The 105,334-nt window shown below is 37.4% G+C and overlaps 1 long non-coding RNA gene across 2 annotated transcripts; it reads right to left on the bottom strand.

Moving 5' to 3' along the window:
• Positions 1-1,224: 1,224 nt before the first annotated feature.
• On the bottom strand, positions 1,225-64,576 carry LOC108316970. Of its 2 annotated transcripts, none has more exons than XR_005203203.1 (6): positions 64,499-64,576; positions 50,236-50,354; positions 49,287-49,332; positions 20,975-21,037; positions 19,760-19,842; positions 1,225-1,937 (listed from the first exon to the last, which is right to left on the bottom strand). It is a non-coding gene; the product is annotated as an uncharacterized LOC108316970 (long non-coding RNA). The 2 variants fall into 2 exon arrangements; XR_001830536.2 differs by lacking the exon at positions 1,225-1,937 and adding an exon at positions 3,770-4,394.
• Positions 64,577-105,334: the final 40,758 nt, after the last annotated feature.

The raw sequence follows: 105,334 nt of genomic DNA, 5'->3' as shown, positions 1-105,334 counted from the left end.
AAAAAAAAAAAAAAAAAAAAAAAAAAAAAAAAAAAGAGGATAAGAACAGTGATAATGCTTGAAACTATCTTTTGTTTAAAGACATAGAACAATAAAGAGAAGTAATTAACAGAAACATAAAGAAACTGTCAAAGAACTAGAAAGACTCTGTATAGATTCAGTGTGATTCTCTTCAATAGCTGGCTTTGTAGTGCTCATTAAGTCTAAGGCACTCAACTAGGTTCAATGGTTGATTCTGTATTTAAGATTCCTCAATACTTTCCTCTATCCAGGAAAGCATTCTTCCTTCTGTACATATGGTAATAAAGGACTAGAAAGAGAGAAAGTATGTACAGTCAATTTCAAAGATGTTCTACCTCTGCCGCCCTTTGAGACTGGATATACACAGGAGACCACTTTGATCAAATGAATTAAAAGAGTTTAAACAAACTACTAGGCAAATCAGCAAACTTTTCCCACTGAATTTTTCTAGTTGTTTTCCTTTTTCTTTTTTTTTCCTTTCCTGACTTGACTAAATCTACTGTTCTGACAGCAACAACTCCAGTCCTATTCTATTCGCTATTCCCAATCCCAGGTTAGAGTTGCTTTGTCATATTAAAACCAAATAGTGGAGCAATTGTTTTGGGGAGCTGAAGGATTATAGAGCTGCATTAGAGTTAGAAGGGACTTTATGGGTCATTATGCCCAGAACTGTTTATTTATTTTTATTTTTTTATTTATTATTATTTTGAGACAGAGTCTCACTCCGTCACCAGGCGCCAGGCTGGAGTACAGTGGTGCAACCTCGGCTCACTGCAACCTCAGCCTCCCGGGTTCAAGCAATTCTCCTGCCTCAGCCTCCCCAGTAGCTGGGACTACAGGCACACGCGACCACGCTCAGCTATTTTTTTTGTATTTTTAGTAGAGACGGGGTTTCACCATGTTGGCCAGGATGGTCTCGATCTCTTGACCACGCGATCCACCTGCCTCGGCCTCCCAAAGTGCTGGGATTACGGGCATGAGCCACTGCGCCCGGCCCAAAACTGTTTATTTTTACAGATGAGGAAAATGAGTCAGAGAAAAACTGAGGTGACTGGATTCATATTGTCAGTGGCTGGAGGGGGCCAGACTTGGAATACAAATCTGCTTTCAAATTCAACCCTTTCTCTATCATGTCACGTTTCCCTTCCTACAATTTGTCTATAGCTGCACAGCTAGTTGCCCAGCCTCCTACAACTAATATTTCTAAATACTTCAGTTCTACAAATTCTGGTTATCAAGATATAGAATATCCAGTCAATCCTTTAGTCAAATGATGTACCTTAATTTGAACCCAGATCGTGAAACAAAAATTAGACACAACCCCCTGCAAAGAAGCCAGGATCCTACAAATGCCATAATATATTTATTTTGAGTATAAGAAAACTTTCTGGATTCATAGATGGAAGATTTACCAGTAGAAGGAGGAATAGAAGAGAGGGTAACATAAAAGATCAATACTATTTTCTTTTCACAAACTCCGAATCAGTGAAATTCTAACTTTTTTCATATTTACCCTCAGTAATTACTTTAGCAAGGGACATGATTTGTATTGACATGGTAACAACTCATGAACATATATTATTAGAGCATGAAAGATACATTGAATCAAGTAGTGTTGAATTAAAGGGAATGGTTAAAGAAATTCACTCCTGGGCTGAGAAATTATACATCAAGCTGTAGCCTAAAGTGAATTTTTATAGCCGAGTTATAAACCCTTGGAAATATTGAGACACTTAACTGCAGTTGGCATCTTTACGATTAGATCACCTTTAGAAAGTAGCAGATTTGCTCCAGTGGCAGATGCAGTCCCAGGAAATGAGGAGACTGGCTGGAAGAGAAACTGCATGCATTTTGGACCATCTAGTGAATAAAGGAAAAGGATGGGCTTAGGACCAGGACAGGGAAAAGAGATGGGGCTGGGAGGCTGGGAATAGGAAACCAAGGGGACAAGGGAAGCAGGAAAATGAAAAATGTGAAAAGGGAGAGAAATTGAGACCATATGAATGTCAAAATTATGATTACAGATTAGAACCTATTAAACACTATTGAATAGAATATGAATCCATGAATCAATCCTGCTACAATTTAATTAATATATAAATGGAGAAGAAGCAGATGCTCTTTTTAATAATAGAATATCAACTAATCAATTAAGAATGAATGATGGAATTAGAAAAATCATCAATTGACCAACATGGTAGTAATAACTGATTCAAGGAAGAATGAATATACTGGCTACAATGTGGGTAAAAGTTTGGCGAGAAACAGGATACTTAAATACCCTCAATGCTCCCATAAGACACTTGTAAATTACAAAGGGAAAATGGTAGCTTTACAGTGGAGAATCTGGCAGACATAACATTAAGGAAGATGTCAGAGCTGACTTACCAGAAACAGCAAATAGACATTACGAAACTACTGATATAATGCATTGAAGACACACATCACTTTCGGGTTGTTCCTGCCTAAAATGTGTTACTGGAGTCTGATCATGAGGAAGCCCATACTGAAGGATAAACCCTAAATGAGGAATATCCTACAAAGTAATTGGCTGGTACTCTTCAGAAATGTCAAGCTCATTAAAGACAAGGAAAAATGGAGGAAATATTCCAGATTATGGGAGTCTAAAGAGACAGGAAAACTAAATACAAGGTGTGATCTGGGATTAGATCCTGGTTGAGAAAAATTAAATTTGCTGTACATTTTCTCTGCAAATTAGATAATAGTGTTTCAATGCTAATTTTTGAATTGTAAGAATGTTACTGTGGTTGTGAAAGAAAATATCTTTATTTTTATGATTAACGATTTAGAGGTTAAGGGGTATCTTGTCTACAACTTATTTCCAAACAGCTCAGAAAATAAATTTATATTTATGGAGAAGGAGACAGCATTTGAGAGAGATGGAGAGAGAAAGTTTGATAGCAAGAGATAGAGAGCATAAAGCAAATGTGGGAAAATGTTAGTGGAGCATCTAGGGAAGCTCAGCGGAGGGTATATAATTCTTTGTACTTTGTCTTTCAATCCTTTCATGTAGCTGAAATTATTTCCAAAAAGAAAGTCTTAAAGAGAAAGAATAGATGATGTTTGTAGTGGGATGAAAGTGAAAGAGAGATAAGTATTCCATATAAATAAAGAGAAATAAGAAAATAAAACATCACAAAAGGAAGAATGAATGAAGAAAATAAATGTGTCAACTCTAATAAAGAACTTTGGTTTTGTGTACTTACAAAGTCTATTTCAAAGCCCATAAATCTGGGAGCTCATAGATCCTTATTAGTTTAAGAACTCCCTGAGCTGGGCTGCAAGATATAACAGCCAGTCATGTGAGTTTTTTTCTTGGGAGATTTGCTGACTTTCTTTAGATCTGAAAAGATGGCCAACCCCCTCACCCACCTACCCACCTGATATAGTTTGGATGTGTTTCCACCCAAATCTCATGTAGAAATGTAATCCCCAGTGTTGGAGGTGGGGCCTGGTGGGAGGTGACTGGATCATGGGGGAGGATTTCTCATGAATAGTTTAGCACCATCCTCTTGGTGCTGTCCTCACAATAGTGAGTGCGTTTTCATGAGATCTGGTCTTTTAAAAGTGTGTGGCACCTCCCCACCTCTCTCTTCCTCTTGCTTTTGCCATGTGATGTGCAAGTTCCCTCTCCGCCTTCCACCATCATTGGAAGCTTCCAGAGGCCTCCCCAGAAGCAGATGTCATTATGCTTCCTGTGCAGCCTGCAGAACCGTGAGCCAATCAAACCTCTTTTCTTTATAAATTACCCAGTCTCAGATATTTCTCCATAGCAGGAAAGCATGGCCTAACACACCCTCCCTACCTCAGGTTAACAAAAGATGCCTATTTAAACACAATATGTATTAGCTGCTGAATCCACTAGACTTCTCAGTAACCCCTTTCTTCTTCAGACTTTCCCAGGAAGAGGAGAAAGGCTCCATCCTCTCCATAACAGCTTTTCTAACCTTTGTGAAGCCAGAACATTAAGAGATGTTTGGAAGTGTCTCTCCCTCTAGAATTTGTTAATTAGCCTAGTACGTGTCAAAGGTAGGAAAATCAAAAGGGATGTCTTGCTCAAAACGAAAAAACTTTCTTTTGTATGGTAGAAAGCTATCCTTTTGAGGACCAGGCCTGTTTCTGTGAACATAGGAGCCTCAGAAAGGGTTTGGGGAAGATATGTACAGGGAACATGGGGCCTCTATCTCTCAGCAGTGGCTGTGGCTTCTGGGCCACAGTGATCAGGCAGTGAATGTGTCCTAAATCCTCAGGCCAAAGGAGAACATCAGTCTACATTCAAATGCCTTCTCCCTTCCTGCTCTTCTTCACTTTCTGCAAGATCCTTCTTAAGCAAAAGTGAAATGTGTTGCCTCCTATAAATAGAAAATTCCGTAAGTGGGCAGCATCAGACATCATGTACAAACAAGTCACCAGCACTCTTTCTCTGGCTCTCTCTCATTGCTTTCTCCTGGTGTCATTTGCAGGCATGTACTCTCTACATGATAGTTCTGAGTAGTTCTGGATTTGCACAGTCCTTAATTAGGGTGACCACATATCACAGTTTGTCCAAGATAGGTCCAGTTTACATCTGTCATTTCAACATGTGTATGGATAGCAACCTCTTTCACTCTCAAAAGTGTCCTAGTTTGCATAATCATTAATTCACTATATTTTTAATTTTTATGATTTCAGAAGGAGTGGTTAAGGTGAACTCTTGTTTAAAAGTGCTGCAAAAAGTCTCTAGCCCCGCTAGTGTCACTTGATCACCTCTGAACCAATTACCATCTCCCAGGGGATAAGGTTTTCTGATTGGTCAGCCAGTCATGTACTTATCTCTGATGTTAACAAGTCATGTCTTTGTAATTGATGGCCCTGTCAGAAAGGGAAGACTTGGTCTGGAAAAGCAAAGAGGCTAATAATTGAACATAAAATTAACATGTGAACATTATACAATACATGCCTGAAGTTCTGCTCATATTTTGTATAACTAGTTGGCTGGCTTTTTATTTCACATTTTCCCTTTTCTGCCTCTCCTCTTCTCCTTGATTTTGTATTGCCACCTCCCAGCCCTATCTCTTTTCCTTAACATGGTCCTGATTGTTATTCTGTACCTCTAGTGAGCTGCAAACTCTCAGAAATCAAAGCTTAGACTTAGATACAGATCTAAATGGTATCAAAATTGGTATAACTATAGATATAAATATAGATCCCCATCCCAGGTAGAAGGCATTTATGCCCAGAGGAAATGGTCTCCAAATGTCTTTAAAATGAATGAAGTTTAGAAAAAAAAACTAAAACTAGTGTTCAGGTTGCAAAATAATTTTCATATATATCATCTAGTTTATTTCTCACAGTGATTTCATGAGATGAATATTCTTTTCATCCCTTTGTTGCACTTCTGGAAACTGAAGCGTAAGATTACATACCCTTTTTAACCAAAATAATGTAACTCAAATTCCAGTTTTATGATTTTAATTTTCATGATTTTCCCCACATCTATGAAACTGAGTGTTGACTCATTTTTCCCATTTCTTTACCCTTCTCCCCCTGCTATAAAACATAATGATTATGAAAACAAAACAAAAAACAAGGAAGGAAGAGGGAAGAGGACAAGAAAAACCATAAAATTAAAAGATGTATATTTCCATTACTCAGGTTCAGGGTAATCAATATTAAGACACTGTTGCCTTTCTTTTTTCTTTCACTCTTTCTTTCTTTCTTTACTCCTTTTCTCCCTCTCTCTCTCTTTCTTTCCTCCTTTTCTCCACCTCTCTTTCTTTCTTTCTTTCATTTTCCTTTCTTTCTTTCTAAGTTGGAGTGTGGTGGCACAATCTCGGCTCACTGCAACCTCTGCCTCCAGGCTCAGCTCACTGCAACCTCTGCCTCCTCCTACCTCAGCTCACTGCAACCTCTGCCTCCTCCTATCTCAGCTTCTCCAGTAGTTGGGACTACAGGCACACGCCACCACACCCAACTAATTTTTCGTAGAGATGCAGTTTTACCACGTTGCCCCCGCTAGTCTCTAACTCTTGAGCTCAAGCAATCTGTCCACCTCAACCTCCCAAGGTGCTAGGATTAGAGATGTGAGCCGCCATGACTGGCCTCCTACCTTTCCTTGATGAATATGAAACATGCTGTGGACTGAATTGTGTGCCCCCAAATTGAAGTCCCAATGCCAATGTGACTATATTTGGAGGTAGAGCCTTTAAGGATGATAAAGGAAAAAACTTCAGCCAAATTAAATTTAAAGAAGTTTAATTGAGCAATGAATGATTCACAAATCAGGCAGCCTTCTGAGCCACAGCAGACTCACAGACTCCAGCGCAGCCACCTGGTGGGAGAAGATTTATGGACAGACAAAGGAAAGTGACGTGCAGAAAATGGAAACAGCTGGATAGGTTACAGTTTAGTTTTTCCTTTATTTCAACATGATTACATCAGTTGGCTACATTTGATTGGCCAAAACTCAGTGATTGGCACAAGTGTAGGCTATGGTTTGTTTACACCTCCACTTATTATATATAGTTCACGACATACAAGAAAACCTTTATGCCGAACTTAAAATATGTAAGGAGCCAGCTTCAGGCTAAACTTGATTTAACAAGGAGGTAGTTGAAGCTAAATGAGGTCATAAGGACGGGACCCTAATCCAATAGGACTGATGTCCTTATAAGAAGAGGAAGAAACATGGAGTGTGTGCCCTACACAGAGAAAAGGTCATGTGAGGACATAGCAAGAAGGCAGCCATCTGCAAACCAGGAAGTGAGGCCTCACCAAAGACCAATGTGGCTGGCACCTTGAGCTTGGACTTCTAATCTCCAGAACTTAAAATAAATGTCTATTGTTTAATCCACCAGTCTCTAATATCCTCTTATGGAAGCCCAAGTGAACTAACACAGAATGTATATTTTAAACAAAATTAAGATTATTCTACAGATTACATTTTGTATTTTTCCTTTTTCACACATTAAAATTTTTCCAAAAGCTAAATATTCTTTACAAGCTGATGTTTGAAATAAATGCAAGATATTTCATCACATGGATATGTCCTTGTGATACTGTAAAACATATATGTGGTCTTTGTTCCTGTTTCCTGATGTGCAGCTCCTAAAATGGTTGGAATCTCTGGGGTGATGAGTGTCTTTTATATGCTAATAAGATGACTGGTGGTTGGAGTCCACTAGATAGCTTCAGGATGGGGGCTTGTTACTGAGAAGACCAAGAGATGATTAGAGAGTCGGAATTTTCAGCCTTAACCTCAACCTCCAACCTCTGAAGAGGAGAAAGGGGCTGAAGGTTGCGATGATCACCTATGGCCAATAACATAATCAATTATGCCTAGTAATGAAGCCTCCACAAAACCCCAAAGGACTAAGATCAGGAGTTTTCAGATAGCTGCATATATGTAGGTGACTGGAGGGTGGTTTTTCTGGAGATGGTTGGAAGCTTCATGCTCCTTCGCACATGCTTTTTCCTGTCCCTCTCATCCATCTGGCTGTTCTATCCTTTATAACAAATAGGTCAACATAAGGAAAGTGTTTCCCTTGGTTCTGTGAGGTCCTGTAGCAAATTAATCAAACCCAAGAAGGGGTTTGTGAGAACCTTGAATTCATAGCCAGTCTGTTAGAAGCAGAGGTGACAACTACCAGCTGCAATGGACATCTAAAGTGGGGGACAGACTGGTAGAATCAAGCCCTCAGCTTGTGGTATCTGATGCTAACTCCAGGTAGATAGTGACAGAATTGACTTGAATTAGAGGACACCCAGATGGTGTCTGCTGGAAAACTGGTTGATGTGTGGAGAGATTCCCCCCACATATACACACCTGGTATCAGCAATGCTTGGTTGGTGTGAAAGAGGAGAAAACACATTTTGGCTTTTCCCTATCTCTAAATAGCTCTGGACTGTTTAACCAATCCTCTTATTGAACATTTGAGGATCATCCAATTTTCTATTATAAAAATATTACAATAAAAGTATATAAATATACATTATTAGAAACCAATATTGGACTGCAATTCTAACATTTTACTTTCAATATGTTCATACAGGTAAGGAAACATTTACCATTTTGATAAAATATACCAAATTGCTTTCCAGAATTATTGTATGAAATTTCACTTCCTCATGCATTATTTCAGAATCCTTCTTTCACGGCACACTTTCCACTTTTAAGTATTATTTTTTAAATATTTATCAAATTGGTAGATGACAATTTTTGTCTTATTTCTGTTTTAATGTACATTTGTTTCATCCTTAGTAAAAGTAAGATTTTTTTAATGTGTCTCATGCATTTATTGGGCATTTTATTTCTTCTTTCATAAATTGTCAATATCCTTTTACCATCTTTGTAGTTGGTTGGTTTTTAATTTTTATTGATTTTTAAGCACTCTTTACATATTGTAGACAATAACTTAGTTTCTGTCTCCTTTCTTATAAAATTTTCCTTATTTTAATGTTATTTTGTAAGTATGTAATCTCATTTTTACCCAATTAAAACCACAAGTATGTTTCCTTATAACCAGAAGGATCTGTATTTCTCTCTCCTCCTTTGAGCAGTTCTAACGTCCACAAAAGGTCTTCCATGTACTGTAAAACCTTGTTATAACTTGGTTCATTATCACACAGATTTTAGGTTAAGGTAGGTCAAGGAATGTTCCCTGAACCAAGCTTTGTTTTGTGAAAGACTGATGTTACACAGTTAACCTCTAACCTAGTCCTAATTCTGTTCTCAAACTCTAACATCATATAGAAATACTACAAGGGTTTGAAGTGTTGAGTAAGATAGGTCCAGAATTTCCAATTACTGAAAGAGGGACTCAGCCTAGCACTTTCAAAGCTTGACATGAAATAACCACCTTATTTGAAAAGTGCTGTTTTAATCTGTGTCATGGCAACAGTCAGAGTCTTTGGCCAAGATAAATAATTAACTTTCTAACGATTGCGGGGACTTTGTCTTTTGTTTTACTAAGGAACTGTGAATCTGTGCCAAACATATTTTGTGTTTCTAAATCATCCAACTGTAATATGAGAATAATATATTATAACTTTATTGGATAAAATGGAGAAAACTATGCAAACTGGGTCAATCTTCAAGAGGCTTTTGGTAATTTTGCATAATGACATGCCAGGCTTTGTATCACAATTTGAAATTCTGAAGATTCTGCTGGTTTTGCACGCTTTTCACATATTTAAAAAATTACAGCTAGGCTTTGTTTTTTTCTGCCCTATTTATGATTGAACAGACATAATCACATTTAAAAGGAATGTTGTTTATGCAGACCACATGACAGAGAGGAGTTAAAAAAAATAAAGAGGGGTGCATTACTTGGGTGTATTGCAAAGTACCTAGGTTTAGAAATTAGATTTGTGTTCAAATTTGGCAGGTGCCATGAAGCCTTTGGGGAGCTCCTCTAAACCTCCCTCCTTACTTTTTATTCACGAAAGCATGTTCGTAGTGATTATTTTTTTCCCATCTTAGAAGTTCATTGAGTGATAAAATTGATGTGAAAGCACTAACAGCACTAACAGCACTCACAACCTATAGAATCTATGACAGCAAAATGCCCTCCAATAAGGTTTTCTTTAGACTGCAGGGTGCTTGAAAACAGATGGAGTCCAAGTACCATTAGGCAGGACATGTACTTCCCAACTCACCATCCTGGCCTCTTTTCATTGTCTTATCCTCTCCTGGCTTTATCCACATGACCTCTCTGGTCTCTGCAAACACTTGTGTGTGGAACCACACTGTTGTTTAAAATGCATTGTACAGACAAACGGTATGTAGGTACTGGTGTGAAAAAGCAGCCTCCTGGGTCTTTACCCAGACCTACTGAATCAGAATCTCTGGAATATGGGGCCTAGGAAGTGGTGATTTTTATTTTTATTTTATTTTTAGTTTTTGAGAGATAGAGTCTCTCTCTCCCAGGCTGGAGTGCAGTAGTGCAGTGGTGCGATCTCAAGTCGGGACAACCTCCACTTCCCAGATTTAAGCAATTCTCCTCCTGCCTCAGCTTCCCAAGTAGCTGGGACTGCAGTCACGTGCCACTACGCCTAGCTGATTTTTGTATTTTTTTTTTTTTTTTTTAGGAAAGATGGGGTTTCACTATATGTTAGCTGGTTTCAAACTCCTGGCCTAAGGTGATCCGCCTGCCTTGGTCTCCCAAAGTGCTGGGATTACAGGTGTGAGCCACCACACCGGGCCACTGGTGCTTTTTAAATAAGAACCCTTGGACAAATGTGAGATGCTGTTATTTTTCATCTTTAAAAGAGCAACCATGACTCACGCACAGGGTCTTCAGGGAAATTAAAAAACACTCACTTTCATAACCATAGACAGAATACTCTAGATGAAGGGTCCAGCTTGGACCTTTATCTGATTGTACATTTTTCATGAATAATATTAAATATGAGTGCTCGCTTCGGCAGCACATATACTAAAACATTAAATATGAATAGGAAGAGGCTTGGGAAAGTTGTTCAGTCATCCTCCGTTTTCTCCCCTGTAAAAGAGGGGGTTGTATTTTTAAGTTTTTCCTGCCCCAGTACCTATGACTCGATAAGCGTTCTCCATTGAGGATTGTAAGAGATTGTGTGCCCAGTCCCATGATCAATATGAGACAAATCCTGTTTGAATCTCTAGATGCATTGTTTTAAAAACATTGATTATTATTCGCTGTAATGGGCCTCTGCTACTTTTGCCTTCCTTGCATCTATTCTTCCTTCTTGTGGCAATAAAATTCGAGGTAGACTTTGGGGAACCATCAATCAAAGTGGGACTGTTCATTAAGGTCTTGGGGCCCATGCTTGGCCAATCAGATGTTCTCTCCTTGGATGTGGCACCTGGGATGGTGGGACTCTAGAGCAGAAAGCAGGCAAAGTTCCCACAGAGAAGGCAGCCCCATGAAGAGACCTTGCACAGCTCCTATCACAGAGGCTCAGATTCTCTATGATTCTGTCCTCCCCAAGACCAATTCTTTAGCCTGTCATTCTATTCTCTGGGCCACCACAGATCTTTTCAGTTAACTGTTTTGTTTTCACTTGAGTTAGCCAGTGACTGCTTCTGCTACTTGCAACCAAAACATTTTAATTCGTCTTCTCGCAAAAGTCTCTCAGAGCATTTCCACAGTAGCATTAGTGAAGTCTCTGGTTAGGAAAGGGACTAAGGAAAATGCACCTACAGGAGAATTTTGCCCTTCCAGCTGATGCTTTGATTTAGCCTGGCTTTATAATTCTTGTTCAACTCCCCTGATGCAGTCTGACAGTTTGAGGAGTACTGTTTCTCCATGATAAGAAAGCATTTGCCTTAGGGAGGAGGGAGAAGATTGAATGGAAGTGTTTTATATTCACTTGAACCACAATTATTTTGCTGACACAGGGCAAGGTATTAACAGGGTTTTGCTGTTGGGGAATTAAAAGCCATTTGGCCTATTCCTTGTTCAGACGTTTCTCATTTTTAATATTGTGGTTTAAATGCAGTAACATGTGGTTAAGAAAAAAATGAAAATGTGTGCCCTGACCTGTATGGATATTCAAATCCCATGGTGCTTGGGGAATATCCCAATTTGAAAGGCCTCTACCTTCAGGCTTCTAGCTGCCCTTCCTGCTGAATCTCCCTTGACCCTCTCAACCCCTCTTTCTCAGGTCGTCTATTCTGTTCTGTAGCATCTGGCCTCATCCCTTTCTGTGCATTCCAGAGAGAGTGTAAAACACTTGGAGAGTTTTAAAAAATATTGATCCCTCAGCCAACCATAGAGATGCTGGTTAATTGGTGTGGGATACGGTCTGGGTATCAAGATTTATGAAACTCCCCAAGTGATTCTAATGCACATGCAAGTTTGAAAATCTGTTCTAGCAAAAGGGTTGGCAAATATGACCCATGGACCGAATCCAGTCCTCTAGTGTTTTATAAATAAAGTTTGAATGAAGTAGAGCCATGCTCATTCTTTTACAGATTGCCTATTGGTACTTTCTTGCTACATTGGCAGAGTTGAGAAGTTATGACAGAGACCTCATTGCCCACAAAGCTCACTTAAAATATTTAGTATCTGGTCCTTTTCCATGAAGGCTTTTGCAACCCTGCTCTGGAGTGGTGGTTGTCAACTTTGTACATGTGTCAGAATCACTTTGTAAGACTTGTTAAAAAGCATTACTGGGCCTTCCCTCCAGAGATATTCATTCAGTAGGTCTGAGATAGGGCTCAAGAATTTGCATTTCTTTTTCTTTTTAATGAAACACAGGCTCAAGCTCTGCTATCCATGCTGGAGTGCAGTGCCATGATCACACCTCACTGCAGCCTCCGACTCCTGGGCTCAAGAGATCCTCCTGCCTCAGCCTCCAGAGTAGGTGGGACTACATGTACATGCCACCATGCCTGGCTATTTTTTAAATTTGTTGTGTAGACATGGGGTCTTGCTATGTTGCCCAGGCCGTTCTCAAACTCCTGGGTTCAAGAAGTCTTCAGGTTCACGGGGGAAGGTGACACTGTTGATATGGGAATCACACTTTGAAAACCACTACTGTAAAGCTTAGCTGCACAAACATAATTGCTTATAAATCACTGCAGTTCTGTTACAATGAAGATTCTGATTCAGTCAGTCTGGAGCAAGTCTTGAGAGTCTGCATTTCTATCAAGCTGCTGGGTCATGCTGGTGCTGCTGGTCCATGGCCACACTATGAATAGTAAGGCTTTAAACACACTTCCCATTTCTCATTTTTGTGCCTTTGTTCATCCCTCTGTTCTCTTCTTGAAATGTCTAATATTTACCCATTCTCAAGCTTTATATTTTTCTTCTGTGAGCTGATGCCCTGGGTTCTTTTAATTTCATTAGACTCCATCCATGCCTTTTATATGGCATCTTCCACCTTTTTACCTTCTATCTGTTCCACTAGACAGAAATCACCTTGGCAAGTGTTTTGGACATCACAAGAGGACATATTAGAAACACATAAAGAAGAGGATCACAGGCAATTTGACCGGTGGCATTCTTACATATTTTTTCCTCCTCATTTTCAAGAAGGTAGCAAAACCTTAGGATTCCTTTGTCCCAAGAAAATTTGTTACACATTGGAAAGCTAAAGCTGCTTAAAGTCAAGAATGAGTCCTATCTCATATAAAAGCCAAAAATCATCCCAGAGAGAAATGGAGAGAAAAGGGCTCCTGGAGAACATGCAAAGGTAGAGACAGGACTTTTCTCTCCCAGACCGGGAAGGGAGGCAGAAGTCACTGACCCATGTCCTGGTTTTGGCAGCAATCAGGGTGGTGGCAGCAACTCAGAGAGGATCAGTTGTGTGCTGTGGCCCTGGAGAGATTGGATGATGGGCACTGAGTTTCTCAGGCTTGGAAAGTCTTCCTGTGCCACAAGTGGTATGGAAGCCAAGAAATGCATGCCTTTGAGAGACAACAGGGGTTTGAACACTGCTGTTGTCTGTACTGACTATAGATGCTTAGAAAGATTGCATCTCTCCTCTACATTCCTGGTATCATATAAGCTTCTCAGATTCTTTAAAAATCTTAAGGAAAAACCTGATATCCCACCAGTAAGAGATAAGGGAAGTTGGGATCAAATTAGAATTGATCTAAGGAAATGACACAGGTGTGATATATTTTGCAAACCTGAGTTTATGGACTATGATCCACAGTCACACACTTTTATAAATGTTATACAGGAAATAATAATCAGAACGGTGGCAAAGATTTATCTGTAAATATGCTTATCATGTAGTATCTAAAATACTTAAGAAGTAATTATTACACAACTTTAAAGTGAACTACTGCTAAAAATCATGTGCAAAAGAAATTTTAATGACAAGAAAGTTGTTCTCAATCTTTTGTTTAGGGCAAATAGGTTATAAAACAACATATACAGTCTGATCTCAACTTTGTTTAAATGTAATACATTTCTACAGGCTCAAAACTGCTAGAGGGATAAAATGAAATATTAATAGTGGTTATCTCTGGGTAGTGAGATTAAGGGTGATTTTTATCCCTTATATCAGAGATAAAATATATCCCTTTTATGCTAGGAAAAAATTTAAGTTTTTTTTTTTTTAAAGAGCTTTGAGTCTTAAAATTAAAAATAATTCTCATTTGGATGCCATGAGTACTGAAATCTTTATGGCATAATTAAGATGAAATCTAAATTCATGTGACATTTTGCTTTTTTACCCCTAAGGGCTTAGCTAACAAGCTTTAAAGCTACACCTGTGTGACTCACTCACCCTCTGAACATTTTCATCAAATACTGTACTACAGGCTCCTGCCTGCTCTTGTTACCATTAGTAACTCCTATCTCTAGACTGTTATCTACATGGCTGTTATAGTTAGCTTCTTAAAGCATAGGGGACTCAGTGCTGAGAAGTTCAAGTCTGGTTCAAATCTTAGCTTTGCTATTGACTAGCTGTATGTCTTCATCAAAACTCAAACTTCCTCGTCTATAAAATGGGGGTGATAATAGAGTACCTAACTCAAGATTGCCATGAGAATTACCACTCTATCAAGCATTGAGTGCAGCTATGTTACTTTCACTCTCAGCTTGTAAATGACTCTTTTGTGTTTGTTTTTTTCTTACATAAAAAATGATGCTTGACTTCTAAATGAGAAATGCAACTTAAAACCAAAGTGAGATAACGTTACATATTCAACAGATTGGTAAAGGACATGAAACAATGAGAACACTAATAAACTGCTAATAAACTCTAATAAATCACTGGTTGTTATAAATTGATACAACATCTTTAGAAATAGCTTGGCATTTTCTAATAACATAAAAATATGCAGCCTTATTGTCAACACATCAATTCTACTTCTATTTGTATGGTCTAGAGAAACTTGTATACTTGTGAATCAGTGCATGTATTGTATATGTTTACAGAAGCAATATTTTGAAATGGCATTGAATTAGAAACAACCCAAATGTTCATTGATGGGAGAATACACCAAGCTATGTGGCAAAGCCATTCAATGGAATACTCTATAGCAAATAAAAAGGAATGAGCTATAGACCAAAGAGTAAATATTATAAGCAAACATAAAAGAATACATACTGTATGATACCATATATGTGAAGTTCAAAAAGGAGCCAAACATAAAAGAATACGTACTACATAATGCCATATATATAAAGTTTGAAAGTAAAAACTAAACTACATTTATTTGAGCATACATGCATAAGTGTAAGACCTTTTCAGAGAAGCAAGAAAACTAATTACTATAAAAGACAGAATAGTGATTTACCTTTAGAAGGGCAAAGAAGGTATTGTGTTAAATGAGGAAGACACAGGTGTTTTCTGGCTAGCTGCCAATATTCTATGTCTTGGCTTTGGTAGTAGTTACACAAGATTCATTTTATAATCATTTATTATACCGATATTTATGATTTATGCACATTTCTGTACGAGTGTTATATTTCACATTTTAAAACATTTAAAAAGTATTCAGGGAAATGCTGGGAATATGGCACCCTGAATGTGTCTCTGCTGTTCTCTAATCTCAGTTCCTAACAGCAATCTTCCTCTCCTGAGTCTGTCTGGTAGGCAGACAGGGCCTTGTACGGTACAAATATAACTCTGGGCTCTGTAGATCCAGACATAGAAAGTTGAGGTCAGACTTACTCTTCTGGCTTTGGACACAGCCTGGAGTTGTGGAGAATTTTGGAGCAAAAATCAGTTTACCATGATCTTTGAGAGAATATAGGTTTGGAAATCTGTGGCATTCTAGGAAGAAGAGTGGTTCCAAGAAAACTATTTCAAGGGGATTTCCTTTTCTCCCTTTCTTGAGAGCCTCAATCAGGTACTTTCTACTACCTGTCAGCTGGTACTGAACTCACCACACAGACAGAGATAAATCTGGGATACACCACTCTTGAGTGAGTATCCCAAGAACTCAGCCAGACCCTGTAGAGTAGGCAATGGGAAACTATAATACGTGTAAGGGATCCTAGCAGCTAGAGAAAGAACACTCAGAACATCTGCAAAAGGTGGTTCTTAATTAAATATAGCTGTTAAAAGAGACAGGTAACTACTAAAACAATACAACAAAAGTAATGCAAATGCCTAGGAGATTCTATTTTTGAAACAAAAGTTTAGTTTGTAAATTGAATGAGAGAATTAATTAGTATCCAAGAATATCAAATGGAATATGTATTTCAAAACATTGCAAAAAATACAAAAAGACGGGAATAATGAAGGACAAGGTAGAAGACTTGGAAGATAATTAAACGTGAGTAGTATAAGATCTAGAAGGAGAAAATATTGGTGGCAACATTTAAATTCTCTATGCTAAAAAATACTCTTGAGTCTGGAGAGTAAAAGGCCTTATTTAATTTTAAGTATTATTCGAAAGGAAATGACAATGGTTTACAAAAGAAAACAACTATTCTGGCTATAGAATAACATCTACAGATGATTGATAGGGAAGGACTGAAAATAACTCAACCACCAGGAGGTTGGAAATATGTTTGTATATAAGAAAGAGTTCAAAGATTTAAGTTCCCATATCCCTTTTTGAGGAAAGAGCTTTTATATATATAAAAAAAATAAATGAGTCAGAACAGAGATCTTAAGATAGGAGAAGTAGAAGAGGAGAAGAAACAATAAAACATGAAAAATATGTAGCTAGAAAAATTGCCTGAGAGCACGTAATATGTGAACTATATACATATTCTTAAAACAAAGATCCATATTTCAAACGAAGATCTAATGATGTATTGAAACCAAAAGTTTTAAACCATCTCAGCTAAACCTGAGTTGCCAAAGTGGTAGAGATGGGGGGAAGAATAAGTAATAACAGACAAACCAGTGAGACAATAAATCTTGAGGGAGATTGGGAAGAGAAGAGTTGTATTTTGTTTTTATATAATATAAAAATATGAGTTTGATCAGGAATTTTAGGAAAGGGAAATTAACCACTAATGAAATGGTAAATACAGTTAATTGTCCTTCTAAATTAATTGATGTGGTGAGAATACAGGGATTGGAATAGTTTGTTTGATAAATCAGCAGCAATAAAGAACAAAAGAGAGACATATGGATATAGCCAGTCATTAATTAATCAATCTTGTTTTTAGTTTTGCAACGACTTTTGAAATACAAAGGACAATAAAATTCAAAAAAAGACAATATTAATTAATAAAAAATTAATACAAAATGTGTGCCATAAAATTTAGATTTTAGAGTTGAGCAAATATTTTGGCTTGGAACTTTCTTTTTTCTTTTTTTTTTTAAGGAGGATTCTTGCTCTGCCACCCAGGTTGGAGTGCAGTGGCACAATCTTGGCTCAATGCAACGTCTACCTCCTGACTTCAAGCGGCTCTCCTGCCTAAGCCTCCTGAGTAGCTGGGACTAAAGGTGTCGCCCACCACACCCAGCTACTTTTTCTATTTTTGGTAAAGACAAGGTTTCCCTATGTTGGTCAGGCTAGTCTTCAACTCCTGATCTCAGGCGATCTGCTCATCTTGGCCTCCCAAAGTGCTGGGATTACAGCTGTGAGCCACTGTGCCTGGCTGAATTTTTTTTTATATTTCCACTAACACTAATTTTCAGCTAGTGCTAAAATTATCTTTTTTTATTTTTTGAGAGTTTATAGAGTTTGTAAATTGTCTCAAATATGTTTTATAACAAGGTAGAGCATATATTTTCAAAAAAATCTTTCATAACAAGAAGTAGCATACATTTTCTTTAAAAGAGCCTACATACAAATATATTTTGAAGAAAAATTTCCCAAAAAATGAAATGAAATTTATGAGTGAATGAATGAGCAAAGAGATAACAGACAGTCAAACAATAAGAAAAAAAGAGTGATAATATGAAAATCAGATAATGAATTTGGGTTTAAAAATTTTAACAAGAATAAGATATAATTGTTTTATACCTTTGTGTATCAAAATACATAGCAGCTGAACAGAAAGCAAAAATACATAGAAATATAAGTAGAGTTTAATTAAAATACAATATAGTGGTACCCTTTAATATGACTATTTCAGAATTGGACAGTTGAATTAGACCAAAAAGTAAGAATATACATAAAATAATTGAAAAATGTAATTCTATAAATTTCAAATAGAAAAAAATACATTGTATACATGTCTGTGGAATATTTATAAGAATTAATTACATACTTGACCAAAGAAAACATGTAAGATATACTCTCTAATCAAAACATAATGAAATTAGAAACAAGTCATTTTAAAAATAGTCCCTAATAATAATTTATAAAAGACCTTAGATCAAAAAAGAAATCAAATCTGAAATTATAAATGATTCATAGAAAGAAGGGAAAATAAAAATAATCAAAAATCTAAACATCACAATAAAAGCCTCATTCATATGTTCTTAATGCCTTTATCATTAAAGAAGAAAGACCAAAACAGGGAAAATGGAATTAAGTACTTATTAAGAAGGTTTTAACCTATTAAGGCATTAGAAAAAAACAAACAATGAAATCTGCCAAGAAATAGCAAATGAGAATTTTAAAATAAAAGCTAAATTTGAGTCATAGAAGATGAAAACAAAGAATGTGTATATTCAAAACTTGTTCTTTGAAAATACCTGAAAAACAACAGAAACAACAACAACCATAAAAATCAGAAAGTCAAATTATGTTAGAAAAAAAGCAACAAAAATATACAAGAATTAGAAACGAAATGGAAGACACAATCCTAGATTCAAAAGATGAAGAAAACGCTGAGAGAGGCACTTGCAACTCTGGCAACAAAGAGAGGGAAAAGGTGATTTCCTTGTAAAACATAGATCTTATGCACAGTGTTTGACACATGAGTTTAATAAATATCATCTATCATTATTATTGCTATTAGCATATCGCATTCAAATTCCTTTGCCAGTTCATCCTAAGACAAAGCTCAAACTTTGTCTTAGAAACAAATAAACTTTCTTGCTGAGGAAAATTGCCAGAAACTATCAAAGGATAAGTTATTATCCTCATTGTAAACAACATTTATGAAGCACACATTGTGTCAGAGACATGTTCAGATTCGGTGAAATATAAGATATGGCCTCTGCTTGACAAGAACTTAAAATCTTTAGGGGCTGATATGTACATGTGAGTAATTATTTCGGACTCTGGGGAACAAGAGCCAATTGACAGTTGAGATCATACCAACTACCAGAAGGCAGGGGAAGGAAAGATCTTTCGTGGTCAGTTGATGACAGAAGAACTTTATGGCAATCGGATTCTAGTGGAATTCTTAAGGATGGGCTGGGTTGAAATAAGTTTCTAAGAGGAAAAAGGAGTGCAAGCTGGAAAGCAAATAAGAAACTCAAAGTTTGTAAACTGGCCAATGTGGCTGAAACAAAGAAGTACATGCCATAGGGAGCTAAAAGGCAAAGGAAGGTAAGAGTATGTTGGGTCAGATAATGAAGGGCTCTGGAGTTAAATCTGTGGAGTTTAGAATTTGTGCTGTACGCAGTGCACAATCATTACAGAGTTCCGAGCAGGTCGGTGACACCATAAGCTGCAGTCTTGGGCAGGCTGCATTAGCGGCAATGTGCTTGGTGGACTTAAGAAGGGGAGTAGACTTGGCTGGGAGCAGCAGAGCAGCCGCAAGGCAGAGGGGCTATTGCTGTCATTTTAGGCCTTGGTGAAATCTAGAAATGTAATTATCCCTTTCTGCAGACGGAAAAAAACACAAAATGACTTCTGAGCCACACAGAACAAGGAGATGTGTAGGCAGTAAAACTAAGATGCCTTCAGCAATCCTGGTACAGAATTAGCCACACTTACCCAACTCCCGACTGTCCTCCTTTTAATATTAGAGTAACTCTTATTTTTTGGCAATATTTCTCAGCTCCTCCAGAGGTGGCAGCCTGGGAGAGAAAACCTCTTTGTCACTGATACACATTCATTTATCCACCATGAATGGGACAAATTTTATAAAGGAGTTTCCTTGAATTTAGCCTGGGGTTTGACTCTCCATAAAGCCGGGTTTCCTCTGACTCTCCCCCACACACCCCTCCTCCGTGGTCTGTATCCTCTCCAGGAACACAGAGAGTTAACCTTTGCAATCAGATTTGCTCTGTGCAACATGAAGTGTCACCCACAAACGCAGTGTACAAGGCGTCTGTGAAACGTATGAAAAGAAGTCCAGGAATTCAGTTAATTAACCACATCAGCTTCTTAACGTGATCAATTTTAATTAAACTGAATTTTAATAGAGATCGGTGTAGTCTGTAGAGACCAATTGCTAATTCTACAAAGCATGTGCTGCTTTTCAGTTCAGATTTGCTCCCATCTAATTAATATGGATAGAGCATTAAGCCTTTTTGGACTCTGGTGGTTTTCATTTCATGACTATTAATGATTTTAATGAACTGGACTAATTCAGTAGTTTTCATCCCAGTGTTTCAGGGCTTTGTTCATCACAAATTTCAGGTTTATAATTGGTTTCCAGGTCTTAACAGTGGTCATTGATCAGCTTCAGCAGTTCCTTTTACAACTCGGTAGGCGCTGGAGACTGTGTTAACCCTTTGCTGCCTGGAGCTGAGAACAGTGCAGTGCTTCAGGGCAGAGTCCCGGCTTAACTGTCAACCTAACATAGCCACAGGGGTAGGGGAGAACTTAAAATTCATATGGTGAGGTTAGCACAGGACAGAACAGAAAAGGTCCCCCCAGCAATATGGAAGCTTTAAATTAAAAAAAAAAAAAAAAGACTGGGGATTAGCTTTATTTTTCAGTTTTAATTTTCAGTACTCCAAGTGAGATATGCATAATGAAATTATCATTTTTATTTTGGCAAACAGCGTTTTCTAACCACTCATTGGCCCCTGACAATCCCTACCAGGCATCTTTATCGACAAGCAAGGAGTTAAGACTAAGGCGTAAGAAAAAAGAATTATAAAGAGCTAATAAAAAACAGAAGCAGTGAGACTGGGCTGAGGAGGGACATAGCTCGAGAAAACTAACACAGATAAAGAAATGTACACATTGATGAATACTTACTTATTTTTACATGACTGGGATCAATCTTCACCATTGGAGAATTGCTCATGGTCCTTCACTGCCCTGAAAATAAACAATGACATTTGAGCCTCCCATTTAAAATAAAAGACAAAACTTTTAAATACTCTGTATCCAAAGTGACTATTACATCTTTATGTTGCTGCTGCTGCCTTACTCAATTCCAAAAAGTGACAGGCAGGATGAATATACAGAAGAATCTAGGTCACACCACCCAAATAAAGCAAGGTAGAAGAGAGAAGATTCTCTGAAACAGGCACCTACCTTTTTAATTATCCAAGAAACAGCAGTGTAAACACTCAAATCCCAGTCTAGAAACGTAGCTCAGAATCATCAGAAGCTCTCAAAAAGCTTGTTTTTGTAAGCCTACCCAGAAAATTTCCTCTTGCCCCCCTCACCCACCAATGGAAGAACATAAAAATCTTTGCAGAGGTACAGAACTGTAATTCTCAAATGTTCCAGGGTTTTTTTTTTTTTTTTCCTGAAAATATTCTGCCAGAGATTTAGTTGATTTGGATTCCAAACCCAGTTGAAATCTCTTCAACAGTTTAATTTGTAAAAAGATATTTCTTATTCAGTAAGATTCTTACGAAGATGGTGACTTTTTAAAAATGTATCATCTCTGTATTTTCATGCTGAGTATCTGAAGAATAAATTAAATGAAAATCATTATCAAGTTAGCATTTAAAATGATCCAGGAGAAAAAATATGTATAAAGTTGAGAAGGTGCATTTATTTTATATTTTTCTCACTCCACTCCCCTTGACTCAATCATACCTGGTTTCTTTGATAACATTGGTTGACAGATTATGTCTCTGACCAGTTGAATTTCTTTCTTCTCCTATAGGTTAATATGTTAAACAAGTTGCCTGTTATAATAGAGGTGACTGTACATCTTTAATTCCCATTCATCTCTCAATCCTTTTCAGTCTTACTTCTGTCCCATAGAGCTGCAGAAATACTCCCCACTTATAAAATGGTGATAATAATGGCTTCCTTGTAGGGCCATTGTGTAGATTAGCACACTTAGCAAGGTGGCTCAATAAATTATGGCTATTACTACTGCTCAAATCACCAACGACCTTTTGATTGACCAACAGCTTACATCCTTATCTGCCAAGCTGTCTGAAGCATTTGACACTGTAAACCACACTTTTTAAAACCCTCCAAGAAACCACTCATTTATACCTTTGTTCTTTCAACATACATATATGGAATATCAGGCAGTGGTCTAGGCACTGGGGATACCGTGTATTTCAGCAAGGCAGAAAGTTCTTATCTTCTTGGAGTTTTTATTTTTTTCTAATGAGGAAAATAGACAAATATGAGTCAAGAAGTAATAGCTAACACTTATTGATAACTTAAATTGTACAAGACAAAATTCTTAGCTTTTCACATATTTTAACTTCTTTAACAGATGAGTGTATTTTCATGATCCCCATTTTACAGATGAGGACACCAAGGCACTGGTAGCTAACTGTCTTGGTCAGGATCACAAAGTTTGTAAATGATGGAGTTTGGATTTAAACCAAAGCAGTCTGCTCCAAAAATCCAAGTGTTTAAACCCAATGCGCTACTAAAAATCAGAAAACAAGAGCGACATCACAGAAAGAAAGATACTGTAAATAGTGTGGTCAGGGAAACTCTCTTTGAGGAGGTGATATGTGAGCAGAAACCCCAGTACTGAGAAAGAATAAAGCAAGCATGGTGTCCTATGAACCGAGTTGAGTCTCCCACAACAAATTCATATGTTGAAGCCTTCATCCCCAATGTGACTGCATTTAGAGATAGCGCTTTTAGGAGGTAATTAGGGTTAAGTGAGATCACAATGGTGAGGGTCCTACTTCAATAGCACTTTAGAAGGTGGCTTTAGAAGAGAAGGAAAAGAGAGAGCTCTCTCGCTCCACATACATGCACTGAGGAAAGCCCAAGAGAGGACACAGTAAAAACGCAGTCATCTCTACACCAGGAAGAAAGTCCTTACCAGAAAAAGAACCGGCCAGCACTTTCATCTTGGCGTTCTCAGCCTTCACAACTGTGAGAAAATACATTTCTGCTGTGTAAGACATCCAGTTGTTGGTGTTTGTTTTGGCAGCCCAAGCTGACCAAGACACCAAATGGAGTCTAGAAGCCTAGAAGGATAATGCTTCTGAGATGTTTAGTGAAGAAAGCCAGAGTACTTGAAAGTTTGGAAAGATAAACTTTGACAGGTGGTATTGCAATAATGGGTTCAAAAGAGTGATCATGAGGCTAGGTGTGGTGGCTCACATCTATAATTCCATCAACTCAGGAGGCTGAGGTGGGAGTTTTGCTTGAGGCCAGCAGTTCAAGACCAGCCTGGGCAACATCATGAGACCACCTCCATCTCTAAACATAAAAATAAAAACTCTTAGCCAGGTGTGATGGTAAATGCCTGTAGTTCCAACTACTTCAGGGGCTGAGGTGTGAGGATTGCTTGGGAGTTCGAGGCTGCAGTGAGCTATGATTATGCCACTGCGCTCCAGCCTAGTTGACAGAGTGAGGCTCTGATTCAGACAGAAAAAGGGGACAGAGGTCAGAAAAAGAAAAACAAATGTAAACAGCTCTTTCAAGGAGTTTTCTTACAAAAGAAATCAAGAAACTAGCCATGACAGCACTGAAGGACCTTTACGATGGAAGATAATATGTAATGTTTATAGGCTGATGGCATAACTTAGTAGACAGAGGAAAAGTCATGGGAAATGATAGAAGAGGAACAATTGCAGGAACAAAGTCATTGAACAGAGGAGAGGGAAAGAGATCCAACACTCATGTAGGGGGGTTGAAATGAGGTTCAGAAACAGTTCATCCACTGTTCCAGAAGGGGAAGCAGGGGCTATGGACATCCAGTCAGCTCTCCCTGTCTATGGTTTCCACATCCATGGATTCAGCCAACCACAGATCAAAAATATCGGCGGGGAAGAGCAATAAAAAATAACAATGCAACAATAAAAATATAAATAATGCAAATTAAAAACAATATGGTACAATAATTGTTTACATAGCATTTACATTGTATTATATATTATAAATAATTAAGCAATGATTTAAAGTATATCAGGGAAAGTGCATAGGCTATATGCAAATACTATACCATTTTATGCCAGGAACTTGAGCATCCTCAGATTTTGGTATTCATGGGGGTCCTGAAACAACTGTATGCACTAGAAAGGAAGGCAGCGTTCACAGATACATGCAAATACCTGGGTAGGACAGGTGATTTGATAGTGTAAAGGAGAGAGTTTTTGGTTTCCCTCTTTAAGAGAATATTTCATTAACAGAAACTACATGTCATTCATTACTGGACACTACTGTTATTTTCTACCCCTTGTACAGATGAGTAAACTGAGTCCCAGAAAAAAATAAGTAACTGGCTCACAGAATTCACTCAGGTAGTGAGTAGCAAAACTGGAATTTGAACTAAACCTGCCTCTTTTGATTGTTTTTTGTTTTAGAGCCACCATTGGTTGAAAGTTAAAGGGAAGAAGATATTTTGGAGTTTGGAAAGTAGAGGACATGTTGAGATAATTATTTTAGATAACAGACAAGCAAGTTGAGTAATGAAATATAGCAGAATTTCCAGGCTGTGCTGAAGATTTTCTTGAGATTATGAACATAAATTTAAAATGAAACCAGTCTATATGGATTTGTGTTGTGTGGCTTTGTTTTGTTGATAGTTCTATTTAACTGATGAAATATAGCAATAAATTTTAAACAGGTTTTGGGGTATGCCAGTAGAACATGATGGAAGCAGAGACAGACAAGGCAATTGAGGATACTGTATATAACGTTTTATGGTCATCAACCCTGGATCTAAACTGGATGAGGAGGAACAAGAGACCAGAAGGGCTGATAGGTAGTAAAAGTGGAAAGACTGAAGTGGGTTTGGTACAGTAGGTAATTTGAAACATGAAAGAGAGTATTTATTCAGTAAGATTTTGATGTTTAGAGTGTGAGGTATTTGGCATTAAGATTTTTGGAAAGTTCTAGGGTCAGACCATGGAAGGTTGGGGAGGGAGGTGTAGATTAAAAGTGTGTAGAAAGCAATGAGGTCAGGATAGTGACAGGCAGGATGTGAACATTGAAATTCCCAGGAATAACCGCAGGATAACATGGAGGTAAGGACAGTGAGCCAGTGTTAAAACTTCAGGGGTTGAGAGAAGTGACCGGGGAACAGGCGATTGTAAAAGAGCAGAGAACAGATGGTCATTTAATGTTATCTCCTTCAAAGGGGACAGGGGCTTTGAGGGTGAAGGAAAGAACTAGGGTTACAAGAACATTAATCCCCAATTCCAGGCCCCAGTGCAATCCCTTTCCATACTTCCCGATGAGTATTTTACTCTACATTTATAAGTAATATGCTTATGTTGCCATTTCTTAATTTCAGATTTTTAGGCACTATTTATTGAGTTTGAACTTTGGAAAATGAGGACTCTCTTTGACATACGTGTGTGTGTATACACACATGAAAATGCACATTCTCTCTCTAAACCCACTCTGGTTATATTTATGGGTTCTGTTGTTTTCTTTCTGAACATTCGTAAAAAAATTATTTTGGTTTCTAGTGTTTGAAATTTATTATTCTGGGCACAGGGTGGACTCCTTCAATCTGGAAACTCATGCTGTTTGTATTGGGGGAAATTTCTTGATTTATTTTTTTGAGGCTAGATTTTCCTCCGTTCTCTCTCAGTTTGAGGTTTCCTTGACTCAAATTTAGATTTTAAAAAGTATTTTCAAGTAAAGATAGTGATTTCACTTCTTAAGATTACTGTGCTCCACCTCCATTCCCACCCCATCTACATTCTGGGACAGTCAGCAGGCTTCCTTGTGGCTTCCCAGAATAAGAGGTCAGAGTTTTTTAAGTCCCCTTTTTATAGGTTGGGCAGATCTTTGAGATCCATGGGCCCATAGGTGTGGTTCTGTCCCCTACATGGCTTTAAAATACCCACTTCCAGACCACAGGCCCAGTATCTGGTCTGATATACACAAGGTGCTAGCAGCGCTTCTCATCATTCTTGCTCTGATTTCCTGCTTAGGTTCTGGCACCTGGGCATTTGTTTTAAATTCAGCTATGTGACAGACAAAAAGTAGTTTTTTACAACATTTTATTGAAGATTTCATGAGTTTGTGGCGGAAGAAAACAGGCAAAATTTTGCTATATCTATTACCCTGGTTATCACCTTTCCTTCGTTGTTTTTTTTTTTTTTTTTTTTTTTTTTTTTTTTTTTTTTTTTTTTTTTTTTTTTTTTTTTTTTTTTTTTTTTTTTTTTTTGAAACACTCGAAAGGATTGTCTTTTAAATGCAGGGTACTTGCTCTCCATGTGGTGAATAACTTCTTTTTCTTTTTTGAGACAGAGTCTCACTCTATTGCCTAGGCTAAAGTGCAGTGGCGCTATCTTGACTCATTGCAACCTCCATCTCCATCTCGCAGGTTCAAGTGATTCCCATGCCTCAGCCTCCCAGTAGCCGGGATTACAGGTGCCCACCACCATGCCCGGATAATTTTTGAATTTTTAATAGACAGGATTTCACCATGTTGGCCAGGCTGGTCTCGAACTCCTGAGCTCAAGAGATCCGTCTGCCTCGGCCTTCCAAAGTGACAGAATTATAGGTGTGAGCCACTGTGCTCAGCCTCACTTTTCATTTTTTATGTCCTGGGTACTTTACTGGGCTTCTTCCTGTTCTCCTTGCTGCAAGTTACTACTTCCTTGTTTCTATTTTCAGTTATTGACACAAAAAACTAACAAACAACCTGATTTTGTCACTCCAGTCCTTAAAAGCCTCCTTTGGCTTACTATAACTTTCAAGATCAAGGTCATTAGCCAGATCACAAAGTTACTCAAAACTTGATCCCAATTATTAGGGATTGAATTTTGTCCCCGTCAAATATGTATGTTGGAAGTTCTAACTCCTGGAATCTCAGAACGTGATGATTGAGATAGTATTGAATGAAGTCATAGGGGTGGGCCCTCATCTGATAATACTGGTGTCCTTATAAGAAGTCAAAGAGATGCCAGGGAGGTGCAAATACCACGAAAGGGCCATGTGAGGACATGGAGAGAAGACGGAAAACTGCAAGTTCAGGAGTGAGGCTTGTGGAGTAACTAACCTGCTAACAGTTTGATCTTGGACTTCTAGACTCCAGAACTGTGAGAAATAAACCTCGGCTGTTTAATCCACCCAGTCTGTGACACGTTGTTCTTGCTAACTGTATATCCCATTACTTCCCTTCCCTGTACCCCAAATATGACCAATGATTCACCATCCCTCAATTGTGCAAGTTGTTTTTCACAACTGGAATATCCTTGCCGATATGTTAGGCTAAATAGGCACCCCAAAATATCCAGGTCCTAATTATTGGAACCTGTGAGTGTTAACTTAGATGACAAAAGGGACTTTGCAGTGTCAGTCAGTTAAGGACCTTTTTATTTTTTCTTTTGAGATGGAGTTTTGCTCTTGTTGCCCAAGCTGAAGTACAATGGAGTGATCTCCGCCCACTGCAAAGTCTGCCTTCCGGGTTCAAGCAATTCTCCTGCCTCAGCCTCCTGAGTAGCTGGGATTACAGGCATGCGCCACTACGCCTTGCTAATTGTGTATTTTTAGTGGAGATGGGGTTTCCCCATGTTGGTCGGGCTGTTCTTGAACTCCTGACCTTAGGTGATCCTCCTGCCTTGGCCTCCCAAAGTGCTGGGATTACAGGTGTGAGCCACCTCCCCAGCCAAGTTAAGGATTTTAAGAAGGAGAAATCATCCGGGATAATCCAGATGGGCCTTAAATGTAATCACATTAGTCTTTATACGAAGAAGGCAGAGGAGATTTGACTGTAAAAGAAAATGTAGGAAACGTGTTAATGTAAACAAGAGGCTGGAGTGACTGGAAGAGGGGGTCACAAGCTGAGGAATGTGGAAAACCTCCAGAAGCTGGAAAAGGCAAGTAAACGGTTTCTCCCCTAGAGCATCCAGAAGGAACCAGCCCTGCTGATGCCTTGACCCAAACCCAGTAAACTAGTGTTTGAACCTCTGGCCTCCAGAAGTGTGACTGAATAAATCTGAATTATTTTAAGCCACCAGGATTGCAGAAACTTGTTACAGAAGCCAAAGGCAACTAAAACACCATGGACATTTTGAATTGTCTCTTCAGAGCTAGATTTTATGCCGTTTTCTCTGAGAAGCCTTCCCTTATACCATGTCTCCTCATTCAGTTATCTAGAAAAACCTGTCCTACATTAGTACTTCTTCTAATATATTATATTTTTTAAAACTTTATTATTTTTAAACAATTATAGTTACACCAAAAGTTACAAAAATAGTATTGTGTACCCTTCTCCCAGCTTCCTCCAATGTGGACCTCTTACATGACTATAATACAAAATCAAAACTAGGAAACTGTCTTTGGTACAATACTGCTAATTAGACTACACACCTTATTCAGTTGTCATTAACTATGTTGGGTTTTAGTTATTTTTTACATTAGATTGGGAGTTCTTTAATGTCTGGGATCACTTATCTCATTTGTCTTGATATTCATAATGCCTAATGAACACTAGCATCTCAATCAATATTTTTAGAATAAATGAGATGAGATGCATGGAGAAAAGACTGGAAAGAAGATGAGATGAGATAAACCCAAGATTGTTTGTTCATATTATTTTAAAAATTACTGTTGCACCTTTGGGCTGGAAGCAGAATGAAAATGGAACAATAGTCTTGCATGACATTAAAATTTTAGTGATATTTCAATATCGGATACTAGGATTTCTTGATAATATTTTTACATTTGGAAAACAACACATGAATTTTTATTACACATACTGAACATCACTCCAATTAAAAAGTTCATTTAAACCATCAATTGATAGTTCAGATGTTAAAAACTTTCATTTTACCTAGCTAGTATTTTAGTTAGGATTTTCCAAAAAGAATAGCTAAAAAAATGATCTAGTATTTATTTTTCTTGCTGAGTTCCACCCCAGAAAAGTCCTATATTAATGAAAAGTTGTCTTACATGAGACACTGAGAATACAGGGGAACATTTGAAAGGCTTATTGATGAAACTTGAGCAGTTACACATTCTTTTGTGGCTACAGTTGGAAAATGAAACATTTCTTTTCTATTTGGCAATTTAAAGTCAAATATATGTTTTATTTCCCAGCTAAGCTACATTTGTGCATTTAAATGATGTATAAATCATTCTATCAAGCAGAAAAGTTCAGCCACAGGTCACCAAAGGTTAGGTTATCTGATCCTGGAAGGAACACCAGAGATGAGAGCTCATGTGTCAAATCTGCCCTTCAGCTATTGCTGACCTTGTTCTATAGCTTAACTTAGGGGACTTTTGGAAAGACAGAGGAAAGAGATGACAGTCACTATTCGCCTCCTATGAACAGAGATAATGTACATGATCTCCCTTTAAATCCCTCCCCAAACCTCACGTTGTAGGTCATTCTTAGCTCTAATTTTAAAGATAAGAAAGCAGAAGCTCAGAGATTAAGCAATTTGTCCAAATCACAAAACTATTACATGACAGAGCTGGGGTCTATCCCACTTTGACTTCTAACCTTATGCTCTTTCTTCTACGGTTGATGAGTTTCTAGAAAAGTAGTGGCTACTTTGACTGCACATTAGAACCACCTGGGTAGCTTCACAAACTTTCAAAATGTAGGCAGCACCACTCTGGGAGTGGGTCCCAGGTATTTGTATATTTAAAACCTCTCCGGGTGATTCCTGTGTGCAGGAAATTTATGAAAGAGAGGCCTCAAAATAGAATAAACAATCTTTCCAAATAGTCTGATTTGAGATGCATAGAAGAACCGCATGTCTTATAATAATCTCCCAAAGTGGACTTCTGTGATGCCTAATATTCTTATCATCTTCATCATTTATTTGGGTAAAGGTATCTATTCTTCAGAAGGCCACAGTTAAAATGCAAATAAGTCACTTAGTAGGAGAAATGTATTAATATATGATTGTCCAAGCCCAGATTACATGACTCTGTCTTGGTCAATATTTTTAATCACCACCTAGCAGAAAGTCACGCAAGTTTTGCTCATTAAATTTGCAGCAGACACAGACCTGGAAGAGCTAGCTCATTTGTCAGAATCTGAGACCAGACCTTCCCATCCAGTCTCTTCCCCCACCAACAAGGTCTCTAGGGGCTAAAACACTGGATTCAAATGAAGAATTAAAGTAAAGTCTTGAAAATGCAGATTCAAAATATAAACAGCACAAAAATCTCATTTCAGAATAACTCGTGAAAGAAATTCTGAAAATTTTAATACACATTAAGCTGTATATGGACCCAATAATATGACCTTGCTGATAAAAATGCTGATGAAATCTTAGGTTTCATAAAGAGGTATCACCTTTAGGTTAAGGGTTGTGACCGTCCCTTGACCTGTAGACTATTTAAATAATATTAGGAGAATTATGTTTCCAAAGATACTGAAAACTAGATAGTGTCCAGATGAAGGGTGGCAATGAGAATGCGGAAGAACCTGGAAACTACATCAATTGAGGAAAAAGCACAGCTGAGAGATGTTGTCATTTTGTCTGTGGGACTTTCCCAGAATATTCTCATATACTTAACTAGGATAATTTCCTCCTTTCTTTTCAATGCATTGTTCTTTGTGCATTTTAATCTCATATAACACTATAGGAGAGTTAGTGATATGTTTATTTCCTGATAAACTGTTATCAGGCCTGAGGCCAATCATTTTGTTTTATTATCCTTTATTTCCCAACACCTTTTTCATGGTAGATATTACTGAATCACTCCTGTGACATCCTTTGCTAATTGGCTTGCATTTTCTTGAAATTTCCAAATTCAAATTTGCTAAGAGAAATATATGGCTTGGCATGAGCTAGGTAACAACCTCTCAGGGATAGGAATATCTGCTTAGGATTAGCAGTTAGACTAGATCATTTTTTATATCAACTGAAGATTACATGATTCATAGATTCCTCTAATTCATAGTTGATTTAACAGCTGGAAAGCAGAGAGTACAGTTCTGAAGCAATGGAAGCAAAGGTGGTATGTTTTCACCAGACCATGTAATGGAATGAAGGGAGAGGAAGTTAAAGACCTGTGTAATTCACAAAGAGTATAAGTCTTGATGAAGTGCTAATCCAAGGTGGAGGCAGTGGGAAAATTAGTATATCAAAGAGCACGACATGCAAAAAGAAAAAAAGAAATCCCATTTTTTCTAAATTCCTAGGTTAAACCAGACATGTCTATGAAATATTTTCTGCATCTATTTGCAATCCTATTCTTGTTCCATTATTTTCTCTTATAATAAAAAAAATCAAGTAAATTATAGGTGACTTCTTTATCTGGCTCTGTTAGAATAGCTAGGGCTATTTCACTTATCTGTTGTAGCACAGATCACCCCAAGACTTAGTGGCATAAAAAAGCAACCATTTTATAATGCCCATGAACTCTGTGGATCAGGAATTCAGAAAAGACACAGTGGAAATGGCTCTTCTCTACTCCTTGATGTCTCCTTGAGCCTCAACTAGGATTGCTCCAACAGCTGGAGAGCAAGAAGAGCTGAGGCTGAAGGATTGACTTCCAAGATGCTTTTTCTCTTTTATATATGGAACTTGGAAGGGATCTCTAAAGAACAGACTCAGATGGAACTTTTCACGAGATCACTTCTGTGGTCAATTCAGTATCGCAGTCTCCAAGTAGACTTTCAAGACGATGTTTTATGGCTTTAAGAACAAGTGTTCCAGAAGCATAAGGTGGACATTGAATGGCCATTTATGAATTTTGCTGTAATCCATTAGTTGAAGTAGTTCTAAGTCTGCCCAAACGTAAGGATAGGGGTCAAAGATCTCATCTCTCAAAAGAATGGGGATCAAAGAGAATTTATAGCCATGTGTTACCACCATGGTAACAGACTATATTTTCTGAGAATGACCATAAAAACCAGAGTATTTTTTTTAAAGAAGAGGAAACCATCAAAAAACTGCTGATGTAAATAATACTTGAAATGCTAAGATTCCAGTGACAATAAAATCACAGATAGATGAACTTACATTTTATAACCACTTTTTTTTCTCAAGGCATTGTTGATTTTTGAATGTGAAGCCAAGGATTCACTTAGAGAGCCAGGGCATATAACTTCTGTTAAAAGGTACAGAATCCAGTGGAAAATTTGGCAATCTCACAGGGCTACAGAGCCAAAAATTAGAGTTTGGAACTGCTATGATAGCCAGAATTTGGTGATGGGGTTGGTGAGGTGGAGGCTCACCAACCTGGTTATAAAAAAGACCGAGAGAAGTAAGCCCAGCTCTCTGCCTGTTTTCCCTTAAGACATTTGCTGATTCTACAGAAAAGTAGAATAAGAATCATGTGATAAAGAAAAATTTTCTACTTTCTCTTGGTGCTGGGAAGACAAAGAAAAAGTAATACTCAAGTACTTGTGACCCACTTCAGGGAGGGCCCTTACTAGATACATCAGAATATTGGTTGGAAAACCCTGAGGATGACACTTTAGGAGCATGGACAAACTAGATACAGAATTTTGGAAAACTATAATCCATCTATGAATTAGCTCAGTGTCCATGTGGCTTAAAGGAGCCTGCTACCATTCTATTTGCTTACCAAGGATAATATCAACTCTGTGTAGGATGATATACTTATTATTAGCAATATCTGGCTGTTAATAAAAAATACATCCAGGTATGTCAAGAAACATAACCAAGAGAAAAAAGGATAACAGAAACAGACCTAAAGATGACTCATTTCTTAGTGTTAGTAGGGATAGACTTTAATGTAGCTGGACTTAATATGTTCAAGAAAATAGCTGTTAATATGGAAAATTTCACTAGATACCTAGCATTTATTTTGAAAACAAAATAGAAGTTATAGCTATAAGTCACAATAGCTGGAACTTGAAATTAAGACTCAATAGATGGGTTTACCAGCAGATCAGACATAGCAGAAAAGTTGATTACTAAATTGGAAGGTAAATTGGTAGAAAATATCCAGGCCAAAGCACAGAGATGAAAAATGATAGAAAATAGGAAAGATCATAGAGACATATGGGACATAGTGAAAAGCTCAGAGAAAAATAAAATACAAAAAAATTAGAAAGGATAATAGTAAAAATTTCCCAAGACTGACAAATATATCAGCCACAAGAATCTCTATGAACTTCAAAAGAGCATATAAACAGAAAACCCAACCAACCAAGCAAGGAAACACAAAATATAAACCAAAAGCAAACAACAAAAAAAAAAACTCCTCACATAAGCTCAGAATAATAATGTTTCTGAAAGAAAACAAATAAGAAAAAAGCAGCTGGATAATTTTTTAATGTATTGACTTTAAAACACAAACATTAAAATTTACAGTTGACTTCTTGACAGAAATGATGGAAGTCAGAAGACAGTGGAAAAACATCTTTAAAGTACTAAAAGAAAAATGTGAACACAATTTTATATTCAGTAAAACTATTTTTAGAAACTGAAGGTCAAATACTGATGTTTTTGGACAGGCAAAGACTGGGTGAATTCATCATTAAGAGACTGAAAGAAATGCCAATCGACAGATGGAAAATGATCCCAGAAGGAAACATGAAAATATAAGAAGGAATGAAGAACTAACTAAAGTTTAAACAGTTAGAGAAATATAAATCAGTATTGAACATACAAAGCAATAAGTATTCCTTCGAGGGGCTTAAAATACACAGAATTAAAATGTATAATAACAATAACAGAAAAGCCCAAAGTGCTTTTAAGTGGAGTTAAAGTATTCTGAAGTCCTTGTGTTATCTGTGAATAGCTAAAAATACTCATTTTTATATAAATCAAGGCTGTATGTTACTAAAAGAACATGTAATTACCAAAGTTCTAACTAACTAAAGTATAACTAGCCTGCTTCAATACATAGACTGCAAACACTGGATTTGCCCAAAAGAAGCTAAGAAAGAAGAGGAGAAAGAAAATAACAAGTGAGACAAACAGACAATAAATAAATATAAACCCCCAAATTAGGTGTGCTTTAAATACTACAACTTAAAAACCAAAATGGTCAGACTAAGCAGAATTAAATCCAACCATACATTGCTTAGACCTTAACTAAAAGGACACATCTACTTTGAATGGGAAAGATTTTAAAAAATCAGGTAAAATAATATTCAAATCAGGCGAAGTAATAGCCTGAAAGGATTCAGAGACAACTTGCTGTCCACGCTGATTCTTTCATTTTACGTACCATGATGCTGAGGCCGAGAGTGGCAACAAGTCATTTAGACTAAGGATTCTCCAGAATTCTGACTCTCAGCTCTGCCATTTTCATCTAACACCATAAATGGAAATTGTTATACTTTCCATTGTGTTTCACTGATTCCCAAATCAGAATGCCATGTTAATCTTAGCAGAGCCCATTCATGCTGAACCAACTGTGTTTATGGAAAACAGAACCTTAAGAGTATCTTCTGAAATGGTTTCCTTTGTGGAATTGTGGAATCTGTGAGAGACTTTTATTTGTGTAGTATGATTGATTTGTAATCTCCGCTGCCCAGCTCAGAGGATGGATGTATGGGCAGTGAGACATCCCTTTGCATTATTCGTTTTTTTTTTTTTTTTCCTCATTCCCTTTTCACTTTCTTTCCCATTCAAGATTTNGGAGCCACCACAGTACATGATACATTCTTTTTATAGACTTACAGGTCTGTGAGCCGCCCCCCTCCACCATTTTTTTTTTTTTTTTTTTTTTTTTTTGTTTTTTTTTTTTTTTTTTTTTTTTTTTTTTTTTTTTTTTTTCCTCATTCCCTTTTCACTTTCTTTCCCATTCAAGATTTATGACTGGGGAAAAGATAAAAGAAAAAAAACAAATGCAAACTCTAAGCCAAGAGAGTGTTCCTGACTATATTTCAGCTCTCTTAACAAATTGCCTGATCAAGTTCACGTAGCTCAGTCAACAAATCAGATGAGAAATTTTAACCCATTGCCCACCAGTATCACATTGGTAGGGAAGATGACATTTATTTGTCTAACATGGTCATGTGTTAAAATTAGATATGAATTACAGTACATAATTAAAATGTTAGAACTAATTGTGGCAGGTGAGGTATTAGTATGGTTACCCATTTGAAATAATCATATCAAAGCTACCTTTATCTCCAAAGACCAAAAATGATAAGTGGCACAACACAGAGCCCTGACTTGGGGTCTGCTTTTGACTTGTCTGTCTCCTTCTGTGGCAGCCTCAGGTTTTTTCCAATGTCTGGGTTAATTACAAGTAGAGCAGGAAGTATATACAGCCTGAGGCTTTAGAATTAGATTATATGGTCAATCAAGCCCATTAGCTATCATAGCAGGGATAACCCAAAATGTCTTTAAAGCCTCTGAGTTATAACATTTCCTCCTTCAAGACTAGACGTAAGCACTTACAATTATCCTCCTTTCCATAGTCTCCACTAATCGGATAGCTAACATTTCCTAAACACTTACTACGGACTCAATATATCAAATACGTCTTTCATTTAATCCTCATAACACCCTATGAGGTAAGTATTGTTGTTATTACCCATTTTGCAGAAGAGGACACTTGTGTTTAAAGGGGTTAAGTAGTACTGAAGCCAGTTACCTCATCAGTGGCCAATATGGAGTTTGAATCCAGTGGCCTACAGTCCTTACCACCCCATCTGTCTCTAAGACAAAAATTCTGGCGTGGATCTCATCTGACTGTCTGGGTCCCTGATAGCCTGCTAGCTTACTCCTTCGTAGACCCGCAGCCTGAGAGTGGAATCCTTCTACATTCTCTATAATCTCAAGTACTAGGGAAGAATTCTCTCTTCACTGGCAGTTACAACTTCCTTCCTGAGTTTCAACTCTGGCCTCCCTCAAACAGTTCCCTAGCTGCTTCTAAGCTTACAATAGCCTTTGGACATCGTGTTTCAAACTGTTCAACTGCTTTTATGAGTACCAGCTGCCAAATCTCAACCAGCCTCTCCTGGTCAGTCCTGGTGCTTTTGCTGTTGCCAACAGAAACTTTGGCTCTCCCATTCCCAGCATGCCTGGCTCCTGAGTGTGCACCTGCCATCACAGTCTGCGGACACATGCAGACTGTTTAACTGGAGCATATAATCATTTCATAGTAAACTCCTAATAAGGCATTCCCAAGAGTATCAGTCTCTGTGACAGCTTGTCAGACCCATATTTCAGGCTGCCTTAGGCTGCCAGGTAGAATTATGAACTGTTGCTGTTTTCTCTGTTTTTCAGTTAGTTATCTTTTGCCATTCTAAATCATTTAAATTATTTGCAGATTTCATTTCAGTTTTTTTTCTTGATGACATATTCCTCCCCTCCTTTCATTATTATTTTTAAAGAAAATTCGTCAGACTTATCAGGAAAGGCCACTTGAAAGTAAAATCTCACAAAACAAAATAAATGAGAAGCGTAGATTTCCCTCTGTGACCCTTTTGTCATTCTCTATGCATTAAGCAAATGTGCATTAAGCATAATAACTTTGGACTAATGTTCAAAAGGGACAATGGAAGCCTTAAGAGTGACACTATGAATATTGAAGTCCAAAGGGTAAAGAGAATGTGATATCCTTCTTACAGCTGATGAGGGAGTGGCCTCATAAAAGGGAACTGAGGGTGTTAGTCTAGATGATCACCAGGGTCCCTTAAAGTTGTAATATTCTAAGTGGTCAAGGGGGACAGCCCCAGTAGTATGGGTTAAAGTGTGAAGGTAATCACTAACACCATACTTGGCCCTAATAATTTGTCTACTTCTTATTGATCTGAATGGATATATTGCTGTTAATAGCCCAGAAATAATTAGCAGAGGGTCCCTTGAAACTATGTTATAGATTTCAGTGCCATGTAAAGGTTCTTGGTTATTTTCTGGCCTGTTACTGATTCTAAAAAAAATTCACATCTCTTGAGACTCTTGGATGGAAACCTTAGAAACCAATACTGGCTACTTAGCAAAAGAGGATTTATTGGAAGGAAGGGTAAGTCATGGAATCAATGGCAGGCTGGAGGACTTAGCATAGAAAATACAGCAATTTGAAGTGACTCAGGGGCTGGAGAGGAAACTCTATGTATTATGGAAGGAAATGACTGGTCCCCAAGCCACACCTACTGCTGTGATGCACACAACCTCTGAACTGTTACCTCTGACTGAATCACTGAAGCACCAAAGTTCTGAGAATAAGAATCACAATGGCACCTTGGTCACTGTTTCCCAGTTGTACTGGGGGGCTGAAAAGGAAAAAGACCTCCTAGACTTCTACAGTGGGAGTTAATAAGAACTGCCTTCCCATTAAACAGAAACGCAAAGAGGACTTCCACCCAAAAGGAAACTGGGGAGGAGTATGATTGAATGTACAACAGCCAAACAAAGATCAAATGTCTGAGACAATAGTATATTACAATATGGTGTACACTTACATATGTTACTATGTGATATACCTAGTATATTCAAAATATCATGAGCTTTAGGGTCAGATAGACTTTATTAAAAACCTAGCCCTGCCACTTTCTAGCTGTGTGATCTGGCAGATGTGTTTTTAGCTCTGGGATTCTCCCTCCTTTTGTCCTTTTAGGTTTAAGGACATGATTCATACAAAAGCTAGCACACAATAGGTTTTTATTATTTTACTTTTGTCGAAGGAAGACATGTTTCTCATTTTGTATATCAAATAGTTGCTAGATCAGCAAAGGTTTCCTAAAAGACTTTGACAAAGAGTCTTTGAAATGAGGAAATAGAATAAAATGTAGTAATTAGTAGCATACAGACAGCTCGAGCCCTGTTCCACAAACAGGAAACCTGTAGCAAGATCTGGGAGGGACACATTTTCTCAGTGTTTATACCAAATGGGGACGTATCCTTCGCCTTGATAATTGGATGTCTCTCCCTTCGATTGAGAAATTAGATCTCTTCCCCCTCCCGCTACCACCCATATATTTTATTTTATGATTTAGAATGCTGGAGTGTCTCTGAATTTTGCCAGTGCATTTGCTTAAAAATAATACTATTATCATAAAGGGCCAAGTTTTTAAATTTCTTTTCATGCTTAGTTAGCAGGAAAGATCAAAGTCCTTTCATCTTATGACTGAACTGCTCAAGCATCTAAAAATGCCTTCAGGACTTCAGATAGGAGCCACCACAGTACATGATACATTCTTTTTATAGACTTACAGGTCTGTGAGCCGCCCCCCTCCACCATTTTTTTTTTTTTTTTTTTTTTTTTTGGCATCCTAATACAGCTAGCTACTGCATTGTGTGGCGAATGAAACAGAGAGGTCTGCTTTCGTTAGCCACACTTCTTTAATTAAAAATGCTCAGTCTACCATGCATAGTTTTTTTTTGTTTTGTTTTTTTGTTTTTTTTTTTTTTTTTCTAGCAGAAAGATGATTCTGACCTGAGCTTTTTAAAACAAAATTGTAGGGTCTTTAAGAAAATTATCCAGTATGAACTTCAGTTAACTAAGAATGAAATCGATATTTTTAACCAGATTTTAGAGTATATACTAAAGCTTCTAATGTATATTAGTGAGCTGGGCCAATTTCATCAAATTCTCTCAGGCCTGCCATCCTCCAAATCTAACTTTGTAAGACATCCAAATATTAAAGAAAATCCCTGTCTTTTGGTAAGGAGTGTCTGGAATGTTCAAATAGAAAAAGTAAATATAATCATGGTTATTTTCTCTACAAGTATACATACAAATGTTTGGCTGTAAGCATGCTGATAACTATAAAAACTGAAAGCGACCTAAATGTCCAGCAGTAGAGGGCTGAGTAGATAAAATGTGATCTATCTCTATAAAAGAAAACCTTATTATTGGTAACAACATAAGGAAAAATGACATGGAAATTTCATTTCACTAAAGGTAAAATAAAATTTCAAACAATACATTCAGTATGATCTCAACTTTGTAAATATACAGAGACACAAACAAAAAAGACTAGGATGACATTCCAACTGCACAGTTTTTTTTTTTTTTTCCCTAAGTGGTACAATTATTTTTATTTTCTTCCTTTTGTGTATCTGTATTTTCTAGAATTACAGCCAAAATAACTAAAAACAGTAAGTTATTTAATATAGCAACAAGATATGATTGATATTATTTTGTTTTCAGACTTTCAACTCTCAAACTTATATCAGATATTAGCAGTGTTACTCATTTTTAGATAGAATATCAGAGTCGTGGAGCAAAGGAATGAATACGAGACTTACAAACCTTGGATGTGTTCTCTCCTTCTACTTAAAATTCCTTAGCTCCATCTCTAATATTAAGATTTGGTTAGATGGTGCTGACACACTTGCAGATATTTTTCTTTCTGAGTTAAGCTTCAATGACATCCTTCATCATCCTGCCTAATCAGTGTTCATATATTTGAGTTCATATATTTGAGTCACTACAGTTAGTAGTTAGTAACCCCAAACATCAATTTACTAAATTGCTGATGTATAATAATAAATTGTGATTTTATTCCAAACTCTAAAGGGTGAGTTTGTGTTTATTCTAGTACTGAGAAAAAGTTTGAGTCTGTTTCTTCCATGCCTCCTACACTGGTGATTTGTTCCTGGCACAAGCACAGCCTTAAATCTTCACCCCCAAATTAGAATTCCTCTTCTGAAGTCTCACATGATGGTGAAGTGAATAGCTTTGGAGTCAGAATGCTTGGGTTTAAATTTTAGTTTCATCACCAACTAACAAGCTGTATGGCTTTGAGCAAGTTAGTTAACCTCTTTATGTTTCAGTTTCCTCTTCTATAATAGGGGGGGAATATTGGTGCTTACCCCATGAGGTTGTAGTGAAGATTGCCTGAATTAATATATGTAGAATTTAAAACACTGGCACATAATAAATGCTCTATAAATAAAAGGCATGCTGGTCATTTTCTGTCTGCCCTCCTTATCCCTTCATAAATCCATTCTCATACTTCTCTGCCTTGCTGGGGCTCACAGAAGCTGACCTCTATTGACTGCAGTCCCCAACTCCCTCACCTCTAGCTCCCAGTTCGGTTTGCCAGTAGATTGTAGGGCAGGAAGAGACAGATGTCCCAGGATTTATTCCTCCTTGTCTCTGCTGCTCCTTTTAGGGATCGGGTAGTGGCTGCCTTCTTCTACGGCTGCAGTTGGAATAGCAACAGCTCCTCATAGGTAGCCTCTCTCTAGAGCACACATTTTCATCCGATTTCTCTAACACCATTCCCTCCTTTTGCTTTTCTGGGCCTTGTGATAGTAACAGCTCCCAATTGTTGTTAATTCCTTGGTGCTTCACCATGCCTTGTTGGTTCCCTGAAGTCTGCCCACGTCGCTCTAAATTTTATCTTCATTAAGCGTTCTCTAGTTAATCTCTTTTGAGAGAGCCAAGTGCTTCCTACTGGGAGCCTGACTGATGCAACTGAACATTATTAATATATGTGTCCTTTTGCTCATAGCAGTATTGCAGTCAGAAGAAATTGTCAAGCATAAAAGTGATCCTTTTATTGAGCATGCAAGGTACCAGACAACTTTCAGATTCTTCTGAATTATGAATGCCCCAGGTTTGCTAAACCATCTGAGAATCACACTAGTGAAATCTGAAGGATGGAATTTTCAGCTGCTGTTTTATTTGTGCATCAGGAGATATGCTGCTTAGAAATCATACTAAGCTTTGGATTCTTTTAAGATTCTTGTCTGCTTATACACTGTCTTTGTTCAAAGTGTTCAAGAAAAATGCCTGGTTGTGATTTCTACTAAATTTATACCAGGCGATAGTTCTGAGTCATTAGCTATTCATTCATTTATTCATCAGATATAAATTGAGGGCCTGCTCTGTGCCAGGGGAACACACTGCTGGGGAAAATACTGAAAGCAGCAGCAAACAGAGGCAAGGCACAATTTTCATGGAACTTAACTTTCTAATTAGGGGGAAGAAAATTTAATTCTCTAATTGAGCACACATACACACACACACACACACACACACACACACACACACACACACACAGTAAAATTATAGCTGTCACAGTGCCATGAAGGGAGACACATGATACCAAGAGAGTCTTTAATAGAGAGCGATGATCTATTAGGAGATAAGGGAAGGCATTCCCGATGCAGTGACATGAGATAAGACCTAAAGAATAAGAGAGTTGATAAGGGAGAGAAAGGGGAAAGAGCATGTGCCAAGGCCCTGTGGTGAGTGGTGGCTGTGGTGAGAACTGAAGGGATCAGTGTTGCCAGAGGGCAGGACAGGGTATACATGACCAGGCTGAGGGGAAGCTGAAGGCTAACAGGATGCGGCCTTAAAGGCCATGTTGAGCAGTTTGTCTTATTTCTAAGAGCAATGGGACACCATTGGAGGATTTTTAAGCAGGGAATGGTGTGACTTGGTTTTGAGTTTTTTAAAAATCATTTTGTCTCTACAGGCGTTGTTGTTTTAAACTCTAGGATTCCAGACCAAAAAAAAAAAAAAAAAGTTGAAATAAGAATAGAGAATATTTACTAGTTTCTTTGCAGGTGATTAGATAGGAACTGAATTAATTTATCCTAATCAAAAGGATTCTTCTCCAGGCTTCCGTAGTGACAGGTAATTTCAAGATGTGATCGTTACACGTGTCTGTTTCCAATCAATCCCTGGTTCCACATTTCAGCAAGTCAACACTGCTACATATTTTTGTAACTTTCTGGTAATTTTCATGTCACAGCTGTCACTGGGCTCCCTGCTGGACCCAAGTACACATAACTAATTAATCAGTCAATCAAGAAGGAGAGAAAGTCATGTCTGACGCTACAATGAAGATCTTTGCTTGCTAAACTCAATGCCTAATTTAGGGTAGTATTAAAAAACAAGGAGGCCTTCTTAGGAGGCAGAGTTTGCAGATTTAAAGATCATTCCTAAGACTAATGGTCTTGTAATTTAGAGAATGTGCACTCTAGTTACCTTGCTGGTTATTCCATACTATCGAGGGAAGCAAATCTATGGCTGGAACCCCCACTGATCCCCAGTCATCAGAGTGGAGGGAGGCAGGAGGCAGGGAAATGGAACAGCAGGAAGAAGGAAGAATTCCTGGGTCAGGAGTCAGGAGAGCTGCCTTCTGGTTCTAGCTCACCCACTAATATACAACCTATATAAACTTGGGCAAGCCATTTTATCTTATAGGGCCTCATTTCTTCATCTATGAAAATTAGTCCTGTTGAAATAAAGACAGGGATCCATCAAGGGACACAATCAGAACTTCAAGTATGGATGGACACAGGATGCCTCCGGACCTGAGTCTGGTCCTTGGTACTCTGGATCCAGGAAGCTAACTCTGTTTACCCACAGCTGACCATGTTAATTAAAGCTTGCTGCTTTACCTTTTTAATAACCAGGAGGAATAGCAAAGAAGGCTTATCTTACGAGTTTTACTCATCAGATTATGTCTGATTCTTCTGCTTCAATAGACAAAGCCTAAACCTCAGTGGTGCTTCCCAATAGAGGTGTATCACATAAAATATTTGCATACATGAGGCAGTGTACCTGCAGAACCAGCCTAATCTGGTTCAACTTTGTGTAATAAAATGGTGAGTTGTTTTTCTGTTGCCATGGAACCCAGGTTGCAAGTTATGTAACCTGAGCATATACAGATGAGTGAAGTGCACAACCACGGGCGGAACCTAGGTACCTGGACCAAGGAACAGAGATTGAGTTAAGAAGTGAACACCACATGCTGATATGATCCATGATTCAATCAGATGGAGCCCTGGCAACCCTCTGGCAAGATCCAGTCAAATCACACCTTCCAGCATCACTTCACTGCAGGATTCAATCAGACCATGCCTCATTACCCTCTACCTACAAAACCTGCGCCACTACCCAGCTCAGGGAGACAGATTTGGGTGCTGCCGCCTGTCTCCTTGCCAGTCAACCCACAACAAGCCTTTCTACAGAAACCTGGTGCTTTGGTGTTGGACTTTCCATTGCATGTGGGCAAAGACACTAATTTTGGTTCAGGAAGAGCAGCCATCTTCCATTTTAACCCAAGCATCCTGGAACACATGACCTCTAAGACTGTCACAATAAAGGAAGAGTAGATGGGGGAAGCACATCAGCTTTCAATTGCTTTTGCCCAAAAATGACACATATCACTTCCACTCATTATACATTGGTAGAACTAGACATATGGCCTAGTCTTTGGTCCATGGGAAGCTGGGAATAGAACAAATGAAATTTAGGTGAGCATGGTCACATGCCAACTCCAATCAATTTGTAGGAAAATACCTGGATACCTGGTGGAAAGGGTACTGAGTCTGATCCAAATTCAGCAAAAAAAAAAAAATATCCCATGCACAGGCATAGGGCGTGGTATGCTGTCTGGAAACACATTTCTCTGTCAGCCAGAATATACTTTTTATCTTTTTGATGTTTCTGAGAAATGAAATTAGTCAAGAAGAGGTTGCGTGATTGGTATAAATTAATGAGAAAGGACATTAGAAAGTCTTCAGGATATTTTAACCTGTCTATGAAAAACTAGTAAACAAGTAACTACAGCCATATAGATTGTCTGCAGATCTGTGTATGCTTGTAAAAATGAAGTTTTTGGCTATTGTTGTCACATATGGAGCTAAGAGTTTACATAACCCAAAGGAAATAACAGAAATGAGAGCAAACATCTTACTCCCTGGAATCAACATCCTCATCTTGGCTTCCTTCACTAAGGAAGGAAGACTTAAATTTCAGCACCCAGATGCTGCCCACTTCCCAATGCTGCCCACCTTCCCCAGCCCTGCCTACCTAACTCCCTGGACTTGATTCATTGCTCATCCAGATCTGTGGCACCAATTACATTCCACATGAACAGCTGGCCTGCCAATCCCGGACCCTCCAAAACAGTCTGTCCTATTGTTGCCTCCATCTGACAATACCCAGGAGAGAAAAGAAGAAACCTTCTAGCTCTGACCTTGAGGATATGTCCAGGGGTGTCAGTTTTCTCCACTGTAAAATTCACACATTGCACAGTGTGCTTTGTTTCCCAGATTTTTAGAATCCATCCCACTGGTGGTATTTTAATTTAAATAACAGGGCATGCAACCTATGATTTCACAAAAACACAAATAAAACAAAAGACAGAGGAAGAAAACAGATCAGAGGAAAAGTGCCTGAGTAAAGACTAATTTCTACCATTTATGTTTGTTAAAAATATATGCAGATGTCCTGTATTAAGCACTTTACAGATCTGAGTGCACCTTTGCTATGAAGAAGGAACAGTTACAAATGGAGAGATGGAGGAGGCAGAAGTTCAGTCATGAAGCCAGGATTTGAATCCAGACGGGTCTGACATCAGAGTCCATAATGCCTCTAAACCATGCAGCTACACTTCCCCGCAAAGTACTGAGAGAAGATAACAGAAAAAAATCACAGAGAAAGTGAGTCCACGTTGAAATGGTGGCAGGGACAGGGACACAGTGGGGTGGGACAGTGGTGGGGATGGGGACTGGAAAAGAGAAAAAGAAAAACCTTTCTTGTGGCCCCAGTGCATCGAATAGATTGAAAAAGCCTCTCAGCAAGGAGGTGTTTCAACAACACATTTCTCCATAAATCTGAAGGGGAACAGGATGATGGATTTGTGAGTCTCTGAGAATCTGCACTATGAGATGGAAAATGATCAGATGAGTTTAGTGCTTTGGAAAACAGAGCAGAAGCCCCTACAGCTGGAGCCAATAGCACAGGGAGGCCAGATGGGCACTGCAACCAGTAGTAATAAAAAAAGATTTTGTGGAGAGCAAAATACTGAAGACAGACCAGGGTGGAGAAGGGAAGGCCCTACTGCTAAGCATTCTAGTCTCTTCTCTTGTAATAAATGTCCACGAGTGCATTTTTTACCTAAAAATTTCATTCCCTGTCTTTGCATGTTCCCAGTAGGGGTTGAAGGTCCAGACTCTGGTGCCCAATGCTCTATCAGAAGAGTCTCTTGACTGCAGAGGTTTCAACCTCCTTTCAGAAGAATTAGCCATGCTTTTAATTGCTTCAGACAATTTCAGGCAGTGATAGAAAAATATAGGCAGCTTGTCAGAATGGAAAGCTCCTTCTTAAAATCACAACTTTTTTTTTTTTTTTTTTTTTTTTTTTTTTTTTTTTTTTTTTTTTTGTCATGGCAAGTTCCTTATCTCAAGAGAAAAGGAAAAACTGAATGAAGTGATTTTAAAAGAAAAAGGGCCAGGCATGGTGGCTCATGCCTGTAATCCTAGCACTTTGGGAGGCCAAGGCGGGCAGATCACGAGGTTAAGAGATCGAGACCATCCTGGCCAACATAGTGAAACCTCAAATCTACTAAAATACAGATGGCACACGTCTATACTCCAGCTACTCAGGAGGCTGAGGCAGGAGAATTACTTGAACCTGGGAGGCAGAAGTTGCAGTGAGCCAAGTTCATGCCACTACACTCCAGCCTGGTGACAGAGCAGGACTCTGTCTCAAAAAAAAAAAAAAAAAAAAAAAAAAAAAGAACGAAAAGGAAAAGCAGTTCTTCTGAAACATAGAGATTGAGATAATTGGGTGTTTCCAGCCAATGAAAAACGGGATATATGCCAGCTCGTGCGATACTAAGTCTAAGTGACTGCAAATTAATTGAAAAATATCCTGGATAACTTGAGTTGCAGTAAGCACATTAGATTGCTTTGAAACAAAGGCAGAGAGAGTGCTTTTGTTTGGTCGTGGGTGCAGGTGACCTTGCAAGAAGCACACTATAAATTGCTGTAATTGTGGGATGATAAGCCAGGTTGAAAGATTCCTGTCACTCTTCCTCAGTAAAAAATGGGCTCACCTTCCTGAATTCTACAGAGGCATATACATCAAGAAGCACATCGTTGCTTCTAAGTTTCTGAGGCAAGACAGGTTTCTTTGTCCATTTACAAACATCCAGAAAGGGTATCCACATTTTGCCCATCCACAGGAATTCACCTTTATTGCAGCATCATTTTTGTATCTTTTTCTTGAAGTTTTATTCTATTTCTCTTTTCTTTCTAGATGTGTATGTGCCTTTGGATAATGACATCCTGGTGTGATTAGGAAACAGGGCAAGTAGGAGAAACCCCCCAACAAAATGCTTATTTCCCCCTCTTTGTTTTTAGGCCAAGTAAGCACAACCAAAAGGCACAGAAAAAGAGAAGGAGGATGCTTATTGATCACTTTGTAGGAGCAAACCAGGAAGACTGAAGGAGTCCTGCTGTTAAGCCTCTGCTGCTGCAACATAAACTAGAGTGTTGTGGCTCAGCCAACCCTAGATTCTGCTGTCAATAGAAAGACCACGTTAGAATTTATAGCACATATTCTGTACTTTCTTTAGGAAACACTTCTGTTCTTTTTTTCTTTTCCATTCAGAAAATAGCATGCTGCAGCATAGCAACCCTTCTGCTATTTCCTTGAGCTAGTGAGAAAAAAAAATCAACAACATGGAAGCTCTTTTGTCTGAAAACCAAGGGTTATGATTTATGGGTATACACTGACACAGAATTCTTAGAAAACGAGCAAGAGGCATAGTGTAGGAGTTAAGAGGATGGATTTGGAATCAGATAAATCTGGGGGTGAACCCCAGCTTGGCTGTGTAACCTGGGGCTTGTTATATGATTTATCTAAGCCTCAGTATCGCTGGGTGTCAAATGGAAGTACTGTTACCTTGCTGACAGGGTTAAAATGAGGATTAGAGAGGATATAGGAAAAGTGGCACAGTGCCTAGTGCATAGTAGCTCTAAAAAATGGTGGTTTTCACTCTACAAAGGAGCACTTTAGTATATAGATGTGCTTCTAGCAGTATCTATCATGTCACATGGGAAAATAGTATAAAAAATAGAGAAAGCACTGACTCAAATAAACATAATATATATAGACTTTGGAGCCAGACATCTCCACAGAGGATTCACACTAGCTATGTGACCACTGGAAAGTAGCTTAATCTCCTTGGGTCCCCTTTTTCTTATCTATAGGTTAGAGATAATACCTTTTTCAGAGAGATATTGTGGAGAGGCAATGGTGTCTCTAAAAATAAACAAATGAGTAAATAAATAAGCATAATGTCTGGCACATAGTAAGTACTCACTATGCATTTGCTCTTATCCTACTTTCCCACTGAAGTATAATAACAAGAGGAAGACTATGAAGAATGTATTATTCCTGCCTTCCAACATTAACACTATGCATTACATCCACAATTTCTACAGTTTTAAACAACAATTTACTTTGCACATGGTATTAGTCAGGGTTCCCCAGAGAAACAGAACCAATAAAATGTGTGTGTCTAGAGAGAGACATTTATTTTAAGGAATTGGCTCATGAGATTACAGAGACTGGCAAGTCCAAAATCTGCAGTGGTCTGGCAGATGGAGTTCCAGGAAGAGTCAATGCTACAGTTCAAGTTCAAACACTGTCATGTGGGAGACCCAGGAGAGAGCTGATGTTGCAGTTGAAGTCTAAAGGCAGTCTGCCACAGAATTCACTCTTGTTCAGGGAGGTCAGTCTTTTGTTCTATTCAGCCCTTCAACTGATTGGATGAAGTCCATCCACACTATGGAGGGTAATCTACTTCATTCAGAATTTACCAGTTTAAAGATAAACCTCATCCAAAAAAGAAACAAAAACAAAACAAAGAAAAACCTCAGAGAACCATCTAGAATAATGTTTAACCAAATATCTGGGGACTAAGACCCAGCCAAGTAGACACCTAAAATTAACCATCTTTAATTATTAAACGATCTTTAATCATTTTAAAGAGACTCTCCTTTGAAAACAAAGAGGGGCAACTGGCTGATCAAACTGGATTTGAGAAATTAGAAATGGAATTGTTGGTGGAGAAATTCCTTTATCCTATTAGCCTTGGATCCTTGGGGTTAGGGATGGGACGCAAGATGCATGTTAGGGATGGGGTATCCTGATTTTTGTAATGCAAGATTTTAGCATTTTGTTCCACCCCATGAAAGTTTCTATACTCTTGAGACTAAAAGATGAATGTCTCTATCACTAAAGCAGAGTGTCCATCATTGACTTTGCTAACATAGTTCATGTTTTTTACTGCCTTTCCAACATGATTGCTATAACAAATAGTAAGAGAGATCTAATATTATCTGGTTCTAGCTTAAAGATAAAGGGGAAGTCTAATTTTCATGTGACATGGCATATTCTTCTAAATATGGGAAGCAATATGCATGATATTTTCTGGTGTATTTTCTGTAACTGTATACGGCATTTCACATGCACCAATTGCTTGGGGACTGGCTATAAAATAGCTATGTAAGTTGTTTCTAAAGGCTATATTCTGAAACACCTTTCTAAATGCTCCGCTTAATTTTCTCCCACACTGTAATTCATTGGTGGCCTTTTCTACAATGAATTGTTGGAATTAACCAATAAATCAGCAGGAAAAGACATGCCAATTTCCTTCCCAGTTGATAAATTACAGTGTGGGCTTGGCATAGTATGTTTTATTTTGTGAGTGAGTGTGTGTGTGTGTGTGTGTGTGTGTGTGTGTGTGTATTCTCCCCTTCCCCCAATTTTCTTTTTAAGAAATTCTGAAATCTTGGAGCTTCTATTTTGCTTTCCAATTTTAGTAGACAAGATATATTTATAACACATTCTATAAAAATCTGTTAATCAATAGGTGGCAGTTATTGACAATTGGAAAATAATATTATTCTAGGTTTGCTCATATGCATTTACTATAAAAATGATTTGCTTTTCATTCTTATACCCAATTTGTTTATGTTCATCAGAATTTCTCTACCTCTCAGGCCTCAGTTTTCTTAGTAACTAACATGTTATTACTGTATTTCAAGGGCAGCGTTTCCTATTAATCCACAGATCAGTAACTGTAAATAACAGTGTAATCCTCTTTCTTTAACAAAATATTAGTGTAGTAAAAATAATAACATTTTCTTTAGGGTGGGAATGTTAGTCTTCTATTCTCACAAAATATAGGAAATCAACCCTGTGCCCAAATTTCTTACCATTAAGGCCCTCAGACAAATCTACTTACAAAATGACAGTTCTGGTCAGTAATAGTGATAAAGGTAGCTTAGTGTCCCTCTTGGGAAGCCACTATGCCATCCACATGTACAACGTGTTTCCTTCAGATTCATCTCTTATTACTGTGTAGCGATATAAACAGAAAGGTCATTACAGATCATCCAGGCCACCTGCCCTAAAAGCCCACCATCTACATGGTCTGGCTCACCTCTATGAGGTAACCTCTCTCTTTTTAGATTCTTTAGTGCAGAAGGTGAAGTTCTTAATTGATCAAGTAAGAACACAAATATTTCAGATCGTTTTTGGGAGGACTGATCGGAAAGTGACTTACCCAGTGGAGTGCAAAGTAGCCCTTTGGTAGGTGTGCATTATTGGTTCTGCAAAGAAGTGATAAAAGCCTTAGAGAGAATGTTGGGAAATACTTAAACTAAAGAAGGAGAAAAAGGAAAAGTAGTTAACAAAACCCAAGACAATCAAGAAAATACAGGGCCCAGGACAGACAAGGCCATGGAAGTCAAAGGAAGTTAATGTTCATGAAAATTTTATGACACAGTCTCTGAGAACAGAGTCTAGGACAAGAGAAACTAAAATGTTCTTTTCTAACAGTGTTTTTAAAACAGTGTGCCCTTGTGCTCTGTCACCATTCAGGACCAGCATGTTAATACCAGGGCCAGCCCTTTTAAATAATTCAGTCTCCTGACAAGGAGTAAAATATAGAAGATGAGAGAGACCTGGCTTAATAGAAAAATCACATGAAAAAAAAAAGGTCTAGGAGTAGAATTGAATGTAAGCTGCAGGTGAGGCACCAGTGTAAGATAGCTGAAAAAAAAAAAGAAAAAGATACAAATAAAAATACAGCATGATTTAATAGAGAAAGGACATTATTAGCAAGGGAGATTAAAGTGATGTACTAATAGATTAAATCTGAATTGCTCTGGCCCACACTACAGGTGAAACTCTTCAGGAAGGACTTGAACAACTAGACTGTTACCAAACGGAAGCAACCAAAATAATGAGAATGTCTGAAAAGCATATTAATTGAGGAGAAGTTCCAGAAACAGAATGGTTCTTTAACTTGTGTATCAACTAAAGTCTTAGCAGGAAACGGAATCCAGCTTAGATGTTTCAAGGGACTTTAAAGTAGTGGCGGTTTACAAAGGTGTAGACAAGTTAAGGGATTCATGGAGGAAGGACTCCTGGACAGGAACCATGGTCACAAAAGGCCATAAACACAACCAAAAATGTAGATACAAGGAAAGAGCAAGAAGGAAATTCCCTACCTCTTTTTCCTTTTGATCTCCAAGTTCCTCTTGGTCCTTCCCCTCGACCAAACTCAAATGGGAATCAGGTGGCAAGATATAGCCCATGTTTCTCTCTATAGGGTTCAGCTTCGTGGGACCTCTACTAGGGCATACAAGACAGAGAATGGACCATGGACAGTGTGCAGGAAGGAGAACCAATAGAGAAAACTCAGTACAATCTGGAAAATAGCAGACATCAAATATTTTAGGGCTGAACTACGGAACAATAGCTATTCTTCGACAGTAATCATAGGGGAGCAGTATATTGGCTCAGCATAATGAAGAACATTCTAATGATACAACCTGCCTGGCAAGGAAAGGTCTGCCACCTAAATTAGTGAGCACCCTATTTTTGTGAAGTTGATGAGTAGTTGGATGGTTATCTGACAGGGAGATTGCAGATGGAATTTTTGCTTAGGGTTCTTTAAGTCCAGACACTATTATTCATGGGCCTTTACTATTTCCATCTTTCTCCCAAGATCAATCTAGTGTTTCTTTAAATATTGTAATTCCTGGTACCTGTTTTTTTCTAAGAGTGTAGCCATCTAAGCCTTTTAGATGTCGAACATTGGCTTAAACATTATAGATTGGAACACATTCTATTATCCAAAGGTGAATTATTCTCTTTCTGGATTATCTATGACGTGTGGCTGCCTTCCTCCATTGCTTTGCATATTTAATAGGCTGTTTTTTAAAAATCACTGTCACCCTCCCAAGAAAGCTACACTAATTGCTCCCCTTGTTTTATGTCTGTCAGATAAGCAAGCTTGCCCCTGGTTTCAGTCTCTGAAATGCTTTCAGCTAGTGCAATGTTAGAATGAAACAGTCAATGTGTCCATGTGGTTATACAGCAGCGGTACAGGAATTAGGAACAGGCATGGTCTACCATCCTGGATCTGCCACTAATTAGCTTTCTTAAATGATTCAAATAACTTAAATTCTCCAGAACTCTAATTTATCATCTGTATAGTCAGGTGATTGAATTTGCTCATCCTGGAGGAAAAAGGTTAAAGTCTAGGGTTCTAGTTCTATTTTAGAATCCCATACTTTATGAGAAGTTGGGTTTCCAATCCCCCAATTTTCTCACATTTGATCCCTCTTGATTCAGTGTTTGCTAAAACAAGACAATAAAACATTACTTAGTTTACTGTCCTTGTATTAGCCTTGCTAATCTAAACCTTCAACTCACAGGGTAGATAATGGAAATTCTTTTTGTATCTCCATAAGCTTAATCTATTATTGAAAACTATTATTGATAATTTATTTTTTAATTTGCAGTCATTTGTCTTCTTAAGACAAAGGAATCTGTCAAAGCAACACATTGCTACAGGACCAAAAATGTTTTTCTTACCCTACCCTCCACCCAAAAAGGGCCCAAGTAACCTATAAAATAAAACCTAGTTTTTGGCTCAGTGCTATGACTATCTCTTCTACCCTAAAAACATCACCAAACACGTGTTCAGATTTCCACAAAGCATAGTAACTTCTTTTGTTGAACTAAAGGTCACCTGTTTCACAAGCCATTGTTTGTTTTTGACACCCAAGAGAAGAATGAGGATGAAGCAATAAAGAGAGGCTTCAATAAGCTGTGGAGGGAGTATTTTTCAATGGAGATTAGGAAGCATGAAAGGGTGGTCATTATGTATTGAGACCAGAGTTAGTTCCAGAAGTTTGAGCTAAGGAGCACATGTTTTCTCTTGACCTTCCCTCCAATACTGGAGGTTCCACCCCAGCTTGACAATCTTTCTGGGACATTAATTTAGTCCTCTTTTTAATCCAGCTCTATTAAATACCCCTTGATGGCTATCAGTGAGTTAATCTAATAAATCACACCTGTGAGCTTAATTAATGTTTATAAAATTCCTCAGGATCTTGGAACGAAAGGAGATAAATGCTCAATTGGAAAGTATAACTATTATTATTGTGTGTGTGTGTTTTTTTTCATCAAACCTAGTCCTCAGTTATATGGTATTGACGGTCCTGAAACTCTGAGAGTCATTAATTTCAGCTGACTCTTAGGAGGACTTTGTGAGACTTCACAAATGATCCTGGGAACACCTCATTTCAATTTCTGTAGAGTACATTATCTTTACTCATTAAAAAATTATCACAGTGATGGATTCTGCTTAATTTAAATTGACTTCTTTGTGGGGGGAAAAGGCAATTAAAGTTGAGAAAATTTAAAAGGATTCCTAGGTGGGGGAAAGTATTTCAGTGGGAAAATAAAAGGGCAACTTGACACTCACACAACGTGATTCTTGTTTTCTCTGATTAGAGAAAACACATTCTCTCTGAAGCTACTCTCTAAAGGCTTTTAGGCCAAATTGGTGAACTTGTGCTGTATGGAAACGGTTTTGTACTAATTGTTTAAAAATAACCAAAACAGATACCTCTCAAAGTAGGAGATTAATGATAATGTCTCAAACTGATAAGCAAAAATAAGATCCATTGTTTAGAGAGATGGAATATCTTTAACATAAGAAATGAGGTGACCAATGAATAATACACACTTGTCTGAGACTGTCTTGGTTTTTATCGCTAACAGTCCCGCGTCTCAGGAAACCCCTCAGTTCTGGGGAAACAAGAACTGCTGGTCCCCTTTGAAATATATATGAAGTTTAAAAGTAGTTTTTCAAATATTTTTGGAAGATAGAAATCTTAGCATGGCTTATTTGATTTAGGCTAGGTTTGACAGATGAAATGCAGGATACTTAGTTAAACGTGAATTTTGGATAAAGAATCATTCTTTAGTATAAGAACATTGCAAGTGTTGTCCCAACTATTGCATGGGACATGTTCATATTTAAAAGTGTTTATTGTTTACCTGCAATTCAAATTTAACTGACCATCTTGTATCTTTATTTGCTAAATCTGACTACCCTAATTTAGGTTCCTCAAAAGAACCTAAAGGTAAGGAAAAGGACTAGAGCTTTTCTTTCTAAGCTTTTCAGTACTCTGAGTTTTAAATCATCTAAATGTATGGCTTTGATTTAAAATTTAAAACTTAAATGTAATGCAATTTTAGCAGAGAAGGGGAAGGCGGCTGTATGTGGCAGGGAAAATAACATTGGAGCAGGAAGAATAAAGACAGTAGGTTGAACTTTATTTTGTCAAGCTGATTCAGATAACAGAGAGATCATCAGCTTCTAGAGGGTCTGTTTTTTCTGCCTTCCTCCTTTACTTCTTCTTTCTTCCTTATTCTTCTTAAGCTTCATTGACTTCATTTCTAGTCATTGATTATTTTCGCCTTTAATTAATGAGATTTTGAGTTCTTCCTGTTTACTCAGTTTTTTTTTTTTTTTTTTTTTTTTTTTTTTTTTTTTTTTTTTTTTTTTTTTTTGCACTTAAGCCAGATTCTAACGACACTTTCAAATGATTTTCGGAAAATAGAAATTTGGCATTGCTTATTTGATTGGACTAGGTGCCAGGTAAAAACACCAATACCCATTAAATTTGAATTTCAGATAAAGATAATTATTTAGTATAAATATGTTGCAAACATTGTCCCAACTATCGCAGGGGACATGTTTATATTTTTAAAGTATTTATTACTTACCTGAAATTCATATTTAACTGGGCATCCTGTATTTTTATTTGCTAAATCTTGCAACCCTGGTTTAAGTGTCCCTCTCCCTCTCGTTACCCCAAAATATATATAGAGAGTGGGGGAAATGATCAAGGACTGGAAACTAGAAGTGTTGGATTTGTTATTTAACTTCCCTGAGGCTCAATTTTCACATTTGCAAAATGAGGGTGTAGATACAGATGTTCTCTCCATTCATCTCCAACTCTAAAATGTATACATTAAACATAACTTGTTTGAGAATGTTCTTGACATAGCCACAGACACATCATGAGCCACAGTTGAGAGATGCTGATTTGATCTGTCTCTTTCAAGAGAGTGGTAGTGGGGAGGTTGGGCAATTTCCACACTGAGTCCTGTCTGTGCCCAGATTCTCTGAGGTAACGGAGAGATTCCTGAGAGGCTAAGAGTGCAAATCACATTTTATGCCTGTTTTGGAATTTGGCAGCCAAGAGAATCTGAACTAGACTTAGAAGTCATGAGTATTTCCCATAGTGTCTGCGTGCAGAGGAAAGACAAATTGAGGATTACATGGAAGTATCAGCTACAAGATATGCTGGGTATGTCATGTTTACTTCCAGAAACATGCACCCGGCTTCCATGGCCCAACAAAGATGACTCACCTCATGTGACTGGCTTTGGAGATTTTGTATTTTGATACACTGAGCAATTTCCATGCATGAGTCGAATAACACCACTTCAAATTTATAGCTGGGAGGCAGTGCAATGCAGTGGAAAGTTCAAAAGCTTTGAAGTCAGTTGGGCTGGAGTGCCAATCCTAATTCCACCCATACTACTATGTGACCTTCAACAAGTCACTTTATCATTATGTGTAACACACGGAATGGCTCAGGTTTAATGAGTGCTTACCATGTTTCAGGGCTACATGCTTTTTTGGCTCACTTCAAAAACCCTTACAAAGTCTCTAAAAGATAGGTAACATTATACATTGCAATTACAATGTAATTTTCTCATATAATTTTATATTTTCAATTATGAATAAGGAAATTTAAGAGAGGTATAAAATCTGGCCAAGGTCACATGGAATGGAGGAGTGAAGCCAGGACTTGAAATCACGTCTATATCTGTCCAAAATTCAAGTTCTTTCCATTGCACTTGTTTTCTCACACCTATAAATTTTCCTTTTCCTATGAGGCTTTTCTATCTCTACGTATTCATCTTTTCTGGTGTTGTAAGTACTCAAGGATGTTGCATAAATAAAGCAGACAACACAGTCCTGACACATACTGGTTCTCATTAAATTGTTATTTTTATACTCTCTTCATTTGACAATGATTAGCAATTACAGTTAACACTAACTGGAAGAAATACGATGTATGTTTCAGGATATTTGCTTTTTTCCCCCAAGTCAAATGGTCTGGCCACATGAAACCACTCCAACTTAGGGAACAAGAATCTCAAGCGTTGAGAAAACTTCTCAACATACCTAAAATAGTAAAATGTTGTTATTTTAGATAAGGTGTAGACAGACCATGGCCTCTGAGCTGAACCTGACCAGCCACCTGTTTTTGGAAATAAACATTTCTTGGAGAACAGCCATGCTTGCTTGTCCATGTGGGGCCTGTGGTTGCTTTCAGGCTTCAACAGTGGAGTTGAGTGGTTGCAACACAACCCAAGAAGCTTAAACTATTTACTGTATGGCCCTGTAAAGAAAAAATTTTCCAACTCTTGTTGTAGATCATATCAATTCAGCAACTGTAATAATTGGAAAGCTTAGAAAGAAACTGGGCTCCTGCATCAGTTGGAGAGGGAATATTAGTTATTTGATGCCCTGAGAATCCACATGTAGAGTTAGCATGACTGTGAACTGAGCCAGTACATCCCTATGTGACTAATTTCCAAATGTATGTAAATGCTATTTTGATAGATAAAATTAAAAATTACTTAAAGTCTTTATTAAGTTCATTGGCACTTTGGGTCATTCAACCAATAAATAATAATTTCTGCCATGTAAGGGTCTCTAGAATTATTATGATTTTTTTTTATGAAGAAGGCCTAATGATAAAAGGCATTAGCCATCCTAAGAAGTAAACCCAGCAAATTTTAAAACAGTGCTTGAACAGTGTCTCTTGTATTCCAACAATGACTAATTGTGCCAGTTAGAAATAATTCTTAGCCATTTGCTTTTAAAGAGAGGTAAAACAAGTTATGTAAGATCTACAGGGTGCCTCCTTTGCAATTAAATACATTTTTAGAGATGTTCCAAAGTTGAAATGTAGTTGCTGTTTTGCTACTTGTCTTGCTTTTTAATTATGTTGGATTCAGTCATTTTGATAATTCAGATTGATCTTCACCCCTTAAGCAGTAATGAACAGTTTATATCTCTTGTAGATTGTTATGTGTTTTATTGTTGCTCTTGTTGTTTATTTTATTTGCTTTTGTGTAAGTTCAGAGTTTTTTGCTGTAAGTGACAGGAAAACCAACTCAAAATGGATTAAGGTAAAAAGAGGAATTAATTGGCTCATGAAACTTAAAAGTCCACAGGTACAGCTGCCTTCAGGTGTGGCTTGATTCAGGGCTCAAACAGTGACAGTAGCATCTGGCTCTTGGCTTTGCTTCCTGTGGGTTGGTCCCATTTCAAACTCTGTGAATTTCCATCATGTCCCTTAGAGCTTTAAGGTGGCTGCAGATGCAGACTTCACACTCACACTCTGCCAATTACAATGATAGAGAAAGAAACCTTCCTTTCTCCAAAAACACCAGCTAACCTCTCCTCACGCTGACTCTAATCCCCAAACCAATCCAAGAGAGGAAACAGACTGGCTGGTTTAAGGCAATCCAGATGTATCCTTAGAGCAGGACTTGTGTCAATCCCATCCAAGCCATGTTGGCTGAAAGTGGTGGAGAGGGAATTACTCAAAGGAATCAGAGTACTGTTGCTGAATGCAAAGGGTATGGGGCAGGGAGGAGAGGGGTTACTTGTATAAGGAGGAGGTGAGCAATCTATATTCTTTACAACTCTGAAGCAGCTTTTGTGCTCCTGGAATTGGTTTAAGTTTTGACTTATACTGAGGAAGTAGAACTTTGTAGTCAAAGGTATGCATTTGGATATCAGACTCCTGAAGTTCAAATTCCATCTCTCCTTGCTTATTAGCTGTATGATCTTGGGCAATTTAACCTCTATGTGCTTAGTTTCCTTCTCTATAAAAGGAAGATAAAAATACCTCCTTTTCAGTGTTGTCATCAGGATAAATGAGTTAATATTCATAAAACATTTGAACAATTGTTTATAGTAAACACTGGATATGTGTTTTACTGTTGCTATCATATTTGGGTTGGCAGTTGAAAGATAAATCAAATATGGACAGTTGATTTGGTGTTTCTTGTCAGGCTATCTGCAACTAATTCATTTTCTATTGCAATATATGATACAACAGGGCTGCCTCCCCTTAGCATTGGTTCCTTTCATATGAATCAGGATAGATTAGGTTGTGCAATAACAAGCAATACCCAAATCCTCAATGTCTTTAAACAACCAAGGCTTATTTCGAAACAATACTACATGTCTGCCACAGGTCATCTAGGAGCTTTGCTCTACATTGTAGTTATTCTCACTTTGGAGCCCCAGATGACAGAGCAGTCACAATCCAGAGTGCTGTTGATCTCCATGGCAGAGGGAAAGATGCGTAGCAGAGAAATCGAGTCTTAATGCTTCTTCTCTTAAGTAACACACATCATTTCTGATTTACATTCCATTGAAAAATAGGAGGTCCCATGGCCATGTGTAGGTGGGACAGTGCAGGCCTATCATGTGCCAGAAAAAAAGCGAATATCTGTGAACAGCCCTAATGTCCACCACACAATGCATTAATATGAATATTTATAAGTGCCATGTCCTCAGGGGATGTATAAACTTTGTAGGCAATTTAAGTCTTGTGGCTCTTCTCATGGTATCTAGCCCTCTGAACAGTGGGTCTTTAATCAATATTGTTCAACATTAACCAATTGCATTCTAAATCAATGGACCATTCAGATTCTTTTCTTGTGTAGAAAAGGGAATAAGAGAATAGGAATTCAGGAAAAACAAAACTGTGCTCAAAAACATACTAGTTCCGTAATCTTTGTTTCTTTATCTTTAAAATTAGAATATACTAATAACTACATACAAAGGTTCTGTAAGAATTAAATGAAATAATATGTATGAAGTTCTTAGTTCAGTTTCTGGTGCATAGTAAATGCTCAACATATGATAGTTAGCCTAGACTTTGGGAAATATATCAGTTTTAGACTGTTTTCCTTCTTTGTTTCCTATTATTAACCATGGAAAAAAAGATCATGGATATTTGTACAGTCAATCATCCACCGCCCATGAAGTAGCCCTTGTGAATGAGGATGGAGAGATTTTAACCTTTGAGCTATCTGGCTGGCAGGTGAAGGTAGGCTAGAGGGACTATTTTTCAGGAGGCAAGAGGACTTACCACAGCTGAGGATGCAGGCTAGGTGCCAGAGTCAGCTTCATAGTTGTGTGACCCATGCAGTCACATGGGGCTCCACAATTGGTTCATAAACAAGAAACTCCACATTTTTATTTTGCATGAAACCTCACAAATTATGTAACCAGGACTGTAGGTGCAACAGAACCTCTAGTTTCTCCTACTCTTGCCCTGACCCACCCTTCACTTCCCTGATACGATGTAGTAGTGATGACAGCAGAGGTGAGAATCCACAGCCTCAAGGAACACCTGAAAGTAGAGAAGAAACTGTACTCACTTGCTCATAGTGAGAACTGGGTCCTTTCAGGTATCTTGGGGTCATGGCAAGTGAGAGGGCTGATTTCAGGCACACTGCATTGCTACTGAAGCTGTTCCAGCATGGCAGGAAGGGAGAAGGGTAGACCTATATGTTACATAGTACAAGGCCATCGGGCCGGAAACAATGAGTTTTGGCTGTAAGTTGCTCATCTAAGAGTGAAACTGAGGGATGCCTGTCTTCCTTTCACCTAGGGAAACTATTACAGGGCTCCATAAAAGCAGCAAGAATCAGGGCCAATAGGCTTTCAGTTTAGAGACCTCAGAAGGTGCCACTTGAGGGTGGGAGGTGAGAACCAAAGAGCCCAGGAAACCTACAGAATGATTGAGGTCGGCACACTTGCAACTCTAGGGTCTTGCTCCCTCATGTGGGACATTAGGCAAACTACTGGAACATTATTGGGGTTCTAGAACTTGTCACAGACTGGGGACCTCAGAGACAAAAGACATTCTTGAGGTTTTTATCCCTATGAAATGGGTGAAACATTTTAAAGTGTGCAGAAAAGAACACAAAACAGAACCATGTACCCATGTGCCTCAGATCTTTTTAACATTTTAATTGATGGATAGCATGTCACCAAATTACTGAATCTACTATAATTTATCTATATTTATATACCATATATGTATACATAACATGTAATTATATAGTAGTGTATCAGAGATAATGGTATCCTTCTTTTGTTTCTTACTTTAAAGATAATATTTCTAAAGTTTCAGCACTAAGTATGGTTTGCTAGAAGTTTTTCACATATACTCTTTATTGTGTTGAGGAAATTTCCTGAAATTCCTAGTTTGTTAGTAGTTATTGTTTTATTAAATGCTTTTTTTTTTCATCTAATGAGATGATTGTATCAATTTTCTCTTTTGATCTGTTAACATAATTAATTTCTTTGCATGGTTTTTAAGCAGATACTACTTGTTGACTATGAAACATTCTTCCCCATTTCTCTTATTAACAGAATCTTGATTTTGTTCAAGGCAGTAATGGTGGAAGCTAATTATGATTATATTTTTGCTGCTTTTACAAACTCTCTTTCAGCTACAGGTGGCATTCTGGCCAGCCTGGCTGATGATCTGTTGGGTGGAATTCTGCTGCGAAGACTCCTGGAGAAATAAAAGAGAAAAACATGGCAGATGGAACCTTTTACCCATCCTCCTTTTCCCTTTTCTAACCTTGATCTAACATCAGAGCTGCCAGCAGCCCCTGTATAACCATGGGTAAAAGACTAAAGAATCATCACGCCTGATATTGGTGAGCCACTGAACCAATATCAGCAACTGACTACCTGCAGATTTCTTATATGAGTAAAATAAATGCCTACTTGTTCAAGCCATTTTAAACAAGTTTCCTATTATTTGAACTTGAAGATCCTTCTAACTTTTTAACATTGCCATGAGAGTCATGTTTTTATATTGTTGAAATCGATACCACTTGGTCACCATGTATTTTAAATACAATGCTGTTTTTATTCTGCTAATATATTATTCAAGTTTTTTGCACGTGTATTCATTGGTGAGTGAGGTCCATAATCGTCTCATTAAATGCTTTTTTGTCGAGTTTTGCTAGACTCATAACAGTGGATGAGCAGCTTTTCCACTCAGTCTAATTTCTGGAATAATTCATATAAAGCATATGTGTCAATGTTAAAGGCACCTGTCTGGGTCTGATACTTCCTTTTGGTAAACAAAATTCTCAGTATTTATTTGGGTTCTTCAATTATTAGATGTACATTACAATAATCTGTTCCTTCTTAATTTAATTTTGGTAAGTCATGGATTTTTTTAAGTAAATTATCTGCTTTATGTAAGATTGCAATAGTACTGGAATACAGTTGCTCGTATTTTCTTACGGTCTTACAATCTTCAATGCATCTAAAGTTATCCTCTTTTTTTCATTCCTAATATTGTTTGTCTATGTACTGTTTCTTTTCCCCATGATCAATCTTGTCAGTTTATGTATTGCATTAGTCTTTACAAAGACCCAGCTTTTAACTTTCATTTCTTCTCTTCTTTTTTTTTTTTGTTTTCTATGTTATTCTTTTCTACACTTACTGCTTCTTTCCATTTACTTCAAGTATGCAATACTGTTTTTATCTACCTCCTTGAACTGATTGCCTTACTCATTTTCAATCTTTCCTGTTTTAAAATTTATGCATTTAAGACTACAAGCTTTCCTTTAAGTCTTTTCCTAGCTGCATTCTGACAGTTTAGATATGTAGTGATTTCACTGTCATTCAGTTCCGGGCATTTCACAGATCCTTTAAGATTTCTACATTAACCCATGAATTATTTACAAGAAGAACTTTGTGTTTCCAACTATTTGGGATTCTTCCTTCTTTTTATAGTTGATTGCTGATGTTTTTGCATCATGCAATGTGGAGTACAGGGTAATGATTCTTCAGTATCTGTTGAGATTCCTTTGCCAAGGATACTGGTCAACTTTTCTATATGCAAGTGGTCTCAAGAAGAAAACATATTCTCTGTTGAATACAGGATTATATATGTCAATTAGATCAAAATTATTGATTATGTTGTTCACATTTTCTATATGCCTAATTGATTTTTTTTCACTCCACTTACCAATTTCTAGAGGGTATAATTCAAACGTCTTTATTGTGATAGTGTATTTGTCTAGTTCTTTCTTTATGTATTTTGAAACTGTATTTTTAGAGCACTCAGAAACAGGATGATTCTATCTCTGTTGTTAACAAGAATTTAATGATCATAAAATGATCATCTTCATTTTCTTCCTGAAAGTCTATTTTATCCAATGATAACATCATAGTACCAGACTGCTTTATTTTAAGTGTGTTTTTAAAAGTGTATGTTGTAAAAATCCATACGTTTTACTAAAAGACAGTGTATACATAACATAAGTTTCCTCCCTACTCCTGTCCCCATTCCTGGGTCTCCCTTCTCAGAAGTAAACTGTCATGTTTGTATGTATCCTTTTGCAAATATTCTATGAGTTTTAATTTCAATGAAAATATAATTATGTTGGAGTTTTTGTGAATTTACCTGTTCACTTTTCAGAAGTGCTAATTCTTTGGTTGTTGCATTTACTGGCTCTATGATACTTTTGTATTGAAATTTAATACAAAAGTCTTAAATTTAAATTAAAAATTTAATTTTTTAATTTTTCCAAATTAAAAAAATTTTATTGTGAGCTCATCTTTTTATGGGAATCTTGTTGCTTGGATTTGTAAGTAGAAATCTGTGAGTACTGTGTTGTAAAAATGTCTCTAAAGAACTCATTATAAATGACAAGATATATGTGACTGCTATGGTCTCAGGAAAGCTCTCTTAGAAATATTTTCCTTCAATTGGCCTATGCATCACACAGGCATTTTCTACTAGAATGTTGTTGTTCTCAACTTCTAACCCTCTACCTGCATGTTGGTCTTGCCAAAAAGCAAGGTCTTAAATCCTACTTAAATGATAATTAAACTGGGCATGGAGTTCTAGGTTCATAGCTATTTTCCTTCAGCACTTTGAATATCTTATTTCACTGTCCTCTATGGAATTTATCCTTCAGAAATTTTTTTGCAAAACAAAATTATCCTAACTTCCCTATTTGTGTTTTTGTTTGTTTATTTGTTTTTGACAGGGTCTTCCTCTGTCACCCAGGCTGCAGTGCAGTGGCACAATCTTGGCTCACTGCAACCTTGACCTCCTGGGCTCAAGCAATCTTCCCACCTCAGCCTTCCAAGTAGCTGGGACTACAGGTGCACACCACCACGACCAGCTAATTTTTTGTATTTTTGATAGAGTCGAAGTTTTGCCATGTTGGCCAGGCTGATCTTGAATTTCTGAGCTCAGGTGATTCACCCTTCTTGGTCTCCCAAGCTGCTGGGATTACAGGCTCCTATGTTATCTTTTCTGAATCTCAGAGTCTTTCAATATCCTCCAAATGCTAAGATCTTTCAGTCGATGATTGATAAAACTATACTTTTAACAGATGTACAAAATTAGTTGGGAAGCAATAATATTATCATTTTTAAAGCCAGTTTAGAGACTCCACTTTCAGCACCTAGGGACTATATCTCATATTTTTTAAAAAGTAGCAATTGTGCCAACATCTTGGTCTTTTTAGAATTTTTTCAAGTTGCAGTCAGGAAACGCTCTTAGCAACAAGATAGGTGGTCAAATTTTGTTCAAAGATGACTGCAAAGTAATGAAACATTATTTTGTGAGCTCCATAAATAGCCTCCAAGGACATGACTTAAAGGCAACTTCAAAAATTATTCTAAACAATGGCATAGCTATCAGAAAAAGTTTATAAACTCTCACTTGGTGAGCTAGTTGTTTGTTAGACAAGCATTGTTCCATAGTTACAGGGTTTGGTAACATTAGTTTTGGAGTCAGAACAGTCAGACAGTTTAAACTCCAACTTCATCATATTTATGTCCTTGAGCAGATCATGAAATTTATTGGTATTAGTTTCTCATTTAGTAAAACGAGAATAATTATACTTAGATTTGTGCCTGAAAAATGCCTTAAAGAATTAATTATGATAAATAAAAGTGGAATCCCAATAAATTTTTTAAAAATAAATTTTATGTATTCTGAATGTTAATAATTACTTATCCCAAAAGATACACCAAAACCCATAATAATGGACATAATTTCTTCAATAATTAATATTGATTAGCATTATACAACTAACAAGTTATTACCTTCATTAATTGTTTTCAAATTTGACCAGTTTTTTTTTTTTTAGTTAAGTTCTTTCATAGCCATTGTACATCATATTCATAAGATTACATTCATACAAGCACACACGTAGCAATGTTTAATTCATTCACATTTAATGCAAAAAAATAAACAAAGGCATAACTGTACAAAGGAAAATCATGAACCAAATGATGTTTACAGATTTATGGAATTTCCTGGGATAGTAAACCAGAGCTCTCTGGAAGGGGAACTTCACATGATCCAACTTTGGAAGAGTGTAGATGTGACGGTAGCTCCCCTTTCATCCCTCAGCACTTTGTGGGCTACACAGCATCCAGGTCAGTCTTTGTTAATGCAAATAACATACATACTTCACATACTAGAGCAAGGATATTAAACGAAATGGATCCAGAAGTTGAGATATTATTATACAATCCAAATGGGTTTATCTCTGGGTACACCCGTAATGAGATAAATACTATATTTAACCACTATATTTAGCACATGCCTAACACACAGAAGGTGTTCAATAAATAACAATTGGTGTTATCATATTGCCTGGTTTTGCTAACACATCTTTCCTATTATTTTGAAGTTTTTATACTTGATTCTATAAAAGATAAACCACCTAGTTTTTTGTACCTTGTCACTTACAATCAAATTCATGTTTAAATGGTTCTTATTCTGTTTTCCCAATGAATTTTTAATTTTATTTCTATCTTCTTCCACATGTTCCCATCTCCATCACCCCATGAAAAAAAAATCTGTTTGGAAAGATCTGTAATTGGCTTGTGGCTTCAGCAGGAGTCAATATGTCATTAAGCGCTTACATTTCCAAAAGAGGATAAATCAGTAAGAAGTTAAAAGACAATAGTTTGTGAAATGAAAGTTTACTGGTTAAGAAATTTTCTTTGATGGCTTGAGTTTTTCTCTAGAGAAAAAGTAGTCAAAACTCATTATATTTACCACAGATTTATAGTTGTTGCCATATTCAAATTTTTTCTCCAAGTTGTCTTTAACATGATTTTCTCTTCTTTGAGTGACCTTTGTCCCAAAACTCAGAGCCAGCATATAATGAGCATGAGACCCTGTTGTCAGTGGAAACTATGACAAAGCAGCATCAGAGATTTTAATGAGAAGAGAAAATACCAGGAGAAAAAAATAAGGGTAGAGTCCAATGTTCATTTAGATCAAACTAAGTAAAAATATTTACCTCAGGAGCAATGCAGGATCAAATCTTCATCTCCATGGTACAAGAGCTACCTTTTAAACATGCCTGAGTCAAATCACATGGAAATGAGAACAATAGCTCTTTTTACTCTTCTGCCTCTCCAATCTACCAAACAGAATAATGAATAAGCCACCAAGTGCCACCAACAGTGCATGCTCCATGATTTTCACATACAGGCACCATTCTTCTTAAAGGGAGCAAATGCAGGCTGTTTCACTGGTAAATCACATATTGATAATTTTGGCTTTGCATGCTGGGTTTTAACATGTGGGTGCTGCCACCAGACACATGCTATCTGCCATAGAGCAGCCACAGGTGTCACCAGGCGGACTAAAAGCATATGAGCGTCACTAAGAAAACATGCATATGTCTTTGCTTTTTTAGGGAACTCGGTAAAACTTCACTCTCAATCTTCCCCTTTGCTCAGTGGTGAGCACAGAAGCACTAGAATCTTTCTAAAACAATCTTCAGAATATAATTTTCCCCAGGGACAAGAGGCCCCGGATATTAACCAGAGATTTAAATTAAATATAATTGATGATAGCAGTGAATAGGAAAAAAATCCGGATTTGCCTAAAAAGAACAAATAATATTTCTGTTCTCAAAAACCCCAACTTTTTAAAAAGAACCATTCCTTACTATATCTTATTCATAACCTGATCATATGTATGGGAAACTTTTTTTAAAGTTGATCTTTAGTTTAAAATAAGGGAACAATACATATTCTGTTATGGTGTTGGTTAGGATGATTTATGTTAAAATTATGTTTAAAAATGATGTTTTTAGAGCTGCTAGTAATTTCTAAAAGGTCACAGATATATATATATATATATATATATACACACACAAAGATAAAATTTACCTATTTTAGGCAATTAGTTCATCAAAAAGGAAACCATATACATTCAGTTATTTTTAAGACACAATCACTGTCTCAATTGAATTACCTGATGATTAACAGAAAAATATTTTAGAGGGCAGATAAGGCAGTCCTGATACTGATTGCACCAAACTGATTGTCAGAGAGGTAGGAGATAAAAGTGAATACGGAGTTTCAACATTGTGACCCTAACGTTTGAGAGTCAGATAAGAATGTCCACTATACAGGAAATGAAATACAACAAAGCATGATTAGATCACAGTGTTCAACGAGAGATCTCATTTTTGTTTTTTTTTTTAATAATGCAAGAATAAAAGCATTGTTTGCTCTCTCAGATGATATGTACTTTACTATGTGTGAAAATAAAGAACTAAAGCTGAGTCTACTTTTATGTCTTATCTAATTTCTTCCATGAAAACAAATCAAGAGAGACTGAAATAGCTGTAACTTTACTGCTGTAATTTTGTAAACACTTATAATTTGCAAAATCTTTTTATGTTCATCACCTGGTTTGATTCTCAACACAACCCTGATAGGTAAATTGGCCAAGATTATCATTTCCACTTTATAAAATGAGGAAAACTACTCGAAGAGGTCAGGTGATTTGTCCAAGATCAACTTATGAGTGTTTGAGCCAAGACTCTGTCTTTGTCTTGTAAATGTGCAGCATGGACATTTCCTCCCCTAACTTACATTCCCTTTCTCCCCTTCACTTGACTCCGTTTTTGACTTAATCACTGTGCTGATCACCAAGTCCTATGTTAGCAAACAACTTTTTTATTGCAGCAGATTCAGGAAGCTTTTAGCCAATATAACTGATGTCAGCCTGGTTTAAGATTTACATTAAAGGAATAGTACAAACTTCTCTTTCCCGTACCTATTTTTGTCACAGACAGCACATATCCAATGTATATGATAATTCGTTATATGTACGTATGGTCCGGCAAGAAGAGCATCAAATGTTGTGCCATTTGTGCATATAGAAGAGCAATTTGAAATACTTATGATAGTCCTCTGCAAAATGTAGCAAATTTCTTATTTCCTGAGGAAGTTTGCTTTATCCCTAATGAAGTTTGCTTTAGAGTTACATCTTGATTATGCTACAAGGCTAATGACCACACAGCAGAAAAGACAAGAGAGTGGAAAGAAGAATCTCTGAATTTCTCTAGGCTCTAATTATCATGTTGGGAAATCAGGATGTTGCTTTTCAGTTTTGTTTTCTTTGTTTTAGCTTAACAATGCATTTAAGTGAAAATCCATTAAATAAACCAATTTTCATAGCAGAAATGATAGCATTTTTTCAGCAGAGTTCACGATCTCACTAGTCAAGATACACAAGATTTCACTTTTTAAAAACAAACTGTATCAGCCTGCAGAGAGACAGAAATGAATGATGCAAACAAGCTTATAGCACATAGTTGTGGGAGAATGGTTAAGGGCAATTTATTCTCACAGATTCTTGACAAATAAATTCCCATTCTTTATGTAAATACCCAAGAGGCAAGGTTAGTTGATAAGTTACAGAGAGGGAACCACTTCTCCTCCAATCAAAATGGTAAGGCATCTCTGAAGCCCTGAATGATATGGGTTGCGTTTTAATTGAAGAATTGATAAGCAGAGGGCCCTCGTAGCCAAACTGTAAAGGTTTGGTGCACTTTCATTTGTTTGTCATAAAGTCTAAAGCAAAGATATTGTGGAAATGGAAATAATCAAGATAACAATAATGAACATAGCTAATGTGTACAGAGCACCTGGTCTGGGTAAGAAACTGGGCTTTCAGAGGAAGCATCTACATGAATTATATAATTATTCACTACATGAATTAGGGTATTGAGTCTTAGCAAGGTAAGGTGACTTTTAGGATCACAGTGGTAAATGATTTAGCTCAAGCTTGTCCAACCCACAGCTGCTGGCCACAAGCAGCCCGGGACAACTTTGAATGTGTCCGAAGGGAAATTTGTAAACTTTCTTAAAACATTATGAGATTTTTATTGCATTTTTTAAAGCTTATCAGCTATTGTTAGTATTAGTGTATTTTATGTGTGGCCCAAGGCAAATCTTCTCCTCATGTAGCCAAGGAAGGCCGAAAGATTGGACACCCTTTGTTTAGCTGTAGTCCCAATCCAGCTCAGGAAAGAGCTTTAGAGAAAAACTCAGGTGCTCTGGCTCCAGTTCTAGCTCCTTTGCTAATTCATGGTTTGGATGATGCACATGACTTTCATGCACTTTAGTTTTCTCACTGCTAATATTAAAAGCTAAATAATTCCTAATCTGCAGTAGACAAACTCCTGAGGTGGGGAAGGGGCAAGCAATGTGCTTGGAGTTCATTGCAAGTGATCCATTAACTAAATACATGATGTGTTTTCCTTATATGTGTGTTTCTATTTTAGAAGTGTGTAGGTTTATTTTCGGGATATTAAAATAAAATTAAAAATTATTTCTGGATTCATAGATTCATTGTCATGATTATATTCTCAAACTATAAATTAAAGGAGTTTATAATTAAGTTGGGACTCTCAAAAATATTTTTACATGAAAATTGGGCCTTTGTTTCTTCAAAGGTAAGAAATCATAAGTCAAGATGATATCTCAAAATGCTTCTAGTTATAAATTTCAATTATTACGAGACAATTTAAATGACTTATTAATTTTTAAAAGTAGGAACAATGCATTTAGATTACCTTTTTCTCTCTCAATTACTTGTGTGTTGCTTTTTTTGTTTTTTTTGTTTGTTTGTTTGTTTTTTGGTACAAAATGCTGTCTTCCCTCAATGTTTTGTTGAGATAGTCATTGAAAAGCAGAAGCTGGTAGATTTAGCAATGGCTATTCCTTTGAAGTCTCAGTGATTTTCTTGCATAAATTGTCCATTTTCCATGAAATTGGTGATTAGTTTGGTGAAGTTTAGGAACTCTCAGATTTTTTCTAGGTCAGATGCTTGAAGAACATAAAAAATCAGCCATGTCATGTTTCAGTAGATAAGACTCCTCTCATTCTGTCCACTGAGAATAGTGGGGCTGATTTTTAACTACTTCAAGTGGGTAAGGGCTGCACCTACAGTCCTGATATCTGTAGAAACAACTGCTACTGGAAGGTTGTCCTTGAAGGTTTCAGATGGCTGTTCCAACCATGTTGGTGGCCTTTCTCGGGAATAAGTTGCACAATTCTCCTTTTGTTCATACGATACAAAATAAGCTAACTCTAATCAGGCATCTAACCCCCACTTACTCACGGTGGGATAGTAAATTGTTACGAACCTTCTGCAGGGCAAATTGGTCATGTGAATGAAAACATATTTGACTCAGCAGTTTTCTCCTAAGAATTTGTCACACACACCAAAAAATCACGTATGTACAAAGTATTTACGATTAAAGATGTTTACCCTCCTGTTACTTATGAGAAATTGAAAATGATATAAATGGACAAAAGTAGAGGTTTGATTACATAAATGATATTACAGCCATGTAGAAATACTATATAGCTATTACAAATTTTTGTAAAACAAGTTTAATGACAATAAATGATATCAAGTTAATAAAGGTAAGTAGGTTATAGAAATGTATGTAAAGTATGATTTCACTGAAATTTTAAACTTTAAAAATATAGTTTTTTTGTTTGTTTGTTTGCTTTGATTTTTTAAACAATATAAAGCCTGACATGGCATTTGAAAATAAAGCTTAGGGTATATAATGGACTTCTTCTTTTTTTTTTTTTTTTTTTTTTTTTTTTTTTTTTTTTTTTTTTTTTTTTTTTTTTTTGAGACGAAGTCTTGCTCTGTTGCCCAGGCTGGAGTGCAGTGGTATGATCTTGACTCGCTGCAACCTCCACCTCCTGGGTTTAAGTGATTTTCCTGTCTCAGCCTCCTGAGTAACTGGGATTACAGGCACTTGTCACCATGTCCATCTAATTGTTTTGTATTTTTAGTAGAGATGAGATTTTACCATGCTGCCCAGGCTGGTCTCACCCTCCTGACCTCAGGTGGTCCCTCCATCTTGACCTCTCAAATACTGGGATTATAGGTGTGAACTGCCACGCCTAGTTTAGGCTTTCTCTCTCTCTCTCTCTCTCTCTCTCTCTCTCCCCCCTTTTCTCCCTCCCTCCTTCCCTCACCCTGTCTTTCTTTCTTTCTCTCTCTCTCTCTTTCTTTCTTTTTCTTTCTCTCTCTCTTTCTTTCTTTCCCTTTCTTTCTTTCTTTCTTTCTTTCTTTCTTTCTTTCTTTCTTTCTTTCCTTCTTTCTTTCTTTTTTTCTTTCTTTCTTTCTCTCTACCTCTGGGACTTGTAGTCAGAAGTCAAAGTCTCTGCCTAGAAACTTTTCTCTCCAATTATTATGTTACTGGTTAACAGACATCTTCTCTAAGCACCTTTCAGAAACCCCCACTCAGCTTCAATCACTTTATTCTGTTTTATTGTGGTCACAACCATGTGAAGCTACCTTACTCACTTTTTTGTACATTTAATTATTGTTTGTTTCTTCTCAAAGGAATGTAATATCCATGAGAATTGAGGCCAGTCCACTTTATCTCCTGCTACGCCCCTGACACTTGGAAGCATGACACGTAACAGGTGCTCAGTATTTGTCAAATGAATGATTTCATAAGTGTATGCATCATATTTCTGTCTTTTCTGGTGAGCCTTTTGGATTCTTTGATTCTAAATTAGAGAGAAATCATGGCATCTTGATATTCATTAGAAATAAGTCTATCTACCAGTAACTGTGAAACATTTCCAGTCATCTCTGCTATCTCTGTTATTCATTTGACAATCATTAATTGAGTCTCTACCATGTGCTTATGATTATGCAGGAGCAGACAGTGATATCAAATAAGAATCAGATTTGTTTTTGGCTCTCAGGAGGCCCATGGTTAATGGGACATACAGACATACAGCATATGGTGGGATGGATCACAAACATATGGTGAGATAAGAAGAAAGAAAGGGGTCAGTGGGATGCTATGAGAACAAAGTAGGGAAAGTGATGAAACACCTTGTCTATACGGAAGCTTTCATGAAGGTGAGCTTGAAGGATACTTCAGGCAGAGAGAAGGGAATGCGTTTTGTCATTGTGCCATGTTCCCAGAAGAATGAGCAGCTCAGTGTGACTAGATGTAGGTGAAGAAATGAGGCTGGCCATTCAGGCCAAAGACTGATTGAGACTGTCCTTGTGCCATGCTAAGTAGTGTAGCCTTTTTCCAGTAGGCAATAGAGAATGACAAAGAGCTCTAAGCTTGAAGTTTCACGATGGATAAAGCTCATTTAAAATTAATAGGGGTTTCAATTACTTGGGAAAGAATAGTCTGCATTTAGTGGGCATTATCCTTTATTCTTTCTTTTTTCTTACCCCTGTACCCGACATATAATGACTAAGCCCTATAACTTGTTCTCCAGTTGACTCTAATAGTCTATCTATTTCCTTTCATCTTAATTCCCTCACCCTCTATTGAGGCAATAACACCTCCTGCTTGGACTGTTGCAGTAATCTCCTAGTTGGTCTCACATTTAAATCTTGTTTCTCTTCAATCTATTGTCCACATGACAGCCAGGGTCATCTTCTAAAAGCATGAACAAAAGCATGCCACTCCCTGCTTAAAACACCACCACTGCCCTTTGTATAAAATTTAAACTCCCTCTAATGGGGAAGGATCTGGCCTCTGCTGATCCTTTCAGTCTATTTTGAATCTCTCTCTCCTTTACCCATTAGTGAATAGCCAGGATTGGCCTCCTTTCCATGCGTCAAACACACCAAACTTGTCCTGGCCATAAAGTCTTTACAAGGTGTTTCATCTGCCTGAATGATTTTTCACCTATTTCACGTAGTTGGCTCTTTGACATTTTCAGTTATCAGCTGAAACTTTATCACATTCCCTAATTACTCCATCAAAGCACGTTCCCCCCTCCTGTGGTAGCTAGCCCCCAAGACGGTCCTCAGTGACCCCCACCTCCTGATATTCATGCCATTATTTCGTCCCTGTATCAGTGTCTGAGGGTTCCATAGCAAGTTACGAAACTGAATGGCTCAAAACAACAGAAATTTATTTGGTCACAGTTCTGGAAGCTGGAAGTACAAAGTAAAAGTTTTGGCAAGACTATACTTCCTCCAATGGCTCCAGAGAAGTGTCCCTCCTTGTTGCTTCTTGCTAATGGTCACCTATAATCTTGGGCACTCTTTGTCTTGTAGATGCATGATCATAGTGTCTGCCTCTATCTTCACATGGTTCTCTTCCCTGTGTGTCTGTATCCAAATCTCTCTCTTCTTATAAAGACGCCAGCCATTGGACTTAAGGCCTATCATATCCAGTATAACTTCATCGTAACCTGATTACATCTGCAAACACCTTGTTTCCAAATAAGATCACATTTACCAGTACTTGGCATTAGGACTTCAACATATCTTTTTGTCAGGAACAACTTTATTGGACAACTGTCCTTCTCACACTCAATATGACTAACCTGTGCAATTAATGTGATATGGAAAAACAACAGTATGTGACTTTTGAGGCTAAGTCTAAAAGACATTGCAGGTTTCCTGCTTGCTCTCACTTGGCTCACTCACTCTGTGGGAAACGAACCCATGTTGAGAAGACACTCAAGCAGCCCTATGAAGAGTCCTTGTGAGGAGAAACCTCCTGCCAACAGCTGGCACCAACTTGCTAGCCACATAAGTGAGCCATCCAAGCTCATCATCCAATTTTATTTAAGCCTTCAGCTGATGGTAGCTCAAACCAACATCTTCACTGTAACTTCATGAGACATCTTGAGCCAGAATCATCAACTGAAGCAAGTTCTGAATTCCTGGCCCATAGGAACTTTGATATAACAAATTTCTATTCTTTTAAGCCACTAAGTCTGGGATCATTTCTTACACAGCAATGGAAAATTAATACATCTCTTATTTTCTGTTTTATGCTCATTATAAAACATGCATTTAATAAATATTAACTATTTTTATTGTTATTTAGAAAAGGAAGTAAATAAAATTATCTTAGATATTGTATCATTTAAATCTATTTCTGATTAATCCATTCTCAGTTATAACTGCAAAATACAATAAGTCCAAAGGCCCCTAGAAAGAAAGAAATTTCTTGGTGGATTAGTAAAAGAAGATCTTCCACTTATTTCAAAGAAACAAACCACAAATACGCACAAAAACATGAATGAATTTCAAAAATGCTCAGCAAAACAAGCCAGACACAAAGGAACACATGCTACATGAGTCTATTTATATAAAACTCTAGAAAATGACACATCTAATTTATAGTGACAGAAAGCAGATCAGTGCTTACTTGGAGCTGGGGGTGACGGGGTAGATTGGCTGCAAGGAGGCACAAGAGAACCTTTCAAAGTGACAGAGATGTTCCATACATTGATCAGTGTGTTCATATGGGTATACACATTTTCCAAAACTCATCAAACTGTGCCCTTAAAATGCATGCATTTATAATATCTAAATTATATCTCAATTCAGTTGAAAAAGTGTAAAATTTCTTGATCATTCACTAAGCCAGGTGCTTTATATAATTATCGCTAGTAAAAAATGCAATAGCCTCATTTTTGGAAAATGCAATTGAGCCTTAGATTAAATGACTTCTTCAAAGCCACAGAGTCTTAGGTCCAAACGTTTTGCTTGCTTCAAAATGTTTTGTTAAAGTTATATATATATATATATATATATATATATATATATATATATATATATATATATATATATATATATATTATATATGTTATATATATATAACATATATAATATATATTATATATATATTATATATATTATATATAACATATATAATATATATGTTATATATATAGGGTTTTCCATCCCTGAATTAGATAACATATATATATATATATATGTTATCTAATTCAGGGATGGAAAACCCTAATATTTTCATAAACTTATTAATAAAAGTATATAGGTGGGGGCCAGGGATAAGACAATAGTGGAAAGTTGGGACTTTTTTTTTGTTGGAAGTCAAGGGACTAGCCAAATAAATCATGCCCCAGGGTCACAGTCAACCTTTGAACATTCTACAGGTGAGGAATCTAAAACTAAAGAGATTAATTAACTTGCCTGTGGTCACCCAGCTACCAAGTATCAGATCTCTTAGGGGGAGAACCAAGCTGATGTAGGTGAAATAGGAAAAAAGATGAAAAGTAGAAAGTCAAATACTTAAAACCCCAATATATAAGAGAGGATTACACTTATGCATTTATTTAATTCAAAAATTTGGTAGAATACACAGTGTGGCTCATTTGAGTTTTCATGACTGACTCATTTGCCAGTTCATTTTTCCATTCTCAGAGTATCTATTGAGTCATCACTGCATGCAGAATACTAGGCTTGGAGATTTACCATCCTGTGTGCTAAGTGTACCATCCTCTTCAAGTCCCCCACATCAGCTTCCATGAGCACCCCCAAGCCAAGAAGCCCGTTTTATGACTTTTTGTCCTGACTGTACATGTAGAACCTTGTTCCACTTTCCTTGTCTCTGATTATCTGTAATACACACTTTAGATTTTATTTTAGCCCTGTATAATGCTGTCTAGTCCACTAATTGTTTTAAATGTGTATGTCTTATCTTCCAATCTAATTTGTAAAGAACTTATCCATGTAACCAAAAACCACCTGTACCCCAAAAACTATTGAAATAGAAATTAACAAAATAAGAGATTTCTGAGCAGTGTAAATGTAAATATTTTAAATGCCTTAATAGTCTCATAGTGCATAGCACAAAGTTAGGCACTTAGAAAACTTTCCATCAATTCTTATCAATTGGTATCCTGGTGTAAGAGGATGTCTTAGGTTGTAATCCCCAGAAGCCCAACTTGAGATAAGGATTTGAGTGCAAGTAGTTTATTTGGGATTCGATCCCTGGAAGTGCTGATGGGGACATGGGGAAGTGAGACAAGAAAGGAAACGAAGTGAGGACAAGGTATGTTTATTACTGTGTGAGTAACTAAAGTTTGCTTCCACTGGGGATTTCTAGAAAAAGTCTGCAGAATACACCTTTGAGTTGTCTGCCCTGAGGGGTATTTATCTACCAGTTTCCATTCATCATTGGTTGAGAGCTGTTCTTTGGGCATTAATTTCCCAGGGCCCCCTGTGCAAGTGGAGCCTGCTCTAGTGGTCAGGGAAAGTGCCTTCAGTAAATACTAGGTGCCTTAGTAAGACTTCTCTGGTGCGCACAGGAGCGAGGAGTTCTAACATGACATGTCAGGGCACTAACAGCTTCTGCTACACAGCACATTTCAATCAAAGGAAAGATTTTTCATTGAAACATTTATTTAGTGCCAACATTGTGATATACTCTGGAATACAAATATAAATAAAACATGTTCCTTGCCTGCTAGGAACTTAGATCAGCTACTTCTCATTGAAGAATAAAAACAAAAGAAGAGAAAGAAGGAAGAGAAAATAGCTCAGCCTCCATTCCCATTCAGTCTATACTCTTTTATGGAAATTTGATGCTGTTCTGCCACCAATTCATTATAGTCATCATTACTAAATAGCCATCACGTTTAATGGCTGGTAGTCACTATGAGAGTGGCATGGAGTCAGACCAGAGTTTAGAAGACTGAGGAGGTATCTTTGTTCAGCTCTGGTCCCTAGTGTGTCCCAGGCCTGCTTCATTGAAATTTCTGCATCAATATTTCATTAACTCATACCGAGCATGCAACATGACTTTGTGCAAATTAAACTAATATTTGAAGTGAAGAAAAACAATCATGGGAGGGGTAGTCACTTACCACAAGGACTCTGCAAAAGAGTTACATGGGAAAGGCAGCTGTATTTTTGTGCTTTTGCCACAAAATGGAGCAGACAGTCTGTTCTGTAAAGTACTATAATTATAAAGCAATTTGCCACCTCTAATGGGAGGACTTTCTTTCATAAAATATTAACTAAATATAATATCAGTGCAATAGGTTAGAAACAGTCTTAGTTTCTCCATAAAAAGTCAATTTGTAACCACTGTGAATGTCTTCTTCGAGATGATGGTAACCAGAAACATCCTCTGTGCCCATCGTCGCTTGGCCTTGAATTAAGCACAACACATTTCTCCTGTCCTCCCTCGCTAATTTGAGGCTAAGTGTTTCTCCCTGTACACATGTTAATTTGCAATGTTGTTCTGTCTACTCGCTGAACACTTCTCAGCGAAAAGCACCCCTGTTGCCCGGGCAGTTTTGTTGTGATGGTGGTGGCCTCCAAAGCCTAAGCTGTCAACAGATGAAAAAACTCAAAGCTAAGTTGAAGACATAGTTTGCAAAACTCAAATCTCATTTTACTGTTGAATTACTTGTGCCTTTTGAAATCATGGAAAAAGAGAGTTCTTTCTGTGCGATTGAGGTTCACCAGGCGGGATTGTTGTCCAGACTGCGTATGCAGGCAGAGGTGCCTGGAGTTACCAACTCAGATTTTACAGGCAAAGGCAAAGGCTCTGGTTGCAAAGGAGAAAACAAACAAACAAAAACAGCTTTTCTTTTTTCTTTTCTTCTTATATATTTCCTTATATTCAAGAACAGTTTCTCCAATGCAGCTTAGTTATTATCCTTTTCCATCCGGAGGTAGCAAACACTTTCCATTAGCCAATTTATTTTTCTAGGGAACAGAGGCAATCCAAAGTGAAAAATGAAGATGTTTATCTCCCAGTATTATATCAAACCACTGTGGTATTTTTCACTGACTTCTCAAATTAGAGAGAGAGAGAAAAAAAAAAAAAAACAAAGATCAAATCCCCAAACACTACTGTTTTTAAAACTGTCTTCATTAGATGTTATGTATAGAAAATCCATACTTGCTTATTTGGAAATGGCCTAAGGGCTGCATCTACTTCCATACATTTCTTTGTTGATCTACAGTCTTAAATGGATCATCAAACTCTATTGATTGTAATCATCAGGATCCTTTTAGTTTTCTCATTTTTAGGAGTCTTGAAATTTAGCCAGAAAGTTTTCAAAGAGGACATCTGTTATAGTAAGACCCAGGAACAGAAGCATCTATTAGGTAAATCCTGAATGAAAGCTGGAAGTAGAACTCTGGCCCTATGTTGCCTTCAAGGGATGTGAATATTTTGCTATAGTTTGGTTGACAGATGTTATATGTTCTGAATGAATGAATGAATGAGTCCATGAATTTAATCAAATATTCATATTTAAATCTTGGAATTTTTAAAGCATATTGCAAACTGGTGTTATAATCTAATATTTAATATATTTTATATATTTGATTATTATTATATTGAACATATTTTTCTTTACTATATATGCCACAAGTGTTTGTGTCTATGTTTGTGTGTGTATGTGTATATATGTATATATACATATATATACACACATATATATATACGTACAGTAAAAAAATAATCTAGAGGGATATACACAAATACACAACATGATAAAAGTGATTTTCTCTCGGAGATGGGATTCAGTGGCTGGTTTCCTTTCAGTTGTGAAAATGGAAAAAAATTTAGTTGTGAACTAATTTAGATAGCCAGGAATATTATGTAGACCATCATAAGAAACACTCACAGAACCGTCTCTCAGCTATCAAATCGTAACATTATGCCATATTTTGTGTCGTCATTTTTAAAAAAGAAATTAACATTTCAGATATAATACAGAATATTTTCATTTTTTCCACATCATGTGTTTCTATAATATTTGAATTTTAAGTAATAAACATATTTGTGATCAACAAAAAATCAGTAACAACTTTGAAATACGTGTCACCCAAGTCAAACTAAAGAGAAGAGGGTTCTTTCTCTTTACAAAAAGTTTTTCTAAATCTGTTAACAAGAAACAAGTGATCGTGTTTCCATCTGTCTGTCAGCTCACAGCTGTCTGGCAATTGCAAGTGGCAGGTTGGGACTGAAGAAACACAATGTCATCTTAGGTGCTGGTGGGTTGGCAAGCCACATGTTCCGATTTATCCCTGTCAGCCGCAGGCCCTATTAACTATTTTTAATGAATCACCACTGCTTTTACTTTTGCCATCAGCCATGACCTTCACCATTTAGAAACACATGGTCTCTCATAAACGATAGCCCACGACACATAAACTTGAGAAGGATTCTATCACAGCTCAAACTACAATATCTATCACTAAAACAAACGGCTCATTCTAGTTGAAGAGACACTCATATATATCACGGAACCAACCTTCCATATTTTGAAATTTACTGCCCCATGTTGGCTGATTTTTTTTTAAGGAGGCCAGGCAACCTTGCTCACTTAATACTTTTGATAAACTTCTGCTGACAAGGAGTGTGATTAATGATGGTTAAAAGAATTGAATCAAGAGTAGGAAAGACAGAGCCAAAAAAGCAGACTGCTGGGCTGATGGAAACTAACGTCTCTACAGAAATATATGATGGACCCTCCTTTTTTTACCATGCCAAGTAATTACTTGCACAGGCCTGTTGTAATAATTCCTATTACAGCCAAAACGGAAAAGTCAGTAACTCACCGCCCTGGGACAAGGTGAAGGCAAGGCCAGAGTAGCATGGATCAATATTTCATTTACTCACTGAGGTTAGCTTCTATCCCTGTATCAAATTCTTTTACAGAAAGCCATGAAAGAAATGAGGTTTGCTGCAAAACACCAATACAGAGGCCCTGTTTCCTTGGGGTGCTAAGCAGAGCAACAAACCCTTTCAGGAAAACAATATGCACTCAAGGTCACTCATTACTTGCTACTGTTGGAAAATAAAGTGCCATTAGCCTGATATGAGTAATGTACATCAATCAACTGCAGACTAGAAAAAGTATGTTTTCAACTTGTTGGTGCTGCTAATAATGAATGATCCATTTGAACACTGTCTACACAATTTGACAATTGTGAAAAAATTTTCTCTTGATAGTACATCATTTGTTAAAAAAAAAATCCCATTAACATTTATCCCTGATTACCTCCTGCCTTAAAAAAGAAAAAAAAAGGTGTGGGATGGGGGGAAGCCATAACAATTCCTCTGCCACCAAGAAGTCTTGTACTTTTCTTACACTGAAATTATAGTTAAACTACAAATACTCTATAAAACAAAAAAATGAAATATGTCTTATTGTTTCTCAACAGGTTTTCTTTTAGCATTTACAATGTATGTATCCCATTCTACTCAAAGTATCCTATGTTGCTTTCTTGGGAAAGTATTCAGCACTAACCAATTTTAGATCATATATGGATATAGTGAAGTAGGTTATCCTTGATACTGCATTCTTCCAATGTCACCCTAAAATCAAATTTAAATAGCCCCAACATCTATGAATCTTATGCTGAATGCAAAATCTACATGCTTTTTTTCTCACTACATTCATTGTTTAGTGTTTTAGTTTAGAATCCACCACAATGTTGCACTGAGCTGGCTCTTAAGATTTTATAGGAATCTCTATTTACAAAAAATATTTTCACTATGCCACACATTTCCATGTGAAATGGTCTTAGGAAAATCTTCTTGTATTTGTTTTTTTTTTCCCCATATCTATATAATTTCCAAATTGCTTTTCTTATGATTCCAGGAAGGAAGAAAACAGACTGATTTACTTGCTTAAAAACATAGCCTACTGGCAATAAGAACTCGTAACCTCGAACATTTCCTATGGATTGTGTTTTCAAAGCCATTCGCTACCAGATCTCCCTATTTTCATGCCATGGAATGAAGTTTAGATCAAGGGTAGGGAAGTCCTTGACTGTTATATGGGCCTTAGATCCATTCTCATCTCCAGAAAGCAAAGGTCAGCTCTGCTCAGCATTGATTCAGGCCAGCAGGACTTGCAGCATAGCCAGTCGCATCTTGGAAGTATTTTCAAGCATTTGGGGTCTGAAGATATTCCTAAGAATTTTCATCCCTCCGCCCCTCCACCCCTTAAACTTGGACCCCAGGAGTATTTCAAGGGAAATTCAATCCATATGTGCCTGATTCGTGTTCACTTAACTCATTGACATGTTGTTTTCCAAGAGCTGATTGATGTACAAGGAGTCTTCTGACCTTTTTTCCTGAACCTTGCAGAACTGCCATTCTTTGAGCTGGAAAATTGCCTTTTACTTGGGGTAAGTAGCACTTTTGAGAGTTGAAAGTTTTAAGCTCAGCTTGAAGCATAGTTCCCAAATCTGCGTGGGATCCTGGGTTTGACAAATGTGGCCTCAATACCTTTGTATGAAGCCCTTTCTTGCCTCATATTTTTTTTTCATGTGTGACACCCGTAGCTAGAGAAAAAAATACAAAGATTGTGATAACTTTCAGAGCATACAAGCAGGTATCTTTGGAAGTTGCAGCATCACTCTAATGGTTTAAGATGTCCAGTCCATCTGTTCTCTTGAACCACCCTTCACCTGCCTTGATTTCTTTCATGTGGTCTCAACCCAAAGAACTTCCTTTGCCAAGTTTTAAATGTGTAATAAAGGCAGCAGCTGACTTTAAACCCTGCTTTGATTCTGTTGGGCAACATCTCAGCTTGGGTTTGGTTCCCTGGCAAAGTATTTCAGTAGACTTTCATAATGCTGACCCTTGGAACTCATCCTAAATTATGCCCCTAAATCATAAAAGTTATGAAGACAAGATACTCCCTTTATTACTTCTGCTAAGTTAAGAGGGAGCTATGACAGGGGCTGTGCTTCTGCCCATGGACAACTGTTAATTGATCTAGAATAGCTAGAATAACACATGAACGAGTGGTCTCTTAGCTCTTCAAAAATTCTGGATAGAGAGGACTAATTAGGGCATACAACAGAAATCTACAAACCCAAATGCCTACAGAAGCCAAACAAGAAATGTAAATCAGTAAGGCAGACTGAGTGAGGACTGTTTTAAATAGGGAACCCACAGCTAAAGGAACAGCCAACGTTCAGACACAGCCACTGTAAATGGTTTCTGGCTTGGTGTTGCTAGGTCTCTGTTTTTCAAGAGAAGCTAGAAATCCCCTAATCGCAAATATTTGTGATTAATAATAATTCACATATGGAAAGTCCTGTTTATCAGCCAAATTTAGCTTACCAACTACAAATATATGTTATCCAAAGTTCCAAAGGGAAAGAGGAATATTTACTGGGCAATTGGGGCAATTGTCATATGCTAGAAACTATGCTAAGTGCTTTATGGACATTATTTCATGTGCTTCTTACCATTTTCCTGCCACATTGTTATTATTACTTTTCTCGGTTATAGCAAGAGAAAACTAAGATTTGGTGTCTTTGTTAAAAAATACAGATTCTTAGGCCCTTCTCCCAGACCTACTAAATTAGAAACCTTAGGCATGAAACCCCCAGGTGACTGGAATGTTCACCAAAACCAGAAAACCACTGCATCATGCTATGTCAAAAAAAAAAAAAAAAAAAAAAAAAAAGTATGCACTGAGCTTTAGAAAGGATCTTGTGCAACTCTTCAGTTTATAAATGAAGCGCTCTCTGTCTCTCTCTCTCTCTCTCTCTTTCTTTGCCAATGTCTCACTCTGTTTCTCATCTAGCTCCATCTCAGCTTACTGCAACCTGTGCCTCCCAGGCTCAAGTGATCCTCCCACCACAGCCTCCCCAGTAGCTGGAACTACAGGCACATGCCACCATGCCTTGCTCATTTTTTTTGTTTGTTGTAGAGACAGGATCTCAATATGTTGCCCAGGCTGTTTTCGAACTCCTAGGCCCAAGTGAAAGTGATCCTCCCACCTTGTCCTCCCTAAGTGCTGGGATTACAGACGTGAGCCACCTGGCCTGGCCAAGAGAGAAACTGACTTGCTCAAGCTTAGACAATTGAGTCAGGACTAACTTGTGATAACTTTCAGAGCATCTCTTCAAATACAAGAAGCCAAGTCTCTGGGAAATAATAGCAATACTAGTATCCTAGGTATGCATTTACTGAGGACCCTCCTGTACAGGCAATAGACACTAATGATAGCATCCTCACTTCAGCCTCACAGGAACTCTAAAGCAGACATTATTGTCTTCACATTATAGATGAGGAAACAAGCTCAGAGGAATAAAGTGGCTGTCAAGGTCATGCAAATGAAAATAAAGAATTAAGTCTGTTTTTAAATTCAAGCATGTCTGCTTCTGAATCCAGAGCTCTTTTCATTATGCAGCAAGACAAATGCTGCTGGGTCACACTGAATGCTGATAGAACTGTAGCTATTAAGTAGAAGATATGGAAAGCACATTCAAGGAATCTAAAGATGATGATGATGGCGATGATAGTGGTGATAATTCAGAGAGGAAGAGGAGGAGGAGTCATTGTCAGGAATCTTCAAATTGTTGAGAGGGAAATCAAATGGTGAAATCACTAAGGAGGTGAATGACCTAGCTGCAGAGGCCACTCCTTCCACTTTGGAGATTGGTTCCCTCATCTTCCAAGTGAAGGAGATTCTGATAGGTAATCTTTATGCTCCTTTCCAGTTTGAAAAATCCACAACTCTAAGTGGAGGAGCTAGTTGAATCATATATATTTATGCAAGCCTAAGAGGAGACATGAGTGCTTCGACCTGCCAAGGCAGCCAGGCAGGCTGCCCATGCCACAGAACCAGCCCCAGGGGTGTCTGGCAATGCCACTGTAAGAAGACTTGCCCTAGCCTTAGAATTCTCCACCAAACGTCTGGAAAGAAAACTACAGCTGAGGTCAGTTTATCAGGTCCTCTATCAAGTAGGCAAGCTTGTCCTGCCCCTGAGTGTGTCTTTTGACCCTCCAGCCTGGGGGTTGGCTTCTATTGCTTTCTCTGGCCTTTTCCTCCCAATCTTTATGCCACCATTCTCTCTTCAAATACAGGAAGCCAGCTCCTTCTATGATGGAGTAAACATTCCATTTGAGGTCAAGGTACTCGGACCTCTGCTGTACTTAGTTCAAGCTCCAGCCAAAGGCCAGAATCAATACTACAAATCACTGTCAAAATGACAACAAGAAGGCTCTTGTCCGTTTGCTCCCCTTGTGGAAATGCTATTTCTAATGCCTAGCAATTTCATTAAGTCAGTTTCATTAGCCTTTGTTTCCTTAAGCGGTCTGCACTAAAAGCTGTCTTTGGCACCAGATGGAACAGGTCCCTGTAACTGTTACCTGAGTAATACATAGCTCCTCAGGGGTGTCTACGTGTTTACAAGTAGCTGTGCCTCAGGACAAACAGCCCCCTCAATATTCAAAAGCATTCTGCACAGAAAAGAGATCAAAGGCATCATAGAGGAAATATCTATCTCTGCTGAATGTATCAAGCTATATGAATCTGTTCTTACACAATGTCAAAGCAGTTCAATATAAATGTAACTTGTCATAAAGTTATCTTTTGTGGAAAAGAAATGTTGCCATTCAAAAACACATAAAGCCCCAGCTTGCCTCAAATGGTGCATACATATTACATCTTCAGAATCCCACAACTAAATCAAATCAATGTGAAGCAAATAGACTGAGTCTGAAAAGTTTAATTTCTGTGTCTACTGAATACCCGAATAAAGAGAGAGGGGTTTTAATCTCTGCAAGCTTCTGAGTTTAAAGACTTAAAGAGGTTTATTTGTCCCTCCCATTTTCTCAAAAGGCTATATTTTGTTTTGGTTTCTAATAGTTCTGCTGCAAAGTGTGCACACAATACATAGAGTTCAAGTCCAGGATTTAAAATAGATGAAGAATTTTATTACATTGTTTTGACATTTTAGCTATTATAACTTGTACAAAAATTTTCATTAAAAGATGGTTGATAATATTGAAAAACTGGAAATAACCTATGTGTCTGTCTAGCGATAGAGGAACAACTAGATGAGCTATGGTGTAGCTATGTTGTTTATGTAAACAGGGCAGAAAGCTGCCACAAACAGATGTACAGGTTGCTTACTACACAACTCCCTAGGATACCATGTGTGAATGATAGCCCCGCTTGGCCACTACTGCAACATTCTAAAGAATGAACTAGATTTAAATGTACTAATATTAATAGGTTTCCAAGAAATGTTGTGAAGGGAAAGAAAGTTTTAAAATAATATATCTTTATGCTATTAATTTAATTAACATACACCTGAAAAACAATAATTCATGTGTGTGTACATACATATATAAGTATATGTGTATGTGTATATATACATATGAATATATATGTACACAGATTTGTGTGTGTGTGTGTGTGTGTGTGTGTGTGTGTACACAAAATAACCTCATAACAGGAATTACTTTTTGGGAAGAGGGAAGGGACTGAGATTGGGAATATATATGTACACAGATATGTGTGTGTGTGTGTGTGTGTGTGTGTGTGTACACAAAATAACCTCATAACAGGAATTACTTTTTGGGAAGAGGGAAGGGACTGAGATTGGGAGTAACCACCAAATAACTCTCCACATACGTGTCCTGTTATAATTTCTTACAGAGTAAAATGAATGAAAATTTAAAAGAAAATTTTAAAGAATTTAAGTAAAAATTGTGGTGAAGCTTAAATTCACATTTGTGATTATTTTCTGAACAGAACTGGTCAGCATAGGACTATGGGACTCATATTATATTATTGTATCATTATGTACCTGTTTCCCACACTAGGATAAGAGCTCCCGGAAGGCAGAAACTGTCTCTATAGAATTTTTTCACCTCTAACAACTAGCACAATGAATGCCCCCAAAAATTGTGAATTAATGATCTCATTAATTCATCAGTTCATTTGCTCCACAAATAGTCAATGAGCACCTTCTCTGTACCCTTATAATAAGTTAGGGAACACAACCCAAAGAGCTTACATTCTATGAATGAAAGAATGAATGAATATAAGCTGAGACAAATCATCTAGAGATCATAAAATCCATTTCAAAAACTCTCCCAAATATATAATTAATCTTATTTAAAGAATTTCATGCCTTAGAAATTTCACTCTTTTTCTAATTTTTTCCATACTTAGTATAACCTTTTGCAATTTACTGTTCATTTTCTTTTCCTTTTTTAAAAGTATGCACTTTTGCTACATTTATATTTTAAACTCACTAACAATCTAATAGATTCTCTCCTGGATTTTATCCTTTCACTATAAATCGGTTGTTTAAAACCCCTGTCCTTTAATGACCCTTTGCATTGCTGCAAAATTCTATTTCATCACAGTAATTATTTTTCACAACAACATTGCTCTTTATATTTTACCAAATGCTTTTATATATTATTTTTATATGATCCTAAATATAATTTTAATTTGCTTCTAACAGAAAATTGGTGAAGTGGGCAGTATTTATTTAGTAGACTCATAAGCCAAGGCTCAGTGGAGTTAAGCAAGTTGCCCAAGGTTAAAGAGCTAGGAACTGGTAGCATGAGAACTAGAACCCAGATCTTTTGAGTTATAAGATAAGACTCATTCATTGCATCATGTCTATACACTTAGTTCAAGAGTTCTGGGGAAAAAAAGACTTTATTATTTTAAGAAACCATGTTTATTTGAAAGATGAGACAAATACAACGAAAGGGTGAGCATATAGAGCTGTAAATGTGCATGCTTTCTCCAAGCCAAGGTGTGTTAAACATCTAAATTGGAGTTATGCACGCTCGGTTAATATCTATGGCTTCTTTATGCTTACCATTGAGATTTCAATTCATGAAGGCAGTAACGACAACAGCAAAGACAGTTTCTTAAAGCTTTTCCTGCACTTCAGTGCCCTCTATTTGATCATCTGCCAAGGTTTGTGAATAGTGCCAAATCAAACAGCACAGCATCTCTATGAGGCTCCTCCTGGGAGTTAAGGAATTCTGCAGTTGGAGCACGGGGTAAGATATAAAAGGCACAATTATGTTTTTCTTTGAAGAGTTTAGAGGCAGACAACGTTAATCTTTTCTTTTGGAATTTCTGGTGCTAAACTCCCTTCATTAAACAGCCTCTTTACTTCCCTTTGCTTTTCTGGCCAGGTTATCCTGCATTAATATAAACATCCTAAAATAAGGAGGAATACAGTGATCTCTTTTGAGCCTTCTCAATAAGAAGACCATACATAAGCATCAAAGGAATAAGAACTTGATTTTCATTTGCATTCTAAATTACCTAAGAAAAAATGTGAAAAGTTTTCTCATACTCATTTTGTGCATTGATTTCTAGTGATCTCCTTACTCTTTCTTATGTTTGTCTGAATTCGATAACAGGCAGATTGTATTAGTAGTGGGTTAAGTGTGATGTTATTCTTTTTTATTTAATGGTAATTAATTATAAAAATTGTTTTGAAATATATTTGAATTTTCTCTTCAAAGATGCTTTCTTTTCTTGTTATTTAACCTACTGATTTTCTATTTGGCTTCATGGTCTAATATTTGTTAATCTTGAGAAAATTATAAAAATTAAAGCAAATTTTGCGTATGGTTATAATAGCATGGGTTTAGTTAGAAATGCAAGCAGATATACCTTTTAAGTGTAGAGACCCAAAAGCAAAGTGTATATAGTGTTATCATTGGCTCTTTGGTTTTTCTTATACAATATATGTTTTATATTAGTGATCGTCAGCTAAAATGTTTTTAAAGAAAGCTCGCTTATAAGAGGCCAAGGCAAGAGGATCGCTTGAAATCAAGAGTTCGAGACCAGCCTGAGCAACATAGCAAGACCCTCTCTCTGTAAAAATTTTGAAAAATCAGCTGGATGTGGTAGTGCATACCTGTAGTCTGAGCTACTTAAGAGGCAAAAAAAGGAAGATAACTTGAGCCCAAGAGTTTGAGGCTCCAGTGAGCTATGATTGTGCCATTATATTCCAGCTTGGGCAACAGAGTGAGACTCTGTCTCTAAAAAAGAAAGAAAGAAAAGGAAGGAAGAAAGGAAGGAGGGAGGAAGGGAGGGAGGGAGGGAAGGAAGAGAAGGAGGGAGGGAGGGAGAGAGGGAGGGAGGGAAGAAAAGCAAAGAGGTCGGGCACAGTGGCTCCTACCTGTAATTCCAGCATTTTTGGAGGTCAAGGTGGGTGGATCACTTGAGGTCAGGAGTTCGAGACCAGCCTGGCCAACATGGCAAAACTCCAACTCTACTAAAAATACAAAAACTGCACTCCAGCCTGAGTAACAGAGCAAGACTCCATCTTTTAAAAACCCAGAAAAGTAAAGAAAAAATGAGAAAAAAGCAAGCATGCTTAGCTTTGTTTTCTTTAAAATATGTTTATTTTTAATCATTATGAGTACATCATAGTTATATATATTTATGGGGTACTTGTGATGTTTTCATGCAGGCATACAATATGTAATTATCAAATCAGGGTAATTAGGGTGTCCATCACCTCAAGCATTCATCACTTCTTTAGGTTAGGAACATTCCAATTTTATTATTTTAGTTATTTTAAAATATACAAGAAATTATTGTTAACTATAGACAGATAGTCACCCTACTGTGCTACTGAATACTAAATCCTATTCATTCGAACTACATTTTTGTGCCCATTGACCATCCATTTGTTTTTTTGTCTCCCCCTCCCTACTACCTTTCCTATCCTCCAGTAACCATCATTCTAATCTCTATCTCCATTAGCATGATTTTTTTTTTTTAGCTCCCAAATTTGAATGTGAACATACAATATTTGTCTTTTTGTTCCTGGCCTATTTTGCTTAACATAATGATTTTCAGTTCTATCCACATTGCTGCAAATAATAGGATTTTCATTCTTTTTATGGCTGAATAATATACCATTGTATATATATGCCACGCTTTCTTTATTCATTCATCCATTGATGGACACTTATGTTATTTCATATGTTGGCTATTTGACTGCAAACAAACATGGGAGTGCAGATATCTCTTTGATATACCAATTTCCTTTCATTTGGATATATACCTAGCAGTGGGACCATTGGATCATATGGGAGTTATGTTGTTATTTTTGAAGAACCTCCATGCTATTTCTCCATAGTGGCTTAGTGGCTACCTGTAATTTATATTCCCATCAATGGTGTATGAGGATTTCCCTTTCTTCACATCCATGCCAGCATTCATTATTGTCTGTCTTTTGGATAAAAGTCATTTTAACTGTGGTAAGATGATATCTCATTGTAGTTTCTATTTATGTTTCTTCCTCAGTCAAATTTTTTAATAAAACGGTACTAATCTTTGCCATAAAAAAAAAAAAAAAAAAAAAAAAAAAAAAAAAAAAAAAAAAAAAAAAGAACAAAAAAAAAAAAAACAGAAAAAATCTGGAAATCTAGTATTTAAATTTTAATTATGTGGCAAGATGGGCTAGATGCTCACCAAACCCATTTCCTCTTCCTGGGTATAGGATTAACCTGAATTTCTGTCTCCCTCTTGGGTAAGGCCATGTAATAAGTTACCACCATCAGGAGACAAGTGAAGGTCTTGTGTCATTTTCAGGCTCAAACAGTCAAAGCAAGGCCTACCCCCTCCACACAGTGGTTTCCAAACTGCAAGCTGGATTCTCATGCGCAGGGACAAAATGTGTTGAGGATGGCAGAGCTTCGTCATCCTCAGTCATTGGATGACACCGTAGAGCAGAGTCACCAAAAGGTATGTTGAACTATATCATGAGTGAGAAATAGCCTTTTACTATATTAAACTCTTGAGATTCAGGGAATCTCAGTTAATTTACTCAGATTAATTCTACCCATTTATATGCAACCTCTGGTTGTATCTCCCTTAGTGTTATAATGGATTTTTAATAAAAAATTTTAAGAAAATTAAAAGACATGAAACAAAAGTGACTTATATGCCACAAAACATTTTGAACACACAGAAAATATACAATATGCAGGGACATTGTAAACATGGTAATTAAAACAAGTCAAAATAGTGAAATGCCACTAATTTGTTTCTGTCAAATCAATTCTGTAGGCCAAATTTCATCTGCCACCTGTTTTTGTAAATAAAGTTTTATTGGAAGACAACCACAGCCATTCATTTACATATTATCTATGGCTGTTTTTGCATCAGAGCTGGATTTATAGTTTTTCTTTGTTAGAAAGGGTGTTGCACACATAAGGCTATCTATTTAAGAGCTTGTCAATGTCTGGCCTTCGAATAATCACATTTGGACAGAAACTTTCATAACAGCCGCTAGCTCCCTGAGGGCATGCCTGTTGCCATGACATGCTTTGGAGAGGCCAAGTGTGCTTTAGAGTAACTTTGTTTTCTCCTTGGATTCCTATGTCTAGATCCATTTAAATCTTTCTGCTTAGCTATGTTACATTTGCAAATATGTCTTTCTGATTTGTCTACCCACAGATCACCTGTAAGTATCTGTCAATGGTTAAATTTTATTAGTCTAGATATGCTACTTCAATTCAACAAGTAGGTTATGTAACCTCCATGTAATTGCTGAGGAGGGAAAATGTATGTTCAATGTCATGGCTACAGAGAGAGGAAGGAGCCTGTTTCCATGTGAACTTCTTGCAGCTGCCTAAACAGAAGGAAGCAATTATGAATCTCAGGTGTGGAGCCAAGAATTCTAAATCCTAGAAATGGAGTTGATGGGGGAAGGATTCAGGATGATAATAAGTGCATTAAAATGAGATATATGGCCAAAAGAGAAAATATGGTTATTCAGACTGATCATAGCATCTTCACCATTTTATTTTAGAAGGTCAGCGTTTATCTCAGACTAGCCAAATCAAATAAGGCAATAAATGCCAAAATGCTTTGCACACCATAAAGTGCTAAAGGAAATAAGGTTTAAAATTCGTGATGCTTGGTTTTAAAAACAGCTATGGGTACATTTTTCTAACATTTTCAAAGTAGTCTGCATGATAAATTAAAATATAGAGATTAAGAGCTGGAAACTGATTCACTCATCTATTTAATAGTACATTTTACATGGTTTACTCCACTTTCACAGACTTTTAGGAGAACTACTCTGAGCATAAATTCTCCCTTACTTCCTTTCTCCCTCCTTACCCATGAAGGAAATGACAAGAACACCCTAAAGCAGGGTCTCTACTGAACAGTGGTATTAAATAACTTGGTAAAAGCCTCATGTCAGTTCCCACTTGGAAATAGGTTAGAGCTTGAGAACCTAGTTATTTGTTATAATCTGAATGTTTGTGTACCCCCTAAATTCATTGGTTGAAATCCCATCCTCCAATGTGATGGTACTGAGGGTGGGGCCTTTTGGGAAGTGACTGGGTCATGAGGCTGGAGCCCTCTTGAATGGGATCGGTGCTCTTATAAAAGAGATCTCAGGGGGTTGCCGTGTCCCTGCCACCTTGTAAGGACACAGCAAGGAAAGCCTTCGCCAGACACTGAATCTGCCAGCCCTATAAACTTGGACTTCCCATCTCCAGAATGGTAAGAAACACATTTCTGTTGTTTATAAGCACCACAGTTTATGGTATTTTGTTATAACAGCCTGAACAGACTAAGACAGTATTCAAGGGGTTGTCTGCATGCCAGCAGAAATAGCACCACCTATGAGCTTCTTAGAAATGCAGTATCTCAAACCCTATTCCAGAATTTGCATCGTTTCTTTTCTTTTCTTTTCTTTTATCTTCTTTTCTTTACTTTTTTGAGACTGAGTTTCACTCTATCACACAAGCTGGAGTGTAGTGGCATGATCTCAGCTCACTGCAAACTCTGCCTTCCAGGCTCAAGCAATTATCTTGCCTCAGCCTCCCAAGTAGCTGGATACAGGTAGGTACCACCATGCCCAGCTAATTTTCGTATTTTTAGTAGAGACAGGGTTTCACCATATTGGTCATGCTGATCTCGAACTCCTGACCTCAAGTGATCCACCTGCCTCAGCCTCCCACAGTGTTGGGATTACAGGCGTGAGCCAACATGCCCGGTCAGAATCTGCATTGTAACAGGATCACAGGTAATTCATATGCACTTTCAAGTTTAGAGCACCCTACAACAGGCCTCTCAGAAGAGTCTGTTGGGAAAACAGACCAAGAAACAGCTTTAGTTCTATTCCTATTATAACGGCCATTGGAAAAGAAGCACTAACCAGGATTCCTAACATATCATTCATTCACTTGCCATGCATTTTTGAGTACTGTTATGTGCCAGCTACTGTGCTGGTACTGGGAATGGAAAGTTCAAGAAGAATTGGTCATGCTGTCACATTTCATATCCTTGGTTAGCTTTTAGTCACCCAGATTCTCCTCTGGTGATCTCTGCTTAAGGTCAGCATCTATTTCCTTCTCCTGAAAATTGATGGCATTAATGACAGCAAATATTCATGGATGGCTTGATCTTTGTCAAGCATTGTGTTGCACTTTAAATACATTCAGCCATTGTTTTGCCCACTCTCAATTTTTTTTTGTAGTGATGCAACATCACCTTTTTTGGATGAAAGGTGCTGCCCTTCACCCTTTTCCTGTCCATACTATTTGAGTGAGGCTGGCACAACCAACTGCCTCCAGGATCAGCCAATCTGAGAACTTGTTCTCTTGATCTCAGTCTAGAGTACATGACCCACAAGCTACAAGCAAGATTCAATCCTGGGCCTTTTTCTGGAACTATTAAAAAGAGGTGCTGCTTTTTAGCTTCTGGTGGTCATCTTTGCCAACACATGAAGAGAAACTACTTGAGAATAAAGCCAATCCAAAGAACAATACAGCTACGAGTTGGAGAAAAGGCAAATTTTGAATACACTCATTGAACATCTTTATCTAACCATGACTAAAGCCAGTCTTTCACTTTCAATTTCCTGTTACATGAATTAATACATTTCCTTTTCATTTGAGTTAGAGTTAGATTTTTGGGGGGACCTACAACTGATGATATCCTAACATTACACATGCATGTTTTCATTTAATCTTTACAATATGCTCTGAAATAGATACTATTGGTGTAGCCATTTTCCAGATGAAGAAACTGAGGCTCAGAGAGATTAAGTATCTTGCTCAATAATAGATAGCCAACAGATGGCAGACTAAATGTTAACTCTCAGAATATCTCAGTACAAAAATTTACAATTCATCAAACCATTGTGAATATTGTTTATTGTCCGGAATCATTAAACCCTGCATTTGAGAAACATTGAAAAGAAGTAAATATTCTAGAAACTCACTCTAATGGTCTCTATGCTATGAAAGTGTATCCCTGAAAAGACTGCTGGAATAACTGGTCCATTGATAACTTTTCTTAGCCAAACCTCCTTGAACAGATTTTATTACAGGCCTCATCTTAATTCAGTTTGTGCAGTAATGTGTTGCAGGTTTATGGCGACAACCGTGGGTAATTTACCCTAAGGTCGAAGCCAGCTCAAGGTAAACTTGGGAAATTAAACAAAGTTTTCAGCGTCATAGTTCTACTTTTCCCATGCTTTTCCATTTCCCATTTCCCACCAATAACAGCCATCTCTAGCACTTTTTTCCTTGTACCTAATTTAAAAATTGTGAATAAAAGATTCAAAATATTTTTTTTTCAAATTTAAGAGGAAAAGCAACCTTTAAATTGTAGGTTATATAGTTAAAAGCCACAAGAATGAACTATTAATAGTGGAAAACTATGATCATGGAAAGCAACATCTACCCAGATGTCTGCAGTCATACCACTGACTCCGTCTATCCCTAAAGCTAAAATTGAGCAGGTCTGTAAATACTTTGAGCCTGCAAACAGTCATGCTAAATAAAGCAAACTTTATTGGGTAATACTCATTTATAGAAATTAGATCATAATTTTGTCTTTTAGGGGAGGAAGTAGAAGTCCAAACAAGGAATTGATATGGAATCTTCCTAGATCCAATGCAAAAGAAAGATGGAGAATTTTGCAAGGAAGTACCATTTATTAAAATGAGCTATCAGTAGAAGCTCTTACCCATCAAAAGAAGGAAAAAGCACTTACAACACCAGTGTGTCTGTGCTGGTTGTCTCCTGTATCCCAGCCTCTTTCAATCTCCCATCCTGCTGCTGCTCTACTTCCAAAACAATTTGTTAATATGTCTGTTCTGCAGACCTGCTCTGCATTTGCCAGACTGAATCCTCAAATGATTTATTCATTTATAGAAGAGGTTAGCTGGAACTACATGAGGAAAATCAAATCTCATCTACTTCTTCCAAGTGCACTAGGAGAAAAAGCCAATGCATAGAAATGTCCCTTCTTAATAGGGAAATTTTTTTTCTCAGTTGTAGTAATAGCAAATACCAAAATTTGTGCAAAAATATATGCATATATTTTCATCTTTAATTTCATTCAATATAAACATACATTCATTTATTTATTTAACAAATATTTATCAGTGCCTCCTCTTGGTGAGGCATTGCATATGATGTACTGTATAAAAACATGGAACTTTGGGAGTTTCAGGCTGTGTCCTTCTTTTATCCAATAAATATTTATTGAGCACTTAAATATGAGCAAGGAACTATTGGACAGAGTGATGATTAACTTAGATAAATTATCTGCTCTCATAGAATTTACATTCTGGTGGGAAAGACCAATCATAAAAGGAAACCTTAACAAAATAAGATAATTCTAGAAAGTGATAAGAAAATAAAACAAAATAATAGAATATTAAGTAACCCGGGGAAGAATGGTAACTTTAGATGCAGGTGCTACAGAAAGACTCCTCTGAGAAAGTTTCAAGGAGTCTTATAATAGATTATTTACTGCTCCCAAATTCTTGCTCTCTTTCCTGGAAGATTACACATCCCTACCATATGACTTGCAGTGTCTTCTAAAGGAGAAGTTTCCTTCTCAATCACATCAGCACCAGACTTAGCCATGTGATGTACTTCAACCAATGAAATGTGAGCACAAGCACCAGCCTTCCAGCTCCTCAGAGAAGCTCCAAGAAACATCTTTTGCTGTTGAAAGCTGGCTTGTTCTCTTCCTTCTCCCATGAGTTGGGCAAATTACAGACTGAGTTTTCTCTTTGGACCTGGATCCTGGAATGAAGGAGACATGGGGAGCAGATCCACAGCTGACTCACTGTTAAAGGATGGGCCATGAAGCATAAGCATACATGAGAAACAAAACTATATTTTTTGAGATACGGTATAACCTGGTCAGAGCTGACTGAGAAATATTACTGAACAATGAGAAGGAGCCAGTTTTGAGAAGATGGGGGAAGGTGTGTGTGTGTGTGTGTGTGTGTGTGTGTGTGTGTGTGTGTAGTTGAGAATTCATCTGACAATCTGACATTCTCAAGGAAAAGAAAAAAGCCAGCATGGGTGGCAGAGGGTTGGAGGTGACATACGAGTGATAAGAGTGAGCCCATGGTGCAAATCTTTGCAGTTCAGGGTAAAGAGTCTGAACTACATCAGCTCTTCAAAAACCTTTAAAAGATCCAAAAGTTACTTTAAAACAATTTTTACGCACCACTTTATATTTCATTTTTTTCACTTTTTATTTTGAACACATTTCGGACTTACAGAAAAATTACAATAATCACAGAGAGACTTTCTATATAGCTCTCATTTAGCTTCTTCTGTCCATATCCCACATAGCCACAGTACAATGATCAGAACCAGGAAATTAACACTGATATGGTTTGGCTGTGTCCCCACCCAAATCTCATCTTGAATTATAGTTCCCATCATCCCCATGGGTCATGGGAGGGAGCTAGTGGGAGGTAGTTGAATCATCAGCATGGTTACCCTCATGCTGCTGTTCTCTTGATAGTGAGTTTTCATGAGAACTAATGGTTTTATAAGGGGCTTTCCCCCTTTCGCTTGGCAATTCTCCCTCCTGCTGCCATGTGAAGAAGAATGCATTTGTTTTCCCTTCTGCCATGATTGTAAGTTTCCCAGCCCTGCAGAACTGTGAGTCAATTAAAGCTCTTTCCTTTATAAATTACCCAGTCTCAGGTATATCTTTATTAGTAGCGTGAGAATGGACTAATACAAACACTAACTCAACACTATTAAATAGAATACAGATCTTATTTGACTCTTACTCATTTTCCCATTCATGTTACTTTTTAGTTCAGAATCTTGTCCAGGGTCTAATTTGGGATACCACATTGTTTGCTTAATGGCAATTGTCTATTTCCTTTCTCTTGTGCCTTTATTAATTTTACTTCTGCAGTAAGGAATAGTTTTCTTTTCTCTCTCATTTATTTATTTAACCAAGTATTTATTTATGTTAGTGTGGACTCATAGATATTTGTGGTATTCTATAGGTTGCAATCCAATATTGTCATTTGTTTTGTTACTCAAATTGTTCTAGATTTGGCTCTTGTTTTTTCAGTTGGTCCCCATCTTTTAGTGAACATATCCATACATTATGCTAGTACACATTATTCAGGCTCATTTTGTATTTTTCTTACCTTAGCCCTGGAAACAACCACTTCTCCTGTGGGCCCTGGTTCCTTTCGCTGGGGAATGGTGTTTAGAAACCAAGATCTGAGTGCTACATGTGCATTTCTACTGGGATACCATTGCTTCTAAGCCCCTTTAGTAGCAGACAGAGCTAGGAAAGATATTGTGTACTTTAACCCACATACATACCATATATGTAGTCTATCTATCTATCTATCTATCTATCTGCCCCTGAGTTTATGCTGATATCTCAGATTCCAGTACAACATTTCAGTGTTCTCTTTAGTCCAGGGGTCCCCAAACGCTGGGCCTTGGATTGGTACCCTGTCCGTGGCCTATTAGGAACTGAGCTGCACAGCAGGAAGTGAGTGGCAGGTGAGGGAGTATTACCACCTGAGCTCTACATCCAGTCAGATTAGGGCTGGCGTTATGTTCTCATAGCAGCACAAACCCTATTGTGAACTGCACATGTGAGGGATCTAGGTTATGTGCTCCTTATGATAATCTAATGCCTGATGATCTGAGCTGGGACAGCTTCATCCCAAAACCATCACCCCACCCCACCCCATTCATAGAAAAATTGTCTTCCAGGAAACAAGTCTCTGGTGCCAAAATGGTTGGGGACTGCTGCTTTAGTCTTTAGCCTTTCGTTATTTTTAAATTTTTTCCCTGACAATGAAAAACCCAGTTCTTATTATCTTCAGGATATTTACCTATTTGTTCAATTTTAGCACACCCATTGTTTCAGAATTGCCAAACCATAAACCTTTGAGAAACACATTTACTCGTAATATTTCAGAATTTTTGCATGCATAATAGTTCTTTGTACCTTTAGCTTTAGAATATCCAGCCAAGACAGTGTTCTCCAAACCTATTTCTTTTCTTCCCCATTCCCTTGAATACGGTTATGTTATTCATTTGCAGATGTGTTAGTGTTTTTGTTCCACTTTGGGCTCCCCTCAGATCCTGCTTGGTTTTATTGTCTATTATTTTGGGTATGTGATGGATACATGAAACATTACTATGATTCTAAGAATAAGAGCTCTCTAATATATACTTAGAAAAATGTCATGCCCTCCTCATTCCTGCTAACCTGTTTCGGTTCCTCCACCCTTTCCATCCTTTTCTCACCTCACTCCATCATGTAACCAATCTCTTTAGTTTCTGCTTTACCCTCTCTGTATCTCTTCTACACAAAAAAGTTGATATTTTTTCAAATTTCTTTTTTTCTTATTTGAAGCATAGTGTATTATAGATATTCTTTTGTGCTTTGTGTGTGTGTGTGTGTGTGTGTAACAATATGTACTGGAAATCAAAGGGTAATACTCTTTGAACCTACAATTAAAGTATATGATAGCTCTGGATTAAAAAAGAATAAGTTTCAATATAATGTGTTATTTAAAGAACACTGTTTAAATTTGAATCATTGAAATGTTCCTATTTTACATCCATCTGTATTTCTGGCAAAGGACCAAATATTTTAACTTTGTATATTCTGGGCAATGTTCACCATTGTCAAGCTCAGCTTTCCTTGAAGGTCAGCAGGCCTGACATCTGACATGAAGTCAAGCAAATTGTCTCTCCATTTCCACAGTTGGAAACTATGCACACTGTTGGAAAAAACTGGAAATGCTGGCTGTGTTTGGTTTGGACAACTCATCCAAATGAGAGGGAGCCCAGCATGAGTTCTGCTTGAGTGATGTCTGAAAATCTGGCCTCTGGGTCTACCTTAAAAGCCTACCTATTTGACTTTCACTAGAGTTCAGATATATAAACCAAATATCTTTGCTTTGGCTTCTCTTGAGTCATATCAATCTACACCTCATCAAGGGTATGAAGTCTGGAAGAACAAAGAAGCAATTGAGCATCCTTAACCCAACTGTTAGTTTTGGTCTTTGGGAATGTCAACAAAAGGACTTAAAGTTGTTTTATTAATCATATTTTGTTGGTATTTTCTGTGGTTAGTAGGAATTTGAGTAGAAAAAGTTGTCTTTTCTGTTGTCAATATGAAAAATTTATACTTACCAATGCCAACTTTTAAATTTAGGATTTTTAAAATCACACGTTTATAAAAGAAAACACTCATCCAGGAAAGTAGATGTCAATTAACATTTTAAAAGATTGATGTGTTTGAATATTAAGAAAGCCAATTATATTTTGGTCTGTCAGTTAAAGAGATTTTTCTATGTTTATAATATCATATTTCAAAACCTAGTTTAGCAATATATTTGTATATAGAAAAATTAACAGCTTGAAAATTATACCTTCTTGAAGAAAGAAAGAATGGTGTGCTTTATTTAAAAGTTATGGCTTTACAACTAACCAAACCTGGAAATACTATATCCTTGTCTACCTCCATCAAGAATGAAGGAAATTCTCTGGGTGGAAAGGCCTTACAAAAATTTCATAATCTGTAAGTTCAGAGTGCTGGGAATTAGAGAGCCAAATTATGAAGATGGTCACCTTCACCATCTACCTGCCTTTTATATATAAGTACTTTGATATGGTCAAAATTTCTACCTTTAAACCTACTTTAAGATACTTGTATGGTCCTAGAACAAATTTCTTGTACATAAGAAGCATCTGTGAAGCATTTAAAGGGCAGTTGCCGAGGCCCCATCCCCAGAGACTTTGATTTTGGTCCTGAAATCTGTATATTTAACAAGGGCTGGTAGTTAAGAAACAGTGTCCGAGACTGGAAGGGGACAAGGAGATCATCTAGCCTAACCCACTTATTTTACAAATGAAGAGGCTGAGACCAAGACAGAAGTCAAAGCCAAAACAATGTTACTTATTCATTCACAAAATATTTAAGGGACATCCATACTAGATGCAGGAGGCATTGGGAATACAGTGGCAAATACGGCAGAGTGAGCCTTGCCTTTATAGTCTCATGGGGAGTCAGGGTTCATGGCAGAAGTGAGATTATGCAAACTGAATTATGTCCTAAATCAGAGTTCCTGCTAGCCTAACATGCAGCTTTTGCCTTAATTAGGGTTATCATTACAATCCATGAGAAAGACATATTATCACTACAACGTTTGAAACAGCAGGCAAGGGGAACGTCATAGAGGTAGATTTTACCATGAGATGGCCCTCATGGTTCACTTTTAATTTTTATAAATAATTTTACAAGTAAAATAGATAAATTGTATATTCTTTAAAAATAATACTTATCCTTCAGATTTTTCCCATGTTCTTGAAAAGTCTTTTACGTTTGTGATAGTTACAATTCCTTACTGGCTTCCACCTCTGCAAAGTTTTGGGGTTACATTGAAATGTTGACAACTGGGAAGCACTTGCCCCTTAACTATCCCCAACTTCTAACACTCACACTGGGGCTAACTCACATTGCGAGCCCTAAGCACTGCCAAGCTCGATCTTTTGCTTATGTTGCTTATGATAAGTAAGGCAAGCTCAGCTGTGGTCAAACTTACGTAACTTTTACTGATAAAAAATTTGTTGTTTTGTTTTGCATACAGTAAGGCAAGTAATATGGACATTGATACTTAACAAAGTTCCTTCTTGTTTTTCCTTGAAAGTTGGATTGATGAATGTATTCTGCATGGACTTTAAAGATTTAGAAATGAAACAGACCTCAAGGTAATGATTTCAGCATATTAAACCTCTGCATGATATGAAAAGATGGAGTTCATAACTAACAGCTGAGAGTGTTGAGATTAATTTAAATTCAAGAACCAGTATATAGTCTCACTATTGCTAACTCTAAAATCTGGATTCAATAAACTTCTGCTTTCCGGGTCTTTACCAAGATTCCTTTCTTAACTTGTATTCCTGTCTTAACATTCAGTCCCAATCAAATTATATTGGGTGGATGAATAGTGAATTCTAGTGACATAGTTTTCAAGCAAATTTTAAATAGAATGTTAAAGAATTTTAGTAAATGTTTAGTTTTATTATCTATCATTTATGTTGTAGATTTCATTGTAGGCTTAGAGTGGGGATTTCTCAAACATACTAATAACAGTATTAACATTTCATTTCATATTAACGTAATAGATGATACAATATATTAAAATAAATTTTAAACTTCAAATTGTTTTACCCTTTCCAATTAAATTGTCACTTGTATTTGGATAGAATTTGGACAGAATCTTGTACAAAAGTTTTGAAAAGCCAAAGACATGAGAAATTATTCCATTGGATATCATAACGTTTGCATATTTATTCAGACCTTCTTAACCTTGCAAGTCTGTTAAAAGTGGCATGGAAATTGTTCATGAACAGGCTTCCTCATTAGATTTTTGGCACCTTTATATTAGTCCCACCCAGAACTCTGAAGAGCAAAGGCAAAATTGGAACACGTTTATCTGAATATTTCAGAATCTCCAATGAGGTTACTTCTAAAAGCCAGGAAAGGGTCATGGGGATTCTTTTATTCCTGCTGCTTCTTCTATAAAAATCTTTGATTATCCAAATTCATTATGGAAAAAAAAGTTGCTACCTCCAAATATGTTTTATTTGTGGAATGTCTGTGCAAAAACTTTTTGGTTGAGTTTCAGGTCTAGAAAACAATCTTATTAAACACGGCGGCCATCCAAGTGCAATTTAAAGATCCCATGGCAATTTTCTAAAGGAGCAAGGATTAATCCCAAATCCTGGCCAATATCAATAAAACTGCTTCTAATTTCCACAGTCCCGTTTGAGCTACTGTCAAGAGCATAATGGCTTTCTCTATTAGCATACATAGTTTCTCACTACCAATGTTTAACTCATTACTTTGTAAAGCACTTTAAAGTACTTTAAAATACTCCAAGTATGAAAACTGCTGTTTAAAAACAGTCCTGTGCTGTTCTGCTCCATATCAGAATAACCTACATAACCTACCTGAAATAACATTAATGATTCTTAAACTCGACGCTTTACAAAGGCATTTTTTTCTTCCACCAATTCTAAATAAAATACATGGCACCATGTAGACTACTTTCAACTTATATCTAATTAACATGCCATGGTTTATACTTGTTTTTGAAAATGGCCATGAGTGATCTAAGTCCCCTCCTTAACTATCAGTATCTTGATAACAGAATCCACTTTTGAGTTATCTCTCTGAGAGCCAATCACAGTATATTTTTAAAAGTAGTTAATTAATATTTGGGTTAAAAATAGTCATTTATTAATTTTTTCAAATATTCATTCCATCCATCTTTCACATGTGACAGTCATGAGTCAGGCTCTAAGGATAAAGAGATAAATTAATTTTTTTTCTTCCACTTTTATTTTTAAGTTCAGGGATACATGTGCCAGATGTGCAGGTTTGTTACACAGGTAAATGTGTGCCATGGTAGTTTGCTGCACAGATCATCCCATCACCTAGGTATTAAGCCCAGAATCCATTAGCTATTCTTCCTGATGCTCCTCCTCCCTCCACTGTCCCCTCCTAACAGGCTTGAGTTTGTGTTGCTCCCCAGCAATGTGTCCATGTGTTCTCATCATTCAGCTCCCACTTGTAAGGGAGGACATGTGGTGTTTGGTTTTCTGTTCTTGAGGATAATGGCTTCCAACTCTATCCATCTCCCTACAAAAGACATGATCTCATTTTTATGGCTGCATAGTATTCCATGACATATATGTACCACATTTTCTTTACCCAGGCTCTCACTGGTGGACATTTGGGTTGATTCCATGTCTTTGCTAATGTAAATAGTGCTGCAGTGAACATATGTGTGCATGTGTCTTTATAATAGAATGATTTATATTCCTTTGGGTATATACCTAGTAGTGGTACTGAATGCCACACTGTCTTCCATAATGGTTGAACTAATTTACACTCACACCAACAGTGTAAAAGTGCTCCTTTTTCACCACAACTTCATCAGCATCACTTATTTTTTGAGTTTTTAGCCATTCTGACTGGTGTGAGATGATATCTCATTGTGGTTTTGATTTGGATTTCTCTAATGATCAGTGATGTTGAGCTTTTTTCATATGTTTGTTGGCTGCATGTATGTCTTCTTTTGAGAAGTGTATGTTAATGTCCTTTGCCTACATTTTAATGACATTTTTTTTCTTGTAAATTTGTTTAAATTCTTTCTGGACTCTGGATATTAGACCTTTGTCAGATAGATAGACTGCAGACATTTTCTCCCATTCTGTAGGTTGCCTATTCACTCTGATGGTTGTTTTTTGTGCTGTGCAGAAGCTCTTTAGTTTACAGTAACCAAACAGCACAGTACTGGTACAAAAACAGACATATAGACCAATGGAACAGAATACAGAACTCAAAAATAAGGCTGCACATCTACAAAATTTTTTCTCATCCTGTAGGTTGTCTGCTCACTCTGATTGTTTCTTTTGCTGTACAGAAGTTCTTTAGTTTAATTATATCACATTTGTCAATTTTTGCTTTAGTTGCAATTGCTTTTGGCATCTTCATCATGAAATCTTTGTCTGTGCCTATGCCCTGAATGCTATTACCTAGATTTTCTTCCAGGGTTTTATGGTTTTGGGTTTTACATTTAATTCTTTAATCCATCTTGAGTTACTTTTTGTATATATAAATTTTCTGCATTTGGTCAGCCAGTTCTCCCAGCACCATTTATTAAATAGGAATCTTTTTCCCTTAACTTGTTTTTGTCAGGTTTGCTGAAGATCAGATAGTTGTAGATGTGTGGTCTGATTTCTAAGTTCTGTATTCTGTTTCATTGATCTATGTGTCTGTTTTTGTACCAGCACTGTGCTGTTTTGGTTACTGTAGACTTGTCTTGTGCAAGTTTTCAAAGGAAATACTTCCAACTTTTGCCCATTCAGTATGATATTGGCTATGGGGTTGTCATATGCAGCTCTTATTATTTTGAAGTATGTTTCTTCAATACCTAGTTTATGTAGCGTTGTTAACATGGAAAGATGTTTAATTTTACCAAAGATCTTTTCTGCATCTACTGAGACAATCATGTGTTTTTTGTCTTTAGTTCTGTTAATGTGATGGAATCACATTTGTTGATTTGTGTATGTTGAACCAACCTTGTATCCCAGGGATAAAGCCTACTTTCTTGTGGTGGATAAGCTTTTTGATGTGCTGCTGGATTTGGTTTGCCAGTATTTTATTGAGGATTTTTGGCATCAGTGTTCAAGAATATTGGCTTGTAGTCTTTTTTTGTTGTATCTCTTCCAGGTTTCAGTATTAGGATGATGCTGACCTTATAGAATGACTTAGGAAGGAGTCCCTCCATTTAGATTTTCTGGAATGGTTTCAGTAGAAATAGTTCCAGCTCTTCTTTGTACCTCTGATAGAATTTAGCTGTGAGTCTATTTGGTCCTGGCCTTTTTTTGGTTGCTAGGCTATTTATTACTGCCTCAATTTCAGTACTTGTTATTGGTGTATTCAGCAATTAAATTTCTTTCTGGTTTGGTCTTGAGACAGTGTATGTGTTCAGCAATCTATTCATTTCTTCTAGATTGTCTAGTTTATTTGCATAGATGTGTTTATAGTATTCTATGCTGGTTTTCTGCATTTTTGTGGAGTCAGTGGTAATATCCCCCTTATCATTTCTGATTGTGTTTATTTTATTTTTCTCTCTTTTCTTCTTTACTAGTCTAGCTAGCGGTTTATCTTTTTTTTTTTTTTCTTAGATGGAGTTTTGCTCTTGTCACCCAGGCTGGAGTGCAACAGTGCAATCTCGGCTTACTGCAACCTCCACTTCCTGGGTTCAAGCGATTCTCCTGCCTCAGCCTCCCAAGTAGCCAGGATTACAGGTGCCCACTACCGCGCCCAGCCAATTTTTGTATTTTTAGTAGAGATGGGGTTTCACCACATTGGCCAGGTTGGTCTCAAACTCCTGACCTCAGGTGATCTGCCTGCCTCAGTTTCTCAAAGTGCTTGGATTACAGCTGTGAGCCACCACAACTGGCCCATCATTTTTTTTTTTTTTCCAAAAAATCAGTTCCTTGATTTGATGATTTTTTTGAAAAGTTGAAGGGTTATTCATGTTTTTACCTCCTCCAGTTCAGCTCTGATCCTGGTTATTTCTTGTCTTCTGCTAGTTTTGGGTTTTGGTTGCTCTTGGTTCTCTAGTTCTTTCAGTTGAGATATTAGGTTATTAACTTGAGATCTTTCTAGCTTTGTGAGGTGGGCATTTAGTGCTATAAGTTTCCCACTTAACACTACTTTAGCTGCGTCCCGGAGATTTTGGTGCATTGTCTGTTTGTTCTCATTAGTTTCAAAGAACTTCTTGATTTCTGCCTTAATTTCATTATTTACTCAAGAGTCATTCAGGAGCAGGTTGTTCAATTTCCATGTAGTTGTGTGGTTTTGAGTAAGTTTCTTAACCTTGAGTTCTAATTTGACTTCATTGGCCTGAGAGACTGTTTTGTTACGATTTCAGTTCTTTTGCATTTACTGAGAAGTGTTTTACCTTCAATTATGTGATCAATTTTAGGCTAAGTGCCATGTGGCAATGAGAAGAATGTATATTCTGTTGTTTGGGGATGGAGAGTTCTGTAGATACCTGTCAGGTCCACTTGTAGATACCTGTCAGATCCAGAGCTGCGTTCAGGTCCTGAATATCTTTGTTAATTTCCATCTCGATGACCTAATATTGATAGTGGAGTGTCTCACTATTATTGTGTGGGAGTCTCAATGTCTCTTTGTAGGTCCCTAAGAACTTACTTTATGAATCTGGGTGCTCCTGTATTGGGTGCATATATATTTAGAATGGTTAGCTCTTCTTGTTAAATTGACTCTTTACCAATACATAATGATCTTCTTTGTCTTTTTAAGTCTTTATTGGTTTAATGTCTATTTTGTCAGAAACTAGGATTGCAGCCCCTGCTTTTTCCTGCTTTCCATTTGCTTGGTAAACTTTCCTCTATCCCTTTATTTTAAGCTTATGTGTGTCTTTGCACATGATGGGTATTTGAAGCAGGAGAATCACTTGAACCTGGGAGGTGTAGGTTGCCGTGAGTCAAGATCATGCCACTGCATTCCAGCTTGTGCAATAGAGCAAGGCTGTGTCTTAAAAAAATAGTTGAATACTGACCACAATCTCTTCTGGCTTGTAGGGTTTCTGCTGAGAGGTCTTCTGTTAGTTTGATCGGTTTCCCTTTGTAGGTGACCTGGCCTTTCTCTCTGGCTGCCCGTAACATTTTTTCTTTCATTTTGACCTTGAAGAATCTTATTATTATGTGTCTTGGGATTGATCTTCTCATGGAGTATCTTGCTGGGGTTCTCTGCATTTCCTCAGTTTGAATGTTGGCCTATCTTGCTAGATTGGGGAAGTTCTCCTAGATGACATCCTGAAGTATGTTTTCCAACTTGGTTCCATCTCCCCATCTCTTTCAGGTATCCCAATCAGTAGTAGGTTCGTTCTTTTTATGTAATACCATATTTCTCATAGGTTTTGTTCATTCCTTTTCATCCTTTTTTCTCTATTCTTATCTGCCTTTCTTCAGAATGATAGTCTTCAAGCTCTGAGATTTTTTTCAAGCTCTGAAATTCTTTATTCTGCTTGGTCTATTCTGCTATTGAGACTTGATTGCATTGTGAAGTTCTTGTGCTGTGTTTTTCAGCATCATCAGTTTGGTTATGTTCCGCTCTAAACTGGCTATTCTGGCTATCAGCTCCTGTGTTGTTTTATGATGATTCTTGGTTTCTTTGCATTAGATTACAACATGCTTCTTTAGCTCAGTGAAGTTCATCATTACCCACCTTCCAAAGCCTTCTGTTGTCAGTTCAGGCATCTCAGCCTCAGCCCAGTTCTGTGCCCTTGCTGGAGAGATGTTGCTATTGTTTGGAGGAGAAGAGACACACTGGCTTTTTGAGTTGTCAGCATTTCTGCGTTGGTTCCTTCTCATTTTCGTGGGCTTATCTACCTTTGATCTTTGAGGGTTGCTAACCTATGAATGTATTTTTTGTGGGGTCTTCTTTCTTGATGTTACTGTTTTCTGTTTGTTTTTCTTTCAACAGTTATGCTAGTCTTCCACAGTGCTGCTACATTTTGCTGGGGGTCCACTCCAGACCCTAGTTGCTGACCTGGAGGTATCGCCAGTGAAGCCTGCAAAACTGCAAAGATGGCAGTGTGCTCTTTCCTCTGGAAGCTCCATCCCAGGGCATCACTGACAAGTTGCCAGCAAGAACGTGCCTGTAGGAGGTGGCTGGAGACCCCTACAGGGAGGGCCGGGATCAGGGACCCTCCCCAAGAAGCAGTCTGACTGCCCTTTGGTAGAGTAGGTTAGCAGCATTGCCGGGGACCCTTCCTTGCCTGGATCGTTTGCATTTTCCAAAGTTGTCAGGCTGGAATGGCCGAGTTTACCGAACTGCAGAAATGGCAGGTGCTCCTCCCTGGGGGAGCTTCATCCCAGGGAGAAATCAGAAATTTGTCTGTAGAACCCTTGCTGGAGTGGCTGAAGCCCCTACAGGGAGGACTTGCCCAGTGAGGAGGAATAGATCGGGGGCCCGATTAAAGAAGCAGCCTTTGTAGAGACAGGGATGAATCTAGAAACCATCATTCTCAGCAAACTGACACAAGAACAGAAAACAAAACACCGCATGTTTTCATTCATAGGCGAGTGATGAACGATGAGAACATTTGGTCACAGGGAAGAGAACAACACTCACTGGGCTAGGTGAGGGGGTGAAGGGGAGGGGAGGGAAAGAGGAGAGGCGGGGAGGATAGGGAGGGATAACACTGGGAGAAATGCCTGATGTAGGTGGGGTGGGGGAAGTTGGTGGTAGGGGGATGGACAAACCACCATGGCATGTATGTACCTATGCAACAATCCTGCAGGATGCAGGATGTGCACATGTACCCCAGAGCCCAAAGTACGAAAGAAAGAAAAAGAAAGAAAGAAAGAAAGAAAGAAAGAAAGAAAGAAAGAAAGAAAGAAAGA

The sequence above is a fragment of the Cebus imitator genome, unplaced genomic scaffold (genome assembly GCF_001604975.1).
Source record: "Cebus imitator isolate Cc_AM_T3 unplaced genomic scaffold, Cebus_imitator-1.0 Scaffold195, whole genome shotgun sequence".
Taxonomy (NCBI): domain Eukaryota; kingdom Metazoa; phylum Chordata; class Mammalia; order Primates; family Cebidae; genus Cebus; species Cebus imitator.
This window is presented reverse-complemented; position numbering and strand designations above follow the sequence as displayed.